General features: G+C 62.6%; 4 protein-coding genes and 1 non-coding gene across 12 annotated transcripts; 2 read left to right on the top strand and 3 right to left on the bottom strand.

Annotated features, from left to right (window-relative positions):
- Positions 1-21311: 21311 nt before the first annotated feature.
- On the bottom strand, positions 21312-21384 carry TRNAR-CCG. The gene has a single exon. It is a non-coding gene; the product is annotated as a tRNA-Arg (tRNA).
- Positions 21385-33886: 12502 nt separating this feature from the next.
- CACNA1H (calcium voltage-gated channel subunit alpha1 H) lies at positions 33887-90988 on the top strand. Of its 6 annotated transcripts, none has more exons than XM_043915814.1 (35): positions 33887-34051; positions 34328-34638; positions 66242-66353; positions 66504-66637; positions 67072-67169; positions 69513-69672; positions 69972-70290; positions 70461-70553; positions 71295-72072; positions 73256-73698; positions 75097-75248; positions 75929-76114; positions 76786-76903; positions 77155-77310; positions 77521-77611; positions 77754-77962; positions 79379-79795; positions 80226-80326; positions 80456-80579; positions 80664-80732; positions 80841-81025; positions 81187-81313; positions 81476-81601; positions 81839-81895; positions 82134-82326; positions 82839-82856; positions 83983-84134; positions 84888-84997; positions 85185-85318; positions 85465-85535; positions 86852-86930; positions 87594-87715; positions 87809-88232; positions 88456-88616; positions 89179-90988. In XM_043915814.1, exons 2-35 carry the CDS (start codon positions 34346-34348, stop codon positions 90181-90183), a joined length of 7017 nt encoding a protein of 2338 aa, XP_043771749.1. In that variant the 5' UTR covers positions 33887-34051; positions 34328-34345; the 3' UTR covers positions 90184-90988. The 6 variants fall into 6 exon arrangements, with proteins under 6 accessions (XP_043771749.1, XP_043771750.1, XP_043771747.1 ...); XM_043915815.1 differs by having other exon boundaries at positions 81476-81565; positions 81806-81895; XM_043915812.1 differs by having other exon boundaries at positions 33888-34061; positions 81806-81895.
- Positions 90989-92342: 1354 nt separating this feature from the next.
- Positions 92343-94341, bottom strand: LOC122702236 (tryptase-2-like). 2 transcript variants are annotated; one of them, XM_043915818.1, is made up of 6 exons: positions 94251-94341; positions 94027-94081; positions 93746-93917; positions 93373-93638; positions 93085-93248; positions 92724-92998 (listed from the first exon to the last, which is right to left on the bottom strand). In XM_043915818.1, exons 2-6 carry the CDS (start codon positions 94079-94081, stop codon positions 92834-92836), a joined length of 822 nt encoding a protein of 273 aa, XP_043771753.1. In that variant the 5' UTR covers positions 94251-94341; the 3' UTR covers positions 92724-92833. The 2 variants fall into 2 exon arrangements, with proteins under 2 accessions (XP_043771752.1, XP_043771753.1); XM_043915817.1 differs by lacking the exon at positions 93085-93248 and having other exon boundaries at positions 92343-92998.
- A 3336-nt stretch (positions 94342-97677) lies between these two features.
- LOC122702237 (tryptase-2-like) lies at positions 97678-100848 on the top strand. Of its 2 annotated transcripts, XM_043915820.1 has the most exons (6): positions 97680-97782; positions 98316-98370; positions 98480-98651; positions 98759-99024; positions 99977-100140; positions 100256-100679. In XM_043915820.1, the coding sequence occupies exons 2-6, from the start codon at positions 98316-98318 to the stop codon at positions 100418-100420; spliced, it is 822 nt and encodes a 273-aa protein (XP_043771755.1). In that variant the 5' UTR covers positions 97680-97782; the 3' UTR covers positions 100421-100679. The 2 variants fall into 2 exon arrangements, with proteins under 2 accessions (XP_043771754.1, XP_043771755.1); XM_043915819.1 differs by lacking the exon at positions 99977-100140 and having other exon boundaries at positions 97678-97782; positions 100256-100848.
- Positions 100849-111892: 11044 nt separating this feature from the next.
- Positions 111893-113620, bottom strand: LOC122702111 (mastin-like). Its single transcript, XM_043915616.1, is given in 6 exon segments — positions 111893-112044; positions 112047-112062; positions 112171-112325; positions 112795-113059; positions 113212-113390; positions 113560-113620. Coding segments are annotated over 6 exon segments (828 nt in total).
- Positions 113621-135969: the final 22349 nt, after the last annotated feature.

Genomic DNA, 135969 nt, shown 5'->3' on the forward strand with positions numbered 1-135969 from the left:
CCTCGACGTCCGGCGTGGATGTTAGGGGTGGACACACGCATGGTCCAGGGCAGGATTCAACCTACCTCCCACCCAGTCCTTTCCCGGGCGAGGAAGCTGAGGCTGGGGGAGGTGAGGGCATCTCCGGATCACAGAGCCCAGTCAGCAGTGCGGCTGGGAGTGGCCTCAGGGAGGCTCCTGGGGGTCCCTGAGCTCGTAGCATCCCCAGGGACACCCCTGCACATGGCTTGGAGCGCTGCCCATGTGTCCTCACAGATGTGCCAGGGGTGGGTTTGGGGGTGACAGGGGGTCTGGGGTCTGGACCCTGGCCCACCAGGGCTCTGTCCCTGTGATAAGCCGTGCCCCTGAGCATCATGGGACTGTGCCCCAAGCATCATGGGACCGTGCCCCTGAGCATCATGGGACTCTGAGTCCTGAAGATTCTTGGAAGCTCGGGGTGGTCTCGGGGACCCGGACTTGCAGCAGGGTCAGGAGTGAGGGCCTTAGGGTGGTCCTTAACTTGACAGTCCCCTACAGGCTGACGGGTGGAAGCCGGTGGGCCTGGCAGGGGGCCTGGGGGCAGGGAGGGGCGCCCGACTGGCCTGCCGGCCCACCACCTGTCCAGACTCCTTGCCCCCAGGCTGGCGCCCACCACCACGGGCTCCGCTGGCCTCAAAAGGGCTGTGGGCTCTGGCACCTTCATCCTGTCACCTCTTAGCCAGACTGGGCCTGGCCGAGCCCTGTGGAAGTGACTGGACTGACTGGCGATGGTCCTCCGTGTCCTGGAGGCCCTGGTCCCGGGGTGGCAGGCGTGGGGTCACAGCGGAGGTGGTGGGGTGCAGCGCATCAAGCCCCGAGCGGGTCTGGGGCCTGCCCAGCCCCCACCGGTTGGGCAACTTTGCCTCTCTAACGGGAATAACGGGACTCGGGGGCCTTTGCGGGGAGGATGGGTGATGATGAGTAGCTGGGCTGAGGCGTCCCCGGGGCATAGGTGTGGTTGGGCCCCAGGGCTATTTGGACGCTGTTAGTGCTGGGGCCTGAGCCCCAGCCAAGCCCTGGGTCTCGGGCTCTGGGGCTGGCTGTCCTGGACATCCTAAACTTTGACAGGTCTCAGGGCTGCTCACATCCCTCCCCACTTTATACCTCTGCAACCCCAGGAGAAAAAACGAGTGGGGGTCCCAGGGCAGCCAGGGGGCACGCCGCATCCCTGGCCGACCCTGAGTGGAGACAGTGAGGTCCCTGGAGACAGGGCCTGGAGGGGCCTTGAGGGGTCCCCTCTCCCCCTCTGCACGGGGTGCCTCCCCCCCGTAAAACTCAGCTGGCCTGTCCCCAAGGGGGGCACCACGCTCCCCACCCCCATTCTCGACACCCCCTGCAGGCGTGGCCCTAGTGACCTTGGGACGTCTGGCGGAGAGTCAGGCGGGGGAGCCGCCTCTGATGTTAAGAGGCTCCAGTGACATCAGCTGCAAGTGCTTTTGTGGGCAATCGAGCCGATTAGGGGTGTGCGGGCTCCAGATAAGAGCCCAGGTCACTCAGAGGGCAGGCACAGAGGAGGACCAGTGCAAACGCATACTCTCCACCCAATCCCTGCCTCCTGCCTACCTCCCCCACCCCCCGCCCAGCCCCCTGGAGGCTCCCATCAAGGGCATGGAGCTCAGTTCTCCCAGACGAGCCCTCATCTGGCCTGAGTGCTGTGTGACCGCTGGCAAACCCCTAACCTCTCTGTGACTTGTCTGCAAACTGGAGGCATGGTCTGCCATCAGTGATTATGAAGGGGTGTCTGGCTCTCTGCCTGGCAGGCTACAGGCCACGGTGGGCTGGGGGTTCCTGTCCTCTCATGCAGGGGACTTTGGGACTCGTCAGGGAGGAGGGTGAAGTCTGACGCTCCCCAGGGGGCCGGCAGTGGGGTCTGGGCTACACTACGGCCCCCATCAGACAACAGGGGTCAGGGTCCCACATGCAGTGCGATAGGAGGTCCTCAGACCCCAAACATTCCCACACAGGAGTCCCCAGGAGATCTTCACATCACCTTTCTGTGGGACCCCCCTCATATCCCCCTTGCAGCAGCAGTTCTCAGTGAGGGGATTCTGTTCAGGGGACACTTTGCAATGTCTGGAAGCATTCGTGGCCCTCATGATGGCCGGGGAAGGGGCCCGCCGGCATCCTGTGGGTAGCAGCCAGTGGCTCTGGTTACCTTCTCAGCACACACCCCCACCACTTGCTGCATCAAGTGGATGGACTGGGGGGGAGGTCCTGCCCTGGAAGGAGCCTGGCTCTTCCTGCTGGCCATCCTGAGCACAAGCCTTCCTCTCTCTCTCAGACCACACTTTTCCAGCAGGAAAGAGGAGCTGGCGCCACCCCCCACCCCCAGCATCCTTGGCCAAGGGCATCCCAAGAACATCTGAAGGGACATCTGGCCCCAGGAGGCGCCAGGAGCCAGAGGCCCCAGAGAGGACGCAAATAGCCCCAGTGCAGCCCCCCAGGGGCCGCAGCGGCAGGCCGGGCTCCACCCAGCACTCAGCCCAAAGAGCCCTGAAAATAGACAGAGGACGCGGCTAGACGCATACCGAACCCCAAAGGCCCTCACGGCAGCGGTGGACGTGGCGTGGAGCCACTTAGCTGAGAACCAGGACCACTCAGCGTCTCCAAGAGGGAGCAAGCAGCCGGTTAAGTGCTTGGAGGAGGGGGGCAAGGTCACCGCCGGGCCTGGCCAAGGGGGCGGCTGCAGGCCTGCCTGCCCTCCTCTGTCTGCCTGCCGCCCCCACGCCAGCACCCCCAGCTTCCCCACAAGGCCCCCCACACCTGCACCCACTGCCCTGCCCCGGACCACGTGCGCTCTCTGCCGAGGGCCCTTGCCCAGCCAGTTTCCCAAGCTCGGGGTCCAGGGTGAGGGTCCCCAGATAATGCTTGCGTTCCTGTTTTACCTCCTCGATTCCTCTGGTCTCTGGGGCTGTGGAAGCGACCCCAGGAATAAATTCAGCTCCCCAGGCAGGTAGGCCCAGGCAAGCTGGGCCACTTGTGTCACTGGCCTGGGCCCGCCGGGGGTGGGGCAGTGGGCTCCAGAGGTCAGTGCAGACAGAGTCTGACAGGGATGGGCCCCCAAGAGGAGGGGGCTCGGTAGTTGCCCTCTGAACTCCAGGTGCTCCCCAAGCTGGGAGACCATCCAGGGAACGGTCCTCTAGACCGTCCTGGAGGACCAAGGCCCCCGACACAGGCCCTGAGCCCATTGGAGGCCAGGGGAGGCCCCAAGGTGGGCCTGCCAAGGCCAGAGCCTTCTGTCTCCAGTCTCTGCTCGGCCAGGCACCTCTGGGAGCTGACAGTCCCAAGGCCAGGAAGGATGGTGGGCAATGCAGCCCGGGTGGGACTCCCCCCACCCCACCCAGTGACCCGCACCTGCCCACGGCAGAGTCACCCTGGGAGCACCCAGTGTGTGCCCAGAGCCCCAGGAGTTAGCCGGGGCTTGGACAGGCCCTGAGTCCACCAGCCCATCAGAGACCAGATCTCTGGCTGCCGTGTACCTCAGTGCCTGGTCGAGCTGACCATGGTCCCAGCTAGTGTCCACCCTCTGGGTCCCCTAAGAAGGGCAAGGAGGCTCCTGGGAATCAGGGTCTTCCTTGCAGGTAAGGTACTTGCAGACAGGGCCTCCTGGGGAGAGGGGTAGACCTGGCACGGGCCGGAGGGGTGCTGGGGGGGCCAGGGAACAGCCTCTGCCAGCCCCCAGTGCCTGTGAGAGCCACCCCTCCCGCACAGCTCCGGGCAGCTCTAAACAGCTGTCAGCTAAGGCATCACCGCCTGACATGAAGGCCATGAGGAAGGCCGGCCGCCGGGGGGGGGCCCAGGCCCCCTGCCCCCACCGCCCGCCTGCTAATGCACTTTGCATTATTGTGCATCTCGCTTCCCTGAGAAGAGTGGAAGGGTGCTCTGGGGACCCTGCCTCTGCAAGGAGCTGGCGCCTTGTCCGCACAAATACCATTTACTCCTGATCTGCAGAAAGTTTCCTCCCCGCGGGTCCTGTGTGCCCGCCCCCTGCCCCACCGCCACGGCCCCTGCCAGTCCCCCGCCCGTCCCCTCTGCTGGCCAGGCCAGCCTCGTGGGTCCTCAGAGCCCGGGATATCCTGCCCCTGGATCTCCTCCAGGCTGCTCACCCTCCCGTCTCTCTCCATCCTCAGGACCGGCCCCGGGAACCCTCCTGAGGAAGCTCCCAGGCATCACCAGACCCTCCTGGGCCTCCAGCTGGGCCTCCGAGTCGCCCACACCTCAGCCTCCAATGGCAAGTGGCCACTGAGCGCCCGGGCTGACCATGCGGGGGGACCCCACCAGGCCGAGCCAGCGTCCCTCCTCCAGGTGCGGTGTGACCGCTGCCTGAGGGGCCCCCCAGGCCTGGAAGGTCCACCAGCCCGGCCCAGCCAGGCCGGCCCCTTGGCCACTCTACGGCCAGCTGACTGGCAGGAACACCGTCACAGACAGAGTGAGACTGTCACCCCGCCAGGCTCCTCTGTCCATGGAATTCTCCAGGCAAGAATACTGGAGTGGGTTGCCATGCCCTCCTCCAGGGGAACTTAACCCAGGACTCGAATCCGGGTCTCCTGCATTGCAGGCAGATTCTTTATCTTCTGAGCCACCAGGGAAGCCCAGTGTTAGCACCACAACCAGGGGCTTAACCCAGAGCTCATCCTCTTGCAATCTGGAGGCTGCAAGTTCCGAAGTGAAGTGTCTCAGCACCTTGCTCCCTCTGCAGCTCCTGGGAGAATCCTGTCAGCCTCTCCCAACTTCTGGGGCCCCTATGTTCCTTGACTTGTAACTAACTGAGTTCTGAGGCCAGAATGGGCTTCGGCTCAGCGTGTTGCTGGCCAGCAGGGGCTGGCACTGGTATGGCGCCTTAGGGGGGACGGAAGAGATGTGGTTTGGGGGAGGATTTGATTTCTGTGTGACGAGAAGCTGGCCCAGGTGGGTGGTGTACAGCGGGGCCCTGACCCCTTTCGTCTCATTAGCAGATGCGGGGAGGAGAGGTCGCCTCCCCACTCACTCCTGGCCCCGGCCAGAGAGGGACACAGATGGCCATGGTTACTCTGGGAACATGGTCTGTTTCTATGGCGACTGGGCCTCCTGGTTTTGGTGGAGAATTGCCCACCCGGCCTTGGGAGTGGGGTGAGGGGGCAGGGGCAGAGCTAGGCCCCAGATCTTTGAGCAAGGAGCACAGCCTGCTTCTTGGACATCTGGGTGCCCGGGGTCCATGAGGTGGGGCTTGGGATTGGCACCACCAGAGAAAAGCTGCGTGGGTCCCTGAGCAGACCTGAGCTCGCCAGTGGAGGGTCTGCCTCTCCCCGACCACCCCCACGGAGGGGGACAAGCGCCCCCACTGGGGGCCCAATTTGCCACATCCCTGCCCCGTGTCCAGAGCGGGCGCTCATGGTGAGATGCACAGCACTGCACCCTGAGCTCCAGCCTCGGCCTCTCAAAGTCTTTAGTGGTGTGTGAGCACCTAATGGGGTGTGCCATCAGGGAATTGTGCTGGATCAATAGGGACAGTCCATTTTTAGCCCTCCTTGGCCTGCCGTCTGTCCCCCAAGCTCAGCCTAGAAGACCCCAGAAGCTTCTTCCAGAGACTGGAAGGAGAGTTACGGGGCTGGGAGCAGGAAGGCTTGGCTACGACCTATGAACGCTATGGCCCGCAAACCTCCTCCCTGCCCACAGCCTGTCTGTAAGCCGCACCCATGGGAGGCATCAAAGGCCTCAGAGACCCCATGAAAGGCGCCCCCCTCAGGAGGTCACTGTGGCCGGCAGGGACCCCAGGGTCTGCGCGGAGCAGAGAGGGGGTTCCATGACCTGTGTCTGAGAGTCCTCACTGTAGAGTCTCCACTGCTGGGTCAAAGACACCCTGAAACAAACCAGAAGCACAGTGGGCCTGGAAGCCTCCTACGTCCAGAGGCTGGAGAGAGGCTGCCCCTCTTACAGGGCGCAAGAGAGTGGACCCCAGCCCCGACATGGGCTCAGAGGGACCAGGCACATGGGGAGGCCTGGTCGTAGGGCAGGTGGTTGGCTGGGGCCCCCAGGTCCAGGGCCCGGGGGTGGGGGGCTGGCTGGGAACCCCTCCGTAAACACCCCCCAGCTCTGCAGGACATCTGCTGGCAGCCAGCACTTGGCACCAGGCTCAGCGTACATTTGCACGCGGAAATCTTGGGTGTGCGTTTTACATTCAACAAAGAGAAAGACTCGAGTCTGTCTGGCTCACGTGTGTGAATGTGTACGTGTGTGGTGGCCCCCCTCCTGAGCCCACATCCATCTGTTGGTTTGGGCTGAGACTTCACAGGCTGGGGAGGGCCCTGCCTCCCGGGAGAAGTGAGTCCTCGAGCATCAGGAAACCTGGACCCCCTCGGGGAAGCTCAGCTGAGGCTACTGGCCTCCAGGGGGACCACAGCCTGGGGTGGCCAGGTGCCCCTGAGCCGACGGAGGGCTCATGCCTCGGGGGAATTCATCCACTCAGCTGTCTGCCCCCACTGCGGGACACCCCTCAGTGTGTAGACAGTCCTTGAGAACTGAGGGTCCCCATGATGTAGAGACCCCCACAATGACCACAGAGTCCCGGCATGTGGGCATGGAGACCCCCTACCCCCTGGGCAAGGGGGTCATCACATCATTTCCCCTTCAAAGCCAGCTGCCCCCCACTCCCCAGCATCACACCCTCTGACTGGGGGTCTGGGGTCGTGTGGCCTGGACCAGGCCCCCCGTGGGTGGAAAGCTGGAATGCCAGCAGGGGGAGCCTGCAGCCCGGCCCTGGAGGCCCCGCTTGCCTCACTCCTCAGCTGGGACGACTGTGTACTCAGTGCCAGCCGGCCGGGGTTGGGGGACACCCTCAGATCAGGAACGTCCCAGTCTCTGTGAGGGTGTGAAGTGGAAGGAGCTGGTGACCCGGGCCTGCAGAGGCACAGACAGCAGGAGGACCAGGGCAAGATGGAGCAAGACCACAGTGGGGCTGAAGCCCAGCCACCCCGCAGAGTGGACGACCCAGCTCACCCGGCCAGTGGCTGGGGTTTGGCCCACGAGGAGAGGACCAGGATGGACCAGACTAGAAGCTTGGTGGGCAGTATGCCCAAGCCTGGATGGAGGCCCCCACTGTCCTCAGCCCTCCCCCCTAGGAAGCCTGGCATGTAGTCAGTGCTGCGGGTAGTTCTGGGCCCCCGGGGCGGCCAACTTCGATCTTGCCTCCCCCACAGCCAGCACCTTCTTTCCTGGAGTCTGCGGGATCCCCGTCTTCTGGCCAGTAGGGCCCTGGGCCAAGGGTCACCCTGGGTCCTCAGGGAGCAGACAGGCCCCCCCACCCAGGGCCAGGGTTTCAGGCGTCTGGGGTCCGCACCCTGGTCCCCCACCAGCTGTGGAGCTGCACTCAGAGCCCCAGCGGGGGAGGCTCTGCTGGTGTGATGCGTGCCACTGAGGATCACTAGGAGCAGCCGGCCCCGGGCTGGGTCTGACCCTCACTTTCAGCCAGGCTGAGGGAACAGGCAGCCCTCAGGGTCTACTTGGGCCCAGCAGGACGGCCCCAGACCTGAGATCCCCTGTCACAGATTGTGGGCCAGCAGCTCTAAGCCGCTGGGAGGGCTCCTGGGCCCTTCCCCTGACAGCAGGACAGGGGACACAGCGTTGTCCTCTCCGGGGACCCGGGGGCATACGGGACACACTCCCCTCCTGCGGCCTTAGCGAGCGGCCAGCCCAGCTCCTGGCACTGGGGCTCCTCCACCCCCCGGAGCCCAGACACAGGCGATGCACATGCACGTGGTGGTTGCCTGGCAACCCCGCTGCAGCGCCGCGCCCCACGCCCACGCAGGCCGGTCCTGCTTCCCCCTGCACCTCCGGCTTGGCCAGCCTGAGGGTGGGGCCACGGGCGGGGGACACCCCGGGGTCTCAGCCGGGCTGGCCCCTCTGCAGAGGAGCCACACAGCCTCTCCCTCACCCCCTGGGCTGGGCCCTGGACTGCAGGCCCCGGGGGGATGGGTCCTGGTCAATGGGGGCATCTGCTGGTCCAGCCTCTGTCCTCAGCATCCGATGTCCAGTCCCAGCAAGAGGAAGGGAAAGCAGGGCCCCAACCGCCAGGAGCCCCTGCCCTCTTAAGCCTCCGAGCGGCCACGCAGGCCTCTGGGCAGGCCTCAGACCAGGAGACGGACTCCGAACAGCAGTGCTGGGTCAAAGTCTCGGACTGCGTGGCCCCGATTGAGGCCACACTGCTTTTTTGAGAAGTGGAAGACCGATTTTAGGCTGGCGAGTGACAGCCCCCCCAGGTGTGAAGTGTGATCTGCGCTCACCTGGCGGGTGCGATGCTCCCGGTTAGAGCAGTGACGTCTTCAGAGCAAGGGTGAGGCCCCCCCACCGCATCACACCTGGAGAGGAAGTCCGCGTGCCCCTCATCACCTGGGGTCACATGCTGGACCAGAGCTGGGACGGGACCCAGGCCACCAGGTCTCACCGTTCCGGCTCCCACCCGGGAACTCACCCTGGAGCGGGGGCTGCCTTCGTGCAGCCTGGTCTCTGCAGGGTCCCCAGTTCAGCCCTCGGGTGGCCCTCCAGCCACCCACACCCCCGGGGCCGAGGGCTCCCCGCCCTGCAGTCCCTGCTCTGACAGGGGGCTGGGGACCTTGCTGTCACCCACTCGGAGGAAGGCTGATCACAGACACTGGCTCTTCCCTCCTGGTGCGGGGCCTCCAGCCTCCTGGCCTGGCCGAGCTGCATCCCCTGGGCAAGGAAGCACCAGCTGGTCCTCCCCTCCGGGGACACACAGGCTGTTCTGGGTGGGGGGCCGGGGGCGGGACTGGGCCCAGGGCTCTTCCCCCACCACCACCCCCCTCGCCCCCAAGCCGGGCCTACGCACTCTGGGGCGGACACACACCACCCTGCAGTGTCTCTTTATTATTATTATTATTATTTGTTTATCTTTGGCTGTGCTGGGTCTTTGCTGTTTGTGAGCTTTCTCTAGTGTGGCGGGTGGGGGCTACCCTTGAGTTGCAGGGCAGACTTCTCACTTTAGAGGGGAGGAGTGGCCCCTCTTGCAGAGCACAGGTGCCAGGCGCACATGTTTAAGTAGCTGTGGCTACGGGCTCAGTTGCTCTGAGGCATGTGGGATCTTCCTGGACCAGGGATCGAACCTGCGCTCCCACACTGGCAGATTCTCACCCACTGCACCTCCAGGCACCCCCCACTGAAGCTCCTACCTCCCCTCTGACCTCCGCTCTGGATGAGATCAAGGCGCTGGTAAAGCCTGGCTCTGCAGACACCTCGGGTCCTGCAGGCCGTGGCGGGCACCTGAATGGGCCTGGCATCCCCCAGGGCAGCGAGGGGGCCAGCCTGGAGCCCTCCACCCCTCCCTGCCCGGCCCTTCCAGAGGCACCTCAGAAGGTGCTCCAGGTGAGGGCGGGGCCCATGCGGCTGCCTTGAGGTCCCTAGAGCTCAGCAGAAAGCCCAAGGACTGGGATTTCCAGGAGTCCCCACTCCTCAGAGCCTGAAGAAAGTGTGTGCCCGCCCCCCCCACCCCCCTCCAACAGGGCTGTCAGCAGGGCTGGAGCTGCCGAGCCCAGCAGTTCCATGACTCTGAGATGAAACCAGTGAGGGGGTCCCACCCCCATTCCAGGGTGTTGGGGGCAGAGGGGCCGCTCCTGCATGCTCTCACCAGGGGTGGTGGACGCCGGGTAGCCAGCTCAGGGCTCCGGGAGCCCGTGTGTGACTGTTTGTTGGAAACAGAGAAGCAATATTTGCATTTCAAGGCCATCAGCCCTGGAAACCAAATATTTTGTTTGGGAATCAGGCCTGGCACACTGTGACGAGCAGACGCCCAGTGCCCATCGGGGAGGAGACAAGGCCGGAGCCTGGGAGCCCCTGGCGTCTCCGAGTGCCCAGCCCGAGGCGAGGGTGACACCCGCACCCCCACTGGCAGATGGTGCCCGGCCACCTTCCCCTGGCCCCACCCCGTCCCCTCAAGTGATGCTCCGGACATCGGGGGCCCTGGGTGTGGCCTCAGCCTCCTGCAGTCTCCTGAGGGCCCCCCGAGGCCTTTGCACTCGGCAGGCTCCCCCACAGTTCTCCTGGAAGCCTTTGCCCGAGCCTTCTTCTCCGGGAACAAGGGGCTCTGAGCCTCCCTTGACCCCCTGACCCCTGCCTCTGCTCCTTCGACTGCTCACAGAGCCCCCCCCAGGCTCAGCCTGAGCCAACACGTCCCTGGAGTGTTATCTTGCTTAACCCTCAGGGTGAAGTTTAAAGAGATAGTTTAAGGAGCATCCCGGCAGGGATGGGTAACCTCTAACCCTAAAGTCTGCCCCTCCCAGCCTGTGCTTCCTGCTGGCGGGACTGGGGCGCCAGCCTTGCTCGATTTGGCCTTTCTGCCTTGTCCCCAGGATCCCGTCTGTCTTGGCAGCTGAGTGGTGTCTACGCACACAGTGCTCCTTAGGCACTTTTGGATGAACAGTGAATCGGGGCTCCAGGGCCACGCAGCGAGAGTGGCCTCCTCCTCCTGCCCTGCTCCTTCCTGCTCCTGTGAGGCACTCAGTCGTGTCCGCCTCTTTGTGACCCCGTGGACTGTAGCCCACCAGGCTCCTCTGTCTGTGGGATTCTCCAGGCAAGAATACTGGAGTGGGTTGGCATGCCCTCCTCCAGGGGATCTTCTCAATCTGGGGATCGAACCTGGGTCTCCTGCGTTGTAGGCAGATGCTTTACCATCTGAGCCACCAGGGAAGCCCCCTCCCTACTTTCTACTAGACTCCTAGCTCAGCCCAGCCCAGCCCTCCTCCTCAGAGGCCAGCTTTGCCCTCTCCCTGGAGCACTGGACAGCCTGGTCTGCAGACCAGAGGCATCAACTGCGTACGTGAGCTGTGTGGGCAGGGGGTCCTCTGTGCCTCCTGGGGAGAGCCTCGGGTCGGGGCCGGGGTCAGGTCACCAGGAGGCTCCACTACAGGCTTTGAGATGTTGGAGGAGACCTTTGTTGGCCTTGGTTGCCCCTCTGGGAGGAGGAGGGGGGCCCACATCTCCATGGGGTCCATTCACCCAGGCGAGGCCCCCGCCAGCACCCGCGGACCCCCGGGATGCTCGGGGCCGTCTCTTCTTCGGCTCTTGCTGCCCCGTGGATGGGCCCAGGGAGAGGACACACGCCCTCCCCCAACCATGCCCGGGCCTCCTGACCCCATCAGGCATCTGGGGGGCGGCCGAGGAGTCAGAGGTGGGGTCCCCACCCTGTCACCAGGTGAGGGTCACTTAAGTGGGGCCAATGGAGGGGCTCAGGGGTCCTGGGGCTTGTTACCACCTGAGTGCAGGGCTAGGGCCCCTGGAGCCCACAGTGTGGGCTGTGGGCCTCCTGGCTCCACACGTACTTCAGAGAGCCTCCGCCGGCCCAGCCCCGGGTCCAGAGGGGACAGGTCAGGGGGCAGCCTGGGTGCTGGCTGTCAGAAGCTCTGTGGCGTCTGCATGTGCAGCCAGGTTGACCATATGATCGGGACCCTCCCCAGGCTCCGCGGCGAGCAGCCCCCCCCCCCCCAGGCTGGCCCCTCCCACTGGGCTGTGGCTAATGACATCACTACAGCCCCCAGGGGCCGCCTTGGCAGCACGGGACCCCCAGGCAGGCGTGGGGCCAAGGGGCTTCGTTAGGAGGGAACCAAGATCTGCCTGGCTGCCCAGCCCCCAGCCCAGGCCTCTCCCACCCGCCCTGGATGCCCCCAAACTCCAGCACCAGGTCCCCACCCGGCCTCTCTGGAGGGCATCAGGAGGCCTTCCACAGCTGCCCACGACTGGTTGCCATGGCTGTTTCCGTGGGGACCACCCCTGCCCGGCCACTCCAGCTCTGCCCCCAGGATGGCCGTGGAGGCAGAGAGGGACACAGTGAGGGGAGAGGGGCCCGGAGCTGCGCCAAAGCCAGGCTGGATTCCCCGAGGTTCCTCAGGACACAGACAGGACTCGCACGTGACCCGGGACCCGGGGAGCAGCCGTCCAACAGCAAAGCAGGACCCCTCCAGCTCCCCGTGTCTGGGACGACACCTCCCCCAGCCGCCTCTTGCAGGGAAGTAGGGGTGGCTCACGTCAACCCAAAAGGTCTCTTCCAGGAACCCACACTGCCCACACCCTCCCACTCAGCCTCAACTCCCAGAGATGGAAATAGAAGGCACTTCCGGCTTCACTATTTTTTCCAAGATCTTTACCTCTATTGAAGAATAATTGCATGTAGTGAAAAGCTCAAATTTCAAGAGTACAGATCTCATGGGGTTTTGAAGAGTTAATAGGAGTTTGTTCTGGTGGGCAGAATAAGGAAAGACATTCTTACTAGAGAGACTGAAATAAGCAGCAGGTCAGTTTTTTTGTTAGGGTGGGGGGATCTTAGTTCCTCCATCAGGGATGTAACCTGTACCCCCTGCAGTGGAAGCATGGAGCGCTAACCACTGGACCACCAGGGAAATCCCAGCAGGTCAGTTTGCTGGTGTGAACCCTGAGGGGCAGTGATGCTGTGAGCTGCGTCTATGGTGGCCCATTTATCAGAGCTACAGGAGAGATTCGGGGAGACTACGAAGAGTACCCTCCAGGTTGACTATGGGAAGTTGGCAGTGTGACTAGATCACAGCCTGTCTAGGAGATCCAGTGGAAATCTGGACAATCTTCTCGTCGCCCTGGAATCCGCGTCCAGGGCACTGCGTCCCAGCCGAGGCTCCTGGTTAACTCCCTCGCTCTCGGCCTCAGTGTCTGCTACTCTCTAGTCACTGCTGAGGAGCCAGCAGCTTCGGGTGCGAAGCTCAGAGGCCTTTCCTGGGAAAGTTAAAAGGCCCTGGGCCTCCTGCCCCCAAGCTGTCCCCACAGCCCTCCCACTGCGCCTGCCCAGGAGCAGAGTCAGAGCCTGGCTTCCAGCTCCAGCCTGCTCCCCCCCTTGCACTGTCTGTCTGTCTGTCCCCTGGACTCTGAGGCCCGCGGAGGTGCAGAGGGTCCCCTTCACCCAGGTGATGAGTGGCAGGCAGTGTCTTCTCTTCCCAAGAAAATCCCCCCACATACCCCCTCCTGCAGCCCCGGCGCCCCCTCCCCACTCGAGGTCTGTGAAGGGGGTGGTTCCATCTCTAGGTCCCTCTTGATGAATCCTGACCCCCGACCCCCGACTTCCCTGCCATCCCAAGATGAACCCTGTCCCCCTCTGACACTCACTCTCTGCGCTGGGGGCCTGCAGAGCAGGTCAGAGACTAGAAGGAGAGTCGGAGGCAGGGGCCCAGGGTGCGGGGCGGCCAGGTGGCGGGAGGAGTGTCTGAGCTTCCTGCCTGAGACCAGCGAGGGGGAATCTGGGTCACGGGCTTCCGGGCCTGGCCACCACTTCCCAGCAGCCGGCAGTGGAGGCGGGGGGCTACAGAAGACCCTAGGCCTCTGCTCCTCCCAGGCTCTGACCTGCTTCCCCCCGTTGTGTGTCTGTCTCCCTCCAGGAGGACACCCTGACAGATGGACAACCAGGGCCCAGTCTCAGGGCTCGTTCTATGTTGCAGCCCGTGACCGCCCCGCCGCAGGCACAGTGGTTCAGCCCATCTTACAGGTGAGGGAATTGCGGCGAGTCGTGCAGCCCCGAGGTAGAGCGCCAGTCCTTGGCCTGAGCCTACGCCTGCTCTGGGGCCAGGGGAGGGCCGGGCGGGGGCCGAATGCGTCCCAAGTGCCCCCCATCCCCCGTGAGGATTTGGACCCCTCGGGGCCTCCCCCACCCTGCCCTGCTGCTCCTTCAGAGCTGGACCGCCTCAGGAAGCTCTGGGTCTACCTGGAACGCGGCCGTCATCCTGGCCCGGGGCACGGGCTGTCTCTCCCAGTTCCCAGGGTCTGTAAGACATCACGAGGGGCCGGCCGCCTTGCTCACTTCCTCCGAGAGGCCCTGACATTCCGCAGACGCGGCTCGGCCTGGCCACGTGGGTGCTGCGTGTGGGAAGCCACCCGCCCGGGCGGGAGCCGAGCCGGACACCTGGCGCCCCTCCAGCCCCGTCCCGGCTGCGCGATGGCCTCCCAGCTGCAGCTGCCCACAGGCCCGCGGCGCAGAGGGCCGCCGGGGAGGGCTCCCGTGGCCCCCTGGGAGCTGCTGAGTTCTCATGGGGACCCTGGGCCTGGGACTGGACGTCTGCCTCCTGCCAGCCGTGCAGAGACAGTGGGGCCTGGAGACTGAAGGCCAAGGGGCTGCACCCCAGCTGCCCCACCCCCTCGGTGCTCAGCTCGCCGCACCTCCTGGAGGAGTCGGGGGGTCAGACTGGGAGAGGACACTGCAGCCCGGAAACTCCACAACAGCCCCTTGGCGGCACCAGCGCTTTCTTAGGGGACAAAGACCAAGCCTTCCAGTTCAGGAGGAAGGTTGAAGGGAAGGGGAAATTCGGGGATGGGTCATTCCCAGCCTCAGGGCACGGACCGTCGTCTCTGGTCACTGAAGGTCCCAGCTGTCCCCAGCACAGTCCCCACATACCCTGCCTGGTCTTCCTCCGCTCTTGTACTCCAAGTCAGGAACCGGGGACCACGGGCTCAGACCTGCCTGCCTGTCCATCGAGGGACCAGACTTGGGCTCTTAAGGGGCCCGGGGCCACCCAGGGTTACACACGGTTGACCCCCAGCTCAGTACAAGTGACACTGGCTGGTAGGTTGAATTGTTTCCCTCAGGAGATAAGTTGGAGTCCCAACCCCCAGCAGCTAAGTCGGGATCCTGACCCCCAGGAGATAAGTTGGAGTCCCAACCCCCAGCAGATAAGTCAGGGTCCCGACCCCCAGGAGATAAGTCAGGATCCTGACCTCAGTACCTGGGAATGGACCTTATTTGGAAATTGCTGTTTGCAAATGAGTCACTGGGGACCCTGGTCCCTTGGGTGCTGTCCTTATGCGAGAGGAGACTTGGCGACTCAGACACACAGGGGAGGCCGAGTGATGACGAGGCAGGGGCTGGAGGGAGCTGGGCGGGGCAGGAAGAGCCCCGAGGCCTCCTCACTCCTGGACTGTGGCCTCCAGAGCGTGGGAGGATGAGCTCCGCGCCGGCTCCGGCTGCCCGCAGCCCCGGGGGAGACACACACCCCATGTCCTCGCCCCGCTCCCTGCGACGGTCCCTCCAGTCGCCCGCCCCCAGGCCACCTCCCTGCTGGACAGTGCTGGACGTGAGCCAGTCTGGCCCCACTGCAGCCCCTGCCCCTCACCACCCCACCCCCACCACGTGTCAGACTCAGGTGGGTCCCCAGGACTCCAGACGGGAAGCCCTAGCTGGCGCTGCCCGAAGGGAGCTAGTGCCAGGGGAGCCGGGGTGGGTCTCCCTAGCAGCCTCGGTCCTCCGGCCTGGTACCCCTGCTGGGAGCCGCTCAGTCAAGGACGGTGCTGAGTACCCGCTGCACGTGGGGAGTTGCCGATGCTGCCAAGCCTGCAGCACTTAGAATCCTCGTGAATGGCATGGGGCAGGGGGGTGACTGTGTGTAACAGCGAACCGGCCCAGTGCTGGCGGGCTTCCTGGAGGAGGCAGCGCCTCACAGTCACAGGAGCACTTGCAAGGCAGTCCCTACCCCCAGGCCTGCTTGGCACAGTTGGCACTCAGTAAACAGGGTCCCACGGAAGGGGCTGGAGATGCCGTGTGAGCACCCGCCAGCGGTCAGCCCTGAGAGATGGACCAGTCGGCCCCTTGGAAGGAGAACCCTTGAGCTCCTGCTGTTTTGCTGGCCAAGTGAGGCCTGCCCTGTCTTCAGGACTGGTCCCCACATCTCCCTGGGCCACCGTGCTCCCTGTCAACTCATCCTGTTTAAATATTTAATCCTGTTAAATATTAAACCTCTTCCAAGCCCCAGTTACGATCAGATCGATTCTGGGCTGCGGTTGTGCTGTCTGCTGGCGTTCTGCCTCCTGGCGCCCAGGTTGGCCCAGGGTGCGTGTAGGGGAAGAGAGCCCACAGGTGCTGCCCAGCACATGTCTGGGGGCAGGAGGCGGACGGGCCCCGGGACCCCGGAGGAGGCCCCTCTGCAGCCCAAGGCAGGCGTCAGCCCAGAGCCCAGGGGCGGGCAGCCCCAAGCCCGCACAGCTGTCCTGCTTTCATGGCCATGGCCGCAAGTAGGCAGAAGCAGGGTCTGGCATCTGCCTTCTGGCTGTTCTGTGAACCAGCAAACCCTCCTCTCCACTCTCACCAGGACCCTGTCTTTGCCTGGGTCCTGTGGCTGCCCCAGGTCCAGCCTCAGCAGAAATTTACTCCTAGTTATCATATCCATCCATGTCCATGTTTGGACTCCGTGTGTCTCTGGAATCTGACGTGTCTCGGCTCTCGCCAGTTCTGGAGAATTCTCGGCTGTAACGGTCCCACTCCTGCATCTTCTTCCTTTCTTCTCTGGCACTCCTTCCAGGGCAGGTGTCGCAATTATTTCAGGCTTCGCCGGCTGGAGTGTCTTTATCAATGATGTGACTGCAGCTTCAGTGTGAGAATTCACAGATGACACGTGAGCTCCTGGGCGAGGCTCTGGTCACCCACCGCTGATCTCCTGACCTCTCTTTCATTTATTCCATCTGTTGGCCCCTCTGTGGGGCACTTGGGGTGGTCCCCAAACCTTTATCTTCCAACTCACTAATTCTCTCCTCAGCTTCGCACAATGTGATGTCCACCATACTGTGCAAAGCTCAAAGGTCATCCTCACATCTCCGAGTTCCACTGCCCTCCCCACGACGTCTCACCCTTCCCTGGGGTCTTAGGTTCCTTCTTGTGTGTTTTGAGCACTCTTCCGCACCCTCTTCCTATTTCTTGTCAGTAATGGTGTGTGTGTGTGTGTGTGTGTGTGTGTGTGTGTGCGCGTGTGAGTCGCTCAGTTGTGTCTGACCCTTTGTGACCCCATGGACTGTAGCCTGCTAGGCTCCTCTGTCCATGGAATTCTCCAGGCAAGAATACCACAGTGGGTTGCCATTCCCACCTCCGGGGATCTTCCCGACCCAGGGATTGAACCTGAGTCAGCTCTTTCAAAAACTATTTGTTCATTTATTTATTTTTTTTGGCTGCATCTTGAGGAATCCTAGCTCCCCACCCGGGACTGAACGTGTGCCCCCAGGCAGCAGAAGTGTGGAGCCCTACCCGCTGGACCACCAGGCAAGTCCCCAGCTCCCGTTTCTGAGCTCACGGAGCCGATCTCCTTGTGAGCTGAAACTGATGGAGGGCTGCCCCTTCAGAGGAGTTGACAGCTCATGCTCTAGGGACCTGGGTTTGTCGCTGGCCCAGTTTCTCAGTCATGTCTTGGTTGGAGGACTCCTAGGCCTGCAGGGCCTGTGGGAGGCCAGGCTGTGGTCTCAAGTCCCGGGACACACCTCTCCCTCCTGCCCGGGGGCCAGGCGGACACAGACAACACTAGCGCCTGGACCTCTCCAGCCTCCCGGTCCCCACTTCTAACCCCCGCCCCCCCAACCCCTGCCAGATGGAAAGCCTTGTCAGTCGACACCGAATCCCCTGGTTAGGAGACAGGAACGCAGGCCATCCCAGCCCCTAATCCAGATGGTGAGCGCACATCCCAGCCTCACCACCTGGTTCCCCGTGCCCACAACCTCCTGTGGTCTGTCTGTGTTCCCCAGATCCACATGTGCGAACCTGAGCCCCAGGTTATGGTGTCAGGAGGCGGGGCCTTCGGGAGGTCACCAGGCTGTGAGGGTGGAGCCTCGGGGGGAAGCAGCGTCCTTACTAAGGAGATCCCTCAGAGCCCCTCTCTCCCCACCCAGGCACAGAGATAGGTCGGCCACCGGCAGCCCAGCCACGTGGGCACCTGGCTTCAGACGTCCGGCCTCTGGACCTCAAGGAGGAAATCCCTCTGGTGGACGAGCTGCCCAGCCCGCTGCATTCTGGGGTGGTTTGTCCAGCATTTCCAGTGTCAGTGGGTGGGGTTTTTGGCTCATCCTTTGCTCCTCACTGCTGCTGCGCTGGGTCCCCTGCCCCACCCCATCCATCCTGGAAGTCCCTGCAGGGCCACGAGCCCCTCGGCCAGACCCCGGCTCCCACTGGACACCCAGAGGGGACAGAGGCCACAGCGTCCAGAGGGGAAGTGGTGGTCAGCGTGGGCTCTGGGGATGCAGAGCAGGCTTTGTCCTCATCCCAGCGGGGCTGTTAAACACAGGCTGTCCGCACTCCAGCTGAGGAGGGATAAAAGAGAGAGAGGATGCAGGTCTGGCACTGCGGGGAACTGACCGGCCGGGCGGCCGTTGCGATGCTCGACGGAACGAAGGGAAGCGGTGGCAATGGGACCACATGGCCGTGGAGGGCAGCTCCCGGGGGGTCTGGGGCACCCCGGCCCTGAGGCCACAACGGGGCTGGAGCATGAGCCGCAATGGGGCCAGGTCTCCAAGGATGACAGGGGGAAGGAGGGCTGAATGCCGAGGGGAGTCGGGAGCGAACGCTGGGGTGGTGGTCAGGCGATGGTGGTCATGAGGGCAGGGCCCTCAGAGAGAGCCCCCTGAGAGTCCCCCGACCTGACTCGGTCGTGGAACAAATACTGGCCCCAAAGACACAACCCCTCTTGATCCCAGGACCTGCGGGCAGGACCTCACCTGGGAGAAGCATCTTTGCAGATGGAGTGAAGGATGCTGATCATCCAGACGGGCCCTGAGTCCAGTCCCTTCTGAGACAAGAGAGGGAGGTAAGACACGGCCACACACGGGAGTCGGCCAGTGACCAAGGGGCAGGGACAGAGGCAGACGGGCCTCCTCTGGCAGCTCCGAGGGTGCACAGCCCCTCAACCCCTTGGTGTTGGACTCTAACTCAGGCTGAGAGGGTAGATCCTGCTGTTTGAAGCCCCCTGGCGTGTCTCTGTGGACCCCAGACACCACACAGGGCTCCTCGAGAGCAGAGACCCCTTGGGGAGCATGAGTGCCGGCACTGTTTACAGCGCTGACCAGGCACTTCCCGTGTAGGGACCGAGCATCCCGTGCGGGGACCAGGGATCCCGTGTGGGGACCAAGGATCCCGTGCGGGGACTGAGCATCTCATGTAGGGACGAAACATCCCATGCGGGGACCAGAGATCCTGTGTGGGGACCAAGGATCCCGTGTGGGGACCAAGGATCCCGTGTAGAGACCGAGCTTCCTGTGTAGGGACCGAGCACAGCCCCTGCCCAAGGTCCCTGGGGACCCTCACCCACCGCCCATCTCCTGGCCACGGAGCAGCCCCAAGAGCATGTGCTGGAGGCCCTGGGTCCCAGCGGGGGCGGCAGAGGATCCCCAGCCCCCGCGCCCTGTGCTGCCTCGCTCGGGGCTGAGATGTCGCTTCCTCCGCCCCGGGCGCAGGATCAGAGGGGAGGAAAGACGAGAGCGTGAGTGAGAGGATGTGTGTGGCCTGGAATCAAAGCCTCTGCGGAAACCGCGTGCCTGTGGGAACCTCGGCCACGTCAGGACACACGGACTGGTGCTCAGCCCGGGGCCCCGTGGCCACGCCCCACACCGGCCGCCTGCCCCTCCCCGCTCCAGCGCGAGGCTCCCTGGGTCTCTGCTCTTTGTGACTGAGGACAAAGGGACCTGGAGCAGAGGATGTGCGCAGGCCCCTGGAGGCCGGGCCGGCATCTCTGCACGCCTTGCTCTCAAGCAGCTCCCGGAGGTGCAGTTCTTGTGCAATAAACCACATGCGTTTGAAGTTGGACACACGTGATGCCTGTGAAACCACCGAGATCAAGACAGTGGAAACGCCAGTCTCCTCGGAAGTCAGGAGCTCCCCACGCCCTGGTGTCACTGCAGGTGGACCGACGAGGATGGCGGGCAGAGGTGTGCCCTACCCCCGGCTCCTTTCCCTCGGCCTCTCTGCTCTGGGCTCCGTCTGCACCCAGCCACCCTGCCTGCCATGTCCTTGTGCTCCGGGGCTGCCCTGCTGAGGGCATTCGGGTCGTTTCCAGTGCGTGGCTTGAGTTTGCAGTCTGGACGTTTGTTCTGTCGCTAAGTCGCATCCGACTCTTTGTGACCCCGTGGACTGCAGCAGGCCAGGCTCCCCTCTCCCTCACCATCTCCCGGACTTTGCTCAAACTCATGTTGGTTGAGTCAGTGATGCCATCCAACCATCTCATCCTCTGTGTCCCCTTCTCCTTTTGCCTTCAATCACATTTGTGTCCCCCTAAATTCACACACTTACACCTGACCCCAGTAATGGTGTTAGGATGTGGGGCCTTTGGGAGGTGATCAGTCAGAAGGGTGGGTTAGAGACTAGGCAGAGAAATGGAAATGACCAGTGAAACCTGAAGACAGGTATGTAAGGCTTGAACTGTGGTGCTGGAGAAGATTCTTGAGAGTCCCTCGGACAGTGAAGAGATCCAACCAGTCAACCCTAAAGGAAATCAACCTTGAATATTCACTGAAAGGACTGATGCTAAAGCTGAAGCTCCTATACTTTGGCCACCTGATGCAAAGAGCCAACTCATTAGAAAAGACCTTGATGATAGGAAAGATTGAGGGCAGGAGGAGAAGGGGGCGACAGAGGATGAGATGGTTGGATGGCATCACCGACTCAATGGAGATGAGCCTGAGCAAGCTCCAGGAGATGGTGAAGGACAAGGAAGCCTAGCGTGCTGCAGTCCAGGGGGTCGCAGAGTCAGAAACAACTGAGCGACGGAACAACAACAGATGGGACCCTGGAGGGCTCCCTCACACCTCCGACCGAGGACACCACAGGAAGCCGCCCCACCAGATGCAGGAATCCACGGCGCTGAGGTCTCGGACTCGCGGCCTCCAGACAGCGGGAGATAATTATGTCTGCTGTTAGTAAATGGCCCAGATCGTGGTATTTTGTTCTGGCGGCCTGGGCCAGCGGGGACTGGGAATTACGAGGAAGCTGCTGTGAACCTTCAGGCAAATCTTGGTAAGACTCATGCTTCCATCTCTCTGGAGTAAATACCAGCTGCAGAAAGATCAGACTGTACACTGTGAGCACATTTAAGGAACAGCCAAAATCCTGCCGAGTGATCCCGCCACTTTCTGATCCCACCAGCAGTGCGAGAGCCCGGACCCTGCTCACCAGCCGACACGGGGTACCGCAGCCCGCCTGACAGGGGAAGGTCTCTGCTGCGGCCAGCGGGTCGGGGCCTCGTTCCCCCAGTGACCGGTCTCCACCACACGCACATCTTCCTCGGTGACATGTGTATTCCAGCCTTTGACCATTTCCAAATCGGGTTGTCATTTCAACGTGAGTTGGTTTCTTCAGCCATCCCAGACTCGAGAGTTTCCTGTGGACCACTCGAATGCCCATGCCCAGTCTGCATCATCCCTTGACTTCCTTTCGATGGGCAGGTTTTAACTGATGTAGCTCAGTGTATCAAAATGTTTAAAAATATTTATTTATTTGGCTGTGCCGGGTCTTAGCTACAACACGCAGACACTTAGTTGGGGCATGTGGGATCAAGTTCCCTGACCAGGGATTGAACCTGGGTCCCCCGCACCGGGGACATGGAGTCCTAGCCACTGGACCACCAGGGAAGTCCCTCGCTGTATCAGTTTTTCATGTTATGTTATGTTTTTGTGTTTTCTTTGAGAAATATTTGCCCACTTCAGAGTTGCCTAGATACTCACCCAGAACTTCTACAGACAGTCACAGTTTTCGTTTTTATGCGGGGGTCTCTGCTTCATTTCTGAGGTGGTGCTAGTGGTAAGCAACCCACCTGCCAATGCAGGAGACCTAAGAGATGTGGGTTCCATCCCTGGGTCAGGAAGATCCCCTGGAGGAGGGCATGGCAACCCACTCCAGTATGCTTGCCTGGAGAATCCCACGGACAGAGGAGCCTGGTACAGTCCACAGGGTCACTAAAAGTCGGACACGACTGACGCGACTTAGCACGCAGACACGCATGCTTTGTTTCAGACCACCATGTGTGGCAGATGAGGGAGGGCTGGGGTGGTCTTCCTGCTGAGTCTGCTGGTTTTCCCGGCACCGTCAGTTGGAGCGAGTTCCTTCCTCCCACTGAACCCCAGCCCGGCGCCATCGGGGCCGCGTGTGTGCTCAGCCCTGCTGTGGCGTCGATCGCTGAGGCTCCCCGGCCAACCGCGGGAGGCAAGGGTGAGCCCTCCAGCTCTGCTCGCCTTTCTCAGGATGGTTTCAGCTCTTCACTCTGCTTGTCCACATGCATCGTGGATTCAGCTGGTTAACTGCCACCAAAATAAAATAAAATAATAATAAAGCCTTGGGGTCTCGTTTGGGGATCCCTGAATCTCACAGGGGGACATGGGAGGGGAGATGTCTTGGTGACGCGAAGGCTCCTGGTCCCTGATTGAGGATCAAGTCTGAGCCTCTGCCAGCTGAGGCCCGGACCTTCTCGCATCAAATTTCTGCTACTCAGTTCACTCCAGAGGTCGGCACATCTTCTGTTAAAATGCTTTCCACATATTTTATGGTTTGTGATATTTTATATATTTTTTAAAGTTTATTTATTTATTTTGACCACACTGCACAGCATGTGGGATCTTAGTTCCCCAACCAGGGGTCGAACTCCTGCCTCCTGCATTGGAAGCTTGGAGTCTTAACCCCTGGACCGCCAGGGAAGTCCCTGTTTCGTGATACTTTAAGTGGAAATGTCTCCAACGTTCCTCTGCCGTTTGGCGCCGGATCCCACTTCTGTCTGTGGTCCTGCGCTCTCGCTAAGCTCCATATTGGTTCCGGCTGATTTGGGGCAGATTCCTCAAGATCCCCAAACAGTCCTGACGTCTGTGTGTAAACAGTTTTGCTCTTTCCTTCCCAAACTTTCAGCCTTCTATTTCTTGTCCTTGCCTAAGTGGGCTAGGCCTCCAGCACTGTACTGAGTGGCAGTGGCCAGGGTGGGCGTCCTCGTCTCGGCTCTGACCTCAGGGGGAAAGCTTCCAGCCTTTCGTCACTAAGCGTGAGGTCAGTGAGGGGTTATAGACGCCTCGTTCAGGTAGATGCATTCCCGCTGTTCTGGCCCCAGTGGGAGGACGCCAAGCACCCGAGGCTCCCGGAGGCCCAGGGTCCCCCGACCGCCCTGCGGGAGGCAGAGCGTCACTGCTGTCCCGCCAAGCAGCTGCACACCAGAGAGGAGCCGGACAGGGACGAGCTCCATCCACATCTCTTGATGAAGCCGCAGAGGAGGCTATAAATCCAGGAAATTAAAGCAGCGGCATCTCCCGTCTCCCACAGCTGCTCCCCGGCCAGGCGTGGGGGCAGGAGCCAGAGAAGTTTCCTGGCAGCTGGGCGGGGGGCTTGGAGAGGCCGTGTGGTCATTGCCCCACGCCCAGCCTCAGTGAGCCTGGCTGTGGGGGCCTCCTGGGTCCAGGGCCCTGTCTCAGGGCCCTGCCCATGGAGGGGAGGGCGTGCACGGGGCCCTGGGGACCAGAGAGGCCCCCGAGGGGCTGAGCCGCCAGCACAGGCGCAAAGCTCAGTCCTGGAGTCAGGCCCCGCTGCACCCAGCATGAGCCCACATGTGCGGATGCCCCCTCCCCGCGGCCCAGAGGGTGGCTGCTCTCAGCTCACGGGACCCTCCATTTCTCACAGAGATGCCCCTGGAGCCCCTTCCTTGGGCAGCCTGGCCCACCCCTGCCGTCCCCAAGCCCTCATCCCCTAAAAGCCTCCGCAGGAGGCCTGATCCACTGGCTCTGTGGACCCGCTCTGTGCCCCTGAAACAACCCTGCCTCCAAGCTATCATGGGTCTCCCCAGGGCCCAGAACTACATCAACCCCGCCCTGCTGAGCCCCCAGGTCCCTCTCAGGCCAGGAGCTCCTCCATGCTCTTTCCCACCTCATCCCACCTCTGTTCCCCACCATTGTCGATGGGGAAGGACTGCAGGAACTCATTCATACTAAAATGTGAATGGTTGCTACAGCTCAAGACATAGCCCCTCCCAGAGAATGTGGTCTTTGAAAAGACGAGCACAAGGAGTGTGGGGGCAATGCTTAACCTGTCACTGGAGCTCTGGGGGAAAGGCTCTCCAATGACCCTCTCACTCGTGTGAGTACCTTTCTCTGGAGAGGATGGGACGCCCCTGAGTCCCGCAGGCTGGTGACCTGTGGGGGTCAGGTCAGATCAACTTCGCAGGGCCTGCAGCGTGGCAGCCGGCCGAGTGAGGGACTGAGCCAGCTTGACAACAGACGTCCGCCTTATCACAGACGCTGCCAGAACATACTTGTTATAATGGCAAATGATACTGTTTCCCTTCACCTTCACCTGCTCTGACAACAGAGGATGATTTACTAGTAAACACAGGAGGAGAAAGCCTCAGCTCTCTCCTTGCTGTGAGTAAAGGGCCAGCTGGAAGCATCGCTTGGAACGCGTGGCTCCCCATCAGGGGTCGGCCACGTGGCGGTAGGGAGCCCCTGATGCCCTGGCAGCCTTTCGGTCCCTCCCCCTGCCCTGGGCTCACGGCGCTCCCCGCTGAGGACCTGCTGGGTGCTGGGGAGGAAGGCAGGGCTCCGACCCCCGCCCCGAAGCCCTGGGCACGGAGAGGGCGCCAGGCAGGGTCACCAGCACTGACGTCTGCACTCGGAGGCCCCAGGGCCAGGGCAGTAACACGGGAGCACCTGCTCAAGAAACAGGTGGGAGAGGCAACCCAGGGGCTCGGCCGAGCAAGGCCACAGCCAGCTCTTCAGGGAGGGGCCCCCGGGGGTGACAGGAGCGGGCGGACGACACCGCCCTCCCGCGTCCCTCAGAGGATGACTCTGGCTGCCGTCTGCCTGATCCTGTCCTGCGGGAGTCCCAGCAGGACTGAGGCCTGGCTGCCCAGGAGCAAACCCTCCTTTTAGTGTGGTGGCCAACTCGTGGAAGAACCTGTCGTTTTACATCGTTTATTCTCAGCCCCTTCAGTCTTCGAGCCTGCCTCATCCACCCCGCACCGCCTTCTGCTCAGGGCTGCCCGCCCTTCCTCAGCTGCCCTGCGGCCTTGCTCACCAGGCCTGCACCCCTGCGCAAGTGTGCTTTCCAGGAAACAGATCAGGCCCCACACGCACAGCCTGAGTTGTGGGGGTACAAGACTCATTTGGGGCTTCCCAGATGGAGCTAATGGTAAAGAATTTGCCTGGCAATGCAGGAGACGTAAGAGATGGGGGTTTGCTCCCTGGGTGGGGAAGATCCCCTGGAGGAGGAAATGGCAACCCATTCCAGTATTCTGGCCTGGGAAATCCCATGGACAGAGGAGCCTGAAGCGGTACAATCTGTGGGGTTGCCAAGAGTCGGTCATGAGTGAGCAACTGCACACATACACACACACACACACACACACACACACACACAAGACTAACCTGGGTTGCAGAACACGTCTGGGGACCCGGGCGAGCTGGATGGCCACCATCCATCCTGCTCAGGAGCCCCCCGGGGAATAGTAGGGACCTGCCACCCCAAGCAGACTCTGGAGTCGGGACCCTGGCACCTTTCTGCTGAGCTGGGGTGGGGGAGGGGCCAGTGCTCCCATGGACAGATGGGGACACGGTGAGGGGGACGCTGCCCGTGGGGCCCCGGGGCCACTCTGGACCTGGCCCACCATCTCGCCTGGAGGCCTATGGCCACCCAGCCCCTCGCGGCTCTCCCCAGCCTCCAGGTCGTGGCCGAGAGGCCTGCCTGGCCAGGCCTCCACCCCCACCCAGGGCCACTAAGGCCCCTGCCCCATCTCAAGAAGGCAGGCCCCTGGGTCAGCAGCGAAGCGTCAAGGCTGTGAACGTGACCAGGTATTAGCCGAGCCAGGCCTGTGCAGACCCACGTTGGAAGCCAGAGAGTTCCAACGTGCCCTCTTAGGCCTGGAATCCTCTGGCTGCTGGCCTGCCCACTTCTGCTTCAAGGGCCCAGATTTGCACAAGTTGATGTTGGGGAATCCAAGGTGCCCCTGGCGTCCACAGAGACACTTCCTGGCCCTGGTGGGTCCCTGGCAGGTCAGCCTGCTCCCGGGGCCGGGGAGGCCGGCCTGGTGGCTCTGCCTCCCTCCCCCACTTCTGGGCAGGAATGGACCAAATTGGCCTTTCCACAGCGTCTGCTTCTGTTTCCTCAGCCCCATCTGAGGGACTGGCCCAGGCCCGCTCAGCCCAGACGGCCGCGCCGCGTGCCTCCGTGTGTCCCAGGCTGTCTCCTCGGGCCCTGGGTCCCCACGCAGGAGGCCCGACAGCCATTTGCCAGGAGTTAGCGCTCTGCCACCAGGTCTGGGCACCAGGTTGGGAGCCTGGGCAATCCGAAACTCCTTCCGGGGGAGGCAGGGTGCCCCATGCAGGAAGGGAGGCTGGGCGTGCTGCGTGGCACAAGCGGCATGACCGCAGTGTCTCCCTGCTGGGCGTGTCTCACCGTCTCCGAAAACGCGAACTTCCCGCAGCGTCTGGCGGCAGCCACGGAGAAGCTAGTATTAAGTGGAATCAAAGGAACCTTAAACAAAGTGGGAGCAATTTACAATAAATTATGTAAATACTGCTGGAGCCTCCACCTCTGCCCGGCCTGGTGGTGCCCAGGGCGCCACCTCTGCCGTGGGGTCCCCTGACGCTCAGCTGGGCGGCCCTGCACTGAACCCACAGCTGGGAGGGGTGTCCCTCGGGAAAGGCTGCTCCGTACGTGGCACCCAACAACTTACCCATTTAACCCAAAAGATGACGTGGCCAGTGAAGGAACTAGTGGTACCTCCCTCCCCGCTGGGCTCCCTGCGGCCCGCCGACTGCTGACCATTGACCACCTCACCTGGGTTGATGCCTGATCTTCCCCAGCGAAGAACAGGTGCAAAGTCAGGGCTGCTACAGTGCGCAGGGCAGCCTGGCCCCCAGGAAGTGCTTCCCAGGCTCAGATGTCACACTCACACCTGCCTCCATCTGCTCCCCTGGATCACCCGTCGGTTCGAGGGTCTCTGCCCTGCTGCATCCAAGCTCCAGCGCTGGCACATGGGGGAGGGAGGGAGCGGGTCAGGGAAGAGGCCCCTGGCAGACCACCCAGTGGGCGGCCTTATCTGGGTCTCAGGGAGGACCAGAGCCCCCCGGAGAGTCACCGGTGGCCAAGGACAGGTGGACAGGGAGGCTGGCTGAGGATGAGCCCAGGGTCTGTGGGCCAGCAGTTTCGGCCTTTCGGGGCCCCCCCGGGAGGGCCCCCTTGAGCAACTGCCTGCAGGAGGAGGTGGTGGAACTGGGGGGCTGTGCAGGAAACCGGGGTGTGGGGAGATGCGCTGACATCCACCTCAGGCCTCTGGCTTGCCCACGGCCCCTCCAAAGTGCTCGGAACCACCGGCTGACTCACAGCCTCCTTCCTCCCCAGGTCAGCCTCCCTCTGGGGGAGCGTTCCCCTTTGGGGGACATTCAGTGGCTCAGGCAGCAGGGGGCCTGCATCCCCGGATTCCATGCTGAGACACCCCACTTGGAGGAGGTCCTGGAGGCCGCCCTGACTTATTGGGGTGGAGGCTGTGCTCCGTGTGTGACCTCTGCCGGGCTGGCCACGAGGCCCCGGCCCAATGCCATTGCAAGGTGGCCATCCTGGGCCCTCGATGCCTGAGGACCCTGGGGGGCAGACGAGCACCCCAAAGGCCACTAAATCCGCTCCCCCGGGCCCCCCATCTTGGGGCAGCTCACCTCCCCGCCCCCAGGCCTGGGGGTCATTAAACATGGCCGCGGTCGTGGGAGTTCACCCAGTGCCACGCCCTCCCTGCGGACTCCCAGCTCGCCAGGGTGGGGTTCCCACACCACAGGGTCTCCAGATGCATGGGGGTCTCAGGAGATTAGGGTGGGCCACCACCCCAGTCAACATTTAGGACATTCTCATCACCCCAAAGGACACCCACTGAGTTCCCCTCCTTCCCCCCGTGGCAACCTTGGGCCTCCCAGGTGTGGACACCCCGCGTCTGTGGCCTTGTCTGGCCGCTGTCACTCAGCGTCATGGTTTCAAGATTCGTCTGTGTTTCACTCCTCTCTGTGGCCGAGTGGACTCCGCTGTGTGCACGCACCACGTGCAGCTCACCCACGTGTCTGGCAACACTGGGTGGCCTCACCGTTTGTCTGCAGCAGATCCGGCTGCTGTGAACATTTGGGTAAAGTGTCTGGAGTGGATCCTCAGTTCTCTTGGTCACATACCAGGGAGCGGAATTGCTGGTCCCTTGGTAACACTGTCCTTAGCCGTTTGACAGGAGCAGCCAGTTTAATGTCACTTTTCACCTGATGCAGGTTTTATCTTTCAGGGGAGGCAACTTAAGGCTCAGAGAGGTCAAGACATTTGCCCAAAGCCACACTGCCAGTGTGTGGCAGGCCTGGGATCAGAACCCAGGCCCTGTGGTTGCAGAGCCCAAGAAAGGCCCTGTGACAAGGTGGGAGGATGCTGCATTCAGCACCACTAAGGCTTAAGCACTTCATGTTGAAACTTTCAAAATGCATTGCTGCTCAGGTAAGATTCCAGGCAATATCTGAGGTCCCCGGAAAAGGGCAGCCCCCTCTGTGAGCTGAGGGCCAGGTTCCCACCACTCAGCCATCGCAAGGCCCCTGTCTATGGTGAGGTTATTCCTCCCAATATAACCTGAGCAGCTGTGGTTCCCCAAATCCCTTCAAGGCAAGCACAAGCCCCTGCATGGCATGTCAACACACACTCATTTAGCACCTGCTGTATGCCAGGCACTGAGCAAAAAAGAGCCCCCACTCCTGCCCTTGTGGGCCTTGTGTCCAAAGCCCCACGGAGCCATGCAGTTGGAGATGAAGGTCAAGAAGCCTGCGTGTTCCACGGTGACCCACCACACTTTCTCCTGCTTCTGGAGTCCAGGGCTTAAAGGCCACCGTCCTCAAGCCCCTTTCCCTCCCACACTGACCCAAGGGAAGCTGAGCTGGCTGTCCTGGGGTGGAGACTGAACCCTCCGAGCCTCCATGGGGTGAGGCCAGCCTGCAGGGTGCTGGCCACACAGACACACACACTGGGGGTGCTCCCACCCTAGTTTAAGACCCCCCCCCCAGGAACCTGGCTCAGCTGGAACTGGCCCCTTTCCTCCCTTGCTCCCGCCCTCCCAGCCCTTTATAGACCTACCAAGCTGCCCGAAGAAGGGACCCTAGATAAGATATAACGCATGCAGTTAAATTTGAATTTCAGATACAAACTAATGTGTTAAGTATAAATACATCCTAACTATTGCACTGGACCATAAAGAAGGTTGCTGTTGTTCAGTCACTAAGTTGTGCCTGACTCTTTGCCGTCCCATGAACTGCTGCACACCAGGCTTCCCTGTCCTTCACTGTCTCCCGGAGTTTCCACAAAGTCACATCCATTGAATCAGCGATGCCATCCAACCATCTCATCCTCTGTTGCCCCCTCCTCTCCCTGCCCTCAATCTTTCCAAGCATCAGGGTCTTTTCCAATGAGTTGGCTCTTCGCGTCAGAAGGCTGAGTGCAGAAGAATTGATGCTTTTGAACTGTGATGCTTGAGAAGAATCTTGAGAGTCCCTTGGACTGCAAGAAGATCAAACCAGTCAATCCTAAAGGAAATCAATCCTGAATATTCACTGGAAGGACAGATACTGAAGCTGAAGCTCTACTACTTTGGCCACATGATGTGAACGGCCGACTCATTGTAAAAGACTTTGATGCTGGGAAAGATTGAGGGCAGGAGAAGGGGACAACAGAGATGAGGTGGTTGGATGGCATCACCAACTCAACGGACATGAGTTTGAACAAACTCTGTGAGATGGTGAAGGACAAGGAAGCCTGGCATGCTGCAGTCCATGGGGTCACGAAGAGTCAAGCACGACTTAGCGACTGGTATTTCGGTGGGATATACTTACACAAAACATTATTCATGTTTGTCTGAAATTCAAAGTTAACTGGGCAAGCTGTGTTTTTATCTGCTAAATTGGAGGCTTCTGTGAGTAGAGTGAACAGTGCCCATTCTGCGGCCAGAGACCAGAGGGCTGCCGGAGGCCCAGGACACCCGCTCCTCCTGGTCCCTGGTCCAGCACTGCCCTGTGGGGACCCAGAGGTGGAGGAGCCTGGGGGACGTGAGGGTGGGGGGGCCGCAGAGCAACTTGTCTGAGCGGCTGATTCCACAGGCACAGCTCAAGAAATAAACAGGACACTAAAATGCAAAGGAGACTACTGAGCGTTACACAAACAGCATCTCCTGGACACCTCTGTCGACCGGAGCTGTGAGTGTCAAGGAAAATTTAGAAAAGCCTGGCCTTTAGCTGCCGCCTTGTGCTGGGGTCGGGGGTGGCACTGTCCAGGGGGCAGGCAGCCCCCAAATCGCCCTTGAGCTGGGATGACAGCCCAAGGTGCTTGGGCCCGGGCAGGCGGACGGGCCTGTTACTGGAGGCATCCCAGCCGGGCAGGGGTCCAGGCCTGTGCTGGCCCTGCCGCCTGCCCTGAAGGGGCAGGGCTGCTCCTGTAGAGCCTGGCCTCCAGCCCCACGCAGGCTGAGGGAGGCACCTCTGGGTTCAGTTTCTAGGCAGCGGGGCGCTAGGCCCTGCTCCTCGGAGACGGTGGCTCGTCCAGAAGTGTTGGGGGGCTCAGCGGGACCAGGGATGGCTGAGGGGGATCGGCCAACTGCAGAAGGCCCAGGACCCCTCCTGTGCGGTGTGAGCCCCCACAGGGGCTGGGGCGATCAGGGCTTCGGTGACCAGCGCCCCACCTCTCCCCCCCCCGCTCAGGTCGCCGCTCTGCCACTCCACGCCCACCAAGTGTCTCCTGGCCTCCCCACACCCACCTGCTAGGCACCGCAGGCACATCAGACATGACACAGTGGCTGCCCTGGGAGCCCCAGGCCGGCCTGAGCACCGTGAGGTGAGTGCCGTGGGGGAGGTGTCGTGGTCGGGGGGCCCTGGAGTGTCCAGCACTGGCAGGAGGGCACCGCTAAGCTTGGGCCAAGCGAAGCATCCCAGCAACAGGCCAGGCAGGGCCAGGGCTGGGCCTGGAGGGGCGCTTGGATGGTGGGTCTGCGGTCCAAAGGGACAATGGGGCAGGACAGGCTGGACAGAGAGCCTGGGACCAGTGGGTGCTTCTGGACGGAAGGGAGTGTGTGGCGGGGAGGGGGGACCTTTGGAGAGGAAGGAGGCCACGTGACAGGCAGGGGGAGGGACCAGTGTGGTATGACGGGCCCTGGGGGCTTCAGCCAGCCTGAAGGTGGACTGGGTGCCCGGACACGGAGCAGAGTGGCCGGTCGGGGTGGTGAGCTCTCAGGCACTCACAGGTCAGACAGAGGTGACCCTGCTGCCCACTGCCCCACACCCAGCCTGCCAAGGTAGAGGGCCCCCAAGGCAGCCTGATGGCCGCAGTCACAGCCATGTGCCCCCAGGGTGCGAGTCCTCTCCTGGGGGGAGGTCTACCTTCTACCTCCCGCTGGCTGAACCAATAGGAGGTTCATTCCCCCCATCTTGGTCAAGAAAAATCTTCGCCCTTAAAAAAAAAAAAGAAATAACAAAAAGCAGAACTAAATTTTCCAGAGGCCAAGAGGATTAAAAAAAAAATCTGAACACTCTGTACAGTTTAATTAAATACTTTTAATGCCAATTTCCAAATTGTCCTGTGTTTCATCTCTCCAACATTCCTTTCTAGCGATGTGAATATATTACAGCCTCATTGTTTCTAATGCTATTTTCTCATCTCCTATCACTCCGCGATCTGTTCTTCATTTCCCGTCTGCGGGGCGAGGCTGCCCCCCGCATTGTGTGGTACCCGCTCTGGCTGGAGAGCTCAGAGTTGGTACCATCGAACGCCACGCACACGGTCAGTGAGTATCATCAGCCCAAGGCTCTTGAGGGTGCTGGAGGGAGCCGGATGTGGTGGGAGGAGGTCTCCTTCCAAGACCTTGAGGTGGACGCTGCCTGTCCAGAGTCTGTGCAGCCTCACCCGTCTATAAATGGGCCACGGGGCTCCTGAAGGCTACAGGCTTTGTGAGCTTAGAGATGCTGTCTTTAAAAAATAATGCCTACTTAAAATCTATGCCCTGTCCCTTCTGCAGACGTCTGAAGGACAGAGTGTGCAGATGAGGGTGACAGTCTGTCACATTAGAATTCCCTGCTCCATGGGGCCCCGTGGGAACTCCTGCCCTGCCCTTGCCCCCACCACCCCCCCCACACACACATCACAGCAGGGCCCCTGCACAGGCATGCTAGGCTGTCTCTGGTTCTTCCTGCTCAGCACTCTCTGCCTGCCACAGGGCCTTTGCACAGTCTGCTCTTGCAGCTGGTACGATCACCCCCCCACCCCGCCCCTTCCAGCTGCTTTCTTGTCCTTAGATGTATCTTCTGCCCCTTCCCTGCCCCCCACAGCACTTAACACAGCCTGTAACTGTTCCCTTCCTCTATCCACCAGTTTCTCTGTGGCTGCCTCCCTGCTGGAATGAAGCTCCAAAGGATAAGGATAAGGCCTGGACCAGTCACCACCACTGCCTCCCTGGTTCCACACCGTGGGCCTCCCACCGACTTTTATCCAGCAAATCACTCCCAGTTCCCCAGCCAGAGCCAATCTTCAGCTTCACCTTCACCTTCGATGATCCAGCCAGTGTGAAAAGATCGGGAGGTCCAGGTGACCCCTGCCCAGGATGCAGCTGAGGCTTTCGGGTCTGACCCACCCTTGCAAGCTCCCCTCAGGGCTCTCCCAGGCCCTCTCCTAGGTGACTGGGGCACTAATTGCTTTTTGAGGACCTTAATTACTGGTCATGGCCCTCTATCGCTAAGTAGCAGCATTAAAATAGAGTAAATGTTTTCATTTTCTTGAAAAGTTCACATATACAAGAGGAAGTGCTGCTGAGCAGCTACGGGCCGCGCTGGACACCCCCTGGGCCTTGCCTGGTAACTGCCATGGTCCTGCCTGCGGCGTCTTCCTTCCCCTAAGGCCCAGCGGTGGAGCAGGGCGCAGGGCCTCCAGGGCTCTCCCTACCCCCAGCACGGCCACCCCGTTCTGGTTGCATTCTCTGCAGTGCCATCGGGCAGTGCAGGTGGGGAAGCCCCGGTTGGCAGTGACCTTGCCAGGGCCGCTCCAGGTCTGGGGGTCCCCACGTGGGTCTTCTCACCCACTCGAGCAACTGCTGAGGCCCGAAGCCCCTGGAGCCGGCCCGTGTGGGCCAGCTACCCCGCTCTTCGTCTGGCGCTGAGTGGGCTTGGAAGAAGGGAGGTCGCACCCGGAGCCACCGGACTGGTGGTCGCGGAAAAGTGAAAAGCTTGTGGTTTTCAGTGGCCAAGGGGTCCGAGTGGGACCCCGGAGCACAGGGCGCGGTGTGTCTCAGTGTGAGACTGGGGGGCTGCGGGAGGGCCTGGGCGCTTCCCCGAGGTCCCATGCGGCTCGCTCGGTCCAGGAGGAGGCTGGGCGAGGGACAAGTTCGCAGAAGCTGCCGTAGGTGCGCTTGTGCGCGTTCATGTGTGTGTGTGTGTGTGTGTGTTGGGGGGGTGCGGATGCACGCGCATCCAGAATCCCACCCACGGATACAGCAGCGCATCACACGCGCGGTCACACCCAGGACACACATGCGGAGGGGGAGGGGCGCGCCCGCCGCGGTCCCTGCCGCCGCGCACCGCCCACGCCCGCAGCCCCGCCCCCTCGCCGACCCCCGCCCGCGGCGCCGAGGGGCTGGGTGCGCGCCCCGGCGGGGAGGGGAGGGCCCGCCTCCGCGGCTCCAGCCGCCCCCGCAGTTGGGGGCGGGGAAGACGCCGGCGCCACCGCCCCGCCCCCGCCCGGCCTCCCCGCGAGCGCCCCCTGGCGCCCCGCGCCCCAAGCGGGAGGGTGGGAGCGCGATGGGGGGCGCGGGCGGGCCCTGCTCCGCCTTCCCGGCGGGGGCGGGGCGCCTTCCGCGACGGGGGAGGGGCGGCGCGCGCGCCCCGGGGCGGGAGAGGCCCCCCCGCGCCCCCGGCCCGGCCCCGCCCCCGCCGCCGCGCCCCGCCCCCGCCCCGCCCGCCGCTCACTCCGAAGTTTCCTGCGCGGAGCGCGGTCGGGATCCGCGATCGCTCGCCGCCCCGCCGCCCGGTCCGCGCCCCCCGCGCCCGGCGCCCCGCGCCCGGCCGCCTCGCGGAGCCCTCTGCGCCCGGCCGCCGCCGCCGTCGCTGCCGGGCCAGCCGGAGCGGGAGCCGGAGCGGGAGCCGGAGCGGGAGCCGGCGGGCCGGGGGCGCGGGCTGGGGGCGCGGGCCGGGGGCGGCGGGGCTCCAGCAGGGGCCGATCGCCGCGCCGGGTCCGCTGTGACCGCACCGCCCGGGCGATGCCCGCGGGGACGCCGCCGGCAGCCGGAGCGAGGTGAGACACGGTGAGGACGCGCGCCCCGCTGCGCGCCGGGACCCTCTTCAACTTGAGGCGGCCGGCAGGGGAGCCCCTCGGGCGCCGGCCCCCGCCCCGGCGGTGGGGGAGGGGCCGCCCAGCCCTCGCCGGCGGGAGGGGGCGGGGGGCGCATTTGTCTCTAATGAGAAAAGACAAAGACATCCCGGCGGCCGTGGCTGTTTCCGCGGATCCCGCTCCGCCCGAGGGGGGCGAGGGTGTCGTTCCCGGGACCTGGTCACCGCCTGTCCCCCGCAGGTGCTGCCAGCCGCTACAATGACCGAGGGCGTGCAGGCGGTCGACGAGGTCCGCGTGCCCCTGGGCGCGCCAGCCCCGGGCCCGGCGGCAGCGGCGTCCCCGGCGAGCCCTGGGGCCCCGGGGCCAGAGGCGGAGCGGGGGTCGGGGCCCAGTGCGTCGCCCCCCGAGAGTCCGGCGGCCGAGCGCGGCGCGGAGCTGGGCGCCGACGAGGAGCAGCCCGTCCCGTACCCGGCGCTGGCGGCCACCGTCTTCTTCTGTCTCGGGCAGACCACGCGGCCGCGCAGCTGGTGTCTCCGGCTGGTCTGTAACCCATATCCTTCCCGGGTCTCCGGGGGTGCGGGGATCCTGGGCATGGGGGTCCGGGGCGCGGGACCCCCTCCCGCTTGTGCCTCCCACGCCCGAGCTCTTTGGCCCCGGCGCCGTCTGGGTGCGCGGGGGACGCAGTACAGGGGCGCGAGGGGAGCGCTCCTCAGAGAGAGGCGGCCCCAGGCTGCGCTTTGTGGGGCAGCGGCCGCGGCTTTCTTGATCCGAACGGGTGTCCCCGCTCCAGAGCCAGCTCCGGACGAGAGAGGGTGGAAGAGAAGCGGCGAGGCCACCGCGGGCTTGGTGGAGAGGGGTCGGCCAGGAGGGGAAGTGGGTACTGCCTGCGCCCCCCTGGGTGCCTGTCAGGACGGGAATTCCTCCCTCCGGGTTTACAGGACCTCTGGCCTGAGGCAGGATCCTCACTGCAGTGGGGGGTGCGGGGGGCCGGCGGGACCTCAACAAGGAATCAAAGTTTTCTCCCTGTCCCTTGCGCTTGGGAGAGTCTGGGAGACCCTGGGGGCCGGGAAGCCGTGCCTGCTCGCTGGTCCTTTTCCGTGGGGAGAGGCGGTGACGTCGGTTGTGAACTCGCCTTTGCAGGCTGAACTCGGTGTTGGGGCTGATTTAAGTCATGCGCAGCTGGGGGTGGGGGGCAGGGAGGCAGCTGGCACGCGCCCCGCACCCTGGTGTCCCTTCTCCCGGTCCTTCCCTGACCCCAGAGGAAGGGGCCTCTCTTTTTGCTCTTGGTGAGAGTGACACAGACTTTCAGAGAAGGTTCTAGAGCAGAGCTGGGTCAGACAGGGGGCATTTCTGGGACACAGGTCACAGAGCTGGGGACCCCCAGCAGGTGGTCTATGGGGACTGGCAGCGGGCCCTGGCTCGCTGTGTCCCAGCCGGTTCTCCCGCGGATCCCTGGCTGCCAGGTGGCTGGGCTGTGGGCACCAGGCGTTCCCTCCCCTTGCCTTTGGAGGGACTGGGTGAGAAGAGGAGGCTGGTTGGGGGGAGACCTTGCACGTGAACTTTCCCTGTCCACGTGAAGGAGACAGGCCGCATGAGCGATGCGTGTATATATTTTTCCTACCTTGTGTGTCTAACTGTACAAACATCACATAGGAAAGAGGAATGTGTAGCAGGAAAGTAACAAACCCTGTCTTTTTTTCTTTCCTGAAATCCAAACGTGGGCTGAGTCAGAGCAGCCAACCCCCACCCACTGCCCCCAATGCTGATTGTGCAAGGGGTCGTCCGTCGTGGCCTGGGTGGAGGGCCATGGCTGCGTGCAGCCCCAGCATGGCAGCAGGCTCCCCTGCCTGCCTTTGTCCCACAGCTCCTGGGTGGGCCTCGGCCCCCCGTTAGCCCCCAGCAGCTGCCAGGCTGAGCTTGCAGGGGGGCTGTAGGCTGGTCTTCCCTCCAAAACCCTGGGCATCCCCAGGCCACCTGGTTTGGGTGGGAAGGTGGGCTGGCTGGGTGGGGTGCTGGGGGATACGGTGGGCGCCCTGAGGCCCTGGGACGGGAGGTGCCCCCCCACCCCGTCCTTCATCTGCAGGAGCACATGGGGGCCAGGCAGGGAAGGGTGGGAGCAGGGCCTGCACTTTCTCTCCCCTGACAGCCCCCGCGTCTGGCCGCCCTGTCCCTGTCCCGCCTGACCCTGTGTTCTGGATGTTCCAGGCGGGCTGCGTCCTTCGGGACGTCTGACAAGGTTGTTTGTGTTCCTCAGTGCAGGGGAGGGGGGTGCCCCACGTGGGTGGAGGGGCGCCCAGGGGGTGGGGGGTGGGGCTGGCAGGGCCACCTGCCCATGTGTCTGTCCCTGGCAGGGCTCCTGGGGACTCCAGGAGCAGGAGGGTGTCGAGAGGCGAGGAGGAGCCCCCTGCCGGGTCAGGGGCGGGGAATCGGGGAGCACCCTTCCGACTGGCAGGGTGTGGGGGAGCTCGGGTCCTGGTATCGTCTTTCCCGGCTTGGCCATGGAAAGGCTGCCTGTGTCAAGTGGGGTGGGCTTGTCAGGCCCCCAGCGAGTAGGGACGGCTGTGACCTCCAGCAGGTGCCAGGCCCTGGGGCAGGGGTGCCTCGGCTGCAGGGAGAACCTAAGATAAGACAGTGTGCCCTGACGGGGGGTGCCCGGTCCCCTCAGGGAAGCCCGTGGGCCTCAGCAAGCCTTTTCCGAGTGCTTCAGGTTCCTTGTGAGAGGCTGGGGTTCGGTGGGTGGCCTGCGGTCTGCCAGAGCCCACATGGTGTCTGTCCTGCGGCCGGAGGACACCCCTCGGCCTCGGCCCCTGCCCTGTAGGTGGGTGTCGTGCCGGCGGCGCCCAGCGTCCTTCCCTGGACCTTCTCCTGCTGCAGAGGGTAAACTTGGAGAGGGAGATGGGGTGACTGGGTCTGCTCTGGGAACCCACATGCCGTGAAGCCACTCCACACTCCCCAGAGGCGGGCAGAACCCCAGCCGGTCCGCCGAGCCCAGCCCCGCGCGGGGACGAGACCGGCAGTGGGAACACGGGCAGGGGCCTTCCTCAAGCCCGGACTTTCGGGAACCCCCGCCTGACGTGGACGGCCCCCCACACAGACGAGCACGCGTGTCCTGTCTTTGTTATGAAGGATGTCGGGTCCACAGCAGAGGAGCTCCCAAGGGCGGCCGGCGTCCTTATTGATTTACTTTGCTTTTTGAAAATATAATGGTGCTGGAACTTTTGGGTCGAGTGCTGTGTCTCCTACACAGGTTTATTTATAGCGGAAGGTGGGTGGGATCTGTGTTGCAGCCCGCGCCGCGGGGCTGTGTTCCGCCCGGGCTCCCCCGGGGTTCCTGACTCGCGCTGCCTGTGATGAGACTGCCGCGTCCCAGCACCCAAGCCGGGCGGGGCCTCCCAGGGGTGCTCGCTGGCAGGGAAGGGGGCCCTGCCGCCACCTCTCCGGGAGCCGTGGAGGCCAGCTGTGGCCCCGTCTGGGCGCCGAGGCGCTGGGGGTTGGCCGCGGGGGCACCTGGGGGCTCGGGGGTGGTGGTCGTGCCCAGGTGTGTCCCAGGGGCCCGGCAGCAGACACCCAGGCGCAGGGCTCAGAGGAGACAGAGGACGTGGCAAGGTCACAGGGCCGCCCGAGGACAGCGCTGGGTGAGCCCGGCCTGGCTCCCGTGTCCGCGGGTTTGGCAGGGCCCTGCCCAGCAGGGAGGTGAGGCCCAGCGTCCAGGTCCTTGAAGGTGTCTTGTGGACACTGCGGTCGCAGGCTGTCCTGCCGCTCCCCCATGCTCGCTGCCAGCGCCTTGGCTCCCAGCGGGCGCCCCAGTGAGGACATGTGGAGCGTGGGGGTGCAAGGGGACAGGCCCCCATCTGCCCCCACCGCCCCCCCTGGCCCCACGGACTGGCCGTGAGTGGACGGTCCATGTCCTCCCCTTCCTAAGCCTGCGACCGCTGAGCACTTTATGAAGCCCAGGCCCGGGGGGCATTCCATCTCACGAGCACGCCCACCCCAGCGCCTGGTCCTGGGCCCTCGTCCCGATGCTGCCCTGGACCTGGAGCTCCCAGACTGGGGGCCTGCTGCCCCTCGGCCGGTGGGACCCAGGCTGACAGGGCCACCCCCACTTCCTCTGACTTGGAAGGAGCTGCTGGGTGTGTGTCCATGTGTCTCTGGCCTGCCCAGCCCCCTGCCCCCGGATCTGAGGGCACGTGTCCTGGGGTGGGGTACGGGGGAAGCCCTGGTCAAGGACATTACCCTGAGAGCCAGTGGAGGGGGGCACAGTGGAGAGGTGATCTCAGAGAACCTGCAGGAGGTTGGGAGGGGGAGCCCTGTCCCTGGGGTGCCTGCTCCTGGGGTCTTTGGACCCAGGCCTGAGATCCCGTGGGACCCTGAGTTTAGAGCCGAGCTGTGACACGTTCGTCTCTTGGCTGGTGTGTTGAGGAGGGCTTCCTGGAGGAGGTGAGGCTGGGCTGGACTCTTTGGGTGAGTGCAAGGTCCAGGAAGGCATGGGGTGTAGAAGGGGAAATTGGGGTGAGTTGAGGTATGTCTGCCTGGGAGGGCCCTGGCTGTGTCTGAGTCACTCACTGCCATGAGACTGCCCGGGAAGGGTCCTGGCTCACCCTCAGCCTGCAGGGGCCTAGACTTCTAGACTCGCCCCGTTCCCTGCCCGGGCTCCTGCGGGGCCCTGATGCAGGCAGACGGTTCGTGTCCCTTCAGCTCCTGGCGGCCTGATTAGTCGGCAGACGCCAGGAGCACTGATGAAGTGCCTGTGTGGGGCACGCTGACACACGGTGACGTGAGCACTGCCCCCGCCCCCACACCTGCTTCCCTCCTGGGCCCGGGGGTGCTGTGTGCGGGGGGCTGGGCGGCCTCACTGTGCAGACCCTCCTGGGCCCTGTCCTGGGCTCCGGGTCCTCCCAGCAGGCCACTTCCACTGCGTGTCGGCCTCTAGCCTGACTGCTGCGGGTCCTGGGGCCGGGTGGGTCGGGTGGAGGCCGCTGGGGGCTGGGAGTCAGGGAGCCCCCTGCTCACGGGGACCTTGGGGGGAGGAGAGGGGAGGGTGGACGGGGAGCAGGGCTGGCCCAGGCAGCCAAGTGACACGTGCAAAGGCCCCGAGGTGGACGGCACATGGCCCTCGGCAGGAGGGGTGGCGGATGTGCTGAGGTGGGGCGAGGGGGCAGGGCGACCAGAGAGGCCTGTGAGTGTGGCAGACGGGTGACCGGCTGGCCTGGGGCCTCGGGCCGGGCCTGCTGCCTGCCGGGCTGGGTCTCGTTCTCCGGGAGGGGCCGTGTTGGGACCACTCTGGGGAGAAGTGGAGGACAGGGCAGGTGGAGGGTGGCGCAGGGTCCGAGGGGAGGCCGTGGGCGCCCCGTGGTGACCACCCAAATTCTATTCTGCTGCGGGAGGCTGTGGGTGCCCTCCCTGGCACGGTGCAGTGCTCAGAGGTGGTCTGGGTACCCCCCTCGCCCTCCCGGAGCTGGCGAAACGCCCGGCTCCAGGGTCAGGATGGGAAGGAATGCGGGGGATGGGCCGGCCTGTCAAACATCGTCGGGCTGAGTCCGTGCAGCCTGTGTGCGGCTCGGAGTCCAGACCTTGGCCCTGCCGTCAAGGTCGGGCGGGAACGCGTTACCTCCTTTCACGGGCGTGTGCCTGCCTGCCTGGGAAGGGGTGGCCGCCCTGCCAGCCGGCCGAGTGGGCCAGTTTCCCTTTCTCTCCTCCTCGCAAGGGGTACAGAGGACCAGTTGCTTCCTCCTCCCCCCAGCGGTTCTCTTTGACAGAAGCGGGAACACCTCTGAGTCACGTGGGCCTCGGCTGAGTTTCCAGGCGGGCGCCCATCCTGGCAGCCGCAGCGGTGATTTAGGGCCCGGCTCCCTGGCGGGTCTGGGAGGCGAGCGGCCCAGCCCTGGCGAGCTGGCAGCGAGTTCGGGCAGCGTCCCCAGAGCCTGCGCGCCGCGCCCGCCTCAGATGACAGATGGGGCCGCGTGCCTCTGCTGTCTTCACGGAGTGAGTAGCGGCTTGTCGTTTCGTCAGGAGGGGCCCCGCCAAACACACACGCGCACACGCACACGTGCACACACGCCTGCAGGGAGGCGAGGCTGTGCTGCCCTGCGTAGCCTCGCAGGCGCGAGGGCCCCGGTGTTCCCGGCCCCGGGGCGTGGGCTCCTCTGGTGCCGGGCGGGCGGGGTGTCGCCAGCGCTGGCCGAGCCCGGAGCTCCGATCAGTGGGGACAGCTGATGGATGTGCTCAATTAGAGCGTACCAGTAGGGACGCTGCCACCTCTGTGTCCCCGGGACCGGAGCGGGCAGGGAGCAGCATGGTGGGAGCCGCCCGCCTCTGTGGCCCCCGGTGGCTCCCGGATGTGAGGGGGCTTCAGGGGTCCCAGGAACACCCCCTTTCCTGAGCATGATGCCAACAAGGACCAGGGCCGTGTCCCGGGCAGCCCCGTGTCAGCCTCACCCTTGGCCGGGGTTGGAGGCAGATTTGGTAGAGGGCTGGGCCCACCCCGCAGGGGCTGTCTGGCTGCAACCGGCCCGCCTGTCCTGCTAGGTCTGGGACAGTCCAGGTGGCCCAGCGCTCTCTGGCGTCAGCTCTCCCTCCCACATGGAGCCGCCTAAACTGCTCTGGCACGGAGGGAGCCGACGTTAGTGAGAGGCTCGCGTTCTGGGCGGGGCCGGGGGGTGAGGGGGGCGGGGGGTGGTGCTCGGGGTGGCCAGCAGGCAGGCAGCACAGGGAGGCGGCCAGCAGCCCCCCTCTCCCCGCCCGCTTGGGGCTGGGGGACAGGCCAGTCCTGTGGGTGGGCACAGCCCCTGTCCGCTGCCTGGACTGGGCAGAGCCCGACCTGATGCCGGTGCCAAGAGCCTGGCATGAGGCGGTGGCCAGCCTGCTTGCTCATGCTGGCCCCTCCCCGCCGCTCCCAGGTGGGGTCAGGGCACCGGAGCAGCGGGGACAGCACCCCTTTTCTGGGCTGCCGGGGCCTCTCTGCTGCCCGCCTGCTCACTGGCACCCGGCGGGGGCCCTGGCGGGGTGGTTGTGTTTCGGGCTGTCGCTCTCCTGAGGATGGTCGTGGGGGCACCCTGACACCTCTTTGGGGGCCAGGGCCCCTGACATCCCCGCGGCTAGGCTGGGGCCTCTGGGGGCCCCTCCGTCAGCCTGGGTGCTGGCCCCTCACACGCCTCGGTATCTCCCTCACGGCCCCTCTTCCTTTTCCGTCGCCGACAGAGTGGTGTTTGTGGGGCATCCCAGTGCGGGGGGTGAAGGTCTCGTCCAGCTCAGAGCAGCTGCTGAGAGGGCTGAGCCGTGGAGGCTTCGGAGGCATGACCGGAGGTGCAGCCACCTCCCCGCTCTGAGCGTGCCTGCGTCTCCCCACCCCAGCCTGCAGGGAGGGTGGGCAGCATCAGGTGTTAAGCAGGCAGGGGCTGGGAGACGTCCCGGGAGGCAGTGGGACCTCTCAGGGGGCCCAGTCTGTGTCAGTGAAGGCCGATGCAGCGAGGGGGTGGGCTCGGGCCTGGGGGACCGGCCTGCCTCCCGGACCTGGCCGTGCTGCGCTGAGGGGCAGGCGTGTACCAGCGGGGGCCCCAGTCCCGCCTGCCCGGGGAGGTCGGGTAGTCAGAGCCCATCTGCTAGGCTGGCCTGACCGCCGGCCGCTCCCCGGGAGCACGCCTGAGGAGCCGAGCGGGCGGGCCCGGGCTCACGGCGGGGCCTCCTCGGCCCCCCTGGCCAGGGAAGGCCTCTTGGGCAGGGCCCGTGGGGCCTCCCCGCAGGTTTCAGCTCCCAGGCCCAGGCCGCCCACTTGGCGCCACCAGACTGACCTTTGAGCCGCCTGTGGGCACCCTGGGGGGTCTGGGGCCAGCCTGGCTCAGCCTGGAGCTCAGTGCTTCCTGTGACTGCGCAGGTGTCCACCTGTTGGCGGGATGGGACACACGTGTCCCCCAAGCCCACGTGGAGCTGTGTGCATGTTCCAGGCTCTGCCCTCTGTGCTGGCCACGGGCTGGGGACGGCAGGCCCTTGAGGGCTTCAGGGAGCCTGCGACGGGGGTGGAGAAAAGCAGATGGGAGGGCAGCAGCACTGGGGGCCCTTGCCCTAAGCTGGGAGCGTCGCCACAGCCCCAGGCAGATTGACCAGGCCAGTGGGGGCGCCGGGGCGGTCGGAGCGGGCAGGCTGGGCGTCAGTGTGGCTGTGGGTGTGCCCATCGTCCGCACAGACTGACGCGGGTAGGCTGGTGCGCTGGCTGGAGCGTGCCTCTGAATTCATGTCCACTTGAACCTCAGAAAGTGACCTCGTGGGGAAGTAGGGTCTTTGCAGACGTGGTCATGTTCGGATGAGGTCAGATTGGGCTGGGGGGCCCTGGACTCCCTGATGGGTGTCCTCTAAGAGGAGGGGACGCAGATGCCGGGAGAGACCGCGTGAGGCTGGAAGCAGTTGCTGCGTGAGGCGGCCACACGCCCAGGATCACAGTTCCTTCAGCCTCCAGAGTCTGGGAGGGGCCTGGATGGGTCCCCACGTGGCCTGCTGACCCCCCGTCGCGGACTCCCGGCCGCTGGGCTGTGAGAATTCCTGCAGTGTGAGCCCTGTGCTGCGGTGCCTTGTTTCGGGGGCCCTCCCCAGCTCGCACACCTGGGCTTGCCCCTGGAGGCAGAGGCAGGTGGTGGGGACGGGCTGGTGGGAGGTGGTCCTTGCCAGGTACATCGGACCATCCACCCCAGGCCAGCCTCTGCTCGCCACGAGGAGCTCGGCCATGCAGGCAAAACCAGCCGTGAAGTCGGTCATTTGGAGGCCTCGTCACCAGGGAGGCCTGGTCAGACCTCAAACGGTTGCGTCTCTGGGGTTCTTGGGAGGTCGCCCACCTGGGGTGGGGGATGTTCCTGAGGAGGTGTCTGTCCAGGATGTTAGGCCTTTAGCTGCCTTTCCACCAGATGGAGCCTGCACAGACCCTGTGGGCGTCTGGGACCCTCGCTCAGCGAGTGACCTGTGCTGTGGGGCTCGCCGCTGCCCCAGGCGGCTGGAGTGCAGTGGCCGTGGCAGGAGCCCCGGTGTCCAGCCTCGCCTGGCTCTGTCCCGAGACTCTGGCCACCACAGGCATCCTGCGGAATGCTGCGTGGACGACCTGCTCCCAGCTGGGGACCCGCTCCAGCCACAGAGGCTCCAGGGGGGTCTGGCTGGCTGCTGCCACACTCTCTCCTGCCAGGCGCTGCCCCAGGTAGCCAGGAAAGAGGCGGCCTCGGTCCTGGAGCTGGACTCCCCTGACGCCCCCCACCCGGAGCCCAGCCCTGGGGTTCCTCAGCCCGGGTGGGGGCCCTGCCCCAAGCCTGGCTCTCCTGGTCCCCAGGGCCCCGGCACGGGCGGACTGGGCTCCCTCCAGGCTGTGAGGCTCCTTCCCAGTGGGCGGGGGCTCAGGGGCTGTGCTTGGCTGGGGGGGCGGGCGAGGGCAGGAGGCAGAGGACACACAGACAGATGAGACCCAGGTCTCACTGAGGCTGAGGACGACCACGGCTGGTGGGCAGCATTCGGGGTGGACCTGCGGGGTGGTCTACAGGACTGGGGTGTGAAGGCCTGCACAGCGTGAGTGTTCTGGGGCTGCTGGGGGCAGCTGAGGCTGGGTGGGGGGCCCCTGGGTGCCCGTCTGAAGGTCAGGCTCCTGGCGTGGAGGCGAGGAGACAGGTGTGGGGACGTCTGACAGGAGCCGCAGGGCCGGGGGGCCTCGGTGCTCCCCTTAGAAGGGGCGGCCTGGAGGGCCCACTGAGCACTGGCCTGCGTCCACTGATTTTTGAAGCTGCTGTTGCCACATGTGCCTCAGGGGTGCGTGAGCCCGTGGGACGGTGCAAGGGGGTGACTGGGAGGTGCGGGGGGTGACCCTCTCCCGGCCAGGTGGGGGCACCAGCTCGCCCCACGCGTCCCTTTGTCTTTCAAGCAGTCGCCTGGCCGGCCCGCAGTCTGATGAGTCAGCCTGCATTAGCGCCTCATCGAGATGGATGAGGACGCGTCCCGAGTCCTGCTGGCAGGGCAGCCACCCAGCTCTGGCCCCGGGATGGGACTGGGCCTGCTGGGCCCCCGTGACTCCGGATGGCCACTGTGTTTGGCCGACACATGCTGTGCCTCGGGTGTGGCGGGCCAGGCGCTCCGGCAGCTTGGATTCCATGGACACATGGGCTCGGTCATGTGGTTCAGTGGGCTGCAGGATGCGAAGGATGCCCCACATGGGGTGCAGACGCTGGGAGAGGCGGGGTGAGCCCCCAGCAGGGGCAGGAGGCCACGGGCGGACTGTCTGGGGTGCCTTGAAGGCGGAAGGAGATTGGCTGAGCGTGGAGCCTTGGGGTCCCTAGGAAGGATCTCAGTAGCCCCTCAGTGCCCCAAGGAGCGGTCTAGAGCCGGGGGCAGCATCGGGATCGCCGGCCGGTGGGGCCTGGGGCGGGGGGCTCAGGCAGCGTGTCCCTGGTGCGGGTCTGCGTGGCAGACGCTGGGCTTCCCGGAACTCCTCGGTGCTGTTCCAGAGCCACTGAAATCTGGGTCGAGGGGACAGGAGGGAGAGGTGGGGAGAACTGGCTTGGGGCCCGCGGGGAAGGACACCCTGCGGCCACCTCTTGGCCACCCCGCAGACACCACTGGGCCACATGTCCTGCGTCCACATGGCCCGTTCATAGATTCAAACCCAGCGACCCGACTGAGCGGCAGGGCCTCTGTGTTCGTGTTTTCTCACTCGGGTGTCACCAGGACATGGGCGGGCGGAGGGCAGGCCGCTCAGCATGCTGGGTCCTTCCCGGGGTGTCCCTCGGCCTGGAAGGCCGTGCTGGGCTCTGGGTCGTGTTGCTACATGTCCCTGTGGTTCAGGCACCTGCTCACCTCTGACCTCAGGGCGGAGGAACAGTGGTAACCAGGCTCACCGTTTGCCGCAGGGAGACCCTCACTGTGGCTCAGGCCTGGGGCACTTCTCACCCAAGTCCTGTCGGCCGATGAGGAAACAGCGGGTCAGAGTGGGTGCCTGCACGTCCCGGGAGTTCGGAGCTCAGGCACACCCAGACGCCCGCTTTCTCTCAGCATCGTCGAGACGTAAGGCCACGCACTGTGCTAGTCACACACTCTGTTCTCTGCTCTGGTCACAGCTGTGCAGCAGTTCTGAGGCTTTGTTGCAGAAGGAGACCCTGTCCCCATCAGCAGTCACCACCCGTGGCCCTGGGCCCCCCCAACCCTGCCCCTGGCCTGCATTCTGTCTCCGGATGTGCCGCCTCTGGGCATTTCATAGGAGCAGAACCGCGAGAAGTGACCGTGTGTCTGGTGTCTCTCTGAACGCGTGTCCTCTGGGCTTGTCTGGGCCATAGCGGGAGGGTGCGCTGCTCCTTTTGGGGCCAACGTGGTGGGACGTTGTCTCCTCGTTCACTGCCGGTGGGCCTGGCTGTTTGCACCTTTCCACTGTGAGCAGTGCTGCCATGAGCAGTCGTGTCCGAGTTGGGCATGCACCCGGAGCGGAATTGCCCGCTTACAGGGAACTGTGTCAGAGTGCCTGAGATGCCAAAGCATTTTCCAAAGCAGCGCCTATTTCCTACCCCCTTGTGCCCTGGACCTGGGTCTCTAAGCCCGTGGATCTGCAGCAGTCTCAGTGGTAGTCCGCAGAGAGGAGGCGGTGGGCAGCAGAGACCACACCGCCCCCTGCCCTGAGCCTGAGCCCACCGAGGAGCAGGGCTTGCCCACCTGCCCTCCTGCAGATGCTCCTGGGGTGTCTCCTGGGCGGTGGGCAGCACTGCCCGGTCAGGGTGGAAGAGGGTCTTGGTGGCCTCCTGGGTTGGGCAGCCCTTCTAACCCGGGTCTCCCTTCAATGGACCTTTCAGGCGCGGCCGTCGGAAATGTGTGGCCTGCCAGGTGCCGCGCCCCGGCACACAGGCAGGCACATGGGCAGGGTGGTGCCAGGCTGTGGGGGGAGTAGCTGCGTGTGTTTGCCCGGATCCGTGCCTCCATCAGCCCTCTGGAGAATTTCAACACCCACACTAGGAATAAAAAAAAATTATTAATGAGCTTGGCACGGTTGCCATGGGAACCTGTTGCTAATGAATCTCTGGGGTTTCCTTTTACCTCTGCAGAGCAGCGCCAGGCCCGAAGACGACACGTTTCCGACTAATCAGGTTGCCGTGGCAACGCCTGTCACTAATCCCCAGCCGGGCTCCTGGTTTACCGGCCTGGCCCGAGTTACATAAAGCGATTTAGCATGCCGAGGGCTGCTCCAGGCCTGGCGACCCCAGGGCTCCTCGGCCGGCTCGCCTGTGACCAGGGCGTCCCCGCCGCTGGCCAACCCACCTCCTTCCAAGGCCCACACCTTGGGCTCCCCAGACTCAGGAAACGGAGGCGCGCGGACCGTGGCGTGTGGCCTTTTGTTGGAAAGAGAAGCCCTGAGGGTTGCCCCTTTGCTCGGGCCAGCGTGTGTGATGCTCGGGGTGGGGGTGGGGTGGAGGCTGGCACCAGCAGGGGCTCAGTGCCCGTGGGGAACAGCGGGTGGAGCGCTCAGGGGCGGGAGCTGGCATGTTCCCGGGCAGCCTGGGGCCTCTGACCCTGGCCTGTAGCTGTCGTCTCCCTATGGTGCTGCTGTGTGTGTGTCTGTGCTCATCTTTTCTTACAAAGATGTGGTCTGTGTTAGGGTCCAATCCGGCGACCTCTTTTTACCCTCCATACCCCTTTGAAAGCACCGTTTCCAAACAACACAGCCATGTTCTGAGGTCCAGGGTCTGAGCCATTCAACCCATGGCACCTCCCCAGAGCTGTTGGATCCAAGTGTTGTCCCCTGGAGTCCATGGCTACCCGGGCCTGTCACATGGTCACCCTCTCCTGACCACATGCTCCTGCCCTGCTCCCCGAAGTCGCCACGCTGGACAGGTTAATGCGCGGAGTGGCCTCAGCTCTGCACAGAGCCGGGAGTCGTGGGCCACCAGCACCCGCTGCCCAGCAGTGCCCAGGGCATGCAGGGCCCGCTCCTCTGTGTGGTTTCCTCTCATCCCGGTGGAGACACTGGCCATAGGCAGAAGGGCTGGGCAGCTCTGCCTCCTCATGGCCAGAGTGTCCAGGCAGAGGTGTTGGGCGAAGGCGTGTGAAGCGGTGTCTGCAGGCGGCTCCACGGGTCCTCCCAGCAGCCCCGTGAGACAGGGCAGAGGCGGGCTGGGCGGTGTCTGTGATCAGATACCAGTGTCCACCCTGGCCATTTGGGTTCCGTGGGTCGGTCCCCCAGGCTCTCTGTCTTTCTCTGTCTCAGTGGCTGTGGCCTGAGGTGTGGCCAGGCTTGTGTCTGCTGACTCTTTGTGGCTAGGATTTGTGACTTGTGGGGTGACAGTTTCAAGGTGCCCCAACGCCCAGCCAGTGGCTTCCTCTATAAGCTGCTGGAGGAGGGCCATCTCCGCCACCGTCCCCCAGACTCGTGGTCCCTGTGGGGCATCAGTGCAGGGGTCAGAGCAGGGCCCCAGGACAGCTGACACCCCAGGAAGCATCTCCTCCCAGCCTGGGGCAGGCCCACATGGCGGCCGTGCAGGGGCCCCTGTGGGGGGAGGGGCACTCGGGGGGCCCCCTGCATTGCCGATTCAGCCCTCCCAGCACCCGATGCACCTCCCTCTCCCATCTGCGCCTTGGTCCTGAATCATCTCCCCACGCTCCCCAGCGGTGACATCCTCTGGACCAGCCTGGCGGCCCGTGGGCTGACCTGTGGTGGAGCAGGCATCCTCCAGCTGGAATTCAGAGATGAGCCTCCAGTTCGTTGATGGCTGGAATTCCACCGCCAAGTGCTCACTCCCAGGGCTGTGCCCTGTTCCAGGCTGCAACCCCCCCCCCCGCCCCCCTGGGAGTGAGAGGGCAGGAAGCTGGGGGAGGGTGGGCCCTGGAGCCGGGAAAGGAGGGGCTGCAGCCCCACGGGGCCCAGGCAGTGCCTGAGGGCAGACATCCTTGCCCAGCACCCACGGAGGCCTCCCCTGGGGCAGGGGGTGGGGGGGAGTCAGGAGGGGATTCCCAGTGCCACCCCTGCCCCGGTGGGGGATCCTGGCCTTCTCAGAGCCTCGTGGGAGGCCCCGGCAGAGCACATGACTGTACAGTGGGCTGGGGTCCCGGCCCTGCTCTGAGCCTGCCGGCTTGCAGGGCCCCAGTCGGGGCAGAGCAGGCTGTGCTGCGCTCGACCTTGACCTTGACCTCTGCTTGCTGACCCTGCAGACCCACACTGGGAAGTCTGGGGCTCCAGGAGGAGGCCGGGGTGTTTCCTGCACGTTTGAAATACGGCTGGCCTGTCTGCTGGTGGGAGCGAACGACGTTTTAATTCCTAATTTAGACTGTTTATCTGCAGAGCTCTGGAGGCCGGGCAGGGAGAGTCAGTGCCCCCCCGCGCCCCTCCCAGGCGCCTCCCACCTCCACCGTGCTCCAGCTGCCTGGTGGGCACCACTGGGGGCTCGCCTCCAGACCCTCAGCCCTGCCCACCCCGCAGTGGCCTCCTGGTTGGGCGTCTCTGGGCCGCCAGCTGGCCACCACCCGCCCTCCACAGGGGGCGGCCCCCTCCCCACGCCTTCCGGGCCTTTCTCTGGGCCGGCACAGTGTGGAATCTGAAGCCGGGTAGAGTCAGCTGTGGCCTGGTCTGAGTTTTACCTTAAAAGAGGGACTAGAGAAGGTGGGGAGGCTCGGGGGGCAGGGGGAGAGCCTGGTGGGAAAAACAGGCCTGCATAGGCCCCCTGCAGGTCCCCCGTCTCGTTAACCACAGACCCAGGATCAATGTCGCCTCTCCCACATTAATTAGAAAATACGCCTCACTCTCCAGCCATAATGGTCTGGCTGAGGTCGGGCTGACTTCCTGGTTGCCATGCCGACCGGGTATGCCCCCGTTTTGCCGCCCCCTTCCTGAACATCCTCTGGAGGGGGCTGGGCAGGGCGTCAGCAGGCCGGGACCCTCTGCTGGCCGGGACCCTCGTCCGCACCCGCTTTAGTGTGAACCTGTGTATTTCATCTTCGTCCCCTGGTGCCCCATTGCCTTTGGGGAGACATGCTCGGAACTGACGACCGGGAGGGAACTGGGCTGAGTGTAACCCTCATGCCAAAAGAGGCAGCGTTTGGTCACTCTGGCGCCTGTGGAGCTGTGTGAGTGTGTTTGGGGCGTCAGGCATCCCGCGGGTCCCCGGTGGGTGGGTAGGAGAGTGAGGCCCAACCTGGGAGGCTGGTGGCAGCTTTCCTTGGCAGAGCCACCTGGGCTGGGGGGGCCGGTCCTGGCCGGCTGGAGTCTTTGCAGACCCCACAGCCCCCCTCCGGGGAGCAAGCACCCCTCCTCTCATCTGCTGGCCCAGACCCAGGCCCACCACATCCGGAGCCAGCCATCAAACCCTCACCTCCTGATCCTTGGCCTCATGGAAGCTTCTAGAAATGGGAGCGGGGCTCTCAAACGTGCCTTCAGTGAGTGCAAAGGACACCCCCCACAGGGACTGCCTCTGCAACCCCTGGGTTCTGCCGGACCACCCTTGAGCTGCCTCTCCTGCAGCGGGGCCTGGGCCACCCCCCAGGCAGCACATGGTGCTCGTGGAAAGAACTCGGGAGTAGGAGCAGCAGGGGACCCGTGCTGGAGCCCCGGGGACCCATGCTGGAGCCCGGGGTTCTCTAATTAAAGGATTCACTACGGAAGTGCCCGGGGTCCTTGGCGCAGGCTTCCTGCAGCTCCGGAGACAGACATCGGCCTTCAGCCGGCAGCACCTCATGGGGTGCGTGGGGGCCAGGTGGCGGGGGTCCCTGCCCCGGGAGGGGCCATCGGTGGGAAAGGTGGGCTTTGTTTCTCGGAGAGGGTCCTGCTGAGCCCCTAGTGACCCCCAGTCAGGCCCTTGCGGGGCAGGGGTACATCCGGCTGGACCAGCCAGGGGTGGCCCCCTCAGGCCCTGGCAGATGCAGGAAGCGGGGATCTGGGGACACATGGGGTGGGGCCCCCCAGCCAGCACTGGATGTGGGAACCATGTTTGTGTGGCCGGAAGTGCTTTGGTCCCCTGGGGGTGTTGGGGTGTGTCCATTGGAACCCAAGGGCGGCCTGGGGAGGCACTGGCTGCTAACTGGGGGTTCTTGAAGCGGGCCCAGAAGGAAGGCCCCTGGGGGTGGGGCCTGGGGGGTCCGGCAGGGCAGGGAGGGGACATCCTTCTGAGGCTGGGAGCCCTGGCACAGTTGGGCACTCAGACCCTGTTCTGCCACCTCTGAAACAGGTTCCCGAACCCCAGGGCTTGATGGATTGAGGCCCCAGGAGGTGTCTGCAATGGGTCTCTGTTCTGCTGTTTATCTTCTTGGAGTTTAAGTTGAAGAAATTTAGAAATCGCTCTTTAGTCATTAATTTAAAACAATAATAAACTCATTAGGTGTTGCCATAGCATTTTCTTTTATGAAAAACGTGTGAATTTTCCAAGCCATAAAAATTCAGCTGGAAAATGGGCATTGTAGGGTTTTGCCAGTCTCGTCAGCCTCTCCTGATGGAAGAGCTGGAGACAGCAGGGCCCTTGGGCGCCAGTGAGGATGGCATGGGTCCTGCTCCCCGCCAGGACCACCAGCCTGGGGCAGTGGCACTCACCTGCAGGAGAATTCTCCAGGCTCCTCCTGGGGAGGGGGTGCTGCTGGGGTCCCCACTTTGCAGATGAGATAGTGCTCCCTGGCCCTGGCCGCTTGCCCTGGCCCATTTGCTCAGCCTGTTTGGAGGCTGGGCCCGAGGTCTGCTGGTCACCCTGGCCCTGTGGAAGCTGGACCCCAGAGGGCACGTGCTTTGAGGAGCTAGGAGCCCAGGAGACTCGGGTGTAAATTCAGCTTCTGTCCACAGCCAGGGTGGGGGGTGGACAGTCTCCCTCCCAGAGGGGGTGCCAGCAAGTGACTCCTCCACGAGGGCCCGAGTCCCGGGCCGGGCTGGACTAGAGGGGGGAGCTGGATGGGGCCCAGAGCCCTGGGAGGGACAGCGTGGTTCTGGCCAGGCCGCCGGGGCCCCTGCCACTAGGGGCACAGTGAGGGTGGACAGCCCGCCGCACTGGCGAGGGGAGAGGCACCCTATTGTTAGTTTTAAAAAAATGACTCAGACCGTTCGCAGAAGCCTTCCTTTTCCTGCCAGCTTCCAAGAATCCTGCTCCGGCATAATGGATCGAGTTATTAGGGGATCGATGCAAAGGCAGGCAGCTGGAGGGGAGCCAGCACGGCTGCGAGCTCGCAGGGGCCCCAGGGCCCAGGACTGCGGGCAGGGGGCTGCCGGGCGGGTGGCGGCCAGGAGAGGTGCCCTCCCCCAGCAGCGGGCCTGCAGGTCCCTACTGTGCGCCTGGTCCACGCGTGTCCTGATGAAGCCGCCCTTCACTCATGACCAAACTCCCAGCCACACATAACTTGAGGCCCTGTGAGTGGGTGATCCCATTTGAAGTGTGGCCCTACTGTGTGCACCGGTGTACCTACCAAGTGGAGACTGTTGTGTGAAGGGGTCCCCCAAGGGGCCGCCCTTATGTTGTGGGGGGAGGGCGAGCAGCGCTCTGAGAAGGTCCGGCAGCCTGGGCTCTGTGTCTGGGTCCTGTCTACACCTGGCTGGGGTTCCCACGCTTCGGGGGTGCCCTGGTGGCCAGGCCGGGGGTGCCGCCCCAGGGCCAGGCCGCTGCCCCCCTGGTCACAGGAAGTGCCCCGCTTGTCGGCTCCCATGCCTCCCATGCGGTGTTCTCCACGTCCTGCAAGTCGGCCGCATAATGGCTCAGCTGGGCTCTCAGCTTAAAGAATTTCAGCCCATTAAGCGCAAATTCTGTGTCATTTGAAATGTTTGTGCCGGCCGCCCCTCTGTTGGTGTTGAGCACGCACCACATGGAGCTCTAATTAGCGTCTGATGGAGCCCGAGGCGCCTCTGGAGTGTCTCCCTCCTTGTCCTGGGCGTGGGGATCTTGGGCGGAGCACATGCGTGTGTTTTGGACACACCCTGGCCCCCACCCACCTGTGGGGGCCTTTCCTGGAAGCTCCAAGGGCCCAGCTCTGTGCTGCCTGTCTGGGTTGGGTCTCTGTTGGGTCTGGGGGCCTGTACCTGCTGAGCCGGCGGCTGGCCACCCCGGCCCCCCACAACGCGGGGAGCCTGCTTCTGCGCGTGTGAGCCCAGCTGCTGAGACTTCCTGTGGGACGTGGCACCAAGAAGGGGCGGGGAGGGGGTGAGACGGAGCCACGCCGGAGACAGCAGGCTGGCTGCTCCAGGAGGGCGGGGTCTGTGCTGGGGCAGCGGGAGGCAGGGGCCCCTGGCAGCCATCGGGCCACGCTGGATTCCCAGAGAGCGCGGGACCAGGGGCACAAGGGTGAGTGTCCACTGGGACTGGCCAGGCCTGGCTTCCCTGTGGCCTGGCAGGCGATGTGCCCTGGGCCTCGGCTTACCCATCAGGTAAACTGCGGTGCCGGGAGGAACATAGGACCCCCACACACAAGGGAGTCACCAGTGTCCAGCTTTACATCTGTCTGGGCAGCCAGACCCCTCCCCCCGAGCCACTCCCCCAAGTCTCTTCATCCATCTGATGGAGCCCACAGGACAGGGCACCAGGGCCGTGCCCGCCCCCGGGGGTCCTAGCCCGGGTAAGGTGGGACTGAGCTGGGGGCAGGAAGGGCCCCCAAGGACATGGTGGCACTTGTGTGTGTTTGCACGGGGTGGCTGTGACAGCGCCGCAGACGAGGCAGCTCAGAGCAGATGTTTATTCCCCCCAGTCCTGCAGACTGGACGTCCGCAGTCAGGGCTGGTCTCACCCGAGGCCGCTCTCTGTCCTCAGGTGCCCCCCGGTGTGTGTCGGTGTCCCAATCCCCTGCTTCACACAGCATTAGAGCCCGCCCTAACCTCTCACTTGACCTTCAGCACTTCTCTAAAGGCTGTCTCCAGATGCACGCACATGCGAAGTCCTGGGGGTAGGGCTTCAGCATAAGGACTTGGAGGGACACAGTTCAGTCCACACCCGGGGTCGGGCAGGGGGTCCCGGCCGGGGCCAGAGCATGACCCTCGCACTTGAGGAAGGTGTGGCCCTGGGCCGCAGTCTAGACCACGCTCCAACCTGCCTGCTCCACACCCCAGGCAGCGGGGGACCACCGGCCCTGAACACAGGACGTCCGAGGTGGCGTCAGTGCTGAAATGTCAGGGGCAGCTGCCGGCGGTGGTGGGGGAGCGGCGGCTGTGGGGGTGCGGGGACGTGAGCCCAGGGCCAGCGAGTTTCACCTTGAAGCTGGCATCCTGAGGGTCTGCGCCATCCTTTTAAAATGTCACTGCTGCTATTAACACAGGCAGGGCCGAGGTCGTACCCGGCCAGACGGCCTTGGGGGTGCTGAGGGGCCTAGGGGAGCAAGTGCGGCTGCCCAGACCTTCCAGAGGGCTGGGGCCTGGGGTCTAGTGCCCGGCTCAGCTCAGCAGTGTGGGCCGGGGGTCTGCCTGGGTGCGGGGGTCCATCCCCGGGGTCTGGGAAGAGGAGACGAGGGGCTCCCGCAGGCCTTGAAGTTGCTGCTCGACCGGGAGCTTCCTTCTCCAGGCCCCGGTGTACCATCTGAGGCGGGGGGTGGGGGGCGTCTGAATGCATGGCCTCCTGCCCCCCAGATGGGCCGAGTCCTTCCAGGGGCTCCTTGGCAGCCCCAGGGCACGCCCTGGGCTGCCCACACCCCCAGGCGGTGGGGGTAGGCAGAGGAAGAAGGATGCTCGTGCTGGAGAAGCCTGTGGTTCCAGATGTGGGATCAGCACAGGGGTGAGGGTACCCCGCCAGGGGCTTCTAGGGCCCGCCTTAAGCCCCAAGGCCCTGAGAGGCTGAGGCTCTCCTGCGGTGGCCTTGTGGGTCCCCGGCATGGGGTGGTTGGGTCTAGGGCGCAGGAGGGGTGCCAGAGAGGAGGCCTGGGCCCTCCCCGGGCAGAGGGCCCCATCCCCTGGTGTCTTCATCATTGTGGGAACCCCACCCGCTGTGTGGCATCTGTCCTGAGCAGCCCACGGGGCCCTGGGGCTGCTCTGCTCTGGAGGGTGGGGGTCACCTTAGCTCCCCGTGCCCGCGACTCTGGAAGGTTCTGGACGCTGCCTCTGTTTTCCTCGGGACCCGCCCTTCCTGGGGCCCCTGCCTGGCAGGGCTGCTGCTGCGTCCTGGGGGCTGGCAGAGTGGAGGCGGTGGACAGCGCTCGACTCCGAGGCTGAGCTCCCCGAACCTGCCTGGGGTGTTAAAACACCTGTGCAGGCCCCCAGCCGCTGTCCCCACCCCAGGGAGGGGCTCTGTCTACCCAGTGCCCCGGGGACTAATGGGGAAGGGGTGTGGCTCCTCTGGTGGAGGCTGGACTCTGGGGTCCCTGACCTCAGCCTCGAGTGGCCCTTCTCCTGCCTTCCCCCATCCCAGGAGGGGGCCCGGCTGAGTCAGCCCTCGGGGTGGGGAGGCCTGACTGCGCGGGGATGCCCCGGGTGCCGTGGGAGGGCAGGCCGCCCCTGGCAGGCGGGTGGGCGAGGCCTGGCCTTCCTCCATCTGTTGAATAAATGCACGGTTGCCCGGCAACACTCATGGGGAAGCTGGGTTGCAGGGAGCCGCCCACATAGGGCAGGGGCAAGGGGACAGTACCCCTTGCGAGCTGCCGGCCCATGTGCCTGCCGTCGGGGTGACCAGGTCTCATCTGCAGAGATGTACGTGCACTTGTAAGCCTGCTCCCACCGCAGTGGCTGTGTGTCCCAGGTGTGAGCTGGGCCTTATCTAACACACACAAGAGCTTGAGACCAGGTGTGCAAAGGCCTGAAGAACTCCCCGCCTGGGCCCTGCACTCGGGGGACGGGGGTCTGGGCACAGGGGGAGGCCCTGCGGGGGGCCCCAGGTGCACTCACCCCAGTCTCCTGTGTGAAGGAGCGGCCTCCTGCCAGCATTCTGCATACCCCAGGCCCCTTCTCTGGGGACAGCCTGCTGGCTGTAGGGGGCGGGGCGGGCTGCTCCAGGCTGCATTCCCATGGAAGGAGCGAGCAGTCCCCCGGGGTCGCTAATTCAGGCCACGGGCAGCTGTGCAGTGGCGCGGAGGCGGTTATTTCTGGCCCGGAGAATTCCTGCCCAGAGTGGGCCCCACGCCGGGCGGTCATCTTCCCAAGGGGCCCCTCCTGGCCCTGTGCCACCTCGCCCTCCAAGGTCCAGGGCTGTGAGGAGCCTCCAGGAATGACCAAGACAAGCAGAAGTGTGGCTGGAAGGAGGCCTCACCTGGGAAGGCTCGGCCCTCCCGCCTGGGGTGGACCGTTCCGAGCCCTCTGCTGCTCCCGGCGGAGGGCTCCCGGCGGGAGCCAAGACAGAGTTGTGACACAGCTCCATCAGGAAAGCTGGAAATAAGGGAGGGAAATAAAGAAGGCTGGAAGGGTGGGGGCGGCTTGTGTGGCTTCACTTGCAGGCAGGAACATTCCTGGGTGGGGGCTATGGGCCACCAAGTGACTGGCGGGGTCTCCACGAGGCTCCGTGGCCTACACACGCACGCTTCTTGTGGGCGTGGTGATCAGCGGTGGAGACCAGGCACTTATCACTCAGTTATGCCTTGAAAAAAATCCCAAATCAAGCTCGCTATTAGGAGCTGAAGGGAGCCATTAGCACTCTTCCTAATTAGCACAGTCTTCTGAATTGGGTGCTGGTAGCAGGAGCTGTGGGCATGTGGTGTGGTTCTGCGGTGTCCTGCAGTCCTGGGGGGGGGTCTTCCTCCTGAGAAAGAGGAGTGCCAGGCCCCCCACAAGGCCACCACCTGCAAGATGCACACGTGGCAATGTGCACAAGCGTGTGTGTGCGCGTGATGGGGTGTGTCCATGATGGCGTGTTTGCACGCAAGAGTGCATGTGTATGTGATGGCGTGTGTGTGCCTGACGTGTGTGCGTGACGGTGTGTGTGTGTGCGTGACGTGTGTGCGTGGTGCTGTGTTTGGTGTACAGATGTGTGAGCGTGTGTGTGCACAGACAGTCCTGCTTGGATGCACGCCTGGGGCGTGGATGCTCGCGGGAACAGGCAGAGCACAGACTCGCACGTGCCTGGCGCGCATGTGCCAGGGGCACAGGCTCGCTCTTGCGGGATCCTGGCTGCCCACCCCCTGGCCCCGCCTGGCTGGAGGCGAGGGGCTGCCTCTGCTCCTGTCCCCCTCCTCCATGGCACATGGGCATGGACTGCCAGCGTGAGAATGGCGCTCACCCAATTAGCTGAGAACTCTCACAGGCGGGGCGGGGACGTCTGTGCCCCAAGCTGCTCAGACGACGTTGCTGTTGAGACCCAGGGTCTGGGCAGCCCACATCCTGTGGCCCAGGTCGCAGGGGGCTGGGGGAGGGGTGTGGGGCAGACCGGGGTCAGAGCCAGCTTCCGGGGAGCCTCTAGGCTCAGCTCCGGAAGCCTTTCGGGGCCGCCGGCACAGGGAGGGGCTCTGAGGACACAAAGTTGGGTCCAGGGGGAGAAAGAACGTTCCAGCAGCCTCAGTCGGCCGCTCATGGGGCGACGAGTGCTCATCACCGGGCTGGGTGGGGAGTGGGCTCGCAGGCGCCCGGGGACGCGCTCTCCCTGGGACAGCCCAGCACCCCCCGCGTGACCTCGAGTCTTCGCTGAGAACAAACAGCTCCATGTTTGGCCGGCTCTCGCTCCCCACCCAGCCGGCCGAGCAGAGTGAATGAGTCATACGGGCCCAGGCCGGGGCGGGGTGGGGAGAACAGCCCTGTGCAGCGGGGTCTGAGCAGGCGGACAGTCGGGGAGGTCATTGGGCGCCGTCTGGGCACGGGGACAGGGAGAGCCCACAGGTGAGGCCCTCACCCGCCTCAGTCCTCGCAGTCGGCTCCTGATCCAGACCCCTGCCCTGCATGAGCATGGCAGGCCCCCCGGGACGGAGCAGGAAGGGAATGGGGTACTGCCGCACCCCCGACGGCCAGGACAGGTCCCGCCACCCGATGCTGGGTGAGCGCGTCCAGGGAGCTCTAGACAGGTGGGCGGACCTGTGGCTCCGAGGGGTACAGGTGACCTGTGGGGACTGGTGGCTGCCTGTCCCCACAGATGTGGACAACGGCGCAACTTGGAGCTGCCCGCAGAAGACGGGGCCCTACCACGTGCAGAGCCGCTGGGGGCAGGGAGGGGCCACCGGGGCCTTTTTGTCTAACTTCACACAAGCCTGCCTGTGCCCACCAGAGGCCAAGGCCACACACCCAGCTCCTCCCTGGTCTCGGGTCCCCCTCCTGCCTGCCCCACTTCTCAGACACCAACAGGATCCTCTGTACCCCACCCCCTCCCCCAGTTAAAACTTGTGGAGGCTTCCTGTGGGGGAGACTGAGGGCAGCCCCTCCGCAGCCCCCTACACCTGTCAGCAGCTTGTCGCCTTGGTGACGGCCTGGGGGAAAGAGGAGCTTCCTAAAATCATGGTCTCCACCCGCGCCCTCCCCTAAGAGCCCCCCCAGATGATGCCCCTTGCTCTGTGCTGGCATCAGGATGGCCGTGCTCAGGCCCCGAGGGCACCGTGTGCTTCTACACTTTGTGGGGTTTCTGTCACCTCCCCCACGAGACGGCTCTTGACAGCAGTGGGCTTGGGTCCCGGGCAGCCGGCTTTGTCCTGAGCCCTTGCGGGTGCACCTCTGCCCACCTAGGCCCTGGGTCAGAGCCCCTCCATGTTAGAGGGGTCAGCACACCCCCGGAGACGGGCCCTGCCCCTGTGCCCCCGCTGGCACTGGCCTGGGCACCCCTTGGGAAAGGGGGCATTTGGCCTGGTGCGGCTGAGGGGTGTAGCTGCATAAATGTCTGGGCCCACTCCGGGGGCTCCAGCACGGCTGCAGTGGGGCTCCCTCACCACCCGGTTCCATTTTCAGCCTCCCGGCCTTGGCCATGCCGGCCTGTCTCCTCTGTCTGCAGCCCCATGTGAGTGAGCACGTGCCGGGGGACCTGCTCTGTCCCTCTGCCTGGAGGCCCCCAAGTCTGTAGAGCATCCCGCTCTTGGCTGGGCCCCGTCACCGCAGTGGGAACCTTAATTAATGAATTACCTCGCTAATTAATTAATTATCCAAGAGTGCTTGTAGAAGAAGCATCTCCAGCCTCCAGGGAAGGTGCATCTGCCCGGGGTCCGGGGGCGGGGGGGAGGGGGGGGTCGCTGAATGGGGGCTGCAGGTGAGGCCAGACCCCCGAGGGAGGGGCCGGAGTGCTCACTTTCAGGGGTCGGGGTCTGCCTAGACCCCCTGGCTGCATGTGGAGGCTGGCAGCCGGAACTGGGCTGAAACTCACCCCGCCCCATGGGCAGGCTGGTCTACACAGGCCTCCATCCACACCTGCCTTCTCAGTGCTGCAGGGGGTCAGCCCCTGGCTCCCCAGCTGCTGCATGCCAGAGTCCCTGCCAGGGCCACGAGACCAGGGAGTATACCCCTACTGAGGGTCAGCCCAAGTCCCTGGAGGTGTGGGCGTCACTCACAGAGGGGAGGATGGGGGCCTGGAGCCCTGGACCCTGCCGGAATCTGGGGGCGCACGGGGGGCCAGGTCCGGCTCTGGGGGTACCCATGCTGAAGCCAGGGTGGATGCCATGCAGCATGGCCTGAGCGCCACGTGTGTGGCTGCTGCCCGGCCTTTGAAGGGCACAGCCCCTGTCCAGGGGCCCGGCTCTCATTTGGTGAGGCTCAGCCCCTGCCTGGTGGGGTTCACTGTACCCCCCAGCCCATCTCACCCACACCCCCGAGCTGCTGAGGCCCCGGGAGGCATCACTGGATACCCAGCCCTTCTACAGTGAACGGTTTGGAGGCATTTAGTACGTACACGGCCTGACCGACTGCCACACCTGCCTTATTCTGGAGTTTTCCTCACCGCCCAGGGGGTCACGGCCTATGGCTCTGCCAGTTCAGCGCGTCTTGTAAGCTGTAGATGGACTCGTCCTCACGTGGCCTCGTGTCTGGCCCCCGTGGTCACGTGCTCAGGCCCACCGGACGGGTGGCAGGTGTTGCCACTCCTTTGCGTGGCGCAGTACTTGTCCGGCACTCGGGTGGACCACGTGCTATCTGTCCATTTATCTGGTGCACGTTGGGGTTGTCCCCGGTTTTCAGGTGCTGTGAATGCATGTATGAGCATGTGCTAAGTCACTTCAGTTTTGCCCAACTCTTTGCGACCCCATGGACTGTAGACCACCAGGCTCCTCTGTCCATGGAGCTCTCCAGGCAAGAACACTGGAGTGGGTTGCCGTGCCCTCCTCCAGGGGATCTTCCTGACCCACAGATCGAACCCGCATCTCCTGCGACATCTACAGGCAGATTCTTTACCACTGAGCCACCAGGAAAAGGCTGAGTGCGTGTGTGTATGTATTAAGCTCCGTGTTTTGGGTGTGACCCTGGGCTGTGTGGGGACTTGGGTTAACACTCTGAGGAATTTCCAGACGGCAGCTTTTCATCTTCCTGCTTCCTGGGGGTCCGGAGTGGGGGCTGCACTTGGACGGTGTCCGTGGGTCCTGCCAGGAGCCTTCTGAATTCCTTGTGGAGCTGGTGGTCCACAGATGGCACTGCTGGCCAACTTAGCCTCACCAGCGTGAGGGCCACACTCATGGCGTGTAAGCCACCAGCCCTTCTGCGGGGACCCTGCCAGGGCGAGGCTGGTGAGGGAGGCCCCCTCGTTAGTGATGTGTGTCTGCTCAGATGCCGGCGAGGGAGGAGGCTGCTCTGAGTCTGTGGCAACCTTGGGAGATGCCGGTCACCAGCTGGGGGGCCAAGCAGGAGGCCCGTGGGCTCTGGTTGCCCCACAAACACTGGGCTAGGTGTGTCTGCTCGGGTGAGTGGCTGGGGAGCCAGGAGTGGGGACCCCTCCCCAGCCTCACTTAACCAGCAGCCCTTGTGGACCATGGTGTCTGCACTTCCTAACACCCAGCATGGTCACTGCACCAGCGATGGGGCTCCAACGACGCTGTAGATCGCCATGTGTAGATCAGACTTCCCACACGGGCCCAGCCCTCTAGCCCGCCTGCCGGCATGCCTGCACATGCCCTCTGTAACGGGGGTGCCCTGTTCCCCACCGCAGACGTCCCACTCTGCCGCACAGGACATGTTTGGAGCAGCTCACGCACCCGTCAGGGGTCTCAGGATCGCAGACACTGCTGTCCCGTGGGGCTTGGCCCCCTGCACACGAATCGAGGAGGTCAGGGTGCCTCGCCACCGGAGCGGGTCTTGGAACAGAGCACTCGGTTCCGGACGCTGCGCTGCGCAGAGCGGTTCGGGCCCTGGGGTCTCCCTGCTGCCCTGAGCCCTGCCCACGGGGTCCTCAGCGGGCTCTGGGGAGGCGCGCTCCCTCCCGGGCCTCAGGGCGCAGGTCGTTCTTCCGCAGGGCGGGGCTTCCTCCTCCATGAATAAACATGTGCTTTTCTCCTCTGGCAAATAGGAAGCGCACGGTTGAGTGCTCTCGGACTGAAGGCCGGCTGCGTGGGCGGCGTGCAGCTACGGGTGGGGCAGGCGCAGGCGCAGAGCCGCGGGAAAGGGGCGGCCCCGGGCCCCCCACCCTGGGGCAAGGAGGGGTTTCCCACCAGGGGCCGCCCACGGGCAGTGCGTCTGTGGGCAGGTCCAGAGCCCCAGTACCAGCCTGGTGTCTACCCTTCAAGCTCGTCTTCAGCCGTCCATCTTCCTGTCCATCGGGGCGACTCTTCCATACCACACAGGACAGCCCGATGCTGGACCCTGGAGGCCCGGCCGTCTCCGGCTCACCACACGACACCCCTGAGGGCTTCCCTGCAGGGGTCTGTCTGCCAGGGGTCATAGTCAGCTAGGGCCTGCTCTTGCATCTGTGTGTCCTGGGAAGGACGGGACTTGGGGGGCTGCCGTGGGTACGGGGCAGGAAACGGGGAGACGGAGGCGGTCCCAGCACGAGCAAGCGTGGCCTGACCTGGGTGGTGGCCTCTGCCATGGTGAGGAGGGCACAGATGCTGACCCGGATGTCTGGGGTGGGCGGCTCTGGGCCATCCCACCCCGGGTTCCTTTTCCTGCTGCTGGAGCCCCTTTGCCTGGGCACATGGACATTCACACCAGACAGTTGCAGTCTGGGCCTAAGAGGGTGAGTGGGCCCAGCAGATTGCACTGGGGGCAGCCAGCTCAGGCCTTCTCATACTCCTGTGAGCTTTGCGTCTCTGTCCACGTGATCTCAGCGTGGCCTGTGGGGTCAGGGCTTCTGCCCCACATGGCAGCCACACCCGGGGACCCCCACCCCATAGCCCTCGAGCCCTGAGTTCCCCGTCGGTTTGTGGCTCTGGGGTCGGGAGCTGGGTCTCTGGGTGAGGATGCCCAGTTCTGCTGTCTGACCCCGGGTGATGGCATCCCTCATCCTGACCCTCCCCAACAGACCCTGCCCTGCATCCTCAGATTCTTGGTGGGGGGTGGGGGCATGATGTCCCCGCCCTCCACGGTCCCAGGCGGCAGGGGAGGGGCTGTGGCAGCGTTCATCAGGATGAAAGATGGGATGGGGGGATCTGGAGCCTGCTGGACTCTAGAGAAGGGGGTCTGGGTGACCATCCTCATCTGGAAAGTAGTTGTCATCGCCACTGCTGTCCAGGTGGAGAAACAGGCTAAGAAAATGTGAGAGGTGGGTGGTGGTGTTCAGTCGCTCAGTCTTGTCTGGCTCTTGGTGACCCCATGGACTGCAGCACGCCAGACTTCCCTATCCTTCATCATCTCCCAGAGCTTCCTCAAACTGATGTTCGTTGAGTCAGTGATGCCACCCAATTATCTCATCCTCGGTCATCCCCTTCTCCTCCTGCCCTCAGTCTTTCCCAGCCTCAGGGTCTTTTCCAGTGAGTCGGCTCTTCGCATCAGGTGGCCAGAGTATTGGAGCTTCAGCCTCAGCATCAGTCCTTCCAATGAACATTCAGGGTTGATTTCCTTTAGGATGGACTGGTTGGATCTGAGGGTGAAAAGAGGTGAGAGGTGGGTGGTGGTCATGAGGAGAACCTGGTGGTCAGGTTCTTGTCCCCAGACTTGTGGAACCAGCAGGTCTGGGTGGGCTGTGGGCAGCTGCATAATGCTGAGGATTTGGCTCAGGGGTCCAGGACCACACCATCCTGTGCCACCCAGGCCTCAGGGACCCCCACCCTGTTCCAGGACCCTGGAGACCAGTGTCCCTGGTGATGGACATGGTGTGTCAGTACCCCCATTGCGTGACTGCTGGCGGGGGGCTGGTCGCCCCTGGCGTGTGCTGACTGAGCCTCTCCAGACCTCCCCGGGCCCCAGCTCCCCACCTCACAGCGTCCTAGTGCCTTAGGGGGTCACCCTGCTTCCCAGCTGCTTTCCATGCAGGCTGGTTCTGTCTTCCAAGCAGCCCTTGGTGTGCTTTTCTTAACCAGCTGGGAGTCTGGGAACGAGAAGGGACGTGGAGCTAGACGCTCCGAAGTGGCTCCGCAGAGCCCAGCCCTGGGTGAGGCCAGCCCCTCAGCCCTGAGCTCCCCAGATGTGGCCGCTTCAGCACCATGGACAGCGGCTGCTGTCCACCTTGCCCTCCTCGCCCTCTGGCCTTGTCTTTAGGGTTATGTGGGGGTGCTTTGCAGCCGTGGGCTGGGAGACCACGGAGCCAGCACCAAGAGTCTTCACGACAAGACTGAGTTCCTGCTCTCCACCGGCTGGGGGAGGCCAGGCCTGTGGGCGTGGCTGTGGGGGTAGGAAGGTGGTCCCCACCGAGGCTGCAGAGACAGAAAGGGGGGGAGTGGGGAGGAGGCTGATGCAGGGCTGGTGGATGCGAGGAGAGCTTCGAGACGGAGTGTGAGGCCCTCAGTGTGGGGCAGGGGCAGGGTATAATACTTGAGGGGGTGCCTGGACAGACTAGGTCCCTGCCCTTTCTGCTGTCTTGGTCTCCAGGCCTGGCTCTGGGCCCCTCTTCGAGCCTCTCTGGAAACCCATTTCTCATTGCAAGCCCCCAGCCTGGGTATAGGACAGGCTTCCCCAGGGAGTGTCAGTCCAGGCCCCACCCTGCCCAGGCTGGACAGCAGGGCTCTGTCAGGCCAAGGCCCAGGGGGTCCAGGAGCATGTGTCAGCAGGGTGTCTGCCTTTCTTTCAGCCTCCAGGCCTGGGTAGAACCTTCCTGACTGTGGGGTTCCATGCGAAAGACCCATGCCCCCAGCCCCTTTGTGTGCGACTAGACCTCTTGCCGGGCTGGCACAGCCGTCTCTGCCCAGCCACGTGTCAACCTGGCTTCCTCGGACCCGCAGTGGAAATTGACTCTGATTTGTAGAATTTGGTTCAAAACCTACAGGATTTTTAATTAAAACCCGGAGAATCCATCTGTGTAATTAAGCCTCCGGAAGTCGGTGGCTGTGAGATGAGAGTCCGGTTGGCACCGCCTGCCATCAGCTGCCCACCGAGGCATGACTCAGGGACAGCTGGCCTGGGGGGCTGATGGACCCCCCTCCAGCGGGTCTCCTCTCTGGACTGGGCCAGGGGGACCCCGTGCGTGGAGAGCCCTCCCCGGGCAGGGCGGTTCTGCATCTCCTGGGTGTACTTTGTACAGGCACGACTTGCAGGACCCCGGGACCTCATCCCTTGCATGGTGTTTAGGTGGGGGTGGGGCAGGTGTATCATAGGATGCTAACCACCAAGGGGTGTGCTTGCAGGGATGGATGGGGGCCATACTGGCCAGGTATGTCACCCCAGCCACAGGGACCGTGTCCCTGCTGCTCCCGTGAGCCTGTGCTCATCAACAGGGCCACTGCGGCCATGGAAGCTGTCCTGAGCCCCTGGGCAGGCCCCAAGGGTGAGGGAGGCAGGCGGGGCCGGCAGGGCCAGGAGGAAGCTGATGTCTGTGGTTTGGGAAGGTATCGAGATAGGACTGCAATCCAGGACCTCGAGCTGGACTGTCTACAACTTGCTGGGGGCCTGGCTTGAGGCAGCCCCTGCCCAATAGCCCTTCGTGGGTCCCAGTCCAGAGCAGCCTGGGGCTCCAGATGTGCATGGCCGCCTCGAGCGCCAAGGTCCTCAGCTCTGCCCTACACCAGCTCCAGGGTCTGGGGTGACCTCAGAGTGAGAGTGGGTGCAGGCCTGGGAGGAATCGGGCAGCTGGCTGGTGACATCAGACTGAAAAGAGGCATGTGATGATGGTGGAAGATGGGAAGAGCTGAGGGCTCAGGGGTGGGCACCTGGCTGCTCCTGGAGCAGGACATTCGCCACGTGGGAGGCGGGGCCGACCAGGCAGAAGCCCTTGGGGTAGAGAGAGAGCTGGGAGAAGTGGGGCAGGGAAGGGGTGTCTCAGGAGCCAGGCGCACAGTCCCCACGCCCCCACTGCCGGGGACAGGCAAACCGAGGGCGCAGGCTGCTCTGTGCTGCCTCCCTGCAGGGGTAGGGGTGGGAAGCCTGCAAGACCAAGGGTTCAGCCAGGTCTGGGGAGCATCTGACCATCATCCACCAGGCCCAGAGCTGCCTGCTCACGGTGGCCCGCCGTTGGGGACCTGGGGGCCCGGCCCTCTGAGTTATCTTAGCGGGATGCTGATTTCTGTTTTTCTGCAGCCGGATCACAGCAGAGGCACTTGTTACTGCTGAACCCATTAAGTGTAATTATGGCGCTCTCGGCGGGAATGGGTAATTACATTGGTGGCCCAGTGCCACGCTGCGAGGGGCGCTGGGGACCAGGGGCTTCAGAGAGGCCACTGTTGGCCCTGTCCCTGCGGGGGGTGGGAGAGAAGGGTCTGGGCGGGGTGTGCTGCCGGCTCCACGAAGGAAGGACAGACAGACACAGCCTGGCCTTCTGCCCAGCCGCCTGAATAAACACACAGGCCCTGAACTTCCCCACGCCTTGTCCCCCCCGACCCCGGTCACGGCATAGCCTCTGCCAGTGTGTAGGTGACCTCAGGGTCGGAGACCCTCATAGGCGGGGCCAGGTGGACCGCGAGCCTAGCACCCACGTGCAGCGAGCCGCGGAGTGGGCACTCAGGGCCCTGGGGACTGACCCACTTTGCGGAGCCAGGCCCTACTGCTTTGGTCACCTCGTTGATCTGTGCAATGCGCCCTCCCCCAACTGGTGGACACTGAGAGGCGCAGGGGGCACCGAGGCTCCAGGGCACATAGCCCGCGTGTGCTGCAGGCGGTCTGGCCCCTGTCATCCTGCCCAGCCCCCTGGGCGCCGGGGGAGGGGCTAGGGGCTGCGGTACTGAATTTCTCAGGCTGTCTGCCGGCAAGCAGTGTTTTCCAAGTGCTGAATCTCTCTCTTTAGTAGGAGGCCCTTTCCACCGCACAGAGCTCGGGAAGGCTTCTCGGGTCCCCTGCTATCCAGCCCAGGGCGGGACAGGCGGGCAGCCCCACAGGAAGCCCGCCCCGGGGCCAGTGGATGGCTGTGTGTCCTGGTGGGAGGCGGGGGTTTGACAAGGAGTGCCCCAAGGCCCTCCCATCTGACGGACACCTGCACCCACGGACTTGGGTGAAGCCCCACTGCCCCAGCCGGGGAACCCCCTTCCTCAGGCCTGGCACTGCCGGCCCAGCACGTGGCTCCCAACCCGAGGAGCGAGGGGGAGCTTGGGGGTGCACCGGGGCTTCTGTGGAGCCGAGGCGCCACCTGGTGGCCACTCTCTGAACGTGCGTCCTCATTGAGGTGGCGGGTGGCCTTCCGTCCTGAGGGCCAGCAACCCTGCAGGTGACCAGGTTCACAGCGCACGGGTTGATACAGCACTGGCTGCTGGCAAGGCGCCCTAAGGTCCTGGCTGGACACCCTCCTGGCAAAGGGAGAGTCTCCTGGACGGGACCTTTCACGGGCCAACTAACTTGGGGAGTGGTCCTCACTCACCTGTCCTTTGTCCGTGTCCCAGCCCCTTCATCCAGCTTCACAGTAGGACTGCGGGTCCCCTGGGCCCAGGCACTGCGCTGAGCTAAAGCTCACATCCCTCATTGCCTGTCGCCGTGGTCAGGGCATCCTCTGGGGTCACAGGAGGGACTCTTGCAGGACCACGGAGAGGGTCTTTGGGTGCCTTTAGGGCACCCGTAAGGATTACTGGGCATTTGTGGTACTCGGGGTCCCAGCTGGGCAGCAGTGGTGAGCCTGGCCACGGTTTAGGACCACAGTTTAGGGAGCCTGGCGGAGGGGCAGTGACTGGCCCCCCGTCTCTGTCTGGAGTCCTGCTGTACACGAGAGGTTGGCAGCAATGTCCAGAGGCCGGTATTGGGGTCCTTCCCTCACTGCCCAGCTGATGGGCTGGGCACGAGTGGGGAGATTTTGACGATCTGGCCCTGTGGAGGCTGGGGGTTTGCTGGGGGCGCGTCCTGGGGCTCCTTAACTGCCACGTGGACCCTTAACTCGACACGTGCCCCACGTGGTTCGAGCACGTCAGCATGCTGGTCATCATGCTCAACTGCGTGACCCTGGGCATGTTCCGGCCCTGCGAGGACGTCGAGTGCCGCTCCGAGCGCTGCGGCATCCTGGAGGTGGGCGGGGCCGGAGGGGTGGGACCTGGAGGTGGGTGGGGAGGGCTGGGGGGGTAGGAGGGAGGGGTTGGATGTGGGCGGGGCCGGTCACCGGGAGCCCGGGGCATGTGTGAGGGGCGTAGGCCCCACTCTCAGGCCCCCCTCCTGCAGGCCTTTGACGACTTCATCTTCGCCTTCTTCGCGGTGGAGATGGTCATCAAGATGATCGCCCTGGGGCTGTTTGGGCAGAAGTGCTACCTGGGAGACACGTGGAACAGGCTGGACTTCTTCATCGTCATGGCGGGGTACGGCCCCTCCCCCGAGGGCCAGCCTGGAGCGACCCGGGTGCCTGGTCAGGCCGGCCTGGGAGCAGCCCCTGGGGACCCCAGGATGAGGGATGGGGAGTTGCACTCAGGCGGAACGGGTCCTGGGGAGTGGCTGGGGGTGGGGTGCCAGGGGTGGGACCTATCGGGGGCTCCCTGTGCCAGCACAGGTGGGACAGACACAGGGGCGGCCTGTGAGCAGCGAGGGTCCTCCAGTGATGAGCCGAAGCTGTGGTTTCCCTGCTTCCGGGCAGCCGGGCTGGGCACATGGCATAGGCAGCATGCCTCCAGCAAGTGCTCACCTCCTGGCCTCAGCCGGCAGGGTACCCTGAAGAGAGCCAGGTGCCCGCTGGCCTGGCTCTGATCCCCGCTCCCAGCACCTACCCCCACTGAGCATGCCCCTGCTCTGCCCCCAGTATGATGGAGTACTCCTTGGACGGACACAACGTGAGCCTCTCGGCCATCCGAACTGTGCGCGTGCTGCGGCCCCTTCGTGCCATCAACCGTGTGCCCAGTAAGTGACCCCCACCCAGGGCTGGGGTAAGCATGTCCAGACGGCTCTGCTGAGAGCTCCTGAGGCCCCACTGGGCACAAGACACAGAGGCCGTGCCACCTGTCTGGCTGTTGGATGCTGAGGTCCCAGCCTAGACCATGGTGCAGACCTCCTGCCGTTTACATGGCAGCTGGGGATTTGCTGCTGCGTTTCGGGGCGGCGGGGGGAGGGGGGTGACAGAGCAACCCTATACCGAGCTGGGGTGTGATGGGCAGTCAGGCTAAAGAGGGGCCCCATGTCCCCCAGGGCTGCTGAGTGTCAGGGGCCATTCGAAACCTCAGACTCATCATCCACACAGGGTTTGGGGTCATGTTCTGGAGCCATGCAGGACGTGGTGGCTTCCTTGTCTGGCCCGCCCCAGCGATCCTCCCGTCTGAGCCCTGCCAAGGGGCCTGGTGCTCAGGGAAGCAGGGAGAAGCTTCTGGACAGTCGTGTGGGTTTGGAAGCTTGTTTGGAAGGTGGTCTGTGCTGACCGTGGTCATGCCCACATGGGTCTGTGTGGGGGTCTCCGTGTCTTCAGCGTTTCCAGTGTTTGGACTTAATTCAGCTGTTAGTTTTCCTGAGGGTATAGCGGGGGGCACTCCCCACCTGACTGTCACGTGTGTGCATGCATGCATACAGGTGCGTCTCGTGGACCACCTATGTGTGCACAGCCTTTCTGGCTGCCTATCCTGGGTCCTGGTGGCTTCAACACCGAGGCCCAGGGGGTCAGGGCTTGTCCTGCGGCTCCTCCAAGAAGTATCCCCCCTAGGATGGGTCACTGTCTCCCCCTGAAGCTGTCAGCTCCACCAAAGAGCAGGAGGGTGAAGGGTTACGCTGTGGGACTCCTAGGCCTTCCATCTAGCTGCCACTTGGCTCTACCCTCAGGGATCAGACAGGGTTCGGATGCTGTGTGACCTTGGGCAAGTAACTGTACCCCTCTGAGCCTTGGTTTACCCAGCTGTGAATGTGGTACTCCTCAGGATGGCTGTGAGGTGAGGTGGTTCTTTGTTCTGCGCCCAGCACCACCACACACTCGCTCCATTCACCTGGGTCCCATTTCACAGCCCCTTTCACAGCACAGATCACTTTTCAGGCCAAATGCTATCTTCAGCCTGGTCCTGGCCCTGGTCCCAAACAGGGCGCCTCCCCCACACTGGACCATGTTCCCCTCACAGTGAGCCCCCAGTGGGCATGTTCCAGGCTGCGTCTCACTCTGGCTGCCTGGGGTCCACTCTGAACCCTAGATCATCTGTGGCCTTGGAGCCAGTTGCGGTCTGGTGAGGGTGGTGCTCTTGGACTTTGTCCCTGATGAATCTTCCTCTCGGCCATTTCTGAAACTGCAGCGCCCCTCCCAGCTGTGATTACCCCTGTAGCCCCAGGGGCTCCTCTGTCACCCAGCAGCCCCTGGGTGCTCTCCAGGGGGCCTTGGCATCTGCCCCTGGCTCTGCCTGCACCCTTAGCCTGGCCCTTGCTTGTTTCTGGAAGTGAGACATGTCCTTGCTGAGGTCTGGGAGCAGAGCAGACCCAGGACCAAGTGAATGGCCGGTGAGGCTGGCTGACCCACTCCCTGGATTAATCTCTGTTCACACACTGCATCGCACCCAGTAATGAGAGCTTCAAAATGCTCTCTCAAAAGCCGCCTCCTGGGACTTCCCTGGTGGTCCAGTGGTTGGGACTTCACCTTCCAATGCAGGGCGTGTGAGTTTGAGCCCAGGTCTGGGACCTCAGATGCCGTATGCCTCATGACCAAAAGTCCAAAATGTTAACACAGACGCAGTATTGTAACAAATTCAATAAAGACTTTAAAAATGGTCCACATTAACCAAAAAAAATCTGTAAAAAAAATAAGGGGGGGTGCACACAGCCCCTACCTCCCCTCCAGGGCTCTGCTTCACATGATTCACATAGAGAGTGGAAAGAAATACTGGTTCCCAAACGTAGTACCTGCTTCAAGACCCGGGGCTCCTGCATGCAGGAGGCAGCTGAGAGTCTGAGCTGCTGGGGCTTCCCCAGGCTGCTGCTCCCATGACGAACCTGCGGCTGCAGGACTCCTTAGCTGTCACACTGAGGGCCCACCTGGATGCGGTGTGGTTTGGGCCGACATTCCTGAGGAGCAGGGACCACCTACCCTGAGCCCTTCCAGTCGGTGGCCTTATTTACTGCCCTCTGTGGGGTCTGGCAGAATGTGGAGGGGCCTGGGTCGTGGCCCCCGCAGAGGCACTGATGCCCACCTGTGAATGGCAGAGAGCTCAGGAGGGGCTTGGGGCCTCAGGGATGCCCGAGAGGGCTCCGCTGCGCTGACCGGCTGCGTGATGCCTGTAGGCATGCGGATCCTGGTCACGCTGCTGCTGGACACACTGCCCATGCTCGGCAACGTCCTCCTGCTCTGCTTCTTTGTCTTCTTCATCTTCGGCATCGTGGGCGTCCAGCTTTGGGCCGGCCTGCTGCGCAACCGCTGCTTCCTGGACAGCACCTTCGCCAGGTGCGCAGGGCCTGCCCCAACCTGCTCTTCCTGGGCCTGCCCCTGGAGACGCCACCCCAACAGGCCCCGCCCTCCAGGTCCCGCCCCTGGAGGCTCCACCCCAACAGGCCCCTCCCTCCAGGCCCCGCCCCTGGAGGCTCCCCCCCCCCCCCCAGGTTCCTGCCCTCCTAGCCCTGTTCCCCCCGGAAACGACCTTCCTAGAGCGGCACTCGCGCTAGCGGACTCAGGTCTGCCTCTTACCTTTTGTTTTGTGTGTGTGTATACCTCTGTGTGTGTCTGTCTCGCCGTCTCTTCTCCAGGAACAGCAATCTCAGCTTCCTGCGGCCGTACTACCAGCCAGATGAGGGCGAGGAAAACCCGTTCATCTGCTCCTCTCGTCGGGACAACGGCATGCAGAAGTGCTCGCACATCCCCAGCCGCCGCGAGCTGCGCGTGGAGTGCACTCTGGGTTGGGAGGCCTACGGGCAGCCGCAGGCCGAGGGCGCCGGTGGCACGGGTCACCACACCTGCATCAACTGGAACCAGTACTACAACGTGTGCCGTTCGGGCGACTCCAACCCGCACAACGGGGCCATCAGCTTCGACAATATTGGCTACGCCTGGATCGCCATCTTCCAGGTGGGCGCTGGGTCTCCCCTGTACCGCGCACCCAGCGTGTAGGGCTGGGGGTTGGTGCCAGGCAGGGCTTTCCTACCCCGCCAGCCATGCCACCCTCCCCGGGACAGGCGAGGGGGGCCCACTGCTCTCCCAGGGCCGTCCATATATCCAGCCGCCTGCACCTCCCCCAGGTGATCACGCTGGAGGGCTGGGTGGACATCATGTACTACGTCATGGACGCCCACTCCTTCTACAACTTCATCTACTTCATCTTGCTCATCATCGTGAGTGTGGGGACGCGGTGGGACATCCGCCGCGAGGGGTGGGGTGTTCCTGCGTTGTGACAGACCTGTCTCGGATCCTGAGCTCCTCTGTTACTGGCCGTGGCCCTGCCCCCGGGATCCATCGAGGGCCTGTGCATCCTGGCCCTCCACAGGGACTGTGACCCCCAAAGGTGGCACTTAGTTGGTTCTCTCTATGGCCCTAGGGTCTGAGGCAGGGTCTGCATAGACCAGAGGTGAGCTGAGCCAGAAACCTGCCCTTTGTTATCTCAGACCATAAGCCCAAGCAGAGGCGAGCGTCACCTGCTGACCCTGCCACGGAGGACAGTGCAGCCTTGGGGCGGGGGGAGGCCAGACCCAGGCAGGAGGATCTAGTTGAAGAACATATCTTCAGGAGGAGGGCGTGAGCCACACAAATGACAGGAAGGAGTCTCCCCACATGTCCCCCAATTGCCCACAAATAATCCAGGAGCAGCCACTGTGCACCACCCATTCCAGATGCGGGGGCTCAGCGACGAGTCAGCAGGGGCCCCGCCCATCCCAGGGCGCCCCGCCGGCCCCTCGGTCGGGAAGCACACAGTAGGGCTCAGTGCATCACTCAGCAGAGGCTCGATTGTGGTGTAGAAACTACAGCTGCTGTCCTGGCCTCCTGCCCCACCCGGGATGGTGGGTCCCAGTGCTCCCCACTTCCCCGCCTCCCGGGAGCAGGTGGCCGGCGAGCTCACGGCTGCCCGCCCACCACAGGTGGGTTCCTTCTTCATGATCAACCTGTGCCTGGTGGTCATCGCCACGCAGTTCTCAGAGACGAAGCAGCGGGAGAACCAGCTGATGCGGGAGCAGCGGGCTCGCTACCTGTCCAACGACAGCACGCTGGCCAGCTTCTCCGAGCCGGGCAGCTGCTACGAGGAGCTCCTCCGGTACGTGGGCCACGTGTGCCGGAAGCTAAAGCGCCGGGGCCTGCGCCTCTACGCCCGCTGGCAGAGCCGCTGGCGCAAGAAGGCGGACCCCGGCGGCGCCGTGCGCGGCCGGGACTCAGGGCGGCGGCCGCGGCGGGCGGGCGGGCGCACCGCCTCCGTCCACCACCTCGTGTACCACCACCACCACCACCACCACCACCACTACCACTTCAGCCACGGCAGCCCCCGCCGACCAGGCCCCGAGCCGGGGGCTGGTGACGCCAGGCTGGTGCGGGCCGGCGGGCCGGCCTCGCCCGGGCGCGGGCCCCCTGACGCCGAGTCGGTGCACAGCGTGTACCACGCCGACTGCCACGTGGAGGGGCCGCAGGAGAGGGCCCGCGTGGCGCACGCCGCAGCCACCGCTGCCGCCGGGCTCAAGCTGGCCGCGGGGCTGGGAGCCATGAACTACCCCACCATCCTGCCCTCGGCCACAGGCACTGGCAAAGGCGGCCTCGGGCCCAAGGGGAAGCGGCCTGGTGGCCCCCCGGGAGCTGGGGGGCACAGCCCCCTGAGGCTGAGCAGCCCGGATCCCTGCGAGAAGATCCAGCACCTGGTCGGGGAGCATGGTAAGGATCTCCCCCGGTGGGGAGCAGTGGGGGGTGGGGCACAGGGCTCCTGGGATGTCCCCACCTATGTGCCCACCCTCGTGAGCCCAGCCTTCTCCTTTGGAATCCTGGACAAGGGAGAGAAAGGGGGCCCGGCAGCCTCAGATAGGAGGAGGTGCCCCCCCCCCCATCCTGTGTTCTTGAGCAGCTGATGGCTCAGTGGGGTGTGAGTGTTTGCCACAGGGAAATGAGAATTCTGAAGCTGGCAAACCAAAAACAAGCCCCGGGGCTGTGTCCCATGGGGATGTCCCTAGTGGGACGGCCAGTCGTTTCTCAGGAGGAGCACTTGGCCCGCGCTCTTGGTGGGGAGACTGGCTGCAGCGGGCAGAGGGGAAGCCAAGGTCGCAGAGCTCCCAGAGGCCGAGCAGAGAGGAGCCAGGGTGCCCCTCGGTACACTCGGTCCTCCCACCTGGGCCCCCGGCCTGACCCTCCTGGTTCATGCAGGACACTGGGGTCACACCAGGCTGAGGCCTCCCAGGTGGCCTGCACTGGCAGAGGACCTGGGGCAGGGAGAGGTGTGTGTGCCGGGGCCTCCCTACGTGCTCACACAGTGCCCCAGGCGTCACGCGTGCCTGCAGCTCTGCACTGCCCCCTGGGGGAGCATGGCCCTGCGGGGCTCCTGGCTGCGGCGAGTCTAAGCCGCTGTGGGTGCAGAGTCACCTGGGCCCCAGAGACTCAGCGGGGAGGCAGTGCGAAGTGGCGATGGCTCAGGGCATCGTGAGTCGGAACGTTCACAGTCACAGCATCCGTTTACTGGAAAGTGGCTCACGTCATGTTTCTGTGGGTGGTGTGGCTCCTGTGGGGATGAGCCTCCTCCTCTTTTTATCCCTGAGTGAACAGAGAGCAGCTCTGCAGGGCGTACGGGTGTGCAAGTGTGTGAGTCTGTGCCTGTGCGTGTGCTCAGCTGTGTGCCCAGGTGTGTATGAGAGTGCCCAGATGTGCACCCGTGCTCAGGTGTATGCAGGCATGCGTGTGCCCAGGTGTGTACGATGTGCTCAGCTGTGTGCCCAAGTGTATGTGAGTGTGCCCAGGGGTGTGCAGGTGTGCACATGGACACCATTCACCCCACAGCAGCCTCCGTGAGCGCCTGCTTCCTGGGCACCGACTGAGCAACCTGAGGCTGCCCGCGTCCTTCTCCCCGCAGGACTGGGCCAGACCCCCAGCCGCCTGTCGGGCCTGAGTGTGCCGTGCCCGCTGCCCAGCCCCCAGGCAGGCACGCTGACCTGTGAGCTGAGCAGCTGCCCGTACTGCACCAGCGCCCTGGAGGACCCCGAGCTGGAGTTCAGCGACTCGGGCAGTGGAGACTCAGACAGCAACGGGGTCTACGAGTTCACGCAGGACGTGCGGCACGGGGACCACCGCGACCCCATGCAGTCGCCCCCCGAGGCGGAGGCACCAGGCGCGGGCGGCACACGGCGGAGGGGGCCACGGCGGGCGGCGGCGGGCGAGCAGGGCGGGCTGGGCCGCATCTGGGCCTCCTTCAGTGGCAAGCTGCGCCGCATCGTGGACAGCAAGTATTTCAACCGGGGCATCATGGTGGCCATCCTCACCAACACGCTGAGCATGGGCGTCGAGTACCACGAGCAGGTGGGCGCCCACACAGACAGCCCTCAGCGTGGCCCTGGGGCACCTCCCGCCTACCTGTGTCTCCTGCAGGCATTAGTCTCTCATGGGCTCCACAGAGGGCTCTCTGGGGTTGGGGAACAGGCGTGGCTGTGGGGCTGGAGGTCGGCTGTGCTGAGTTCTTATCACTCAGGGGATGCTCCTGCTGCTTGTTGGTGGGCCTCTGCTGAGTGGAGAACAGAGACTGTGGCTCCCGTCCGGAGGTCCTCTGTCTGGGGTGGGGCTCCCAGAGGCAGCAGGGAACCAAGGGCACTCGCCAGGCCATCTGGTGCTTTTCAGGGTGGGACTCCTAGAGCCCAGCTTTCATGGACTGGACCTTCGGGCTGGGATGCCCTGGGTGGCCCCAGAGGAGGAATGTGGCGGTGGCACATGGTGCTGGCACGTGGCCCCTGCCCTGGACTGGGGCTTCCCCGAGGAGCAGTGGCTGGGCCTGCAGGGAGAGGTCATCCTCTCTGGGGACTGAGGCCAGTTCACTCTTAATGACCAAACTGCCTTCTTCCTTTTCTGCCCTCTGGGCTTTTTAAGTCCCGTAAGCTCTGGTCTTTCATCCTTTAGCAATTCAGGGAAAATGCAAGTGGTGTTAGCCTCCATCTGGCGGCTGGGAGGTGCCGTCTGTGAGGGTGAGATCCAGGGCAGGAGCAACAGCAGGCTGGGGGATCCCTGGCCAGGAGGAGCCTCTGCACGCACACACGTGCACACACGCACGTATGCAAAGGTTACCTGTGCAGATGTGGACTTGTGTACAGACACATGGGTGGCCACACATGCACACAACACATGCGGGTACATGCAGACTCACATGTGCACACAAGCAGACCACACACTGGCACATACACACCAGCATTTACACTGGCGCAGGTGTGCACTTGCACACATAGGCAGACCAGTGTATCCCCGGTAAGAAACGGGCCTCTGGGGTCTTCTGCTGACAAGGAAGGGTGTGCGGGGCCACCAGGGCCAGGGCAGCTGCTGGGGGCACCACCGTGCTGCCTGCACCCCGGGTACTCACATGCCCACCCCGGAACAGATGCTCCAGGCTCTGTTCCCAGGGCCTGTGCTATTGGGGTCTGGGAAGTCTCTGGAGCCCTGTTTCTCAGACATGCTGCTCGGAAGGTCAGACAAGGCCTGGGGGAGCCAGGGACCGTCAGGGTGGGAGGGCCAGGCAGGCTGGGTGCAGCTGGAGGGGACACCTGTGGTCCCTGTTTTCTCTGGACAGCAGCCAATGGGGCTCCTCCTGAGATGTTGCCACGGCTCCTTGACACAGCCTTACCTGCTCCCAGCTCAGTGGAGTGGTGCCCCACCCTGCCATGACAGGCAGTGGGGGCTGGGGGCGGGCCCTGACGACCCCTCTGCCACCCACAGCCTGACGAGCTGACCAACGCCCTGGAGATCAGCAACATTGTGTTCACAAGCATGTTTGCCTTGGAGATGCTGTTGAAGCTGCTGGCCTGCGGCCCACTGGGCTACATCCGGAACCCTTACAACATCTTTGACGGCATCATCGTGGTCATCAGGTGGGTCCCCTCCTCCCAGGAGCCCCTGGGACCTGGGGAAGCTCCCGTGTCCACCACAGCCCCTGCAGACAGCAGAGCCCCCGCCACTGGGAAAGGCCCTGCCTTCAGGGTGCAGAGGTGGGGTGTCCTGGGGGGGGGGTCATCGCTCCTCCTCACAGGCACTGTCAGGTCCACATGGTGAGGTCAGCTGCAGCTCAGGCAGGAGTTTCTAGAAGCTAGTGGAGCTGCTCCCTGCGGGAACAGAGCAGGTGCTCAGTGGCCCTTCAGCCTTGCAGCTGGCCTCCACTGAGGGCTCAGCCCCCTCAAGGAAGGCCAGCTTGCTGCAGCAAAATCAGCACAGAAAGGACCGGGGGGGATCTGGGGAAATTCCCTCCCCCGGGACAAAGCAGGGCCCTTGGGAGTCAAGGGGGCCCCCAGCCTAAGGAGAGCAGACAAGCCAGGCACGCTGGAAAGGCGCCCAGTCGAGTCTTCAGAGACACCACCACCACCCCTCAGCCCCTCCGACGCCTTGATGCAGCCGAACCTGCTCCCAGTTGGGGTTGAGCGGAGGCCGCGGTGGCTCCCGGGTGGCCCCCGGGCTGTCGTTCCTGCCTCTGGGAAGAGGGTGTCCCAGAGTCAGGGCGGGAGTAGGCACGCGCTGCCCCGAAAGCCGTTCTAACCCTGCCTGCCCCGCCCCCCAGCGTGTGGGAGATCATCGGGCAAGCGGACGGCGGGCTGTCGGTGCTGCGCACCTTCCGGCTGCTGCGGGTGCTCAAGCTGGTGCGCTTCATGCCCGCTCTGCGGCGCCAGCTGGTGGTGCTCATGAAGACCATGGACAACGTGGCCACTTTCTGCATGCTGCTCATGCTTTTCATCTTCATCTTCAGGTGCGCGCGCCGCGCAGGGACCGCCCTGCCCCAGGTGGCCGCAAGGGGAAGGCTCGAGGCGTTGAGCCCGCGCCGGCGCTGGACGGGAGGCCCCGCCCCCGGCCGGCACCGCCCACCGCATCATCGGTGCAGGCCCTGGCTTGGGGGCCAGGGCTGCCCTGAGCCTCCAAGTGGAAGACAAATTCAGTCACTGTGGGTTTTACTAGCATTGATTGGGTGCCTCCCGTGCCAGGCACCAGCACGCAGTGGGGGACGTGGAACTGTGCTCAAAAGAACCAAGGGCGAAGGGGGTGGAGGAGGGCGGGGCAGGTGGGCTGGGGCTCCTAGACCACTGCTGCTGTCGCTGAGCCCAGGGCCGAGGGCCTTGGGGAGGGGGCTGGGGCGGAGGGCGGCCCACATAGGCCAGGTGAGACTGACACCCAGTTCTGGCCGCTGCCTGAAGCCAGAGTGGCCTCCAGTGTTCCCCGTGTTCTTGGCTTTGGTCTTAACATGTATAGAATGGAAACAGCTTGTCCATGGACCCTGGGCAGTCCTGCCCACCAAGCAGCCGGAGGTCTGGGAGGTGCAGAGGAGTGGATGGTGGGCGTGGGGTGACCAGGCTGGGTCCCCAGCTCCACACCTGGCCCGCCGCAGCAGTCACTCACTGTACCCCTGCCTGTCCACCCCCCCAGCATTCTTGGCATGCATCTCTTCGGCTGCAAATTCAGCCTGAAAACAGATACCGGAGACACAGTCCCCGACCGAAAGAACTTTGATTCCCTGCTATGGGCCATTGTCACGGTGTTCCAGGTACAGCTGGGTGGGCCGTCCCCTGCTGTGCACGGTGGTCCCTGGGGGGCCACAGCCCTGCTCGGAACTGGCCGAGACCTCTCCAAGGCCACTGGGGGTGAAGAACGGTGGCCGGGATGTTGGGGTGGTGGGCCTGGTCTTACTTGTCCTTCTGGTCCTGAGGCCTGGCAGTGTTCCCCAAGCCAGGATTCCGTCCTGGTGCCCCCTCGGCCCCCACCTTGGGCCCACTCTGCCCGCTGCCCCTCCCCCAGATCCTCACCCAGGAGGACTGGAACGTCGTCCTGTACAATGGCATGGCCTCCACGTCCTCCTGGGCCGCCCTGTACTTCGTGGCCCTCATGACCTTTGGCAACTATGTGCTCTTCAACCTGCTGGTGGCCATCCTGGTGGAGGGTTTCCAGGCCGAGGTGAGGGGGAGCTTCCAGGGGAGGTGAAGGGCTTCCAGGGGAGGTGAGGGGGCTTCCAGGGGAGGCGGTGGGAGCCAGGAGTGTGGGGCAGACCTCATCCTCGCCCTGCTGGGCTCTTCTGTCCATGCCCACCCCTTGTGGGCCTGGCCTTTCCATCAGGGGTCCCCCCCGCGGGGAGCCTCACGTGTGCTGTGTGCTTGGTGGGCACAGGGCGATGCCACCAGGTCCGACACAGATGAAGACAAGACATCCACCCACTTGGAGGAAGACTTGGACAAGTTCCGAGACCTCAGGGCCACAGGTGCGTGTGTGGGTGGGGGGCAGGGGTGGGGTGGAGAGGACGCTGCCTCCTGGGTCTGGGCACAGCTGGGTCCTAGGTGGACAGGCTCTCCTTCTGGGAGCCCTGCAGGCTCGAGTGGCCTTCCGTCTCCCCCCTCCCCTAGAGATGAAGATGTACTCGCTGGCGGTGACACCCAACGGGCACCTGGAGGGCCGGGGCAGCCTGCCCCCTCCCCTTATCATGCGCACGGCAGCCACGCCCATGCCCACCCCCAAGAGCTCCCCACACCTGGACGCGGCCCCTGGGCCCCTGGACTCGCGCCGTGGCAGCAGCAGCTCCATGGACCCTCAGCTAGGGGACCAGAAATCTCTGGTAGGGACGGTCCCCTGCCCTGGCCTCGGGGCACCTTCAGGCTCACCCCCCCAACACAGCTCCTTAGGCCTTTCCCAGAGATGAGTGAGGGTCCCAAATGTGCCATCCCCACTCACACCCCAGAAATCCCTCAGGCCTGAGCACTTTGTTTTCTATAAATGGATCTGGAAAGAGCTGTTCTTACGGGAGGCATATGAATAAGCAAGTAGAATAGCAGGCCAGAAGTTTATCTTCCAATTTGCGCAATGTAAGATAAAAGCTGGCAGAGCACAGAGTATACAAGAAGGGAAAACAGAGAAGGATGGCAAAAAGGTGTAAAAGCTGAGTACACGAAACAGGTGACGGAAGCCGGGTGGAGGCTTCTGTGCGTCACAACCAACAGTGCCCTGTGGAGCTGGGGCCCCCGGTCTTTCCAAACAAACCCAGGAAGCACCACCCCAGACAGACGCAGCCAGAACTGGCTCTGTGCACCTCAGAAGGGCCAGGGAGGGGTGGGTGGAGCAGGACAAGCTAACTTGGGTTGGGGGGGTGGGGGGTGAACCTGGAGGAAAGTCCAGGCAAACCATCGAGAGGGGGGGAAATCAAGTGTCAGTCACAGAAAAGCTGCACGGCCAAGCACATCACAGCTAAGCTGTTAGAGGCCCCAGGAGGAGGACGGGGCTGTTGGGCCAGATTGCAGCTCAGCTCCTGCTGGCCCAGGAGGTGGAAACAGCGAGGGGCAGAGAGCATAGGTGCAGCAAAGGTGAAGTCCCCAGAGCACAGCCCAGTCTCTCTCCTGAGGCAGTGCGCGGCTTCTCCTTGAAAGTCCAGAGCCTGCCAACCAGAAACTGATGAGTGACCCCTCCCCAGAGATCCAGGTCAGCTGCTGGGCCGCATCTGAGGATGCCTGGTCTATAGCTGGTCCCTGGCCCATTGATGACCATTGATGACCTTCGCCCACCCTCTGGTCCTCAAGCTGGCGTGCGAGGCCCACTTAGGGCTCTGACACCTGCTGGTGGTGTCTCCAGCTCACTGTGCACCACAGGCATCTCACTGACAGCCCAGTGCCACTGGCATCTCCCCAGCAGGGCTGTCTGCTCCTTAGAGGAGAGGCCCTATTTAGTTTACACATGCATGTTAGTTGCTCAGTCGTGTCCGACTCTTTGTCCGACTCTTTGTGGCCCCATAGACTGTAGCCCGCCAGGCTCCTGTGTCCGTGGGATTCTTCAGGCAAGAATACTGGAGTGGGTAGCCATTCCCTTCTCCCAACCAGGGAAGCTCATTAAAGGAGATGATCCATGTACGAACGTCACCCACGGGTGTCTGTGGCGATCCCTTTCAGCAGGGAAAGGCCTGTGAGCCAGGTGCCCTGAGGCCAGGGTGTTGGGGGTGACTTGGGAGGGGTGTGACCTGCTCATTCCTGCCCCTGCCCCCCAGTCTAGCCTCCGAAGCTCGCCCTGTGCCCCCTGGGGCCCCAACAGTGCCTGGAGCAGCCGGCGCTCCAGCTGGAACAGCCTGGGCCGCGCACCCAGCCTCAAGCGCAGGAGCCAGTGTGGGGAGCGAGAGTCGCTGCTCTCCGGTGAGGGCAGGGGCAGCGGCAGCACTGACGAGGAAGCTGAGGACGGCCGGCCCGGGGCGGGGGCCTCGCCGGGCACACGGGCCACGCCGCTGCGGCGCGCCGAGTCCCTGGACCACCGCAGCACGCTGGATCTGCGGCCCCCACGGCCAGCCACCCTGCTGCCCACCAAGACCCACGACTGCAACGGGCAGGTGCTGGCCCTGCCCAGCGAGTTCTTCCTGCGCATCGACAGCCACAAGGAGGATCCGGCCGAGTTTGACGACGACGTGGAGGACGTGAGTGGGGGTGGGCCTCACGTTGGCCCCTTGCCTCCCCCAGTTGTGGGGGCAGCATTCATGGGAGGCCCTGGGGGTGGGAAGCAGGACAGGCTGGGCCAGAGCGCATCCATGGGGAGCTCTGGAGTGGGATTCGCCCCAGGTTCAGCCCCACCTCCAGCTGAGGGCTGGTTCTGGGCTGGAGTCAGTCAGCCAGTGAGACCTCCACAGGGGGAGGGGAAGTGCCTTCCCAGCTGGGCACCCTGCTGCCCAGGACTGCTGGGGGCCACCTGGGTGGGGATCTGAGGATGGCCACTCACTGGTCCCCTCGGACCCCAGTGTAGCTCCCTGGCCCCGCACCTGGTGGGTGGACAGGGCTGAGCCTGAAGGTGGAAGGGGCTGGGGTTGGTCAGGCTGGGAGGGGCCCTGAACACCCCCCTTCCCTCCCCAGAGCTGCTGCTTACGGCTGCAGAAGGTGCTGGAGCCGCACAAGCCAGAGTGCTGCCGGAGCCGTGAGCCCTGGGCCCTGTATCTCTTCTCCCCGCAGAACAGGTGAGGGGTGTGCCTGGGAGAGCTGACTCCACCCTGGGGGCCCCCTTCGTCCCTACCAGATGTGAGCTCTGTGGACAGAAGCCAGGGCTTGGCCAGGACTGTCCAAAAACGCCCATTCCTGGCCCCCAGGTTCCGTGTCTCCTGCCAAAAGATCATTGCTCACAAGATGTTCGATCACGTCGTCCTCGTCTTCATCTTCCTCAACTGCATCACCATTGCCCTGGAGAGGCCCGACATTGACCCGGGCAGCACCGTGAGGCTCTCTCCTCGCTGAGGGGGTGGGGGGGGGGCGTTCCACGGCCACCACCGGCCCCTCCCATTGTCCTGTCTCCTGCAGGAGCGCGTTTTCCTCAGCGTCTCCAACTACATCTTCACAGCGATCTTCGTGGTGGAGATGATGGTGAAGGTACACCGTGTCCTTGGGGACCCGGGGATCTGTCTGTGGCCTTGCGGCCGCGGCTGCAACCACGTGTACAGGGCGTGGGTCCACAAGCCTGTCGTCTGCACTCTCCAGGTGGTGGCCCTGGGCCTCGTCTCGGGTGAGCACGCCTACCTGCAGAGCAGCTGGAACATACTGGACGGGGTGCTGGTCCTGGTGTCCTTGGTGGACATCGTCGTGGCCATGGCCTCGGCTGGCGGCGCCAAGATCCTGGGCATCCTGCGTGTGCTGCGCCTGCTGCGGACCCTGCGGCCTCTGAGGTGGATGGGGCCGCGGGGCGGAGCCAAAGGAGCGGACGGAGGCAGGGGGGCGGGGCCGCGGGTGGGGCGGGGTCCAGGCAGGAGAGGCAGTGCTGGCCTCCTCCTGGTGGCAGCTCCCTTGGGCGCGCCCAGCAAGCGCGTTCCTTCTGGCCCTCTTCCAGGGTCATCAGCCGTGCGCCGGGCCTCAAACTGGTGGTGGAGACTCTGATATCGTCCCTCAGGCCCATCGGGAACATCGTCCTCATCTGCTGTGCCTTCTTCATCATCTTCGGCATCCTCGGGGTGCAGGTGCGTGGCCTGCCTGTCTGAGGGACGGTGGCAGTGGGCAGCAGCGGCACAGTCGCCCGGGAGGACCGCGGCCCGAGCAGGCAGGGAGAGGGAGGGCCCGTGAGGCGGCGGGGGGTGGTGGGGCAGGGCCTGGCCCTCTGGGTGACCGCCCCTCCCGGTCAGCTCTTCAAGGGGAAGTTTTACTACTGCGAGGGCGCCGACACCAGGAACATTTCCACCAAGGCCGAGTGCAGGGCCGCACACTACCGTTGGGTGCGACGCAAGTACAACTTCGACAACCTGGGCCAGGTGGGCGGGGCTGGGGCGGGGCGGGCGGGGCTGGCGGGTGACTCACCCAGCGCAGCCCTGATCTGGAGGGCGGGAGCCGCAGGGTCTCAGCCGACGAGTTAGGAGGGTCCGCGGTGAGCGAGCCGCGGCAGCGCGTGTGGCCCTGCGGGGCGCGCCCAGCAGGAGGCCGCGCCCAGAGGTGCCCGCCTTGCTCTGGCCTCGCAGGCGCTGATGTCGCTGTTCGTGCTCTCGTCCAAGGACGGCTGGGTGAACATCATGTACGACGGGCTGGACGCCGTGGGCGTGGACCAGCAGGTGCGGCGGGCGGCCCTGCCCCTCTGCGCGGGCCTTCTCCTTTGGTCTCCGTTCATCTCAGGGAGCGCAACGTCCCCCGAGACGAGGCTGCCTTTGGCCTCTGGGGACGTCCGCAGAGGTCCACGTCGGGGGTCAGCGCCCGTGGGCGGGGCTCAGCGGGTGTGGGCGGGGGCAGTGCCCGTGGGCGGGGGCAGTGCCCGTGGGCGGGCCGGCACCCACGCGCGCTCCTGTGCCGCAGCCCGTGCCCAACCACAACCCATGGATGCTGCTCTACTTCATCTCCTTCCTGCTCATCGTCAGCTTCTTCGTGCTCAACATGTTCGTGGGCGTCGTGGTGGAGAACTTCCACAAGTGCCGGCAGCACCAGGAGGCCGAGGAGGCGCGGCGGCGCGAGGAGAAGCGGCAGCGTCGCCTGGAGAGGAAGCGCAGGAGTAAGGCCCTCCCGGTGGCGGTGGCCGGTGGCTACCTGCGCGTCGCCCAGCCCCCCATCCACCTGAGCCGCCTTTTCGCCTATGGGAGGGTGGCTGGGGACCGGGGGGCTAGCCAGGGGCAGCTCCGAGACCTGGCTGCTGCCGCCGGAACCGGGGTCCGCCTTGCCCCCGGCCCAGGGCTGTGGGGACTGCACCCGGGCAGCGGCTCAGCACCCTGGCCCCGGAGCCCCCCGCCTGGCCCCACTCCCCTCGGCCCTGGCCTCTCCAGATGGCTCTGCACGCTCGCCCTTCATGTCCTCAGAGACCCCAGCCCCCACGCCCACCACTGCAGGGGCAGGCTCACCCCGCTTTTGTGTTCTCACGCCTCGGTGGGGGGAGCAAGCAGAGCCATTCAAGACAGAGAGAGGGTCTTAGGACACCCCTGCCCAAGCTGGGGAGCAGAGTGGGCTTCTTCCAGGAGGGGTCCTGGCCCCGCCCACCGGCCAGCTCAGACCATCTCCTTGTCTTTCCAGGCACTTTCCCCAACCCAGGTACCTGCCCGCCACCTCGCATGCCTCAGTCCCGCTTCTGCCAGCCACTGCATGGGGCTGCGGACTGGCCTGACCTCCGCCCCTCTGCCCCTGCCACAGGGAAGGGTGGACATTGCAGGAGGGTGCCAGGCCCCCTGGGGTCCACCGCAGGGTCAGCACGGGATGGCTGCGGGGTGCCAGGTGCCAGTGGGAGGAGAAGGGGTTGCTGGCTGGCCTGCCTGGTGTTCACGCTGCTGCCTCTGAGCCCGTGTGTGCACGCCTGGCTTGCACGCCTGCCTGCTATGCTGGGACGCCTGCCGGCTGGTTGCCCCACATCCTCAGCGCTGGCCGGGCCTCACCGGCCTCTGGCCCCCTTGGCTGCTGCGCTGAGCTCTCTAGTGACCGCATGCAGACCGAGGAGCATGCGGGCCCCAGGGAGGGGTGGTTCCCATTGGCCCCGCTCTCCCTGGTCCCTGCCCATGGGTGCTGAGGCCAGGGAGGGCCCCTGTGCAGTGGGGGCAGCTGTGCCCCCAGGAGTTACTGCAGGCAGGACGTTTAGTGCAGACAGAGCTGTTGGGAGATGCACCCCCTCCCCTCCCCCAGGTCATGGCCACCAACCTCAGATGGACCGGAGGGCAGGCAGACCCCAGACAGCAGGCACATGGCCACAGGCCTCCTGGAGGACAGGGAGCGGAGGGACTCTGGGCCTGGTGGCCAGAACGCAGCACATGCCCAGCCGGGGAGATGGGGGTATAGAGGGTTGCCCTTCCCTGCTCTGCCTTGAGACTGCCCCTGCCCCCCCAAAAAGCTCCCATCTGCCCCTCCCTTCATCACTGAGGTATCTCTGGACCCTGATGCCAGTCCAGGAGAGTAGACCACACAGGCCCTGGCTGGGGACCTCCTGGCAGGGTGTAGGGTCCAGACAGGGCCCCAGGGCAGGGCCCAAGTGGAGTCTCAGCTTCTGCGCCCACTCCAGGGACCTGCTCTGAGGCTGAGGCCCTCTTGGAGGAGGAGGTCAGTGGGTGACCTGCCCCGAGGCCCACGCGGGAGCCTGGGCCCTCCCCTAGCCCCCTGACTGCCCAGCCCCTGGGAGGCAGCCCTCTCGTCCCGCCCCACCCACCCACTCACCGCCGCGCTCTCCCCGCAGAGGCCCAGCGCCGGCCCTACTATGCAGACTACTCGCCCACCCGCCGCTCCATCCACACTCTGTGCACCAGCCACTACCTGGACCTCTTCATCACCTTCATCATCGGCGTCAACGTCATCACCATGTCCATGGAGCACTACAACCAGCCCAAGGTAGGGCTCACTGTCTTGACACACTGGCCCCCGTGCCTCCAGGCCTGCGGCCGGCGGCGTGGGGTGCGGGGGACGGTTGCCAAGGTTGGGGTCCATTGCCAGCTGGGTGGCGCTACCCTGAGAACTGGAGGCCCCAGGTCTGCAACCCTGTCTGAGCCCTCGCCAGGGCTTGTGGGATATGTGGAGGTGTGGCTTGAATAAAGGGCCCTCCTTCCTTTAAAGCCAGTGGACACTCCCAGGGCCACCTGTCCCAAGGGCATCCTTGACCCCGTGACAGGTTCCATCCAAAACACTGGCTGGGGGATGTCCCTATGTCCAGGAAAGGTCAGACTGAGAGGGTGATGCTCTCAGATCCCATCTCCATTATTTCATCAAAGACGGGACGCCCCCTCCTCCCAGAACAGCTGAAAGCCTCTGACTCCGTAGCCGAAGCTGAGCCCGTCTGGCGGGCTGGCTCCTGCCCTGAGCTGTGGGTGGGACTGGTCCAGGCAGGGCCGGGAGTCTGGGTTCCCAGCAGCAGGTTCCTCCAACTGAGGGTCGTCCTGAGAATGCTGCAAGGGTCAGGCCAGGCAGGCCTCCCTAAGCCGGCACAGACCTGCATCCAGTAATAGGCCTGTCTGTGGGCAGGGCTGGGGTGCCCTGGGCAGCGGAGCAGAGAGGCAGTGGGGCGGGGCGGGCAGCACTACAGGGGGCGGGTGGGAAGGGCTGTTGGGCTGGGAGCCTGACGTTCAGGAGCCTGGTGCTGGCCCCCAGGCTCTGGACGAGGCCCTCAAGTACTGCAATTACGTGTTCACCATCGTCTTTGTCGTGGAGGCCGTGCTGAAGTTGGTGGCCTTTGGGTTTCGGAGGTTCTTCAAGGACAGGTGTGTGGGGCGGGGCAGGTGGGCGCCACGGCCAGAGGCCTGCAGAGGGGATGGTGCTGAGCAGGGGTGCCCTTGGTGACACGACGTTCCCAGGGGGCGGGGAGGGGGCTCCGGGTGCTCCGAAGGGCTGGGGGTGCCGGGGAGGAGGCGCTGGCCCGCGCTGAGCCATGCCTGCCCACCTGCCCAGGTGGAACCAGCTGGACCTGGCCATCGTCCTGCTGTCCATCATGGGCATCACGCTGGAGGAGATCGAGATGAACGCAGCACTGCCCATCAACCCCACCATCATCCGAATCATGCGTGTCCTCCGCATCGCCCGCGGTAGGCCGCCGCCCGCCTGAGCCCCGCGCCATTGGAGGGCCCACCCCCACCTCCTGCCTCACCCGCCCCAGTGGACCGACTCGGGGGGACGCGTGGTCCGGGTCAGACCAGCCCCACCCCTACTAATGCTCGGCTCCCTGTCCTAGTCCTGAAGCTGCTCAAGATGGCCACGGGCATGCGGGCCCTGCTGGACACGGTGGTCCAGGCACTGCCCCAGGTAGGTCGGCCGCTCGGGGGCCTGGCCTGGGTCTGGCTCCCCTGCCCCCAGGGTGGGCATCACAGACGCCCCCAAGAGGACAAGGCTGCAGGAGGGCCTCGCTCACTGGTCAGGCATCATTCGTTCACGTGGTCTTTCTAGTCTCGAAACAAATGAAATTATCAAGCCCCTCCCGGCCACCTACAGGGAGTAATGGGCTGCTGAGCTGTGCTGTGAGGGGGCGGCCCGCCTGCTTTCCGGCCTCACTCTAGTCTCTCTGGGGAAGACCAGGGCCCACCCCCTCCCCACCCCCCACCCCCCCCCTTGCAGTTCTGTGCTCAGTGGGCTTTGGGCAGAGGGCAGGGCCTGTGGCTGCCCTGGGCTTGTCGAGTTTGGAGGACCACACCCAGGGCTCAGGTGTTGGCCAAAGGCCTGTCTCTCCTGAAGCCAGTTCAGGCCCTGCATCCTCACGTCCTGTGTCCACAGCCCCCGCCCTGACCCTGTGTGGCTTCTTGAGTTCAAAGTCTCATTGCCCCATCTGTGCAGTATTCAGCCCCTGAGCCAGTCCACCCGGGCATCCATGTGTCCATCTGACCGTGACTCCAGCCCTCTCAACAAGCCATCCAGCCACCCAGGCTTCTATCCATCCATTCAGACAGTTGTCTGTCCCCCATCTACCAGATGCCCAGCTGTCCGTCATCCAGCCCTCCTGGCCACTGTCCACCAGCCCAGCATATATCTATCCACACGGCTGCCTCCCCAGCCGTCCACACCCTGCATCTTCAGCTGGCCTCCACTGGTCCCCAGCAGCCTTTCTCAGCCCCCAGTTACACCCTTAGTGCTCCTGGGTATCTGCCCCCTGTCTGTGGGAGCGGCGGGTGGGGCGCAGGGTGAAGCCCAGGCGCCGGCCACCCCTGGTGTGATCGCTGTGGGGGCTGGTGAAGAGGGGGACCACCCACATCAGAGTCAGGAAGGTGTGGAGGAGGGGCGGCAAATTCCTGGAAGAGCCCCGGGCAGGGGTGGGGCAAGACCTGGCTGCCTGCAGAGCTTCCGCCTTCAGCTCCCCGTGGAGACCCTGAGGCTGGAGTCCGCCGGAGTCGCTCTGAGGCACTCGGGAGCAGAGGAGCTGGATGCAGCCCCCCGGGTGCAGGGCGGGTGTGAGGGCCAAGGAGGGGCCCTGGGCACCAGGCAGCCCTGGGGCCACAGGAGCCTCGAGGCCAGGAGGCCTGGAGCAAGCACAGGGCTCAGGGCAGGCCTGGGAACTCGCCGGGCAGATCGCGGGTGGGGGGCGGGGCGGGCTGAGCCCCCTGACCTCGCTCCGCTTCTCTCCCGTGTAGGTAGGGAACCTCGGCCTGCTTTTCATGCTCCTGTTTTTTATCTATGCTGCCCTGGGAGTGGAGCTGTTCGGGAGGCTCGGTGAGTGCGGCGGCGCGGTGACCCACCCGCCAGACACGCCCGGGAGGCGCAGCTTCACGCATGCGCTCAGGGCGCTGGTCTGGCCTCCAGCCCGTCCCCTGTGGACGCGGCGCACGCAGACGCACTGTGCAGACCCGCGCGTGTTCACACCCAGGCCAGGCCGACAGAGCCGCACACGTATGACTGCACGCGCAAACACGGGTGTGGCTCCAAGTCTCCCCGCCCCCAGGGTCGTGCTGCAGGCATCCCTTCCTCAGACCTCCCCGGCGGCGGCTCGGCCAGTCTGGGTGGGGGCCTGTGGGGACCTTTCATGGCAGCCCAGGTCCTATGGGAGCCCCCTCGCACTGGGTGTCAGTGAACGGAACGCTCAGTGGGTTCCAGGAGCCACCAGTGGGCCTGTGTGGGAGGGGGTCGAGGTGGCTGTCACCTTTGAGGGTCTGCCCAGACCCCGAAGTTGGTGCCCCGACCCTGGGCCTGGCGACTCCCAGGCCTGACCCAGCATCTGGGGCTCTCCAGCACCAGGGCTGCCTGGTCATTCCGCAGAGCAAGGGACTTGCTGGGCCACCGCCCTGCACCCCGAGGAGCATGGCTTTCTCCCCGGGGAGGGCAGGCCCATGTGTGCCCTGGCCCCGTGGGGCAGGCTGACCCGGTCGCTCCCGGCAGAATGCAGTGAGGACAACCCCTGCGAGGGCCTGAGCAGACACGCCACCTTCTCTAACTTCGGCATGGCCTTCCTCACGCTGTTCCGCGTGTCCACCGGGGACAACTGGAATGGGATCATGAAGGTACGGGCTGGCGCGGTGGGCGGGGCAATGGGAGCCCCCTGAGTGGGGGGCGCAGGCAGAGCTGGGAGCCTGCCCGCCCCCCTCTGCCCGCAGGACACGCTACGCGAGTGCGCCCGCGAGGACAAGCACTGCCTCACCTACTTGCCGGCCATCTCGCCCATCTACTTCGTCACCTTCGTGCTGGTGGCCCAGTTCGTGCTGGTCAACGTGGTGGTGGCCGTGCTCATGAAGCACCTGGAGGAGAGCAACAAGGAGGCCCGCGAGGACGCCGAGCTGGACGCGGAGCTCGAGATGGAGATGGCGCAGGGGTCCCCCGCCCGGCCCAGGCCCGCGGCCCCGCAGAGCCCCGGCGCCTCGCCGGACTCCCCCAATGTGCTGGTCGTGCGCAAGGTGTCGGTGTCCAGGATGCTCTCGCTGCCCAACGACAGCTACATGTTCCGGCCCGTGGTGCCTGCGGCAGCCGCTCACCCCCACCCGCTACAGGAGGTGGAGATGGAGACCTACGCGGGCGCTTCGGGTACGGCCCCCGGGCAGAGGCAGCCTGGCCCTGGGCGGGCGGGGCCGACGGGGCGGGGCCGGGGCGGAGCTGGAGGGGCGGTGGGCGGTGGGGCGGGGTGGGCGGAGTCAGATGGGGCAGAGGGGCGGTGGGGTGGGGCCAGAGGGACCGTGGGAGCCGGGCAGAGGGGCCGGGGCGGGGCCGCTAGGCGTGGATTCGCATTTCTGGCGCTTTCCTGCCGCAGGCCGGGTCACCACCGCCCACTCGCCGCCTGTGGAGTCCTGCGCCTCCCTCCAGGTCCCTTCTGCTGTGTCCTCCCCGGCCAGGGGTGGCGACACCCTCTGTGCCCTGCCCCCTCGGGGTGCAGCCCGCTTGCCTAGTGTCGGCCGGCTGCTCTGCAGACAGGTAGGAGGCGTTTTTTGGGTCCTCAGCCAAGCCCTGGAATCTCTGTGGGGTTCCCTCCCCATTTGAAGCATGAGATATGTGGGCACTGGGCCCTTGGAGTCTGTAATGACCACACCCGGCCACGGGCTCCCACGGCCCCTTAAACAGCAGACTAAGCCCCCCAAACCCCCCCCCTCCCCAGAAACCGTGCTGGTGAGCCTGGCTGCAGCCAGAGATCCCCTCCTGCCTGAGCCTTTGGCCCCTCTCCCTTCCCCCTCCTGCCTGGGGAGCCAAGCTGGTCTAGTACCACAGTCAAGCAGCGGCTGCAGCCGGGGTCTGTGCCCCTTGGCCCCTTGGGGTTTCCAGGGCCCTGGGCAGGCTCTGCCCACAGAAGCTTGGCCCCCCCACACGACCAGAATTGGTGAGGGTCCCTCTGCTCCAGTTGTGGGGCAAGTGCGTCCGCACCAGCATCTTGAAGCCTCATCTCATCCTGGCCCATAGCCTTGGGGGTCACAAGGTCACCTGGCCTGGAGTGGGGAGGGAGTCCCTCTGGCTGGTCTCACCTGACTCCCTGCCTTTGCAGGAGGCCGTTCGCACGGAGTCCCTGGAAGGGCAGGTTGATGGCACCGGGGCCAGCAGCCCATACTGGGGAGAGTCCGGCGGGAAAACCCCCGTGAGGCAGGCATCCCTGGGGCCTTCCATGCGGTCCCCGCCCCGGTCCCCGCGGCCCGCCAGCATCCGCACCCGCAAGCACACTTCTGGACAGCATTGCCTCTCCAGCCGGCCGCCGGCCCCAGGCGGGGAGGAGGCCGAGGCCCCAGACCCAGCCGATGAGGAGGTCAGCCACATCACCAGCTCTGCCCGCAGTCCTTCGGCCTCGCCCACTGCCCGTGGGATGGTGGGCGGCGAGCCAGATCTGCACAGGCTCTACAGCGTGGACGCCCGGGGCTTCCTGGACCAGCCGGGCCGGGTGGACGAGCAGAGGCGACCCTCGGGGGAGCCGGGCGTCGGAGACAGCCGTCCAGAGGCCGGGGAGGCAAAGCCCCGGGCCCTGGAGGCCGAGCTGGCCCTGGGGGCACGCAGGAAGAAGAAGATGAGCCCCCCCTGCATCTCCATAGAGCCCCCCGCGGAGGACGAGGGTGCGGCCAGGGCCCCTGCGGCGGAGGGCAGCAGCACCACCCTGCGGCGGCGAACCCCATCCTGCGAGGCTGTGCCCCACAGAGACCCCCTGGAGCCCACAGACGGCGCAGGGCTGGACGCTGCTGCCAAGGGGGAGCGGCGGGGCCAGGCCCCCTGCCGCACAGAACACCTGACTGTCCCGAACTTCGCCTTTGAGCCGCTGGACGTGGGGGGCCCCAGTGGGGACCTGTTCACGGATGGGGGCCATGGGGCTGCCCCAGAACCCAGACCCTCCTCTTCAGGCACCACAGCCCCTCCTGAACCCCGGGAGACGGAGCCCCCAGTGCCCTCAGGAGACCCCCCAGAGGAGGGGCGGGGGGTGCACCTCACCGTCCCTGAGAGCCCTCCGAAGAGAGTGTCCCCCCCGGCTGTGCCAGTCCCGGGTGACAGCGTGGATGAGCCCGTGTAGCCCGGGTGCAGTGCCCACAGGCTTTGGCACTGGGGTTGGGGTGCGCCCAGCAGTGTGGCGGCCAGGACAGGGCTGTGTGTGGATCCTGGCTCGGGCCCCCCGAGGGCAGAGGAGCCAGAAGGATGTCAGCACAGGGAGAGGGTGGCCCATGCCGTTCTGGGCATGTGGAGCAGCGGGAGCCCACAGCCCAAGGCCTCCGTCCTATCGACTCAGGTTTGGGGCTTCCCAGTGTGCCGAGGTGGTCCCGGGCCGTGTTGGCGGCCTGCTCAGGAGTTCCAGGAACAAGGACCAGAAACTGAACAGGAGGAGGAAGGCAGAGGCCGCCCTACGGAGCCCGCCCAGCAGAGCCCCATCTTCACGTCCACTTCTTTTTATAGGGAACACGCCTGGGGCCGCTCGCGCCCTCTGGTGGCAGCTTCCTGCCAAAGGCCGCCGTGGCCACGCTTTTCCGTCACTCACAGTCTCGAGTTCTCATCCGTGTCTCCACCACTCATTGCTGTCTCATCTCCCCTCCACACCCACTCCCCGCTGTTCCAACCCCTCAGGATTCCAGAGAGCACCTTGACTCTGGTCTCTGGGAAATGACCGGTCGCCAGGGAGTGGGGACCGTGCAATAAGACCCCCACTGCCCGTGGGGCCTGGGTCAAGACTTTGAGCTGATGGCCCCGTCGTTTCACTTTCTTTTATAAATTCAGGTTAAACGTTTGCAATAATCCGATGCGGAAAACTCGGCTTCTCAAGTCAAGGGGAGGTGGGGGGGGGGGCTGCAAAGCAGAGCGGAATAAATATTAACTTATTTAAGAAACACGTTGGATTTCCACCGCCAGAATTGGCACCCCCCTCCCCCGTGGGAGAGTGGCCAGCCTGTGGCCTTAGCAAGGGCAGACCTGGGTGATGCCACCACCAGCTCCACAGAGCTCCCCTGCCCCCTGTAGGTCCTCAGCACTCCCCAGTTCCCCACCCCACCCCCACCACACTCCTTGGCAGATCGCAGATAGAAAGTTCTGCTGGGAAAAAGCCAAGCTCACCTTGGCAGCCAGAACCACATGGTATCGTTCACACACTGAAGTCTGACCCAGGGCTCCTGGCAGGGGTGGGGCGGGGCGGGGCCCCTGTGAGAGAGCTTCCCAACTGGGCCGTCACTTAGGGCTGCAGAGGGCGCTGCCCCGCCTCACCTGCTGTCTCTCTACCTGTGTCCCTGCCTGAAGGCTCTGACCCCAGGCCTGCCCCACGTCCTGCTGGCCTCAACTGCAGCCCCAGGGCAGACCCGCTTCCCCCACGACCCCTTCCCCCTGAGAGCAGGAACAGAGGAGGGCCGGATCATGGTGAGGGGCTGTACCCAGGGGGGGTTGGCTCCCCGACAGCGTCCAGGCCCTGCCATCCACTCAGCAAAGCAGGTGACCACGGCAGCAGGACAGCGGCCGCCTCCGGGCTGGCCCAGGTGGTGGGAGGTGCCATCCGGGACTTATGTGGCTGAGGCTGGGACCTATTTGCTCTAACCTGGGTGGGCAGCGAGTCTCCAGTATGGGGGGCCCCCCGGGCTGCAGCCGGCCCCTCCCCCAATCCCCACCTGCCTGGCCCAACCCAACCCAGAGGCGGTAGGGACTCCTTCTGGTGGAGACTCAAGGAACTGCAGGACTCCAAAGAGCAAGCAGCCCCCCCAGGTTGGGAGGAGTGGGTGGGCAGAGGTGGACCTGGGGCGCTAGGGTCTGTGACCCTCCTGCCTGTGATGTTGGCCTCAGTCCCCACAAGGAGAAGACGCTGCACCCGGTTGGACCCAGGGCTGCTGCAGTAGGTCTTGCCCCTGGCCCAGGCCCCACTCTCTGTGCCAAGGACGGGTCATGGGTCAAGGGTTAGAGGACAGGAGGGCGGGACAGTTGACCAGGCTCTGTGCAGAAGCAGGGACATGGACCGCAGTCCTCACCCAGCTCACCTGGGAACAGAGGTCCTCCAGGTCACACTGGGGACAGGGTGGGGATGCCAGGGAGTCCCCATTCTCCGCTGAGAGTCTGGGCTCACCTGTCAGGCCTCCCAGGGACTGCCTGCCAGGCTGGGTAGTCCGGATTGTTAGGACAGGGCCCTGGGGCGGGGACAGGCTATAGGGGATGATAATCTGGTTCTTGACTCATTGCTGGGTACCTGGGGCCCCGAGAATCATCTCAATGACTGTTGCTTTATCTGTCATGAAAGGTACTTTTTACCTCACCAAAAAGACAAGCCAGGGTGCAAGAAAGAGGCCCTGGGCTCGAGGGGCAGGGCAGGACCACCCCCACAGCCAGGTGGGTGCCCAGGGGTGGGGGACCCACAGAGACGGTGGCTGCACCCAGTCGGGTCCTGGGGCCCTCCCCTCCCTCAGCGACACCCGCAGCCAGAGACAGGCAGGACCCCTTCTGCTCTCCATGCTCTTTAATGAGTGTCAGCAGCCCCTGCCTGCGCCCTGAGCTGGGCGGGGAGGGGGCTGGGGCAGGGTGTGCAGGGCAGGGAGGGGTCAGCAGAGAGGGGTCAGCTGGGAGGGGGCTCACTGGGGGTGGGCAGCAGGGAGGGGGCCGGGGAAGGTGCAGGAAGGTCGCCTCCGCGGCTGGAAGCAGCGGTGTGGGGACAGAGGGGGCTGGCTCCTCCGCTGACCCAGATGGTGGCCTGGGGACCAGGCTCAGGGCCCCTGGGGGACGAACTGGTGGATCCAGTCCAGGTAGGAGGTGACACGGGTGTAGATGCCCGGCCGCTTGGGCTTCGCGCAGCCGTCGCCCCAGCTGACCACGCCTGCCTGCAGCCAGGTGCCATTCACCTTGCAGACCAGGGGCCCTCCGGAGTCGCCCTGCGGGTGGGGGGGGCGCTCAGGGCGGCTGCGGGGGGCGGTGGGGGCTGCGGGGGGCGGTGGGGGCTGCGGGGGCGCTCCCCCACCTGGCAGGGGTTCCTCCTGCTGTCCCCGGCACACAGCATGTCCTCCCGCACGATGGGGACGCTGTCCCCTGTGTACAGGCCAGAGTGGTACTTCCTGTCACAGACACTGTTCTCCACGACGGGCACCTTCACCTGCTTCAGGGGGAACGGGGGCGGCAGGCGCCCTGCGGGGAGGGGGCGGAGGGAGGCAGCATCAGGAGGGAGCAGACGGTGGGGACCCTGGTCCCCAGAGGAAACACCAGAGCCTGGGGCCTGGCCCCGCCCCATCCTGGGGTCCCCTACACTCACTTCCATTGTCCACATCGCCCCAGCCCGTCACCCAGCACTGCGTCCCCGGGGGGAAGGTCTCCGACGCAGGGGGCAGCGTGACTGGCTGGACGTGGCAGGAGATGCTCACGGGCTCATCCAGCTCCAGCAGAGCGATGTCCGCCCCGTTCGTGGCTGTGTAGTAGTTGGGGTGGGGGATGACCCTGCTGATGGAGAGCAGCTGGTCCTGGTAATACAGGTGCTGCTCCCGCAGCTGCACCCTGAGGTATGAGGGGTCGCGGACTTCCCTGGGGACAGAGACGGGCCCCTACTCAGAGCTGAGCCACCCTCGGGACACCCAGGAGCCTGGGTGGAGCCCCAGCGCACCCCACCCACAGGCCCCCTGGAGACTCACGGTCCGACGCAGTGGGCCGCGGTCAGCACCCACTGGGGGTGGATCAGGGAGCCCCCGCAGAGGTGCCTCCAGTACCCGCGGCTGACTCTCAGGCTCACCTGCCAGGGCCACCTGCTCCCAGGGGCATCCTGGCCCCCGACGATGCCTGCGCGCTGCAGGGCCTGGCCTGGGGCTGGAGCAGGAAGCCTTCAGCCCTGGGCTCCTCTGAACCCACCACCCGCCCCTGGGCTTGTGGGGGTGGGGGAGGGCAGAGACCCCTCGGGCCCGGGGTCAGGACTCACCAGGGGCCACGGGGGCCAGGCTCAGCAGGAGGGCCAGCGCCAGCAGAGGGAGCATCTGCAAGGAGCAGGGAGGGGTCCGGGGCTGCAGGGTCTGGGGGTGCGGGGTCCAGTGGCATGGGGCCCTTGATCAGGGGGTCTATCCAGGCCGGGTGTCTGGGGCCTCAGTGCTCGGCCACCCGGCTGCACAGTGACAGCTGATGTCGGGGTCCTGCTGGGGGGCTCACCTTGGCAGGTCCAGGCTGCTCTTGCCCAGCCCGCTCTCTCTGCCCCTTTATCCTCACAGACAACCAGAGGGTCAGGGGAGGGGGCGGGTCCTCCGATTCAGGGGAGTCGGGACGGAAGTGGATGACTCAGACCAGAGGGAGTCCATCTGGTCAGGAAGGGCCCTGCCGCCCCCGTCCACGCCGGCAGACCCGATTCCTCCATGTGGCCCCACATCCATCTCTGGCTGTTATCTGAGAAGTTAACTCTACCATCAGGGGAGCCGTGTTATCTGGGGATCTGAATGCCATTCGCACGGGACGGGCTGAGGGACTTGAAGGCGAGGGGACAGGAGAGGCCAGATCCACCTTCCCTGGACGCTCCCCCCAGGCCCAGCACCCCGTCCCCTGCCTGCAGGCCAGGGTGAGCCCCATCCGTGTCCACCCACCCCGCCTCCTCACTCTCCCCTGGGCCTGCAGCCCATCCGCCCTCTTCAGCTCACGGCCTCCTGACCCCGGCCTCTCCCACGCCACCATCCATGTGGCACCTCCTGGGCCCTAGGGGAGCCCTGCCTTGCCCCTACTCTGCCGGGATGCCAGCCTGGCCCTGGGGCGCTCCTGCCCCTGGCTGGCTCTCTTGCACGTCCTAGGGGTGTACCCAGCTGGGTTTCTCACGTGAGCACACCTCAACACAGGCCGGGGCTGCCTGGGCCCCATCTCAGGCATCCCTCCAGCAGACCCTGGTCACTGATTCTCCTGCCCCCACACCAGGCCTCCCAGGCCCTGGGAGGGGCAGCCTGGGCTCCAGCTCTCCCCACCCCGGTGCCTCCTCCAAGGCCACTCTCCTAGGTGTGCAGCCCCCATGGGCTCAGAGCGGAGGAGCGCCTCTGTCATCCTGATCCGTCAGCTGATCAAACGTGGAGCACGCGCTGTTGGGCCAGGGCTGGTGGGGAGGAGACAAGCCTGTGCCCCCCATGGCCTCTGCCCCCCACCGCTGTGGATCATCAGGCAGCTCCCCACCCAACCCTGTGCCTCAGCTCCCCCACACCTAAGAGGGGGCCGCTGATCTCGAGCTTCCCGGAGGACCAGCAGCCTGTGCGTAGGAGCTGGGCAGGGGGCTGGGGCAGGAAGGAGGGGCAGGAAAGTCCCAGCCCTTACCAGGGGCCTAATCAGCTCAGTCATCAGACCCTGGCCAGGCAGAGGACGGTTAGGAAGGGGCTGCCCCAGGCCGGGCAGCTGGGGCAGTGCCCATCTGATCTGCGGTGGGGCCCACAGGACCCGGGGACGGGTGGGCACAGAGACGCCAGTCACAGGGCTGAGCTGGGCCTCAAACCCTACTCTGTATTTCTTTTCTTTAATGTAATTTTTTAGAACAGGTTTAGATTTACAGAAAACTTTCCAAAGCTGTGTAGACGCACCCATGTGCTCCGGTGACAATGACACTGAGGCTTCTGGGTGCTCCCAGGGACACAGCTAGGGAATCACACAGGGTCTCACGCGTGAGCACACACAGGCACACACACGTACACGTGGGCTGACGCATGAGCACATACGTGGGCTCATACCCCCTGTGTCTACACTGAAGCCACCAGCTTTCCCCAACCCCAGCTCCACACCTCTGGGTTTGCTGCAAGCCCCTCTCCTATATCCTGCCTTCTCCAGTGGGTAAAACCTGGTTCTGCCTCTAATCCATCGACTTATTTGGTCAGTGCCCACGTGTCCATTACCCTCCCATCTCCATTAGCCTTGCCTGAACACAAGCCCTTTTGCTCCGGCTGGCACCCTCCTCTCTTTTCTGCAACACTAACCCCTTCTCGAGCGAGTGCCCACCCGACCACTCAGCTCAGAGGAAGGCGCAAGGAGGGGCAGTGGGCAGAGCCCGGGTGTCCCTGCGTTTCAGAGGGTGAGGGGCGGCAGCTCCTCCTCTCTGCACTTTCCCGATGAGTAAGAAGGTGCTTCTCGGTAGTACTTAACCTTTGAGCAAGCGTCTACACAAGCTGCTGCCTCTTTAAATCGGTTGGGTGTCGTCTGAGGGGTTGTAAGCCTCCTTCTCTCCCGGCTTTACCATATTCTTCTCAGCAGGCGGGTTACACTTTCGCTTTCTTAACAGTGTCCTTCAGAGCATAAGTTTTCAATTTGGCGAAGGCCAGTTTCTTCTGACTCAGAAACTCAAAACTCTGACTTCAGAAACTCACCAGGTTCTTCTGTTTCTCTTGGTGATTTTTGAGCCCCCTCGCCTTCCTCCAGGTCAGGATTTCCTGCTATAGTTGCTCTCCAGTGTTTCACAGTCTTAATGTCTACACTGAGGCCTAGGATCCACTTTGAACAGTTTCTCTGTGAGCACCAAAGCTCACCTCTCTTCCTGTGTCTCACACAGGACACAGTTGTTGCAGAAACATGTGCTAGGAGGGCCCCCTCTCTATCTCCTGAAAACAGGGGACTGTGTCTGTGAGTCTCTTTCTGGGCGACTCTCCTAACACTCTGGGCATCACCCTGCAGTCATGACACCTTCTCGCAGCCACTGCGGGAGCCTGGCAGGTCCCATGTGTGGGTGACTCCGCAGCACGGGGCTACTGCCCCATTTCCCCTGCAGAGCTCCCCCTGACCTGAGCCTCCCCCACTGCCCCGCAGACCACCAGCCAGGATGACCCGACCCAGAGGGCTGCCCCTGTCGGCCGGTTGGACGTGCTGCGTCCCGGGACCCCAAGGAGGCCGGGCAGGTGAACCCAGGCTCGGGAAGTGGAGGATGGGGACTCCCCGGCTCTCTGGCCTCCTGGTCCTCACCCCATTCTGCCCTCAGGATGACCTAGCGGACCTCTGTTCAGCCAGCACCTGACTGCAGGTGAGCTGGGTGAGGGCTGTGGCCATCCTGACTGGCCTACATCACGGGCTCTCCAGGCTCTCTGCCCTCTGACCCTTGACCCATGACCCCACCCTGGCAGGGAGAGCACAGGCCATAGGCTGGGCCAGGGTCAAGAACCACTGGGTCCAGCCCAGCTCAGCGTCTCCTCCTTGTGGGAACTGAGGCCACGGTCACAGGCAGGAGGGTCCGCAGACCCCAGCGCCCCAGGTCCAGCTGTGCTCCCCACGTCCTCCTCAGAGGTCCGCAGACCCCAGCGCCTCAGGTCCAGCTGTGCTCCCCACGTCCTCTTCGGAGGTCCCAGCCCAGAGCCACAGCTGCAGTCAGACCTCCACTCTGAGACCGTGACCTGGTGGGCCAGGCAGGGGTGGCCAGTCAGCTGAGCCCTCCTCAGCCCGTCCCGTGCGAATGGCACTCAGATCCCCAGATAACACGGCTCCCCTGATGGTAGAGTTAACTTCTCAGATAACAGCCAGAGATGGATGTGGGGCCACATGGAGGAATCGGGTCTGCCGGCGTGGACGGGGGCGGCAGGGCCCTTCCTGACCAGATGGACTCCCTCTGGTCTGAGTCATCCACTTCCGTCCCGACTCCCCTGGATCGGAGGACCCGCCCCCTCCCCTGACCCTCTGGTTGTCTGTGAGGATAAAGGGGCAGAGAGAGCGGGCTGGGCAAGAGCAGCCTGGACCTGCCAAGGTGAGCCCCCCAGCAGGACCCCGACATCAGCTGTCACTGTGCAGCCGGGTGGCCGAGCACTGAGGCCCCAGACCTCTGGCCTGGACAGACCCCCCGATCAAGGGCCCCATGCCACTGGACCCCAGACCCCAGGGCCCAGACCCCAGACCCAGACACCAGACCCCCAGACCCCATACCCCAGACCCCACACCCCCGGACCCCCAGACCCCACACTCCCAGACCCCGCACCCCCAGACCCCAGAGCCCCAGCCCCTGCACCAACTGACCTGAACCCCGAGACCCCAGACCCAGACCCCAGACCTCAGACCCCACGCCCCCACACCCCCACACCCCAGACTCCCAGACCCAGACCCTAGACCCTGCACTCCCACAGCCCTGGACCCCAGACACCCAGACCCCGCACCCCCAGACCCCAGACCCCCAGTCCCCGCAGCCCAGACCCCACACCCCCGGACCCTAGACCCCCAGACCCCACACCCCCAGACCCCGTACCCCTGGACCCCACACCCCAGACCCCTCCCTGCTCCTTGCAGATGCTCCCTCTGCTGGCGCTGGCCCTCCTGCTGAGCCTGGCCCCCGTGGCCCCTGGTGAGTCCTGACCCCGGGCCCGAGGGGTCTCTGCCCTCCCCCACCCCCACAAGCCCAGGGGCGGGTGGTGGGTTCAGAGGAGCCCAGGGCTGAAGGCTTCCTGCTCCAGCCCCAGGCCAGGCCCTGCAGCGCGCAGGCATCGTCGGGGGCCAGGATGCCCCTGGGAGCAGGTGGCCCTGGCAGGTGAGCCTGAGAGTCAGCCGCGGGTACTGGAGGCACCTCTGCGGGGGCTCCCTGATCCACCCCCAGTGGGTGCTGACCGCGGCCCACTGCGTCGGACCGTGAGTCTCCAGGGGGCCTGTGGGTGGGGTGCGCTGGGGCTCCACCCAGGCTCCTGGGTGTCCCGAGGGTGGCTCAGCTCTGAGTAGGGGCCCGTCTCTGTCCCCAGGGAAGTCCGCGACCCCTCATACCTCAGGGTGCAGCTGCGGGAGCAGCACCTGTATTACCAGGACCAGCTGCTCTCCATCAGCAGGGTCATCCCCCACCCCAACTACTACACAGCCACGAACGGGGCGGACATCGCTCTGCTGGAGCTGGATGAGCCCGTGAGCATCTCCTGCCACGTCCAGCCAGTCACGCTGCCCCCTGCGTCGGAGACCTTCCCCCCGGGGACGCAGTGCTGGGTGACGGGCTGGGGCGATGTGGACAATGGAAGTGAGTGTAGGGGACCCCAGGATGGGGCGGGGCCAGGCCCCAGGCTCTGGTGTTTCCTCTGGGGACCAGCATCCCCACTGCCCATCAGGGAGCCAGAGTGTGGAGACCCTGGGGAGGAGAGGTGGTAGTGGCCTGGTGTGCCGAGAGCCCAACAGATGGACGAAACTCTCGGGGTGTTGGGCAGGTCCCTCAGCACCTCTGTGCCTTAGTTTCCCCTGCCATGAAATGAGTACAGCTGCAGTTGGTATTAATGGGTACGCTAAGAGGAAAGAGGAAAATCGGACACATGAAACGTCTGGTTAACGATAATGTTGGGCTGGGCAGCTTGCATCTCGGTGCTGTGCCCATGGACAGGAGACCAGACACCTGCGGGGGTGTGGGAGAGCTTGACTGCCGCTTGGGCACCCCCTCCAGCACACCACCCCCGCTCCCGTGTAAAGGGCTTGTGCTATTTGAGCCCCGCTTCAGAGCACAGCTGGGAACACTCAGTGTGAACAGCTGCCCAGTGTTGTACGCTTGGCGTCCTGCAAAAGGACCCTGCTCCTGCGATCGGCCGAGGGCGGCAGAGACGGTGGCGTGCTGCCCAAGCGCCCCGGCACAGAAGGGCAAGCTGAGTCCTGGGCCCGGGGCTGGCCAGAGGCAGGGCCGGGTGGTGCCCAGAACCTAGCCCATCCTGGAGGCAGCGGAGCTGAAGGAAGACTGGGCTTCTGCTCTGCAAATCCCAGGACCGCAGCCCTTCCCCTCCCTGAACGGGCCTTAGATGAGGCCGAGAACCCATAGCCTCGCAGCCTCGCAGTGGGAGGGAAGCGCTCACCACTGCGTCGGCCGAGCTGCAGACCCTCTGAGAAGCGGTCTCAGCAGGGCTCCGGGGTCCCCCCCCACCCCTGCCATCCGGGACGGGGAGAGCTGAGCCCCTGGCCCAAGTCTGCCTCCCTCCGCCCCCTCCCCGCAGGGCGCCTGCCGCCCCCGTTCCCCCTGAAGCAGGTGAAGGTGCCCGTCGTGGAGAACAGTGTCTGTGACAGGAAGTACCACTCTGGCCTGTACACGGGGGACAGCGTCCCCATCGTGCGGGAGGACATGCTGTGTGCCGGGGACAGCAGGAGGGATTCCTGCCAGGTGGGGAGCGCCCCCGCAGCCCCCACCGCCCCCCGCAGCCGCCCTGAGCCCCCCCACCCCCCGCAGCCCCCACCGCCCCCCGCAGCCGCCCTGAGCCCCTCCCCACCACCCGCAGGGCGACTCCGGAGGGCCCCTGGTCTGCAAGGTGAATGGCACCTGGCTGCAGGCAGGCGTGGTCAGCTGGGGCGACGGCTGCGCGAAGCCCAAGCGGCCGGGCATCTACACCCGTGTCACCTCCTACCTGGACTGGATCCACCAGTTCGTCCCCCAGGGGCCCTGAGCCTGGTCCCCAGGCCACCATCTGGGTCAGCGGAGGAGCCGGCCCCCTCTGTCCCCACACCGCTGCTTCCAGCCGCGGAGGCGACCTTCCTGCACCTTCCCCGGCCCCCTCCCTGCTGCCCACCCCCAGTGAGCCCCCTCCCAGCTGACCCCTCTCTGCTGACCCCTCCCTGCCCTGCACACCCTGCCCCAGCCCCCTCCCCGCCCAGCTCAGGGCGCAGGCAGGGGCTGCTGACACTCATTAAAGAGCATGGAGAGCAGAAGGGGTCCTGCCTGTCTCTGGCTGCGGGTGTCGCTGAGGGAGGGGAGGGCCCCAGGACCCGACTGGGTGCAGCCACCGTCTCTGTGGGTCCCCCACCCCCGGGCACCCACCTGGCTGTGGTGCTCTGGTTTTCTTTGAATCCAACACCTTGACACAATGTGAGACATTCCCTGGAAACAAGTTTGAGACCTAACCTATCAAGTCATTGAAGTGTAATAATGTAAACATGATGCAAGATACATAATATAATATATGTGATACACAAGATATTTTAAAAATGTATCATATACTACATTGTGGGGCTTGCCAGGTGGTGCTAGTGGTAAAGAATCTGCCTGCCGATGCAGAATGTAAGAGACGCAGGTCCCATCCCCAGAGGACGGCATGGCAACCCACTCTAGTATTCTTGCCTGGAGAATCCCATGGGCAGAGGAGCCTGGTGGGCTATAGTCCGTGGGGTTACAAAAAGTCGGACACGACTGGAGCCACCTAGCACGCACACACGCATACTACGTTGAGGGAGTAAAGGCATAATCAATACTCAATATTTTAAATTATTGTAAAGAGTAGCATCCTTTGGCTGCTTCACTTTATAGACTGCATTTATGTCATTGCTGGGGTGCGGGGTTTGCCTTAGCGCAGCTCTGCGTTTCCCCGGCAGGGAGGCTTGGAGTCCTTAGGTTCTTCCCGTCATTTTAAGGTTTTTGATGAAATGACTGCATTAACCCTTTCGCAGTTGCTGAAAATTGTTTTTGTTGGCTTTGTAAAGTTGAAGGTGTTTGTGTTTACAGATTGAAGATTTGAACTGTTGCACATGCACACACAGATACACGCATGCACACACATGTGTGCACTCACACATGCGGACATACTTTGACATTAATCCTCTAGGACTGATTTCCACATTAGGTGAGGTTCCAGAACCAGGGAGGCAAGACCGCCTTTGCGTTTCCCAGTCCTTTCCTGCCCTGCCAACCTCGGGCCCTGCGGCCCCGCCGAGGCTGGGGGGCCGAGGGGCACTGGGGTCCACCTTGCAGAGCCCCAGAGGTCAGGCCCTGGTCTGCAGCCAGACTCTCAACTTCTGACTTTGACTTGAAGCCACACACTGGGGGAGGTGCCGAAGCTGCTCATTCTCCCTCTTAGTCGCAAATCATTTTTAATCATAAATGTAGCACGTCCATGTCTCAGCTCCCCCATGCCTAAGAAGGGGCCGCTGACCTCAAGCATCTCGGAAGACCCACAGCCTGCACTTAGGAGCTGGGCAGGGGGCTGGGGCAGGAAGGTGGGCAGGAAAGTCCTGGCCCCTCCCAGGGGACTAATCAGCTCAGTCATCAGGCCCTGGCCCGACAGAGGACGGTTAGGAAGAGGCTTCCCCAGGCCGGGTAGCTGGGGCTGTGCCAATCTGATCTGTGGTGGGGCCCACGGGACCCAGGGACGGGTGGGCACAGAGACACCAGTCACAGGGCCTGAGCTGTCTCCATGGGGCTCAGTCTGGGCCTCAAAATGACACCCTCCTGAGAAAGCCCAAAGACTAGGGTCCTGGAGGATAAAGGAGGGGAGACAGTGTGCCCGGCAGGAACCAGGGAGGGCTTCCTGGAGGCGTTGGCACTGGCTCTAATCCCTGCCCATTTGGGGACAAAATTCTTTGCAGCCAAGATGCTTGGGGTCTGACCTAGCCCTGCTGAGTCGTCCACTTGCTGCCACGTGACAGTGTCCACATGGGGACAGAGGGAGGTGACAGGTCCTTCCTGCCTCCCTGCAGAAGGAGGGAGCTCCCCAGGCCACACAGCAGACAGCAGAGATGTGGGCTCTCAGGGCATTTTTCCAGGGATGGCACCCCAAGGGCAGGCCAGCTGTGCAGCTACGGGAATCCAGGCTCTCTGCCACAGGTTTTAGGTTTGCTGGGGGATGGAGTCCTGTCAGGCTTTTGACAATGATCCTGGACTCCTCCAGTGAGGGGACAGGCCTTCCCAGGCCGGGACAGGCCGCAGCAGCAGGGCCTGTCCTCCACACAGGCGGCCTCAGACTCGGACAGGAAGCAGGTTTCCATCAGGCGACTCCAGGGCCACAAGACCCCCTCCAGGCCCCTTCCGGCCGTGTCTGCACCCAGAAGCTGGGGCCCTGCCTGCTCCAGCCCCTCTCCGGACAGAGGAAAGTCCCCTCAGACCCTCTTCCTGGCCGGGGTGTGGTCAGAAGGCAGGCAGGAAGAGAGCCTGAGAACGCCTTCCCAGTTGGGCTCCCTGGACCCAGTCTGTATCAAGAGCCACTCAGGGCCACCCCCTCCTTTGCTGCCAGCCAGGACGTGAGGGCCTGGTGCGTGGACGGAGGTGCTCTGGGCTTTCTGCTCCCTCCTCGTGGCTAGACAGAGAGACTTGGACCAGGGATCTAGGGCGTGGGTGACCTGGAGTCACATCACTGCTCACACCCTGCAGCCTGGATGGTCCAAGCCATTCGGTTTGGGTGGGAAAGTCCCTGCAGTGGAACAAGGCAAGGACTGGCATTGGGGGCAGGCCTGCTTCCCTCCCACCCAGCCGCGCCTACGCTGGAGGCCTTGGGCTCACTCTGCAGGGGTCCCTGTGCAGAGAAGAGCCAGACTCACGGAGAGACTCAAAAAAAATGAAAAAGTCATTACCTGCCTTTTAAACAATAGACGCTGCCAGTTACGTAACCTTCCCAGACCAGGGTGAGCCCCAGGCCACTGCTCTGAGAGCAAACACTATCCACAGCCTGCCCCCTCCCCTGCCAAAGACACCCCCAAACCAGGGGCACAAGAGCCCCCTGGGGATGTCCGCTTAGGACATGAGGTCCTGCAGCCCCCACCTCCACGACAGTTCAAATGAACTGGCCAGAGGAGCGGCTACCAAGCATTTGGTGTTGGCGTGAGGGTGCTGGCCGCCCTCAGGCTCCCAGGCCTCCAGGGCCCCCGAGGCCACCCCCAGGGCCCATCAACCTTGTGCTTCCCTCCTGACCCAGCTCCTTGCCTTAAACAAGTCAAGCCGCCTGCATGCCCTGGCCGTCTCTTGTCCGCTGGCCACGTGGGGGTCAGGGTGGAGAGGGGGACAGGCAGGGACAGGCGGGACAGCGAGGCAGAGAAGGGAAGGGCTTCACAGAGACAGGGAACTCAGAAGAGATGACGGGAGAAGGGCAGGCCATGCCCCGGGGAGGGGTCAGCCCCCGCGCAGGTGTCTCGGCAGGAGGACGTGGCGCGGATCCAGGGCTGGCAGGCGGAGACTGGCGCACACGCCTGGGCGGCTGGCTCAGCACAGCCCCCACTGAAGCTCACCACTGCCACCCGCACCCAGCGCTGGTCCCGGAGCGGGCAGACCAGGGGGCCTCCAGAGTCACCCTGGAGGACGCAAGAAGAGCAGACAGGTCCAGGGTGTGCTCGGGCCGAGGCTGACTTCGGGGAGCACAGGGACCGAGAGGGGCTGGGTGCAGGGCTGGGGAGGGGGCACACAGGCAAGCTCTCTGGGGCTCCAGGCGGCCAGGTGGGGGCTCCATCCTTGATCTGTCCTGTTGGCAGCCCTGCAGAGCAGCTCTATCTGTCTCTTTTTTGTTTTTTTTGAGGCCTCTGAGGCTCAGAGAGGTTAAGCAACTTGCTAAAGGTCACACAGCTAGGTTACAGCATCGCTGAGATTCAGTCACTTTATTATTATTCCAAGCCTGGATGCTTCCCCTGATGCACGCCACCTCCCTTACAAGTCGCGTGGCCTCTTTGAGCCTGGATTCCGACCCTCTGAGTCTTTGTAGCACCCGCTCACCTCCCTACGGCAGCCGGAGCCCGAGTTCTCTGGCTATTTATTGTCAAGTTGACTCCAGATTCATTCTTATAACAAGCATCCATTGAGATCCGGCTCCACCAGATACCATTCCACCTCGAGGGTGAGACAAAGTCCTCCACCCCGTGGAGCAAAATGGTGATGTGTCTCTCCTGCCCTGAGTCCAGGACCCAGCCTGACTCTCAGGGTCACTTAGGGCAAAAGGGGACCTGGGGAGCCTGGCTAAGCACGAAACAGGCGTGTCACAGACTCCCTGTGAATGGGACTCTGCTTCCTCACCCCACTGTGCTTAGCAGGAAACAGGCCCGGAGGGGTCCAGTGGCTCCCTGGGCCCCGTGGAGGACTGGGGCAGGAGCACCAACAGGGGGCCTGACCTCGCAGAAGCCCTTCTGGCCCTGGAAGTGGCCAGCACACAGCATCTCCTTAGCGACGGGCTCTGGGCGGGAGAGCCTGCAGCAGCTCTTCGGGCTGACAATGTGTACGTCCACCTCTTGTAGCCTGCGGGCTCCGGCAGGGCCACTGCAGGAGACTGGGCATCAGGGATGGAGGAGGGGCCCGCAGGGAGTGGGGCCGTGCCCCCCTCGGGGGTGAGCCCCGCCCTGCATGGTGAGGCAGATGCCTGACCCAAGTGGGCAGCGAGGTGAGCTGGAGGTGGGACGAGGTGCTCAGGGGCAGGGACGCGCAGAGAGGCTGTGAGTGACCTGTCACCCCTGCACGCGGCCTGCTCCACCTCGGGGCCGCCCCCTCCGCCCCCGCCCCTCGCCCCTCACCCACCATCCTGCCTGATGTCCCCCCAGCTGGTCACCCAGCAGAGGATGCCCAGTGGGAAGGAGGAACCCGCCAAGGCCAGCGGGATGGGACTGATGGTTTGGGAGAAGGGCACTGCCGAGCCAGCTTCAGCAGGCATGTTCCCACTGAAGGAGGGGTGTTGGATGACGCAGATTACGGCCTCGGAGACAGCCTGGGGGGCTGGTGTGCAGGACAGATGCTCCCAGCCGGATGGTCAGGTCCTGCCGGCTCACAGAGCTGTGGGGGAAGCGGGGGACATGATGGGCTGTGAGGACAGAGAGTCTGCTGGCGTCGGCGCCATCAGAACTGGCTTCTGGGGGTGAGGGCCAAGAGCTTGGGGGCTTCATTCAGACCCTCTCTGCTCAGCCCTCGCCCACGGGGCTGGCCACATCTGGGCGGGGACAAAGACTCCAGGGTCCGCTCCAGCCGTGGGGTTATCTTTGTACAGAGCCCTGCATGAGGCGGGGCCTTGCTGCCGGGGGGCAGAAAGGACTGGATCCCACTGTTCCCAGGCCAGGCGGAGATCGAGGCAAGGGGTGCTGTTATAGCCACGCTTTCCGGGAAACAGACTCACTCAGAAGGACAATGCAGATAGTGGAGTGCAGTTTATTACGCCGGCGGGCCCAAGGCAGAGTCTCTTCTTAGCCAAGGACCCCGTCTAGCATTTGTGAAAATCTTTGATACCTCATGCGTACGTGTCTAAACCCACCACCTACCCCATGTGTACGTGTCTAAACAGTCAATAGTCAATAAGCCCGCAGTTACATTCCAACCAGTTAATAATCGATAAGCCTGTGATTACATCCTGATAGATACGAAAAAAGTTTATGACCTGTCCGGAGACAGGGGTGATTACGGTATGCTTCCTCTTAGGCAATGAGTAGCCCAGATGTGATCTTCAAGATTCCCCTGTCTGGAGGAGGTCTTATCCTTCCATTGTCGTCCCCACAGGCACTAAGCAGAGAGTTCAGAGTCCGCTGGAGAGGCAGCCGAGCACGGCCAGCACGGACAGGCCTGAGATGGAATCCAGGCCCTATGAATTCCTTCTTCATTCTAAAAAGAGAGGGTGGGAATTGCCAAGTGGCAGATTATTGGTACCAAAGGAGCTGGCACACACTCTGGTAAGCCAGACACACCAAGCGACCCACCTAGGCCATGCTGCCTGCTCACAGGTTAATGCTGCCTCTTGGATATTCAGACAAAAACCTCCGGGTATTCAACTGAAAGGCACACTGCCCCTTGAACACCTGGGAGTGGACTTCACTGAAATAAAACCTCACCGACACTACAGTTACCTGCTAGTCATGGTATGTGCATTCTTGAGATGGGTAAAAGCTTTTCCTACCTGGACTAAAAGAAAATCAAAAGTATCCCGGTGCCTGATTAGGGAAATGGTTCCTAGATTTAGATTTCCTATCAGCATTGGATCAGGCAATGGCCCGGCTTTTGTAGCTGATTTAATATAACAAGTAAACAAAACTTTAAACTGCACTTCACTATCTGCATTGTCCTTCTGAGTGAGTCTGTTTCCCGGAAAGCGTGGCTATAACAGTGCGGCAGAGGCTGAGGCTGGCAGTGGGCAGCAGACAGGCTCTGTGCCAGGAGCCAGGCAGGCAGGCGGCCGGCTGAAGCTCAGGGGCTCCAGGTGCAGCTGGGGAGGCTGTTCTCTGTGGGGCGGGGGGTGGCGGATGGCCCCCTCCCAGTGTTTGAGGACAGCTGAGCTGAGCCCTCGGGCAGGTAGGACACTGACCTGAGACAGGTCAGGACGGGGTCCCCTGAGGAGAGAGCAGTGTGCAAAAGCTCACACGGGCAGGAATTCTTTTTTTATACATACACTCAGTTTTGTTTATGTGGCTGCACTGGCTCCTAGTTGCAGCGTGTGGATCTAGTCCCCTGACCAGGGACAGAACCTGGGGTAACAGGGGCAGAGGCATCGCGCAGCCCCAGCAAGAGGGAAGCGGGACTCACCTGCAGACGCAGTGGGCGGCGGTCAGCACCCACCGGAGGCTGATGAGGCTGCCCCCGCAGACGTGGCGGTCCTGATCTCTCAGGCTGACCTGCCAGAGCCACTGCAGGGGGCGACCCCAGGGCCCCCGATGACGCAGGCCTCTGGGACGAAGCCGCCCGCTGGTCGAGAGGTGGGTGAGAACGGTCACGGTCACGATCACAGTCAGCCCAGCAGCCCCCAGGTGGCCCCTCTGCAATAACAGGGCCCAGGGCGGGGCCCGAGGTGGCTCCCCTCTGAAACTTTCCAGGGTGAAGGGCCTGCTTGGTACCTCAGTTTGTGTCACTAAACTTTTCACCTAATTTTACTCAATTCAGACGCAAGTGGCCCCGTGGGTGTTGAGTGGCTCCCAGGCTGGAGACCGGAGAGGCCTCAGTCCCCCTGTTGGGAAGAGAGGAGGGTCTCCTGGGTGCTGTCCTGAGGTTTCGGAGGGAAGGCCTGGGGGTGAGGATGGCTCCACCCTGTTCTGCGTCTCTGTCTGCTCCTGAGCTGGCTGAGCGGCCTCGGGGAAGGACTTCGAAAGTTATAAAAGCAGCAGACCTGAGGATTCTCACACAGACCCACCAGGCACAGGTGACAGCCTTCAAGCACCGGTGGGTGTGGGGGAGAAGGGCTAGGTAAGGACTTTGGGCAGGTCACATACACACTGTTATCTTTATTTTTTTATTTTATTTTTTTAAAGAATTTTATTTATTTCTGGTTGCACTGGATCTTCGTTGCTGTGCAAGGGCTTTCTCTAGTTGTGGTGCTCAGGCTTCTCACTGTTGTGGCTTCTCTTGTTGCAGAGCTCAGGCTCTGAAGTGCGGGCTCAGTAGTTGTGGCACCCAGTCTTAGTTGCTCCGAGGCATGTGGAATCTTCCTGGACCAGGAATCGAACCTGTGTCCCCTGCATTGGCAGGCAGGTTCTTTTCCACTGTGCCACCAGGGAAGTCCACACACTGCTATCTTTAAAGTGGATAACCAACAAAGACCTCCCGTACAGCGCAGGGAACTCCCCTCAATGTTACGTGCCAGCCTGACTGGAAGGGGGGCTTGGGGAAGGACGGATGCACATGTATGTGTGGCTGAGTCCCCTCAGTGTTCACCTGAAACTATCACAACATTGTTAATTGGCTACACCCCAATACAACATGCTTTTTGGTGTTAAAAAAAATAAAATTGGAAAAAGAAAAAAAAAACTGCTGGCTTGGAAGTGACCCCACACATATCTCCCGGAGGTGGAGCCGGGAAGAAAAGCTAGATGATGTGAGGGCCCAGGATGGACCGCAAAGTGAGCGGGATGCGTGTGGCCGGAGCCCTGCCTCCCTGCTGGGGAACACCCAGCCCCGAGGAGACGCAGCCTGCCCCCAGGGCCGAGGCCTGGGCTCTAGGGCAGCAGGATGCCTGCCTGGGCTCTCACCTCTGTCTCCCAGGAAGGAAGGCACCAGGAGCACCAGACGGAGCCACCCCTGCGGGTGGAGGCAGGGGGACTGAGCACCAGCACCTGGGAGGGCAGGCACAGCCCCGACCTCTCCCAGGGCCACCACCCAGAGTGCTGCCCAGGGCCGGGGCGCCTCTGCTCGCGACCCCCTGCCAGAAAGACCATGGGTGCTGGAGACCCCAGCCCAGAGACCGCTTCGTCCCAGGTACCCGCTGTGGGGCCACAGCACCACAGTCCCAGGAGGCCTGGGCGGGCCGGGAAGGTGGGGGCCTGCGCCCCTCGCCTGCCTGAGATCCCCTGCCGAAGGCTGGCAGCAGCTCCAGCTCCTCCTGCCCTGGCGCCATCCGACACGGGCTTCGGGAAGCGGGGTCCAGAAGCCGGCAGCGGCCAGGATTGATCCTGGACAAGCCCAGAAACACGCTTCGCTCCCTCCCTGCCAGGCCGGGCTGTAGACAAGAAACGTGCCCCTCACCCCCCTGCCCGCTGCCGCAAGGGCCCTGCGGCAGGCTGAAATTCAGGAGGATCCCAGGCGTGCAGGGTAGAAACGCGTGACCTTAAAGGTCTGCCTGGTCCGGGTGCCAAGCAAACCGGAGGAGGAGGGCACTTTCCGGGAGCGCCCGGCCCAGGAGCTGCGTCCCTCCCTCATCTCTGGACGCCTCGGCCGTCGCTGCCCTGCCCGCACCTGCCGTTGTGACCCTTCAGCCAAGAGGACAGTGGGCAAGACGGCAAAGGGGAGGGGCCCATCCCTGGGACCGGCCACCTCCCACCCCTGCCAAGGGGGAGAGAGGAGGTGCAGGCTGAGGACCACGTCTGCCAGGGCCCACAGCTCCTCCGGGGGACCGTGGGACCTGCTCTGGGCACCCCAGGAAAGCTCACCGAGTGGTCTTGCTCCCACCCTGCCCCCACTCCTGTCTTGGGGTCCAAGCGTCGCCTCCGTTGAGACGGCTCCCTGGTGCTTTGCTCACCTACAGGCAGCTGGGACTGGTTCCCACCCAGAGACAGACCCTGCGGGAGCCAGTCCCTCATTGAGTGGTCCCCAGGGGAGCAAACATCTCCCCAGAGAAGAGACAGTCATGTCACACCTGGGTCACACTCACGTGGCAGCTGGCTAATTCAGAGAACAGAACCTGCCTCACAGGAGAAGGGGGTGGGTGGATGGGTGTCCGGGCGTGGGTGTGACACCAAGTCAAAATCATTTGACTTGGATAAACTCCCTTTGGAACCACGCACAGTGTCATGTGGTGAATTCTGGGACAGGCGGACCGAGCTGGGGGCTGTGGCTTCAAGGCAGAGCCTACGCTGAGATCCCTGCTGTTCTCTGCCACGTCAGGGAGGGCACTGGTCCCAGCCCAGCCCTCTGCCCTCAGGGCTCAGGACACCTCCCCCGGAGAAGCCACGCCGTCCTTGTCAGTCCCAGCCCCGGCCCTGGTCACTCCTCGTGGCCTTCAATCGGGTGGAGGCCTGGGGCCCTCTCCCTTGCCCCCCACCAACACCAGCATCTCCCTGCTGCCTCCTGCAGGGTCAGGGGAGCCCTGACACAGAATAGAAGGTCAAGGGCGGGGCCGAAGCAGCGACTCTGGGAAGAAGAGGAGGTCAGGTCCTCTGGGCTGATCTAGGTTGAGGCCAGGGGACAGAGTCAGGGGAAACTCAGGATTTGCTGCTAGGTGCTCCAGGGTGCTAGGTCCCCAGAATGTCACACCGGGCCCAGCCAGAGCCCCAGCTGGGCACCCCCTGCAACTGCTGGGAGCCTCTCACCCTGCAGACAGGAGGCCGCAGGGTCACCCTGAGGCAGGAGGGGTGGCTGGGGGTGCAGCCACGGCAGAGTGGGCAGGACCGGGTGGGTCTCTTGCAGCAGGAGACAGGAAACAGATTAGCAAGTGCCCGGCCTGGCACCTGGGAGGGAGGCTTATCACAGAAGGAGCACCAGCATTTGGCGTCCCAGGAAGGGAGGTGTTTCCTTTCCTTAATTCTGACCAATGCGCCCTTTTCTTTAATAGTTAGAGCAGGTGCACAATGTGGGTTTGATGGCCACCAACAGGCTGAGAGTTAAGTTAGCATAAGATCGGAGCTCAATCTTGTATAAGATGGAACGACTTCCCCAGACCCCAATAAGTGAATACTTCTTCCATCCTGGGTCAACAGAATGTGTTCCACTTGAGGATTTGGTTGTAAATCCTACAGCACCTAACAACCAACCGTTGGTTCACTTTTTTAAGCGTCAAAGAGTTGAATGATCACTTATTATTCCCACAGCCTGTCATCAAGACATACAGATCAGCTTGTCCTGCTGACACCTAGGGTGATCACCACTTAGTTCCATTGACCTTGGACCCAATTTCACCGATCAGGCTCCTGTCATTGCTGCTACAAAAACGTGTAGGTCCTCCAATCGGCACAGAGTCTAAATGATCAGCTATCTGCCCAGTTTGTTATTAAGGACTAGGAGTCAGTTGTGTTCAGTTTGAGATAAAGCCAGTTAAAACTAATTAGGACCCCGAACACTGTACTGGGCCCCAAACTTCATCCTCAGAGCCCTGGGTCCCACAGGGAGAGGGGCAGGATCCACTCTGGACAGACACCTCATTCTGTTCAGGAAAGGCTGGCTCTTCACATGGGTCCTGAGGGGCCAGGCTGCAGGGTCAGCTGGAGGCTGAGCAGCGTGAAGACAGGGACCTGGACACCCCTCCCGCTGGGCACCCCCAGGGCTCTCTCCACAGACCCCAGGCCCCTTCCTCCTCCAGCATCACCTGGATGCACCTCTGAACCCCAGAGTCCAAGGGGGCCCATGGGACTCATCCTGTAAGAAATAGCTGGTGTCGTGAGCGATGCCGATGGGGACCCCATTCTCCTGGTGCGGGTGTCAGGTGGGGAGGGGTGGGGAGGGACGTGTGGACTGAGGCCAAGGGTCTCAGAGAAGCAGGCAACAGATGGTGGTGGTGGGAGGAGGAGAAGCCGAGGACGCCTGCCCCAGAAGGCGGGCCCACCCTGCTTCCCTCCGATTGTGCCCAGGGAGCCCGCCCAGAGATCCCCCACCCCAACCCCGGTCAGGTCAAACACACACACAGCCTGGAAGCAGCTCTGCACAGTTTAATGAGGCTCACGACACAGACAGCTGACTGCCGGCATCTCCCTTCCACACGGTGCCCCCTCTGGAGCCCCTGCCTGCTCCCCAGGACCACCAGGGGCCCCTGAGCAAAGAAGATTGGGAGTCTTCAGGCCTAGGGCCCTGGGGACAGTGGGACGTACTGGAGGATCCAGGACATGTAGCTGGTCACCTGGGTGTACACCCCAGGGAAGTCGGGGAGTGCACACTTGTGGCCCCAGCTGACAACTCCCACCTGGACCCAGGAGCATTTCCAGAGGCACACCAGGGACCCCCGGAGTCACCCTGTGGGAAAACACCACTCAGTAAACACTTCCCACTCCCCCAGGCAGTGGGGTTGGCGGGCATATTAGGGGGTTGGGGGCATATTAGAGGGTGAGTCTGGGGTCCCACCTGGCAGGAGTCCTGGCCCTCGCTCCCGGCACACAGCATGTCATCTTTGATTGGCTTGGTGGCGTTTGCAAGTTTCCGATAGTGTAGGTTACAAACCTGATTCCCCACGACGGGCACCTCCACCTCCTGCAGATGGTAGGGCGGGGGCAGGGGCTCTGCGGGGAGAGGCTGGGTGAGCTCCGTGCTGGGGAGGGGCTCCCCTCGGTCTGCGGAGGCCCTGGGGTCCAGACCCAGTGCCCCTGGCCTTGGACTCAGTGTCCCCACAGCCATGAATCTGGGGTCTGATCACATGACTCTAAAACTTCTAGATGCCCATCCCCCTGCAACATGGAGGAACCCTGAGATCTTGGCGGGTTGCCCACGCTCAGTGACCCAGACCTCCTCCCTGATGACCGCCTTGGGTGCCCAGGCTGAGGGGGTCAGAGCCCAGGACGGCTGGGGCAGAGTCTGACCAGAACTCAGAGCCAGTGGCCCACCCCTGAGGTTGTTCCAGAAGGTTCCCGTCCAGAACCACGCAGGACACCCCCCCCGCCGAGATCCAAAGGTCTGTGGGGTGAGCCACTCTCCCTGAAGACCCAGCCTCCCCAGTTCCTCATCCTTCGCCTCAAGTCTCCCCAAACCTACAGTGAACCGTGACGCTGCCCCAGCACATCTTCCCCTCGGGGACCCTCAGCGAGGCAGGCGGGAGGGAGACCACCTGGACGTGATGGGAGAGGCTCACGGGGGCCTGCAGCCTCAGCAGAGCGATGTCCGCACCCCCCTCAGCAGAGAGGATTTGGTTGTAATTGGGGTGTTGGACAATCTTGGACACTTTGGTCAGCTTGTCATGGTCATAGAGTCTCAGCTGCCCGACTTGGACCCTGATGGCAGAAGCCTGCAGGCTTTTCCTGGGGAGAGGGACCAGGAGCCACTCAGAGGAGGCTGGGGACCCCCAGAGTTGGGGAGGGGCCCCTGGACACCCACACACACCTCCCCTAGCCCCCTCTGCTCCCCACCCTCCTTGCAGCCAGCCACAGAGACAGGGGCACAGAATATTCATCATTCAACACAGTGGGCAGCAGTCAGCACCCACTGGGGGTGAATGAGCGACCCCCCACAAAAGTGTATCCACCGGCCAACTGTCCTATTGTAGAACCTCAGGCTTACCTGCCACGGGTAGCTCCTGGCCGAGACATCGCAGCCCCCCATGGTGCCCACCAGCCCACGTCCTGAGCTGGGGCCTGGGAAGCAAGGTAAGGGGCCATCAGGGACCCAGACGATGACCTTCCCTGGCAAAGCTGTTCAGAAGCAGGGAGGCCCCCCCCCGCCAAGATGGGCTGACCCTGGGAGCAGAGACGGGCCCTGGGATCCTCAGGACCCCTCAGGGCACTGCATGGGGTGCGGACTCACCCGGGGTCACAGGCACGGAGCGCCCCAGGCAGGGGAGGGTCTTGACCAGCAGCCACAGCATCGGCAGGCGGTCTTGAGGGGCAGCTGGACCCCCAGCACCAGCTTCGGGAAGGGCAGCCTGAGGCTCCCACTGGTCTGGACGGGAGGGTGGCCTCCTCCAAGCTGCTTCCATGTCTCTGCCCCGGGTGCCCCCAGGGCCCCATTTATTCCCCTCACACAGGAAGTGGGCACAGGGCTGTGTGCTGCGGCCAGGTCAGTCCTCTCCCTGTGGGGACCGAGGACCAGGGGACAGTTCAACTCAGCTTCCTCCGGCAGGGGTTGGAAGCGGGGGGCCCGGGCAGGGGAAGAAGTGAGGGCCCGGGGCCCCCTGCCCGAGTGGGTCCCGTTGGGAGGGACACTCGGTGGGCAGAGAGGCGGGAGGGAGGGGAGCGAGGGGTGCTGACCGGCCGCCGCCCCAGGGGGGTCCTGAATCGGAGGCGGGGTGTGAGGCCCTGCTCTTCTGGGTACCGGCCACCCCCGGGACCCAGGGCTGCTCCCCAGCCTGGAGCCCAGCGCCTGGGCTGACGACCCTCCTGACATCTCTCCCAGACCCTGAGGACTCACAGTTACTGATGCCCACGGAGGCTCCGGACCCAGGGCAAAGGAGCGTTCCAGCACTGAGTGTGCGGGCTGGGCGCCCACGGGAGCGCTGAGGACCCGGGCATCTCCGGGGTTGTGTGGTCTCAGTGCTGCCCTGACCACAGCCTCTGAGGGCAGGACGGGCCTGGCGGTCGGCTCAGGGCCTGTTTGTTCTCAGGTTTGAGGTCGGGAAAGGATCAGAGGATGAGAGATGAGGGTTTCCCTGGGCCCCTCCCTGGTCCCAGTTCCCAGCCCCTTGGGAGCTGGCACCCCTCTGCCTGGACCCACTTGCGAGGTGTCTTCTAGGAGAGCCTGGGGTCCAGAGGGACCCCTGTGTGTGGGGAGGTGCGTGCATTTGAGACAAGTCAGCCAGACTCAGGAGAGCTGGAGGTGTTTATTCCAATTCCCCAGGGAGCCCGGGTCCCCTGCATTCATGTGTTAAAGCCCCGGCCCCCATTCCTCAGGATGTGACTGTATTTGGAGAGGGGGTCGTTAGAGAAGTCACTGGGGGACGGTCTAATCAACATGGCCAGTGTCCTTTGGAGAAGGACACAGACACACATGGGGAGACCTCGCAGGACCCGGGGAGAAGGTGCCGTGTGCAAGCCAAGCACAGGGGTCCCCGGAGGGCCAGCCTTGCCCCAGCAGGTCTCCACGTCCAGCGCCAGGACAGGGAGGAGACACACTCCCACCCAGTCTTCGGGGCTTTGCTCTGTAGACTAGTTTCCACCCCCCCAATCCGCACCACTTCCCATCAGCCCACAGGGAAGAGGACCAGGGAGGCTGGGGTCATGCTGAGCTGCGGCCTCTCAATGGAGCTGCGATGCTCTGAAGGCTTGGAGCTCCTGTCAATGTTCTGCTCTGTGCAGGATTCACAGATGGTGCCCGTGTCACCCGGGGATGGGGGCCTTCAGGACCAGGCCCCAGGCCCCAGGCCCCCGGGGAACGTCGTGTCTAAGGCCTGCTGGGCCACCTGTGGCCCCTGCACAGTGTCGCAAGAAGAGATTAGGTGATGGGCCTGTGGGCATTACCCAACCCCTATCTCTGCACCCAGGGCCCTGACCCAGCCCGGGTTGCCTCACAGCTGAGCCCAGGAGCCCCGGGCCTGGGAGGAGGGAGAGGCTGGGCTCTGGCCTGCAGGCTCTCTTCTGCTCACACAGGTCTTCAGCAGGGAGGGCTGGGGGAGGGCAGCAAGGCCTAGGGCTGGGGGAGTGCTGGGTTCGTTTCAGACGTACAGTGCAGTGACTCAGTTACACACATACACACGTATTCTTTTCTGTATTCTTCATTACACAGTATTAAAAGACATTGAATATAATTCCCTCTGCTATACAGAAGATCCTTATTGGCTGTCTATACATAGTAAAGTGGATCTGTTAATCCCAAACTCATAACTGATCCCTCCCTTCTCTTGTCCTCTGTGGTCACCATAAGTTTGTTTTCCATGTCTGTGAGTGTGTCTGTTTTATAAATAAGTTCATTTGAATCATACTTTAGATTCCACATAAAAGTGATATCATATGGTATTTGTCTTTTTCTAACTTATGTCACTTAGTATGATATCTCTATATCCATTTATGTTGCTGCAAATGGCATTATTTTATTCTTTTTCATGCTTGAGTAATATTCCATCATATATATGTACCACATCTTTATCCATTCATCTGTTCATGGACATTTAGTTTGCTTCCAGGCCTTCGCTATTGTGTTAGTGCTGCTATGAACATTGGGGGTGTATGTATCTTTTCAAATTAGAATTTTGTCTGGACATATGCCCAGGAGTGGGGTTACTGGGTCATATGGTAGCTCTGGGGCTTCCCAGGTGGCTTAGTGGTAAAGAACCCACGTACTGTTGGCAGGAGACACAAGGGATGTGGGTTCAATCCCTGGGCTGGGAAGATCCCCTGGACAAGGGCATGGCAACCCACTCCACTATTCTTGCCTGGAGAATCCCATGGACCGAGGAGCCTGGCAGGCTGCAGTCCATGGGGTCGCAAAGAGTAGGACCTGACTGAGTGACCTAGCACACGTGCATGCATGGTAGCTCTGTTTTTAGTTTTTTAAGGAACCTCCATACTGTCTTCCACAGTTGCTGACCAGCTTACATTCCCGCCGACTACAGGAGGCTCCCCTTCCCTTCAGAGCCTCCCCAGCACGCGCTATTGTAGACTCCGTCGTGATGGCCACCGACCAGGCGTCTCTGCCCTGAACATGCTGCACACGCTGCCGAGGAGCCCGCCTCCCTGTCTGAAGCCCACAGGCCTCGGTGTTTCCAGTGGGTGACCCTGCGTCTCACGCCCCGTCTGCGGTGACACCAGCATCGCCGCCTCCCGCGTCTGCCTGCCCGCCTGGGTGGCGAGAGGGGCCCCCCGACACAGTCATTCGTCTCAAGCAGAAGGGCTTTCGGGTCGTGTCCAGATTCTGCCAACATGAACATAAACAGTGTTGTCATTTGAATCAATTGCTGGCGGGCTCTTTTGCCACCTCCCCTCCCTACCCTGAGGGACAAGGGCAGCGGCCTGGCTCCTGAGCCAGGACCTGACATTAGCCCGAGAGCCTCTGCTCCCTGCTTCTGCCACCTCCAGGCACCGTCTCCTCGGTCTCCGCCCATCTGGGGTGCAAAAGGCCCCTTCTAGATGCTCTCAAAAGGGCTTCCATGGGACTTGGCGGGGACCAGCTTTCAAATGCTTGCCTTCCATCTCTTATTCTGTAACCCGCCCCCTCGGTACTTGTGGTCTGTCTCTCGGGCTGAGGTTCGCGGCCTGTTCACAGCAGCACATGGCAGTCCGTGGCCTGGGTTTGGCGCCCCCATTTCCCATCGCTCCCCCTCCTCACCTGGTCCTCAACCTGAAAGCACCTCAAACCCCTGTTCTCCAGCATAAATCCCATCCAGACAATAGGAAGCAGCTCAAAACTTGGCTCTCGTCAAACACTCCCGGTGAGACCAGGGGCGCGCGATTGTCTTCCTCTCCATCCTCGAGGACGGAGCCCCGCGTCAGCCACACTATCCACAGGTGGAGACTCGTCCCAGCAGAAAGCCTCACGCCTGGCCCTGCCGTCAGGGCAGCTTCACAGCAGGACCAATGTCAGGCAAGTCCACCCACCGACGGCTCCCTAGTCCCTCCGTAGGGATGTCACAGAACCGTATGTTCTCCTGACTCCAGAAGAGCGTCGGCAGAGAAGCTCCTGAGCCCACGGTGGGGAGCCTCTCCACACCTGTGTCTCCAGCCCTTGTGCCCTCCCCGCCAGGATTCCCTCCCCTTCCACAGGGAGCCTCCCCTGAATCCTCATCTCAGGGCAGAACTGAAGCCAAAACAGCAGGTGGCACCCCCAGGGGTGGGCTGGGCAGGTGGAGGGGATCCTGACTGTGTCTAACAGTCTGAGGAGTCACAGCTCATTTGAAAAATCAGTAGTTGTATCAGATGATCCCACAGTAACTGCAGATGCAAGTTGACAGGCAAGTAATCTTTCAGAGTGGTGAAGAAAACAATTTAGAAGCAAGCAAACAGCCGTTTGAGGAAGAGGGCAACACAAGCATATTCTCAGAAACACCACATCCCAGACCTTTGAATCAATTACAGTAAAGCTCAATAAAAGGCAAATGTCCCAAGAGATACACTCAGCAAAGGAAATCAAATCTCATCATCAAGCCCACTTTTATCTTTTAAAAAGAGATGCCTTCAAAGAGAAAGATGAGATAGGCAGCCACAATGACCCAGAATTAACAGTCTAGATGCTGTCCAGATGACAGATTTGGGGGACGTGAGATAGGAGATGAACGGCCGATCAACATCTTCTCTTATTGGGGTTACACACAGAGGTCTGTTCTAGAAGAAGAAGGGGAGAAGGCAGAGAAATGCTGGAACAACGTAAATTAGTAAGTTAAGGAGGTAGAAGCCAGTCTGAGGACATCAGTGATTATATGATATCAAGGTGACGACGGTGAGCTCACCAGTTTACACAGCAGCACTGAAGGAGGCCATCAGAAATACCCTGGACACAGGCTACTCACGAGAGAAGCGACCATGGAGAGTAAAGGTCGGAAAAGATACTACAGGCAAACTCCTGCCAAAGGGGAGCACAGCCACAGACAGAACATCAGGGACACATTGGATCTCATCAAAACTGAAAACCTATGTTCCTCAAAAAACACTCCTAAGAAAATGGGGCAAGGAGTCCCAGGGAGAAAATAATTGCAAAGCATAAAATACTTGTATCCAGAACAGATAAAGAATTCCCCAGATACCGTCGTGAGAAACAAAAATGTGTTGAGTCCTGCCCCAAAGCCACAGGTTCAAGGCCTTGTCCCAAGGCCACAGAAGCGGAGCCCAGAGCCAAGGTCACCTCCGAAGCTGACTGAACCCCTTTGTAACCATTGCCAAAAGCCGCCCCGATCATCACCAGCAGATTTCTTCACCCCAAATTAGGCAAAGATGCCCACCCCAGTAGTCACCCTACAGTGCCCTAAAATAAAAAGTGTTAGTCGCTCATCTGTGTCTGACTCTTTGTGACCCCATGGACTGCAGCCTGCCAGGCTCCTCTGTCCATGGGATTCTCCAGGCAAGAACACTGAGTGGGTTACCATGTCCTTCTCCAGGGGATCTTCCCGACCCAGGGATCGAACCCGGGTCTCCTTCATTGCAGGCAGATTCTTTACCACCTGAACTTAACCAATCACCTACTGCCAACCTTCCAGCAGGAATTTTCTTTGTCCCCATGAAAACTGTTGACTCTCCCTGGCCTGTGAGGAGGTCGGCCTGCTGTGGTCACAGGACCTGCATTATCTCTGCTTTTTGTTCTTAATGAGCTCCCTCCCTACTACAGTACTCTGTGTCTGGAAATTGTCTTCCAACCGGCGGTCGGACAGCCCCAACAAAGCCCAAGTAGAGAAAGTGTTTACAAGAGAAGCTAGGAGGGTGCCAAGGAAGCACATGAAAATGCACAGCAGACTGAGTCGTTAGCAAAATGCAGGTTAAAGTAAGCGCTAACCTGTTAAAATGGCATTTTAAGGCCAATGACAAAGCCAAGGGCTACAGAGGATGAAGCAAAACGCAGGCTTTCCGAGAAGAAGAGAAATGGATACACATTCCCACGAAAACCGTGTAAAAGATTGGCATGATACATCATCACCAGAAGCCTGAAACAGCACCAATGTCCTGAGCAGGTAAATTCAGGTTGAAAAAAAAAATTAGGAAAGAAAGTTCAAAAAAAAAATAAACAGGTAGGTGACTTCCCTGGTGGTCCAGTGACTAAGACTCCAAGGTGCTAAAGCAGGGGGCTCAGGTTCGATCCCTGGTCAAGGGACTAAGATCCCGCATGCGGTGCAGCCAATACATTAATTAATTAAATAAGATGGAAACAAACAGCGGTTCATTCACACGGCGGAGAGTGTTGGACGATGGATGCAACCCGGAGGCCAGAGGCTGCAGCTGAGAGCCGGGGGGGAGGGGGCAGCCATAAAGGGCACGCGGGGAGTTTTGGAGGTGCTGGGATGGCCAAGGGTGGCCCGGCCAAGCCCCCCGCTGAGGACCACAGTCCAGGAGGGCTGTATCAGAGGGGGTGCAGCTCCTGGCCTTGGGGGCCAGCATCACGGTCCTTTTCCCTCTGGGAACCACCTGCTCCCGATGGTGGTGGTCTGTCCAGCCTCGTCTGAGGCTGCCCACCATGGTGTTAGGCCCTCCGCAGTCTCGTGGGGTCTTTCCCTGGGGTTTCAAGGTGCCCACAGGAGCCATCTAAGCTGAGGAGGGCCTCACTCTGCCCGTTGGGGTGCCGTGCGCTCACTTCATGGAGGGGGCAGCTCCCGACCCCACATACCCCGCTCCGTCTCAGCCCTGACCCCTCAGCACGCCCTGAGCCTCAGGCCTCGAGCTCCCAGGACACATGCTGGGTGCTTCCTGCCGCCAGGACCCAGGCCTGGACACGGTGTGTGGGGTGGGCAGCCTAGTGTCTCCAGGGGGGCCTCGCCGGGGCTGGGGGCCCACTCGCTGCCAGACCCCAGGCTTGTAGATGCTACGGAAAGGGGCAGGATGCATGTGTTCCCAGGCGCCTCCAGGCCCCAGGTGGGAGTGACTTTCCAGGCTGAGTATCGACCTCAGGGAAAGAAAGGGGGATGGTCGGAAGGGCTCATTGGGTGGCCAGTCCCTGGGGTGACCTTCCGCAGGTGCTGGCAGCTCTGATTTCACCCGTGTCCCTGAAATGCACAGGGTGGGGCGGAGTCAGGGTCACCCCTTCACTTACTGGGTTAAAGCCCCTCCTACACGCTCCAGAGACCCCTCCTGGGGGTGAGAGTTCTGAACCAACATCACGGGAGGTGGGGGGTTGGTGTGTGATCAGAACAAAGTCACTGCCCTGCACTCACTGGAAAGGGACGCACCCAGGGGCAAGGTTAACCCTCCCCCACAAGCTCCCAGAAAGCTTCCCGGGAAATGCCCCCACCCCCAGACGTGGCAACCCAGCCTGGTGCCAGAGTCCAGGGACCCCTCCTGGGGAGGGTCCCCTGCACCACTCCATCCAGCAACCACAATGCGTCCACGCAGCAATCCCAAACCACAGCCAGGGGCTGGCTTTTCGGAGTTTAATGGGAAATAGAGGGTGACCAGGAGGCCAGGGGCCACCCCACTGCCGGGAGACAGCAGCATACAGGCCTTCTTGCTGTCTCTCCCTCCCAGACGGGGGACCAGCGTGTCTCAGAGGGGAGGGGGAGGGGGGTTGGGAGGACAAGGCTGGCCCCGGGGAAGAAGCAGGGTGTTGTCCGGGAGGGTTAGCAGTCTTCTCATCGTGCAGACCCCACCCCCGCCCTGTCTAGGGTCTGGGGGGCGGGACGTACTGGCGTATCCAGGATACGTAGCTGGTCACCCGGGTGTACACCCCAGGGAAGTCACGATGGCCACAGACGTCGCCCCAGCTGACAACTCCCACCTGGACCCAGGTGCGGTTCCAGCTGCACACCAGGGGGCCCCCGGAGTCACCCTGCGGGAGAGGCGGCACTCAGTGCCCTGCACTGGACCCTCGTGGGCGAGGAGGGGCGGGAGAACGGGGTGGGCCTGGGTCCCACCTGGCAGGAGTCCCGGCCCTCGCTGCCTGCACACAGCATGTCGTCCTTGATGATCTGATGGGCGGTGTCTGTGGAGGAGTTCTGATAGTGCCGGTTACAAACCTCATTCCCCACGATGGGCACCTCCGCCTCCTGCAGGTGGTGGGGCGGGCCCAGTGGCCCTGTCGGGGGTCGGGGGCCGGGTGAGGGCAGGCACTCACTCTGCTCCACAATGGGGTATCAGCGGTGGGCTCCAGGCTCCCACTGCCAACCCTGACCCTGGGTCCAGACCCAGCACCCCGGGGCCCTGGGGCTCAACTTCCCCACGGCCACTAAACCCAGCCAGCTCCAGGACGCAGGGCTCCAGAAGCCTAAGGACAGGATGACCCAGGACAGCATTCTCCCGGGAATTCTTTCTCCCTGGAGAAGGGACGTATCAAGGACTTGTCCTGACAAAGTGCTCTGAGCCACATGGGTTCAAGTTTCCACCTTCTGACATCTGAGACCACGGCAGACCCCAGCTTCTTTTTTTCTGCTTGTTTGATTATTTTTTATTGGGGAATCGTTAATTTACAATGTTGTATCAGTTTAGGTGCACAGCAAAGTGATTCGGTTTCGTACATATACATAGATAGTTATACATATACAAAGACACTCTTTATTAGGCTCTTTTCCTGTGGAGGTCATTACAGAGTATTGACTAGAGTTCCCTGTGCTATACAGAAGGTTCTCATTAGTTATCTTTTATATATAGTAGTGGGTTTTATCCCTCCCCAGCCCTTTCTCTCCTGGTAACCATGTTTCTTTTCTGTATCTGTGACTATTCCTGTTTTGTAAATAGGTTCACTTGTACAATTTTTTAATATTCCACATATAAGCAATATCACAGGATATTTGTCTTTTTCTGTCCTGACTTCACTCAGTATGATGGTCTCTAGGTCCATCCATGTCACTGCACGTGACATTATGTTGTTCTTTTTTATGGCTGAGTAATATTCCATGGTATACATGTACCATATCTTCTTTATCCGCTCATCTGTTGATGTTCATCTAGATTGTCTCTGTGTCTTGGCTATTGTGAACAGTGCTGCCGTGAATGTCAGGGCACAGGTATCTTTTTGAATTTTGGCTTTCTTCAGGTACATGCCCAGGAGTAGGCCCTAGCTTATTGATCCCAGGACAGTCAAGGTCCACCCCAGTGGTCATGGTGAGGACCCCATGAGAACCATGGGAGTAATTGCTGGGACCTGGCAGATAATAAAGGCCCTGAGTCCCCAGTATCCACAAACCTGCCCATCTGAGACCCAGGCCTCACGCACATTCAGCTCAAAGGGGAATCCCCTATGAAAGACCAAACATAGAATTAGTAAATGACCCAGAAATTCCATCCCTAATCTAGACCCACAAGAATTGAAAATAGATGCTCTAATAGGTGCTGGCAGCTGCAGGCTCATAGCAGCTTGACTCACAGGAGCCAAAAACTGGCAAACACTCAGGTATCCATCAGCTGGTAAACAGAGACACAGAATGTGGTTCATCCACACAGTGGAATATTTAGTTCAGTTCAGTCTCTCAGTCGTGTCCGACTCTTTGCTACCCCATGAATCGCAGCACGCCAGGCCTCCCTGTCCATCAGCAACTCCCGGAGTTTACTCAAACTCATGTCCATTGAGTCGGTGATGCCATCCAGCCATCTCATCCTCTGTCGTCCCCTTCTCCTCCTGCCCCCAATCCCTCCCAGCATCAGGGTCTTTTCCAATGAGTCAACTCTTCACATCAGGTGGCCAAAGTATTGGAGTTTCAGCTTCATCAGTGCTTCCAATGAACACCCAGGACTGATCTCCTTTAGGATGGACAGGTTGATCTCCTTGCAGTCCAAGGGACTCTCAAGAGTCTTCTCCAACACCACAGTTCAAAAGCATCAATTCTTCGGCACTCAGCTTTCTTCACCGTCCAACTCTCACATCCGTACATGACCACTGGAAAACCCATAGCCTTGACTAGACGGACCTTTGTTGGCAAAGTAATGTCTCTGCTTTTTAATATGCTGTCTAGGTTGGTCATAACTTTCCTTCCAAGCAGTAAGTGTTTTTTAACTTCATGGCTGCAATCACCATCTGCAGTGATTTTGGAGCCCAAAAATATAAAGTCTGACACTGTTTCCCCATCTATTTGCCATGAAGTGATGGGACCAGGTGCCATGATCTTAGTTTTCTGAATGTTTTCTTAGTTTTCGCAGAGAGTCAAACATGACTCAAGCAACTGAGCATACACCCATGCAAACCAATCCACTCCAGAAAGTTCTAAGTTGGGAATGTGCCTAACACATCTGAGGAAGAGAAAGGAGGCCAGGGTGACTGGTGTGTAAAGAGTGTGGAGGTGAGTAATAGGAGTTGGCATCAGTGAGGTAAAGAGTGAATATTCTTCCTTCCTTCCTCTCTCCCTCCCTCCTTCCTTCTCTCCCCTTTCTTCCTTCCATCCTCCCTTCTTTTCTCCTTCCTCAAAGCCTCAATTTATTCATTAATTCATGCATTAACCTACTCATTTCATTGAGCATATGTTTATTGTTGAATAAATGTCTCTGTGATAAACCTTATTTTAAACTCTGAGACATTCAGCAGTGAATGAAATAAACTTCTTGCTTTCATGGGTTTACTTTTTTGGGAGGTGGGGCATACAAATTAAACATAAATATTTAATATGTCAGATGTATGTAGAGAAAAATAAATCATAACAAGAGGATAGCGTGTGGGTGAGGTTATGTAATTACATAGTGAAAATCTTGAGGTCTCTTTGTTAACATATTTAATATGGCCATATATGTATATAGATCAGCCTGTTGTAGTTATATTGAATAATACTTGTAAGGAGTGGAATATCACTCAGCCATAAAAAAGGAATGAAGCGCTGAGACGCACTACAATGTGGATAAGCCTTGAAAACATGAAAACATGTCTGGCTTAATGAGATGAGCCAGACACAAAAGACCATACATTATATGATTTTATTTACATGAAGCTTCCAGAACAGGCAAATCCATAGAGACAGACAGCTGGTGGTGGCAGCAGAGGCTGGGGGAGGGGAGCCAGTGCTTGAGGGGGATGGAGCTTCCGTGTGGGGGGACGTTCTGGTGACCAACAGTGGTGATGGTTGTACAACCACATGAATGTACTTCGTGTACAGTTAAAAGTGGTTAAGATGGCAAAACTTTGTGAGTTATGTGCTGTGCTTAGTCACTCAGTTGTTTCTGACTCTTTATGACCCCATGAACTGTAGCCCGCCAGGCTCCTCTGTCCATGGGATTTCCCAGGCAAGAGTACTGAAGTGGGTTGCCATTCCCTCCTCCAGGGGATCTTCCCAAGCCAGGGATTGAACCCAGGTCTCCCACATTGCAGGTGGATTCTTTACCGACTGAGCCACCCAGGAAGCCCAAGAATACTGGACTGGGTAGCCATTCCCTTCTCCAGGAGATCTTCCCAACCCAGGAATTGAACTGGAATCTCCTGCATTGCAGGTGGATTCTTTACCAGCTGAGCTACCAGGGAAGCCCTTGTTAGGTATATTTCACCCCACTAAAACAAGGAGGGGATTCCCCCACATCACAGAGAATAAAGCATTTCTGTGCACGCCCACTGGGTCTCCCAGAACCTTACCTCTGAGTCTGATGTCACCCCAGCCAGTCACCCAGCACATCTTCCTCTCGGGGACTCTCAGCGAGGCAGGTGGGAGGGAGACCACCCGGACGTGCGGGGAGAGGGTCATGGGGGACTCCAGTCTCAGCAGGGCGATGTCTGCGCCCCCCTTGGCAGACAGGAGGTGGTCGTAATCGGGGTGTGGGATGAGCTCAGTCACCTTCATCAGCCGGTCTGGGTCATAGAGCCTCAGCTGCCCGACTTGCACCCTGAAGGCAGAAGCCTGCGGGCTTTCCCTGAGGGAGAGGGGCCAGGAGCCACTCAGAGGCGCCGGGCTGGGGCAGGGCCGGGCTCGTCTTCCAGCAGGAACCGGGTTGGCTGCTGGCAGAGCCATGGCTTTCTGTGCAGCCCAGTGCCCGGCCCCCAGCCCACACCCACACCCCCCGTGCCCCCGCCCCCGCTCCCCTCCCCAGCCACGGGGGCGGTGGGCGGAGTGACCCACCGTCTAGTGCAGTGGGCCGCGGTGAGCACCCACTGGGGGTGGATGAGGGAGCCCCCACACACGTGCTCCCACTGCTCACGCTCCTTGCTGTGCCATTGGAGGCTGGCCTGCCACGGCCACCGGCCGGGGGGGGCGTCGTGCACCCCCACTGTGCCATGCTGCTCCCTCCCCAGGTTGGGATCTGGGAAGCCGAGGAAGGGTGCCATCAGGGACCCCTGCCTGGCCGCACACACTCAGTCCCTCCCGGGGCCGACTGACCAGTCCGCTCTGCACCGGTACGGGGGTGTCTGGGCGGCCGGGGCAGGGGACAGGGAGTCAGGACTCACCCAGGGACACAGGCACAGAGCCCCCGGGGCCCAGGAGGGTCAGGAAGAGCAGCCACAGCATCTGCGGGGAGGGCAGGGCCCCGGTGAGGCGTCCAGGGCCAGGACCCGGGGGGAGGACGGACAAGCGGGCCGAGTGGGGGGCTTCCTCACGGGGGCACACCTCTCACTCCCCTCCAGCCCCTCCGAGCCCCTCCGAGCCCCTTTACCCCCCAGGTGGGGGTCCAGGGAGCTGTGAAGCGCCTCCTTTCTCAGGGCCCGTGGGGACCGAGGTCGGTGAGTCAATCAACAGTCATTGAGGAGCTCCTGCCCCACCCTTGCTGGTAACATCCACACTTTGCTGCACATGCATGCTGTCCTGTCCGACTCCATGCGACCCCAGGGATTGTAGCCTGCAGGGCTCCTCTGTCCGTGGGATTCTCCAGGCAAGAATACGGGAGTGGGTTGCCATGTCCTCCTCCAGGGGATCTTCCCAACCCCAGGATTGAACCCCCGCCTCTTTTGTCTCCTGCATTGGCAGGAGGGATCTTTACCACTAGCACCACCTGGGAAGCCCGACATCCAAAATCTCAGCTGCCAACCCACAACCAGGCCGGCGGAAACAGGCCCAGAAGAACATGAAGAGGATGCAGGTTTGCTGGAAGAAGTCCTGGAGCACCGGCCCGGGCTGGCGGGATGAGGGGCAGCATTCGCCAGTGGCCGGGCGGTGTGAGCTGCGGGGCAGCCCCTGAGGCCGCTGTGCTCGGCGAGGCAGCTGGAGCAGGCCACCATCCGCCTGGGGCACAGCTGGCCGCCACCCTCACCACCACCAGCGGAGGGACACGGTACCCTGTCTGCTCTGAGGCTGGGGATCTCGGAAGCTATCGCTGAGACAGTGGGACCTGCTGGGCCGTGGAAGGCAGGCGAATGGAGCCAGGCTGGGTGCAGGGCGATACAGGGCTGACCACTGCCTGCAAGGAGGCTCAGGGCATGCACAGCCCTTGTGGGGACAAGATGCCAGGCCTTACACCGCCCTAGATTAGCGGGGGGGCGGGCGATGGGAGTGAGGCAGCCACAAAGGAGCTGCCCGCCCCCCAGACACCCGTCAGCAAGTGCTACCCAGGAGGGGGACGTGGCGGCCCACCCTGTCCAGCACCGTCCACTGTGTGTGGGGACAGCGGCCGTAGGACAGGGGAGAGCGAGGCTCAGGGTCCAGCCCACAGCCACTGCGGCCATGCCGGGGGCCAGCAGGGCCCCCTACTGTCCACTAGACCCCCTTCGGCGATGACCCGCAGACTCACCCCATCCCTGAGGTGTCTGAGCTCCGTCTGGCCACATGGACGTGTGGGCCGGGGTTGCAGTCCCGTGCCGTCACAACTTGGGGTGGGGGGCCAGGGGCGCGCTCTGCATGTCCCCTGCCCTCCATTGTGATGCAACAGTCCTCCTCCCGGCGGTCAGTGTCACTGTCCTACCAACAGGATGCCCCTCCTTCTTGCCCAGGGGCCCTGGACACAAAGCCCAGCACAGCCAGGCATCAACCACGACTTTGCTTTCAACAGCCGTAGACAGTGAGACCCTTTGAGGGGCCGTGACCCTTGACCCTGCAGAGTGCAGACCTGTGGGCTCCAGAAGCACCAGTCCCCACTGAGCATGACAGTGGGCAAGCCCCGCTCCGCTTGCGCCCTCTCACACCCCGCCTGGCCCCCACACTCCCCTGGGGAAACCCTGCTTCCCTCCATGGGCTCTGCTCCCTCATGACCCCACTCCCCTCGTGAGCCCTGCTCCCCCCGCCCCTGTGGCCCCCCACTCCCTCCATGGCCCCTGCACCCTGATTCCACACTTGGAGACACAGCTACAGAGAAGGCCTGCAATTCTGCCCGGGCTTCACCTGGAGGACAGCCCACCCCATGACGTGTCACTGCCTAGCTGGGCCACCAGTCAGCGGTTCCCAGGGGTGCCCAGCGGGCGCCTGGCCGTGGGCCTCTCTCTCGCCTCCTAAGCTCAGAGTGGGTCTGGGCGCTGACGCCCCGAGACAGGATTCAGACACCTGAGCTCTCAGATAGTGGTGCCAGCTGAGTTCCTGCAAAACCACCGGTGGACGTGCCTCCATCGCCATAGAAAGAAACCTCTGGCCCTTCCAGGAGCAGAAGCACCGATGTGGGCCTCTGTCCACAGGGCTGGTTGCTCCCTGGGAGAATTGTGCCATCAGGGCTGGTGGCGGTGCCCGTTGCTGGGAGGTTAAACCAGCCCTGTTGAGAACGCCCGCCCCTCCCGCCGTGACCACTTTTCCACCAGTCGTCTGGCCAGCTGGGCAGCAGCCAGTGCACTCCGCTCCCAACGAAGAACGGCAGGGCGCCGCCCGCTGCTACTTTGAAGGCAGTGTCACCCACCCCCCAGCTTGGGACCCCTAAGTTTTCGACTGATACCCCCCTATCCCTCCAGATCAGACTGGAGCTGGGTGGTCCCTTGATCCAGTGGTGGGTATCCTTGTAAGGAGAGGTGAGGATGCTGGGAGACACATGGAGGAGACAGCCGTGGAGGTGACAGAGACAGAGACGGGGGAACGCAGCCACCACCAAGGACGCAGGTGACCCTGGATGCCGGGTGGCCCTCCTGGAGCCCCCAGGACACCCTGAGCTGGACCCCCAGCCCACGCCTTCTGGTGCTGTAAGCCCCCACCTCCCCTACCCTTGGCAGCCCACCAGGAAGAGCCCACCCAGCAGCTACTTGGCCACAGCCTCAGGCAGGGACACCTAGAGCCGGCGCTCCTGGGTTCAATGAGCTGCATAGAGAAGAGGCAGGGCGGCCGTGACCCTGGCCCCACCTGAGGGCACAGTCCGGCTGCTCCCTGAGCAGGAGGGTCTCAGAGCAGGGGCTGGCGGAGGACGCAGCTGAATGAAGAGTGGGCGTCGGGGAAGGAGCAGTGAGGGCCCTCCTCAAACACCCGGGAGGGTCCGATGTCGGCAGGGCCGCCAGCACCCTGGCTCCCGGGGCTGAGGGGCTGAGGTGCTGCAGTGGTGGCCCTGGCACAGGCAGGAGGTCACTGCAGGAAAAGCTGGGGTCACGGCAGTGCCCCTACAACTCACCGCCCCACCTGGAGCCAGGTTCCCCTCTGGTCACAGCACCGCACTCGGTGAGCTCAGGTCTCCAGGGACCCAGCACTCCCTCTGAGGGCAGAGTCACCAGCATCCTTCCTGCTCCTCCAGGGGGCCCAGAACCCCAGGAGATGCTCAGGTCTCTACAGAGGACAACCCAGATCCAAAGTGGCCAGGGCGCCATCAGGGGGAGAGAGTCTGCACACAGGAGGGGAGGGGTCCTACAGGCCCTGGGCACAATCTCTGGGTGAGCCAGGGGCCTCCTCCCGACCCCCCACCGTCCATCCACCCACGGCAGTGGGTGTAGGTGTGGAGCTGGTCCCCAGGGCCCAACTGACAGGAAGCATCACAGAGGTGACAGCCAGGAGCCCTGGGCCCCCAGGGCTGAGACTTCCCGACCCCCCAGCCCAGATCAGGTGAAATGAGCTGGAGCAGAGCCAGGGAGAGAGGGGGGGCCACCGCTTCCAAAAAGAACCCGGAGGAAGGACACTGGGGGCAAAGACAGGGTCTGAACATGGCCATCGGATCTGCCAGAACCAGAAACAAGAGGTTTGAGGTTCATGGGGAAAAGCCTCCTGACTATTATTGGAAGATAATGTGATTTTCTTCCCGGAAAAGCCAAAAGCTTCAACTGAAGAGGTTTTTAAATTAAGTTTCTTAAAGTGTTGAGATGGAAGATAAATATTTTAAACACAAATAAGTAGAGAAAGAAAGTCGTCCCTGCCTCCCAGGGATGACTGGGGGAGGGTCCAGTCTAGAGCCGCATCGGCGCCCCCACCCACTCTGATAGCTACACGAGCAATGTTCGTGTGTCTGTGATGACTGCAAAACTCTCCTGAGAAGGGGGACAAAATGCCATTTGAGGTGGCTGTCATCAAATATCAACCCTTCAAAACCCCACCATGATGTGAACTGCAGGTAAATCTGGTCATTTTCCCAAGTGTGTCTGGAGGGAAATTTAGGGGAGGGCGGCTATGGCACAGGGCAGGGGGCAGCCGGCATGTAATGTTGTCACCATGAGGATGGAGCTCCAAACACACATCAGAGGGCCCGCTGGCTTTCAGCGCTCACCCCCTAAACCCCGGCCACAAGGACGGCCAAGCAGCCGCAAGTAACTGGCATCAACTCGGAGGCAAAGAAAGAGGCTACAGTGTCGTGTCCGTGTCTGATAGGCAAGTGTTTGGACACTGGACGCAGGAGACAGAGGGAGGCAGGAAAGGCGGAGGGAGAAGATGTGCTGACTCACCAGGCTGCTGGAGGTCAAGTGCACAGACCAACCAGCAACATTCTTCGCCATTACAAGTGTCCACAAGACCATGCATGCAGAGGTGGAGTTGCATAACCTAAATCTCTTTTCTCCTCTCGAGTCCCTGGTCACCCTCCTCCTCTCTCCTGCTGGCCTGGGCACCACTGTGTGGCCACAAGGAGTAACAGCAGGCCCATCATTTAAAGCATCTTCAGTTCAGTGCAGTTCAGTTGCTCAGTCATATCCAACTCTTTGCGACCCCGTGGACTGCAGCACGCCAGGCCTCCCTGTCCATCACCAAATCCCGGAGCTTGCTCAAACTCATGTCTATCAAGTTGGTGATGCCATCCAACCATCTCATCCTCTATTGTCCCCTTCTCCTCCTGCCCCCACTCTTTCCCAGCATCAGGGTCTTTTCAAATGAGTCAGTTCTTTGCATCAGGCGGCCAAAGTATTGGAGTTTCAACTTCATCATCAATCCGTCGGATGACTATTCAGAACTGATCTCCTTTAGGATGGACTGGTTTGATCTCCTTGCAGTCCAAGGGATTCTCAAGAGTCTTCTCTAACACCACAGTTCAAAAGCATCAATTCTTTGGTACTCAGCCTTCTTTACGGTCCAACTCTCACATCCATACATGACTACTGGAAAAACCATAGCTTTGACTAGATGGACCTTTGTTGGCAAAGTAATGTCTCTGCTTTTTAATACGCTGTCTAGGTTTGTCACAGCTTTTCTTCCCAGGAGCAAGCATCTTTTAATTTCATGGCTGCAGTTACCATCTGCAGTGATTTTGGAGCCCAAGGAAATAAAATCTCTCACTGTTTTCATTGTTTCCCCATCTATTTGCCATGAAGTGATGGGACCGGATGCCATGATCTTAGCTTTTTGAATGTTGAGTTTTAAGCCAGCTTTTTCACTCTCCTCTTTCACTTTCATCAAGAGTCTCTTTAGCTCCTCTTAGCTTTCTGCCAAAAGGGTGGTGTCATCTGCATATCTGAAGTTATTCATATTTCTCCCGGCAGTCTTGATTCTAGCTCATGCTTCATCCAGCCCAGCATTCTGCATGATGTACTCTATATATAAGTTAAATAAAAATAAACAAATAAATTTAAAAAAAAAGTTAAATAAGCAGGGTGACAATAGACAACCTTGACGTACTCCTTTCCCAATTTGGAACCAGTCCATTTTTCCATCTCTGGTTCTAACTGTTGCTTCTTGACCTGCACACAGATTTCTCCTGAGGCAGGTCAGGTGGTCTGTTATTCCCATCTCTTTAAGAATTTTCCACAGTTTGTTGTGATCCACACAGTCAAAGTCTTTACCAGAGTCAATGAAGCAGATGTTTTTCTGGAATTCTCTTGCTTTTTCAATAATCCAACGGATGTTGGCAATTTGATCTCTGGTTCCCCTGCTTTTTCTAAACCCAGTTTGAACATCTGGAAGTTCACGGTTCACATACTGTTGAAGCCTGGCTTGGAGAATTGGCAGCAATGGTGGTCAGGGCCCCGTGATCTCTGCGGAAGCTTGTTTCCTTGTCCCCCCACCACAACCCACCTGCTGGCATCACTCTGAGCTCAGGGCCCAGTGCCCTGGGAGGGGTCTCCACAGCTCAGCGTTAAGCCCAGCCCCTGTCCAGCCATTTCCCCCAGAGCACCAGGGGTCCCGGGAGTCCTGAGGGGCAGGGCCACGTCTCCTATTTGTCTCTGGCCCCCTGGGGCCGTGGTGGGCAGGGGCCAGGGATGGAGTGGACACAGTTTGCAACCCCCAGACACCAATGGAAAAGTGCCCAGGGGAGGGCGCCTGGCAGGATGCAAAGGCAAGGAGCAAAGACCTCTGTTTCTGGGGTCCCAACCCTCCCCCATCTCTGCTCCACGTTTTGTCTTTAAATTTGTTCAAATGTTTAACTAAGATCCAGATTAAAAACAAAAACCATAGCACCGTACAGGAACAGAAAGCATTGTTACTCGTCATAAACAGAACTGCAACACAAACTCTCCTGCTCACACACCCTCCCTGCAAGTCTGAGGCCCATCAGGACCCAGAACCTTGGCGGGGGGGCGCTCATCAGGTCCTGCCTGGAGGCCTCACCCCCAAGGGCCCGGCTACATCTGGGCGGTTTCCCCTGTTTCCCCTGATCTCGTTCCTCTGCTGTGAATCACTGGCCTCTGGTCTTCCTTAGACAACCAGCTTTTCAGGTTTGGTTGTTTGTCTCATTGGTTTGGCGCTTGTGCTCTGCCCAGATGCCCATGGACCTCCACGCCTGCTCCGGCCTGGTCCATGTGTGGTGGTGACCTGCCGTCCTGACCCGTCTGGACTGAGGGGTTACCAGAAGGCGAGATTTCAGGACATTATCACCATGATTATTGTAAAGCACACATAAACTATGAAAGTGCTGTTGTAACCATTTAAAGTGAAGGATTCGGTGGCATTTAGTACATTCACAATGGTATTCGACTCCCACCTCTTTTTGATTCCAGAACATTTCCAAGGCACGAAAGGAAACCCATCCTCATGAAGGCACAACTCCCCATTCCTCCCCTCACCGTCCCCGGCCCGGGTGACCACCCATCCACTTTCCGTCTGCCCGTGGCCTGCCTTATTCTGAACATCTCATATGGGTGGAGACTCGTCTGGCCTCCCTCGCTCGCTCAGCACGTTGCCAGTGTGTCCGCGTGGTGTGGGGTGTGGGCCGGACACCATGCCGTCTGGACAGAAGGGTCTGCTGACCCGTCTTCCCCTGAGGAGCCTGTGGGTTGCTCCTGTTCCTTGCCTGCCGTGATCAGGGATGCTGTGGACACACGTGGATGGGTTTCAGTGTGAATGCCTGGATTCAGTTCTTCTGCATGTTCGCCTAAGGTGGGGGGGGGGGGTGCTGGGTCACATAGCAAGGAGCTTCCCATGTTAAACCCAACCTGCAGGGGTGGGCTGCCCCCTTATCACCTGACCTTATAGCCACCCTCTCCCCGCTGCTCTGGCTCCTTGACAAGCGGCCTCCACCATCCAGCTCCAGTCCTCTACAGGCTCCACTGCTCGAGCCCCACAAGCCCTGCCAGGCGGAGAGCTGCGGACAAGGCCTGGGCCGTGAGCCTGGCAGAGGCCCTGGATATGGGTGGTGGGCTGCACAGGGAAGGAGGCGGGCTGCCCTCCCTGCCCCAGGGCTCTGGCACCGGCCCTTTGAGACTGTCCCCCTGCTCGAGGACAGGCTTCCAGGGACAGAGACCCTGGGCAGCTTCAGGGACACACACTCTTGGTCCTGAGCGCCACTGGGGCCTGGAGTCCAGGACGTGGAGTCTGAGCTCCAGGAAGCTGGGAGGGATGTGTCACAGTGGCCTCGGAGCTTGCTGGTGTTGGCTGTAAGCACATCACTCAGAGTGCGGACAGAGAACACGCGCCCACAGAGAGTTCCCAGGCTCAAGGAGCCTGCATTAAGGACACATCAAATTACAGGATGAAGAAGAGATGCCAGTTGCTTGTAGAATCCCTCAGTTTAAAGCCAAGAGAAAGGCTTGACTTTGAGCCGCTGTGGTTACTTCAACACCTCTCCACATCCTGGTATCCTTGTTCTCTCCCATCCCCAGCCCACTTTAACAAGAAAGGACAGGTGAGGCCAGAATCTGGGCAGGTTCAGGTCAGGTAAGGCCATCAGGCTTCAAACTCAGAGCGTGGTTGAGTTTGCACTGTTCTTTCTTTAGGTGCAAGGCACAGGGACACCCCTTATCCAGCTGTGTAGGAAGCCTCTTTTCAGCAGCTGCTGAGTGTGCAAACACAAGGCTGGTCTAGTCTGGCCGCGCAATGCGGCGGGCCGGGGTCGAACCTGCCTTACCTGCCGCGGCGGCTGCCGAGCTGGGGCGGCGGCGGCGCTTTGCTGCCACCTGGCGGCCGAGCTCTGGGCGAGGCGCCGCGGTCACATCGCCGCCCGCCGAGCTGGGTGAGCGCCGCCGGTCTCCCGCCTGGCACCCTGAAAGCTCCTCCCCCAAGCTGGGCGCAGGTTGCGGGGGAGGGCCCCCGAATCGAGGGCTGTAGATCCTGCGGGGTCGGCCTTCTGGCGCTGGGAGAGGACCGCGAGGGGGCTGGGACTTAGAGCAGGCTGGAGGGGACTCAGGAGGGGAAGGCCTGGCTGCGGTGCTGGGGGAGGGGAAGGGAGGGGCGCAGGGGTGCAGCAGCGGCCCGGGCCTCAGCCTCGCCCTTGAGGCAGAACTGGCTGAGTGCGGGGAGGGGAGGGCCGAATGCAGGGGACTTGACATGGCCAGCGACTCTGGGGTCCTCGGAATGCCTACTGAGATGTGGGGGGCTGAGTCTGATAGGGTGCCAGGGGGAGACGCTGAATCACGGCTCATGCGGAGGGGAGGGCTCTGAAAACGTTCGCAGGCGTGCCACCTGCATGTCGTGGGAGCCCGGACCCTCCGGGGCGTGCCCAGCTCACCCCTGAGCACCCTTTCTCTCTCACTGCCTTGTACTAGCAAACATGTTCTCCCATCTTAAGATAAAAACCAACCGATCCTTTCTTAGCCCCGGGCTCAATGACCAGGCAGGAGTGAATGAACCTATGACCAGGTGGGAAGGTACCCCCACCCCACGTCCTCTGACTGTTTCATGTGGGTTGAGAGCCAGGCTTTGTTGGGGCCACGTTCTTTCTCCACTGAGAGCGATGTCCAGCTGCCCCAGGTGACATTATCCTCCACTTGCAGAAAGGCTCATGACAATCAAATATTTCTCACATTGGTGGCTCAGCTCTCTGTAGGACACATGGGAGCATAAATAAAGACCCACCCTTTCCCAGTCCGTGGGCACCCATCCTATGCCTCCCCAGCACGCTTTGCAACCCACAGATACCCCCAGAGTGGGAAGTCCAGAAGTTTGGTTCTCTGAGGACAGTTCCCAAGCTCAGGGAGACAGATGCAGTCCTTGCAAGCCCTGGACCTTCCCACCTTCTAGATTTTTCCATGGCAATTGAACCAAAAACGTTTTATGTATCCACAGAAAACGTTTTATGTAACCACCATCTCACACAAGGCTTCTCCATATTCCAGCCAATGCTCCTTAATTTGCATCTCTTTAGTGACTAGTGGCGTTGAGCATCTTTTCACGTGCTTATCGGCCATTTGTATGTCTTCTTTGGAGAAAAGTCTTTTCAGACCCTTTGTCCAATTTTGAACTGGGTTTGTTCTGTTAATGTTGAGTTGTAGGCATTCTTTATATATTTTAAATGCTAACCCCTTATCAGATATGTAATCTGTGTTTTCTCCTATTCTATGGGTCACCATTTCACCCTGGTAATAATGTCCTCTGATGCACAATCTTGACGTTTGAATCATTTATTTTTCCCTTTTTAGCTGCCTGTGCTTTTGGTGTCACATCCAAGAAATAATTGCCAAATCCAGTCTCATGAAGATTTTTCCGCCTTCTTGTAAGAGTTTTATAGTTTGAGCTCTTCTGTTTAGGTTTTTGAGTTGGTTCTGTATGTGGTGTGAGGTAGGGGTCCAATTTCATCCTGTTGCATGTGGATTTTCTTCCTTTTTAACTCAGCCCCTGGAGCAGCAGCCCCTGCACATAGACCTCCCTCGGTCTGACCCCCAACAGCCACCTGAGGGAGCTAGAGGTGCTACCCCTACTCTAGGCAGCTGCCAATCACACCTACTACCCCTTCCCCCCACAGTGGGCACATGACCAGGCACAGTCCACCAGGGTCCTCCCCCAGCAATGGCCACCACTTTTCACTGGCAAATGTTACTGGTCTGGGTGGGTGACTTCCCCCTGCAGCCCTGTGCAAACCTCCAGGTACCCTCACAAGAAAGATGGTGCTGGCACTGAGCCCATGCTCCTGGGGTTCTTAAAACTAGCTCAGTGGTCAAGTACTGCATTGCAGGCCCACGTGGGAGACTTGTTAAAATGCACACTTCTACTCAGAGCCAGCGAACCGAGTCTGGGGACCCAGAGAACAGATGTCTCAGATAAGCCCCTGATCCTGGCATTTGCCA

The sequence above is a fragment of the Cervus elaphus genome, chromosome 10 (genome assembly GCF_910594005.1).
Source record: "Cervus elaphus chromosome 10, mCerEla1.1, whole genome shotgun sequence".
In the NCBI taxonomy this organism is placed as follows: Eukaryota; Metazoa; Chordata; class Mammalia; order Artiodactyla; family Cervidae; genus Cervus; species Cervus elaphus.

Excerpts from the sequence above, each read along its gene's own strand:
- CACNA1H (XM_043915812.1), top strand. The coding sequence starts at position 34,346 with ATGACCGAGGGCGTGCAGGCGGTCGACGAGGTCCGCGTGCCCCTGGGC. Across the intron at positions 85,536-86,851 it reads TGGTCCAGGCACTGCCCCAG|GTAGGGAACCTCGGCCTGCT; the intron begins GTAGGTCGGCCG and ends TCTCCCGTGTAG. Across the intron at positions 88,233-88,455 it reads GACCTACGCGGGCGCTTCGG|GCCGGGTCACCACCGCCCAC; the intron begins GTACGGCCCCCG and ends TTCCTGCCGCAG.
- LOC122702236 (XM_043915817.1), bottom strand. The coding sequence starts at position 94,081 with ATGCTCCCTCTGCTGGCGCTGGCCCTCCTGCTGAGCCTGGCCCCCGTG. Across the intron at positions 93,918-94,026 it reads CCTGGCCCCCGTGGCCCCTG|CCCCAGGCCAGGCCCTGCAG; the intron begins GTGAGTCCTGAC and ends TTCCTGCTCCAG. Across the intron at positions 92,999-93,372 it reads GGGCGATGTGGACAATGGAA|GGCGACTCCGGAGGGCCCCT; the intron begins GTGAGTGTAGGG and ends CCCCACCCGCAG.
- LOC122702237 (XM_043915819.1), top strand. The coding sequence starts at position 98,316 with ATGCTCCCTCTGCTGGCGCTGGCCCTCCTGCTGAGCCTGGCCCCCGTG. Across the intron at positions 98,652-98,758 it reads GCGGCCCACTGCGTCGGACC|GGAAGTCCGCGACCCCTCAT; the intron begins GTGAGTCTCCAG and ends CTCTGTCCCCAG. Across the intron at positions 99,025-100,255 it reads GGGCGATGTGGACAATGGAA|GGCGACTCCGGAGGGCCCCT; the intron begins GTGAGTGTAGGG and ends CACCACCCGCAG.